The sequence below is a fragment of the Acanthochromis polyacanthus genome, chromosome 6 (assembly GCF_021347895.1).
Source record: "Acanthochromis polyacanthus isolate Apoly-LR-REF ecotype Palm Island chromosome 6, KAUST_Apoly_ChrSc, whole genome shotgun sequence".
In the NCBI taxonomy this organism is placed as follows: Eukaryota; Metazoa; Chordata; class Actinopteri; family Pomacentridae; genus Acanthochromis; species Acanthochromis polyacanthus.
Window position 1 is genome coordinate 21,221,947 of NC_067118.1, and position 142,245 is coordinate 21,364,191.

Genomic DNA, 142,245 nt, shown 5'->3' on the forward strand with positions numbered 1-142,245 from the left:
ATAGCCTGCTGCAACTGTCTTTTTACAACTGTTTGGCGACATGTAGTGCAAAACACGCCTTCAGTACAACAGATGACCTCAGCAAAAACAAGGTGTCACAGTCCTTTAACAGGTCAACATGGGCCTACCTTATCTGAAAAGAAGCTCACATCGATGGCCGATGTGATCCCAGTCTCTTAACTTCCAGCTTTTCCTCCAAAGACATTGAGGAAAATCGACATGAAAGCAAATAATCCACCTCGTTCATGCTAACGCCCGCCATACCTTAACCTTTTCTCGCTGCGTCAAAGGCCTGTGGGCTGACCGAAGTTAGCCCAAATGATCAGTAAATCACGGGGGCGGGACATGACACCTGTCAATCACTTACAAGAACGAAATGAGTGAAAGCGGACTGTATCTGCTGGGGCTGTAAAAAAAAAAAAAGCCCATTTAGAGATATTCTGTTTTTCTTTTGACTGATTGGTGCTGTTGCTACCTTTGTTTTCACCTAAACTTAAAACAATCTGTTGTAAGTTATTTGAAAAATAAATTTCTCATCTTTTTTGTGTTGGCCTGGGAGGGCTTAGCCCTCTTAGCCCATTTATACCAGCCGTCCCTGACTATACCTGTAATTTGGGATGCACTGAGCCAAAGCTCTGGATCAGAGCAAATCGAGGTTATTTTTAAGCGCTCAGTATCGGTGCGAATGTGAGCTTGACCACTTGTTTACATCTGCCGTCTTGTCAACATGTGGCATGATGCTAGGGATGCAAATTTTTTTAAAATTTTCATAATAATCTGCAGCATTACAGATTAATAACTGGTTAGGTGATGACATAAATTGTGTGCAGTGGACATGTTTGCTGTGCTGGTGTTGTTTTAGTCAGCATATGTATTATAGGAGCTGCTAAGGCACAATCAGCATGTAAGTACACAGCCTCGATTGTTCCTGACTTGTTTCAATTAAGGATCTCTGGATGATGATCTTTATCGCAGAAGTCTTTGTCATGGTAAGCAGTTGTAAGTAGCTGTACTCCATTCTCTGCTTGCCAACACGGAACTACACCCAACTCAGAGTGACTGGCCCCTCTGGTCGCTCAATATTAAACAGTAAGAAGCTACAGTATGTATTATTTAGGAAAATGATATGGGTGGATCAGTTTAAGTTGGTACTAAAAATTGAAAGAAAACATTTTGCTTTTGTTGATGGACAATGTTTTGTTTGTTTCTTCAAGGTTTCTTAATAGCTGCACACAACTACTTTGGCTTCTGGCTTCTTCCTCTCTGTTTATTACAGCCATGTATAATGTCACCTGTGATGCCACTTCTGATTGTGCGATAGGCAACACTGTCATGTTTATTCGCTCCAAAGCATTTTGTTTGTTTGTTTAATTGCCACATTTCTAAAGTTTGCGTTATATTCGATCTACGATTACATGGAAATGCAGCTAGTGTGAGGGTCGGGAATTTATTATAATGTTTGACAATCCAATTGGCAATTTTTCTTTTTTTTTTCCCTGCAGATGCCTGTAGAATACCACCCTCAGACTTTAAAAAGATCCAGCACTACACATGTACAGGCATCCTTTCACACTAATCTCTGTCAGACTAAACCTAAATGTTTAAACGTACAAATCACACGTTCTCTATCTTCTGCTATTCCATCTCATCCTCAGAGATTCCATCTCAGGATTGTGTGACAATGAGTTTCTGAGTTCAAAACATTTTCACACAGGGCATGCAAAAAGTGTAAGAATAATAGCAATAGAAATAAATAAAAAGGGCAAGTTAAAGTTTCAGCGCATGACCTTGTAATGCTCAAGTAATATCCCTTCTCTGTATCTATATGAGATCACCTATTCATATGTGTTACAAAGACTGATTTTAAATAGCTGGACATGACGACAACTGATTCACATAAGTCCCCTATTCAGAATTTTGAGAAAAACTGACTTACTGAAGGCTGCAAAGTCTAGCATTTGTGTGTAGGAATTACAAAAGTGTTAAAAAAAATATTGAAAATTGTAGGTACAATTAAATAAAATCCACAAACTGCTACAGATTATTTTGTTATTTAAAACAGAGTTCAAATAGTTTCTTGGTCTGATTTCACTTGATGGATACTCCTTACAAATATCTAACAGAGTTGTTTTAAAAATTACACACACAAGTTACTTCTGGAGTTCACTGACTCCAGGACAACCAAATACCTACGTGCCATCAGTGTAAATTACGGGCTGCATTTGCTTTACAGAGTTCTCTTTCATTATGCATTATTAAAGATGGATTATCTTCAAGATCGTAAAATATGACCACTGTCAATGCTGCATTGAAATAAAGTAGACCGGCTGGAAGTCTGACTGTAACATTTCAGAGCCTGCTCAGACTGCACATCTAACAAGTCTGAACTATTTTCACACAGAACCTTTAAAATTACGATTCAGAGATGTTTGCAGTGGAATTTTTTTAAACCCCACTCTGCATTGTTGTGAACCGCATGTTTCTGGCTTCCCTCGCATGCATTCCTTCAGACTGGTTATGTGCCACTGACCTGTCAGCAGAGCCCCTTTTTAATTTCATACGCTCCCATGGTACTGCTTTACAATTTCAAGATACACATTCCCCATCCATCTGAAGTAACTTACAATCAATGCGGTCGTGGTGTAAATTTGATTTCCTAAATCAACAACTGTATTGTATCGTGTATAAAGCATCAAAATGTGTATACTCAAACAACAAAAGTCCAAGTTAAAAGGTGTGTTCTCACTGACGGTGAAGCTCATTTTAAATGTGACACAACTGCCTATAAAAATAGACTGCATAAAGATAGATGGAGCAACCCACTGGTTTGCATTGGAGCCAAAGCGAAGCTAAGACAACTTTATAGTCTTTTCTGATTAGAGTCAGGACCTTATGAATATTGCAGGCAGGGTGGACCAGGGGAAATGACACTTGACCCTTTTGTATTAAATTTTAGGGTATTTCCTCATGGGCTTCGCATATAATCAGTGGTTGCTGCCGTTTGGCATAAACTCAACAAAAAGATTCAAGTTGATGTGAACAGACTCACTCACTGAGGTGACAATACATCTGTGTGATTTGAGAACTGTTGAATTTCAGCTACACCCATCCTGTCTCTTTAAACACAAGAAGAAATGGCAGAGAAGTTGGAGTTGATGCATCAGTTGCTAGCTAGCTCCAGTTGGTGATGGGCAAATGGTAATAAATTACCCATTACTTACTATAAAAGTGGTAATTGCTCAGCAACAAAACTAATGGGGTATATCATTTTCTAACCCCATGGGTACAATGAGCGCTACATTATCATACGATTGCTCATGGAGCTGGCACTGCATCACAATGCTCCAATTCTAATCAATGACACAGGCTATACTAGATGTGAAAGCAAGGAATAAATGAAGTGTAGTCTTACTCCTGTTGTTGATTAAATCCCTCAAAACCATTTCTGTCATTTATCAAAATGACATATTCAGATGATTTTTTTTTCTTGAAAATAATCCATTCTGGTCTTTAAATGGCTTAAATGTAACTCTACATTATGCTTATGAAGTCCCTGCCTTTCTCTCTATCTACTCTTACTCACTCTAAACGCTAGAAAATTATTAATTGTAATGCATGTAATACAGTCATGCATAACCTGGAAACTGGTTCTAAAGAAGAGCAATGATACAGAAAGCTCCAACCTAAAATTTTTGTTGTTTTACTACATGCTAGTTAATAGTTATAAAACTCTGGAAATCTGAATCTGTGTTTTTGAGTTTTTGTCATCAGTATACTCCAGTTTCAACGTGAAAATCATCTGCCATGGCATTGACTGCGTATTTAGCTACTGATGTGTCTTTGAGCAGATTAAAAAAAAACACCATATGGACATATTAATCATGTGAAATACTTGGTTTACTTGTTTTCTCCTTTTTTGGTCTGTTCATGTTGCCGCCAAATGCAACAAGGGAAAGCTGTTTCTCTTTCTGACAGTAGGTCATCCTCATGTTTTCCAAAGTCGATGTGTAGAACTTGTTTACATGCACTTACCCCAACTGTAGTATGTATGGAGAAGCCTGCAAATCTGCTATTTTAAATTTGGGATGCAGAAACCAAGAATTGGACTTTAGTTTTTTTGATCATTCTAACTTCATCAGGCACTTTAAAACAAGCCCAAAGCCTCCACACCTTCTCTATTTGACAGATGTAGGAACAGGTTGCGGTTAAAGAAGCATGCAGCGCACTACAATTTGAAGGGATTTACCGACTATCCAGCTGCAGCTAGCTTAGCCGTGGCACCAGCTCTCCGGAAGTGCCGACCTCAGCTGCGTGGTTCACACAACCTTCACATCTAAATAGAACTAGCTGACTCCTGAATCTACGCATACCCGTGGCCAACGTTCGTTTGCCAGCTAAGAGCAAATGTCATTTAAATGAGTCAACTTCTGCGTTTCTCCTCCTCTGGTAGAAGCCACGCAAAAATACCGTTAAGCTGACCAGCCCTCCATGTGGCTCGCAGGGGCCTCTGTACAGCAGAAACATACTTTGGTTTACTGTTGGCTTGAGAATTCTAAATTAATGAGCGTTGTTAGAAGCTCCACATGAAGTCAACATTGAGACTTGGAACCTTATGACCAAGAATAACCCCTGTCATCAACGCTGCAACGCCATTCATCATCAGGAGTTTGGTTTATAGTTTTCCTTGAACCCTTCATTGTGTTTTAGCAATCCATGCCCGTATAGTGCTGCACAATCACACTGTGAGCTGACCAGTAACCATTAACACATCAACCTACGTTCATGTTTTACTCATAAGCACCTCTGCTCAGAAGGACAAAAACACATTCTTTTATGTTGCTGTGCTGTCTTTTTATTCTTTTATTCATAAATGCTATTATGCTCCCAAGTTTTATTTACTTCTTTGTGTTTACCAGTTTAATTCCAAGTGGCAACCCCTATATCATAAAACGGAGTGCTCTGATCAATACATGTGGTTGCTAACAAAATGATCATAACAGCAACAAACATCAGTTCTGTTTTGCATTGTGCAGCTCTCTGATTTGTATTCCCATTTGTTGGACTTGGAGCAGTTTCAGCCTTAAAGCATATGGAGAAAAGTGAAAGGCTGCCAGTTTGACTCTCAGTCAATTCTTAGAGGGTGGGGGTTGTCACTTCATTAGCTGTTGGTTTATGTTTGAGCTAAGCAGTTCAGCGCTTTGTAAACTCTGAGATCGATACATACCATGTTAAATAAAAACTGTGATTGTGAATAAAAACTGTAGAAAATAACTTACAAAGTTAGGCCCTGAGGACTGAAAGAAATAGAGAAAATAACCAGCTGCAAAAGTGGGATAAACAAAGACCCCAGACAAATTATTAACCCTCTACACAAAATGGTGACTATGTTCTATAGATATTTTACTCTTTACACTTCCCTATCTGCTCTGTGTAAACACATCCTGCAGTTCAGCCCAGTTCAGTCAAAAAGTCCCAGAATTTTTGTCATGTTGTGTGTGACTGACTTAGAGCTACATTATTGAGTGCTGGATTTTTACCTCCGCCAGGAGGTTATGTAATCATCAGAGTTTGTTTGTCTGTTTGTCTGTTAACAGCATAACTCAAAAAGTCATGGACGGATTTTCACCAAAATTTTACAGAATGTCCGGAAGAGCAAAAGTAACAATCGATTAGATTTTGGAGGTGATCCAGATCACCGTCTGGATCCAGGATTTTTTTGAAGGACTCTGTACAATTGAGAGATGGCCACCATAAACAATATGATATAAACAACATGGCCGCCAGGCCATCTCTCAATTGTACAGAGTCCTTCAAAAAAATCCTGGATCCAGACGGTTAGTGGGGTCTATGGAGCAAAAGCTTTTTGGAGCCAACCCTAGTGGATAGCGTGATATTACAAGATTTTGACACTTCCGGGTGGGCTTCAATTCTGGAGCCAGATGCTACGTCCATCTTTATATACAGTCTATGGTTGTAAGCTAGCTAGCATGTTAGCTCACCAGCAACACTAATTTGCCATTTAGCCCTACACACTGCAACTATGTCAGAATTTTTTTTTGCATGAATATATAATTTGTGTCATGCTGCTATTCTAATAGAGCTTTGATGCTTGCATGTATGTATTTAAACATCGTTATTTGCCTTGCAGTTGCAGATCGGAGCCAGCAGACCAAACAAAGATAAGTATAGTTCCACATCCAAATCCATGTCCTTTGTCATCATTCAATGTCCACCTGTCTGTCTCTCTTTGGACCAGAGTGAGCTATCGTAATCCCCACCGGATGGATTGCTTTTCAACATTTTCAACAGGCATCACTAGCTGTCAGATGATGACTCTTATTGACCCTGTGATCATCTGATTTTTCCTCTGGTATGAGCGGCAGATGACAATATTTGACTTTCAGTGGAACATCTCTGGTTGAGAGTTACAGGGTGGGTAGTGTAGATGTCCACAGTCCCCATAAGATTGATCCCAATGACTGTATTAATCCCTGGACTTTAATGCCAGCATGAGTTTGACACTTTTGGGTTTGAGTAAAATATCCAAACAACTATGAGATGAATTGTCTTGAAATTTTGTAGAGATGTTCATGTCCACTTCAGGATGTTCATTTTTGCTGATTTTTCTTCTTTTGATTCAGCAATCAAAGAACACAAAAGAAGAAAGATTCAAGCTGGCTGCTCCAGGACAATGTGTCTGTCCACACAGCATCAGGTGGTAGAAGCAGCCAAATTTGGCTTTGAATTGTTGCCAAATAAACCTTATTCACCCAACCTTGCACCGACTGAGTTATCCATGCTGTTGGGAAGTATCTGGAGGCTCAGGATTGACCTTCATCTGTAAAGTTTGAACATCTGTGGGCCAAGTGCATTGAAGTTAAAGGAGACTATGTTAAAAACCAGTGTAAGAACAATCTTTCTCCTGTGACGCTTTCTGGTGAGGCCAATAACTTTTTGAAGTGCCCTCATAAGTAGCAAATGTTAGCATGCAAACATACTCAACTAAGTCTGGCGACCATGGTCAATATTATAGTGTCTCACAGCACACTTTTAGCATGTAGCTCAACAATAGAGTCTCAGAGACCTGCTAGCACGGCTTCTGAGTCTTTCTTAATTCTACATTTTCCAAATAAGATTTGATTGTATTGTATTTAGAATCTGGTAACATTTCTTCTTCAGTTTTGATTTTGGAAACTAAAAATAATTGGATCCACATTAGTGCACACACTAACCCACATGCAAACTAATGTTTTACATATACTACATGCCCTTCAGCCTCACTCACTGATTTTCAACTGTAATGACAACATCATGTAGTGCACTGACTTTTGCCAACAGAGATCTTTGATATAAACAACACAATTTGAAATCAATCAAACATCTTCTGAAATAAGCATTGAACTTGTATCACATAGGTTTCAGTTGTATGTAAAAATGCCCTGGTAACCAGTGCTGGGTTAGCAGGTCAATTACTCTCACCATTGCTTTCACACGTACACATGCAAACAGAAACAGTGAGTCTGTGCAATTTTTCACGTATTCATTCTTTGTTTCCCAAGCAGCTTCAGGCCTGTTTAGTCTGTACATTTCCACTTATCGTATTTTTCCCATTTTCTCCTTTTCCCCTTTCTAACAACAACTCTCTGTAAACTCCCCACATTTTTCTGACTTGTGTTCATTTCCGGCAGCAATCGATTATCTCCTGCCCATCAAAGATGTGTTTGTGAACAAAAGAAAGTGGAAGAGCGAGACTGCAATGTACACGGGACAGAAACCAGCGTAGGGAGGGTGTGAAACAAGTGGGACTTGGGATTGTTTGGCACCATGAGAGGAGTTGGGTGGGAGATAAAGTGTTTTTCTCTTTTTGTGGTGTGCGAGTGAAGTCTATTTTTTTTCTTTTGTGGTCTGTGTAAAGTGTGGGGTTTTTTTTTCTTCTTTTGTGGTGAGCCTGTGGGAACTGCTGAATGAGATGGAGTGATTCCTGAAGTCAATGCTATCAGCCTCCGACACACTCAAACACTGGCCGGGGTTCAGTAAGGAGGAGGGGGAACGATAAGGACTGGGATGGGGTCCGTGGTGCCCCCAGGATGATAAGGAACGGGATGGTGAGCTCTATGGAATTTGATCTTGATGCCAGACTGAGGAAATACAAAAGAATCGAAAAGATAACTGTCTCATTTCCTGAATTTCTAAAATAATTTCTCACTTTGCAACTTGATGCCTGATCTGTAAGTTTTCCGCTTGCAACACAGAAGACATGTCTTTAATTAATTTCGAGGTTCTGTTTCTTGTCATCTCGAAATTAAATTTACGAAAGAACACTATGACGTCATGCTGAATTAACAAGACTACGAGGAGAGCATTTTATCGTTCTTTTAGTGTTTGGCAGCATGCTACATTAATAGAATTTAATTATCAGTCATTATTTTTTCAAAAGAAATGTTTCTAGCAATTTTAAGGCAGCAAGCTAGTTATGTAAAGATCACAAAATACATTTTTTTGTCATCATGAGAAAAAACTTTCCACTCACAATCTCCATATTGAAGACATCTGCATGTGGTTGTCACTAAATCTTTTAGTAGTTTACTCTTCTAGGCCTTGAGGCTTTTCAGACATACAGTTTTTGATTATGACAGCATGGTGGAGCATCATTCGGTCAGTCTGTTCATCATTTTGTCCAGAACACAAACAAATCCAGGCTGTAATCACAATTACTGCTTGCATTCAAAGCCCCACAAAAGATGATTCTTAATATTTTTGTGACCTCCTCACCTTTTGTTTCATTTTTTTTGTTATTCTGCCATTGAGCTAAAATTCCACATGCAGACCACAACTGTCAAAATCTAATTTTTAATTTAATACTTATGGCCTAAAATTTACTGAGATCATTCATGCTTCCTAGATGACGAACCAGTTTGATTTTGGGCACCAAAGAGAACAAAAATTATCTGTAATTTCAACACAAGATATCTTATGTTCGAGACTGCAATCAAATGTTCTGACCGCTTACTCCCGAAGGATGAAACCATTCGATTTTAATCGTCACTGTTTATGGCTCACCAACTAGTGTACACAACACAAACTCAGCCATGCAGTTCATTTCTACACCAGTGTCATCACCTTTTGATATACCTGCTGTACAGAACCCTCTGAAACCCAAAAAGTGCCGGTCGGTTTGGAAATCATGCTACCTTTTTTTTAAAAAAAAAAACATCACCAGAATGACACAATTTATTAGAGCCAGAAACTTCAAAGATAGAAAGAATCATTGAATTATCTCCAACAGTCTTTGAAGTACTCATCTGTGACATGTGGTTCTATTTAAAAACCAAATCTATATTTAACCATATTTAAGCCTAAAATCATGAGTTTTCATCTAAACATCTTTATTTCACGTTTTAATCACCAAAACCAAAGGATTGCTTTAACCAGATTCTGAAAAAAATGCTAAATATTCTGCACTCCTCGATTCAATGCTAGTGTCATTAATGATTCTGCTTTGACTGTTGGTAGACGCTGGAGGTACGGACCCGTAGCATCGGTACTACAGATACAGACCCTAAACCTGACCCTAACCTTAACCTTTGCTTACCTTTCAACAGTTTGCAGTGGTTAGCAGCTTCTTGACTCGTGAGACTCGCGTACGGGTCCGTATCTGTCTGGCAAATGGAAAGTGCCGTATCCGTAGCCCACAGGCTACGGGTACGGGTCCGTATCTGTAGACACTACCTTGACTGTTTACATGGAGCTAGTAGGAGACAAGAATGAAAGCAAATTAAAATTAGTAAAATATGTTTAGTATGTTGAGCCACATCTTTTACAGTATTGAAAGTAAAATATTATACATATTAATTACATGTTTTCCAATTTTTGTCAATTAAAAAAAATCAACTAATATTTATTTATATTTTTTAAAACTTTTTTAATGACATTGTAGTTGTGTTTCTATAGAGGTTGAGGATTTTATATTGCAGAGAAAAATCTGATCCAACTTGAGTAGAAATGTGACAGAAGCCACAAATGCCCAGAAACTGTTTGAAGTTTAGAGAATTAATTTCAACTCCTGCCTGTTGAGCTAAACTTTTGTTCATCTTTGACATCTGTACTTTGTTGGAATGAAAACTTCTTTCCCTGACTGTGTCCTCAGAGGAAAGGTTGGCAGGCTCTTTGCAAAGTCAGCCTCCAGTTAACCACAATGAGAAGAACACAGCCAAACGAGTGGAGGGCAACACAGTGTTTAGATTTAGATTAGTGGGTATAGCATTCAAGGCTGAGTTATTATTGGAGTCTGTGACTGAGCGTGTCACAGGAGGTGAAAAAAGAGACACTGAGCAGCCGTTCTCTTCCTTTAAAATGTCAATCTATAGATTGTTACCATAGAGAACTTGCTAAAGTGAAGTGGCTTTAATGCAGTCTCTGGCAATTTTCCCCAACACAGTGGATTAATGCTAAAACAGATTTTCAGCTGAGTATATGTTATATCTGCAAACCTGTTGAATGGAATGTAAGAAATCCTCAGAATGGAACCATGTAGTTACAATAAGAGAAACTTTGTGCCACGCAAACCTAAATATATTCAGTTGGTGGAGCAGAAAATGCACAAATATGTTTTTATATTCGGTTCTGATTTGCTGTCACGTCCATATTACATTGCTGGTGCTGCAGGTGGTAGAAGGCAGATTAGAAAATTAATGTTTTGGTATTTATTATAGAGCACATTTAATCAGTAACATTAATTTTATTTTATTTTGGCCAAATTAATTTTGATGTGCCTTCATTATTGGGCAATGTCAGACCTAAATGCACTTGCTGTGTATCATGTTTGATTGGATAAAGTTTAAGAGCTTTAATGTGCAACTGTTATGTTAGAAACAAACAACCCAGTCTCCACAAAAATTATGTTCCTGTACAACTAAACTGCATTCTCATTTAGGAACTAAAGAAGCTTCATTTGGTTTGAAACAAACATAATTTCTCATCTATGACGTAGGAATGGCTTGCAGTTTGAAATAACCAGTCAGCACAGGATTTTCACTCAGGTTCCCCTGGGGTGAAGTGTGGGACAATTTAAGTTTAAGTTAGATTTAAGTTTTGTTTTCATTGGTTGTTTACTTTTGAATGTTCACTCACTCTTTGGTTGGGTTTAGGCACCAAAACTACAGAGTGAGGTTTAGGAAAATATCATGGTGTAGGTTGAATCTTCTGCTTTGTTTACTTGGTTACCTGGGTGACAAATCTTGGTCTACAATTCTACAATTCCACAGTTTCGTTCAGCAGACGCTTTTATCTAAAGTGATGTACATCTGAGAGTAAATACAACACAAGCAAGGATCTAATCAGGAGAAAACAAACCTGGATGAGGGCCATAAAACAAGTTGAAGTGTAATAATAGGACCTTACCTAAACATACAAGGATTTTTGATTTAGTTTATTTTTTATTTTTTGGCTTTTTTTGTCAAGTGCAAAGGTGTTCAGTGAAGAGCAAAGGCTTTTAGTCTTTTCTTAAAGACTGAGAGGACTCTCCAGATCAAACCTAGTTTGGTAGCCACAGAGGAGAAGAGTAGCTATCAATCAGCCCTGTTGTGGTGGTTGTATCAGGCGCCTTTTGTGAGCCGAGTGTAGTGAGCGGGAGGAAGAGTAGACCTGAATGAGAGAGTTCAGGTAACAGGGAGCTGTTTTCATTCTAGTTTTGAATACAAGTGTCAGAGTTTTGGATTTTATGCGGGGAGCAACTGGAAGCAAGTGAAGCAATCTGAACAGCGGGGTGACGTGCTGTTTTTGGCTGGTTGAAAACCAGACGTGCTGCTGCATTCTGGATCATCTGCAGAGGTTTGACCATGCATGTGGAGAGGCCTGTTAGTAAGAAGTTGCAGTAGTCAATGCGTGTATAATGAAAGCCTGGACCAGGAGTTTTGCTGCATGTTCAGACAGGAAAGGTCTGATCTTCCACATGTTGTACAGGGAGAATCGACACGACCAAGCAACAGAGGCCACATGAGCCTTGAAGGTTGGTTGGTTATAGAGCTAGATCCTGACACCCAAGTTTCTGTCAGACTTTGTGGGTTTGAGTTTGGTTGAGTCAAGCTGGATGTTGACTTCTTTTTGTATAGAGGGAATGGCTGGGATGACAAGGAGCTCAGCCTTGCTCCACCTCATATACGATCTTTTGGCTGGAAAAGACCAACACTAAAGTGGTTAGGGTTAGAATGAATGACAAAGACATGTTAATTTGAGACAAATTTGTAATGCATCACCAGCAGAACATGTATTTACCACTAAACATAATTGGAAATGCACTTTGGTTATATAGGAATGTAATGTTGTGGAGACTGGGGTTAAAGTAAGCAGCTGTATGATGGAGCCTGATGAAGAAAAGCTTGTTAACGAAGAACATGCTTCATGTTTTACTTTCTCTTGACCACAAAAGGGGAGTATTCTGCCTACATTGCACCAGCTCTTCAGTTAATCTCATCTGGACTTTGACATACTTGAACTCATTTATCAATTCATACCAGTTTATCCCAACAATTGTGGAGCAGCAGCAGGTTTACAGAATCTGGATCTGCAGTCCAGCAAAGCGCTCAAACACAAACACAACCCCAGTCCTACAGCAAAGCCACTAATTTGAAACTTAAGTACTATCCACTGTCCCACTATCCACTTAGTAAGCCAGTGCTCTGGGCTGCAGTTGTTTTGAGTGTAGCAGAGAGAACCGAAAATGATTTAGTTGTGAAGTGACAATTATAATGTTTGTTCTAGTCATTTGTGGTTCACCATCATCATTAATTAAAGCTCAGCTGAGCATCTATGATGATAAAATAAACAGCAGCCTGCTCCATGGGACGCCTTTTGTCTGCTAAGGAGTGAAACAACATCATCTCCATTACATACAGTTGCTATTTTAAAATGCATCTAAACACCATATGCTCAGTCACTGTGTGTTTTGTTAAGTGGAGCTCAGGGCAACAGCTGTTTTGAAAGAACAGAAAAAGTGTTTTCAGCAGTGATCTCACCTACAGTTTACGTTCTTAGTCTGAATCAGCGGCAAAGGGGATATTTTCATCTTCTTTGATTTGGTTCATTTACACACGTGGACAAAATTGTTGGTACCCCTCAGCTAAAGAAGGAAAAACCCACAATTCTCACTGAAATCACTTGAAACTCACAAAAGTAACAATAAATAAAAATTTATTGAAAATTAAATAATCAAAATCAGCCATCACTTTTGAATTGTTGATTAACATAATTATTTTTAAAAAAAAAAACTAATGAAATAGGGCTGGACAAAAATGATGGTACCCATAACTTAATATTTTGTTGCACAACCTTTTGAGGCAATCACTGCAATTAAACGATTTCTGTATTTGTCAATGAGCGTTCTGCAGCTGTCAACAGGTATTTTGGCCCACTCCTCATGAGCAAACAGCTCCAGTTGTCTCAGGTTTGATGGGTGTCTTCTCCAAATGGCATGTTTCAGCTCCTTCCACATATGTTCAATGGGATTCAGATCTGGGCTCATAGAAGGCCACTTTAGAATAGTCCAACGCTTTTCTCTCAGCCATTCTTGGGTGTTTTTGGCTGTGTGTTTTGGATCGTTGTCCTGTTGGAAGACCCATGACCTGCGACTGAGACCAAGCTTTCTGACACTAGGCAGCACATTTCTCTCCAGAATGCCTTGATAGTCTTCAGATTTCATCGTACCTTGCACACTTTCAAGACACCCTGTGCCAGATGCAGCAAAGCAGCCCCAAAACATTACTGAGCCTCCTCCATGTTTCACCGTAGGGACAGTGTTCTTTTCTTCGTATGCTTGGTTTTTGAGTCTATGAACATAGAGTTGATGTGCCTTACCAAAAAGCTCCAGTTTGGTCTCATCTGTCCAAAGGACATTCTCCCAGAAGCTTTGTGGCTTGTCAACATGCATTTTTGCAAATTCCAGTCTCGCTTTTTTATGAGTTTTTTTCAGCAGTGGTGTCCTCCTTGGTCGTGTCCCATGAAGTCCACTTTGGCTCAAACAACGACGAATGGTGCGATCTGACACTGATGTACCTTGGCCTTGGAGTTCACCTTTAATTTCTTTGGACGTTGCTCTGGGCTCTTTGGATACAATTCGAACGACCCGTCTCTTCAACTTGTCATCAATTTTCCTCTTGCGGCCACGTCCAGGGAGGTTGGCTACTGTCCCGTGGGTCTTGAACTTCTGAATAATATGAGCCACTGTTGTCACAGGAACTTCAAGCTGTTTAGAGATGGTCTTATAGCCTTTACCTTTAAGATGTTTGTCTATAATTTTTTTTTCGGATGTCCTGGGACAATTCTCTCCTTCGCTTTCTGTTGTCCATGTTCAGTGTGGTACACACCTTTTCACCAAACAGCAGGGTGACTACTTGTCTCCCTTTAAATAGGCAGACTGACTGATTATGAGTTTGGAAACACCTGTGATGTCAATTAAATGACACACCTGAGTTAATCATGTCACTCTGGTCAAATAGTTTTCAATCTTTTATAGAGGTACCATCATTTTTGTCCAGGCCTGTTTCAATAGTTTGTTTTTTTAAATAATTATGTTAATCAACAATTCAAAAGTAATGGCTGTTTTTGATTATTTAATTTTCAATAAATTTTTATTTATTGTTACTTTTGTGAGTTTCAAGTGATTTCAGTGAGAATTGTGGGTTCTTCCTTCTTTAACTGAGGGGTACCAACAATTTTGTCCACGTGTGTATATCAGCCACACCAATTACATGCAGGACGAGAAGCTGACATGATGTCAAATACTTGAAATGAATGTTATTTGCGTAAACCAAACAGTACCCTCAGTTTACATAGTTCTCCACAATGATGGTCTTTCCCTGACCTTAACTGTGCCATGTGCAGCAACATTGTGCCAACTCAACAGGGAAAAAGGAGCATTTTACAGAGTAGTCCATTACTTATGTCCTTCTACAACTTTTATAAATGTTCTTTAATCCACTATTGTTTGGAGTTACACTGTTGATGTGGATGAGTTAATGTAACATTTTATGACATTTTTAGTGTGGAGAGATAAGCTGTGCAGATCAGCTGCAGTACCTGGTTGTACTGTTTAACACTGTAATGACCAGAGGGGGTGGACTATGTGCAGCTCATGTTGGCCAGCAAAGAGAACTGAGGGGGTTCTGTTAACAACGGCCACCATGACAAACACTTCTGTAATGCTAAATGTCCTCTGGCCAACATTCCTGTATTTAAGAATAGCTGGGGTTGACTAGGACAGCATAGGTATGCACCACTAAAGTGGTACATGTAACAAAGGTCACCAAATCATGTGTGCAGTGACTACTGTAGTGTTATAAATGAACTGATTATTTCATGATAGTGTTGCTGATTATTAAGAAAACTATTCAAATTTTGCCTCCCGAATGTCCCTTCATGACACCTGCGTAACGTAATGTCCGGGTTCCGGAATGTTGGTGGATTCTGGAATTTCGGGGTTCCGAAATGTCCGTTTTCCAGAATGTCTGGTGTTCTGGAATGTTGGTGGATTCTGGAATGTCCGGGTTCCGGAACGTCCGGGTTCCAGAATGTCCAGGGTTCCAGAATGTTGGTGGATTCCGGAATGTCCGGGGTTCTGGAATGTTGGTGGATTCCGGAATGTCCGGGTTCTGGAATGTCCGGGTTCCGGAATGTCCAGGGTTCCGGAATGTTGGTGGATTCCAGAATGTCTGGTGTTCTGGAATGTTGGTGGATTCCGGAATGTCCGGGTTCCGGAATGTCTGGGTTCCGGAATGTCCAGGGTTCCGGAATGTTGGTGGATTCCGGAATTTTGGTGGATTCCGGAATGTCTGGTGTTCTGGAATGTTGCTGGATTCCGGAATGTCCGGGTTCCGGAATGTTGCTGGATTCCGGAATGTCCGGGTTCCGGAATGTTGGTGGATTCCGGAATGTCCGAGTTCCGGAATTTCCAGGGTTCTGGAATGTTGGTGGATTCCAGAATCGGGCTGTTTTTCAGCATCAGAAGTACTTCTGATTTTGAAACTTTGCTCTTTATTCACTCAACAAAAATATAAAAACTTTTGTTTTTGCTCTCTTTTTTTATGAGATGAACTCAAAGATCTAATACTTTTTCCACATACACAATATCACCATTTCTCTCAAATATTGTTGACAAATCTGTCTAAATCTGTGATAGTGAGCACTTCTCATTTGCTGCGATAATCCATCCCACCTCACAGGTGTGCCATATCAAGATGCTGATTCGTGCACAGGTGTGCCTTAGACTGCCCACAATAAAAGGCCACTCTGAAATGTGCAGTTTTGTTTTATTGGGGGGTTGGGGGGGTGGGGGGGTCTGGAGACCCAGAAAACCAGTCAGTGTCTGGTGTGACCACCATTTGCCTCATGCAGTGCAACACATCTCCTTCGCATAGAGTTGATCGGGTTGCCGATTGTGGCCTGTGCAATGTTGGCTGTGCAAATTTGCTGGATATTGGCGGGAACTGGTACACGCTGTCGTATACACGAGCCATCTGATACCAGCCACTCGGACAGCTGCTGAAACAATCGGTTTGCATAACCAAAGAATTTCTGCACAAACTGTCAGAAACCGTCTCAGAGAAGCTCATCTGCATACTTGTCATCGGGGTCTCAACCTGACTCCAGTTCGTCGTCGTAACCGACTTAAGTGGCCAAATGCTCACATTCGATGGCGTCTGGCACGTTGGAGAGGTGTTCTCTTCATGGATGAATCCCAGTTTACACTGTTCAGGGCAGATGGCAGACAGCGTGTGTGGCGTCGTGTGGGTGAGCGGTTTTTTGATATCAATGTTGTGGATGAAGTGGCCCATGGTTGCGGTGGGGTTATGGTATGGGCAGGCATCTGTTATGGGCGAAGAACACAGGTGCATTTTATTGATGGCATTTTGAATGCACTGAGATACCGTGATGAGATCCTGAGGCCCATTGTTGTGCCATACATCCAAGAACATCACCTCATGTTGCAGCAGGATAATGCACGGCCCCATTTTGCACGGATCTGTACACAATTCTTGGAAGCTGAAAACGTCCCAGTTCTTGCATGGCCAGCTTACTCACCGGACATGTCACCCATTGAGCATGTTTCGCATGCTCTGGATCGGTGTATACGACAGCATGTACCAGTTCCCGCCAATATCCAGCAACTCGCACAGCCATTGAAGAGGAGTGGACCAACATTCCACTGGCCACAATCGACAACCTGATCAACTCTATGCAAAGGAGATGTGTTGCACTGCATGAGGCAAATGGTGGTCACACCAGATACTGACTGGTTTTCTGGGTCTCCAGACCCCCCACCCCACGAACAATAAACGAAAACTGCACATTTCAGAGTGTCCTTTTATTGTGGGCAGTCTAAGGCACACCTGTGCACTAATCATGGGCTGTGTCCGAAATTGCATACTAACGTACTACTCATACTAAATGTGACGTCAAAATAAGTACGTAGTGCGTTCACATTGGATAGTATGAAAAGATTGAGTACGCAAGAAATACCTGGATGTATACTATAGCCGGAAAAATTTTAAATATGCGCGGTGACCACACTAGTCATACTCAACCGCCCCATAATGCTTTGCGAGCTATCCACCGAAATGCAAGCCTCCGCGGGATATGTGGCCGGACCCCGGCAATTTTTATTTTATTTTATGTGGTTAAGTAGTCATCCTAATCACCCCACAGATTTGAGAAATAGGTGTTTTCTGACCAACGTTTTAAATTTTTCAGACGCCTCACAACATGCTACTGAATGCTAGCAGTGAGTTGCAGCAGCTCGCTTTGCATACAGAACAAGTAGCAGCTACCTCCAGTAGCCTGCAGCTACAACTGAAACGATTCACATAATCTGGCTAACAACTGCATGAGGAGTGCCGGCTTGAAATTGCCACATTATTTATGGAATTGTTTGTTAGCGTAAAATCGACCTGAAGCCGGCATTCAGTCGAGATATTTGATAGCCGTACTTCCGTTTTTTGTCGTCGGAGGTTTGAAATGCATTATGGGAAATGGAGTAGTATACTCCAGTGTGAACGGTCGGCATTCTAATCATACTTATAGTACGTAGTATACAGTATATACTCATTGAGAATGTAGTATGTAGTACGTTAGTATGCGATTTCGGACACAGCCAGTGTGTCTAATCAGCATCTTGATATGGCACACCTGTGAGGTGGGATGGATTATCTCAGCAAAGGAGAAGCGCTCATTATCACAGATTTAGACAGATTTGTCAACAATATTTGAGAGAAATGGTGATATTGTGTATGTGGAAAAAGTATTAGATCTTTGAGTTCATCTCATAAAAAATGGGAGCAAAAACAAAAGTGTTGTGTTTATATTTTTGTTGAGTGTAGGAAGAGGTCATCAGCAAAGAGTTTTATTAGAGACTTGTGGTACTAATATGCTCACACTTTGGCATCAGGCTGCTCTGATATAGTAGTTAAGTGGCTTTTAAATTTGCTGTTGCAGTACTGTAATATGTCTGTAAAGCAAGCCGTCTCCACCGTCGACTTGACATAGCCTTTTACATAAGAACAGATATCTACAGCTACATTTCTCCTGGTCAAAACTCTAATTTTGGAGCAGCAACAATGTATACTCTGAGAAAAGTAATGTGTTTGTTGCACAGTAAAGCATGTAAACATATTCTCGTCGACTCTATAAAGACAATTGTGAACCTGTAAATGTACATCACATGGACTGAAGGGTCTATGGCAAACAACGTAGTGCCAGATACCACTGAACATCTTTACAAGTTTGTTTTTGCTCATTAGTGTATCATAGCCTTTTTATCTTGATATGGAAACCATCTTGCAAAACTGATAAATAACCACCTTTCTCAGGCAGCAGTGACTGAGATTAGAAACTAAAAACTCATGCCCTGTCATCTGCAATTTCCACCAATAAAATTCAATTAAATAGATGGAGCTCTGCTGATTTGTGGTTAGAATAAAAATGTTAAAACCTCCCATCTTTCTGTAAGACGTCTCATCCATGTTGATGAAAAAGTCGAAATAAACAACAGTTGGCAAAATAATCTCCCTCCAAGTAGTCGTAAAGTAAGTGGATCTGTGATTGTCTCTGGCCTTACTTACTCTTGGTTCTACTAAAACAAACAACACAATCCTCAGACAAAGCTCTGAAGACAGATTGAGCTGTAAAAGGGAATAATGAGAATGGTAATTTTAGTGTTTTAGTGTGTTTAATATTTTGCTTTTCCACCGTCATTATTCAGCAAAGACAGCGGCGCCCTGTCTTCCCCCAAATACAAGTCTGCAAGTTTATAGAAGCATCTGCACGGCGCTGTGCTGTGTGTGAAAACATCACATACCACTAATTTAAATCCTAAATACTACCCATTTTGTAGGCCGGTGTTCTCTGCTGCAGTTGTTTTGAAAGAGAAAGTGATTTAGATGTGATGCGGAATTATGATGATGCTCATTCTAGTCATTCATTTTCTACAGAACTGGAGCTGCTCCACAGTCTTCTTCTGTATTTTAATTCTTCCCAAGTTTTCAGAATTAACAACACCCAGAGATTAATATGCATACTAATTTTGTTTGATTTCTGCGTTGTTGTTTGATGCGATGCAAAGCAGAACTCCATGAGATGCTCACAGCTGGAAAACGTTTCACCTAATTGTGAACAGTGACAAAACAGCTCCTCAAAGTCCTCAAAACAGACAAAGTAATGTATTAAATGTTTGCAGAGACATTTTTCTCTGTCTTTGTTGAGAAGGAAAAACAGTGAACTGCATTTGTTTGTTATATTCTCGCTGCAGAAGCTGATCTGTATGCCCTCGACCATCCGCCCCACCCAAAACTCTGAGCCTGGCCATTTGTTAAAACAACACAAACTCAGTCCTCCAGTAAAGCCACTAATTTAAAACCTAAGTACTGTTTTACCACTTTCCAGAGGCTGCAGCTGTTTTGAGTGTGGTTGAGGGGAGAGAAAGTGATTTAGAGGTGAAATGGGATAATGATGATGTTCATTCTAGTAATTTCTGAGGCAAAAAAACATCCTAATTTAAATCAGGACAGACGATCTGTGATTAAAGCGTGGCAAAGGAGGCCAACGGGCTAAGGGCATATATAATTATAGGTGCTATTGCTGGCATGATTTTGACACTGTTGTCTGATTTTCAAGCGTTCACTGAGAACATCTAGCTGAAAACATTTTACTTTAATTTCCAATTTCATTTATTTATTTTTTTTTTTTGCTTGTTTGTTTTGCGGAGACTCTGTGGAGTCTGACTGTAAAAAAATGCTTCAAAGTAACATCATATCAGCTTTTGAAGACAGAGATCTGATCTCCTACATCCAAAATCTCTATTGCTGAACAGAAGTGGTGGAGAGAAAGAGCACAGACTTTAGGGACACCAAAACCTGCTAGTAACACACACAATCACGGGATAACAGTGAATATTTTCAGATTGTCTGTCCATGAAGCCATTGATTGTCTTGCATTTTGTTGTACACATAAAAGGACAGATAGTTGTGTGACAAAATGAAAGTACCATGTCCAGTCTTTCTCTCTTTTGCAAAATAGGTACAGAAATTGCAGAAATCTACAGATATTAGAGGACACAGAAACTCCTGATCATGAAGGTACCGAAGAGAACTGAAAACTGGACTTAAATGTGGCGTCTGCTCACTTGAATGAAAATTACTCAATTGTCAAAGAGTTCTAGCTTTGGGTTTGCTTCATCATGGCGCTCCTCACTGCACATGCTGTTTTTCTACCTGGTCCCATCAGTGGGTTCCCACTTACGGGTCTCACCAATATAAAGATATTTTTCAAGCCGCTGGGAAGGAGTTTCAGCTAGATGTGTCCTGATGACAGTTTTACAGATATAAAATTGACAGCAGGGCTGAGTGTTGACACCGTATCCAGTTCTAAAATCGTGCCCCTGGTCCAATATCTGAAAGGTGTCAGCAAAGTAGATTTAACTGTAAACTGTAAATAAAAGATGGATGTAGCCACGGTCACTTTGAGACCATAAATTCTTTAGGAAAATGTTTTCTGAGGTAACAAATCAAATGATAAGTTGGGTCATTTTCTCAAAGATTTCAAGCTGCTTTTAGCAAGCAGAGGATTCACCCTCTGTTGGCCAGTTCCACATCTGCTGCTTTCTTTTCAAACTTAGAGTTCAGGTCAATCCTTTAAATACAGCCATTGTGCTCTACATGCTATTCTACATGCACTTTGTACATAAATCCAGCTTAAATGGTAATCCGATCTATACACAAATATTTCACTAAATAAACTGATAAAGGTGTAATCATAGAGGAAAAAGTGACCAAACAAATGTTATTACCGTACACTTATACGACATTAGCTTGCATTAGGCTAGTTTCCATGATGGATGGGAAAGTTTTCTGCTTACATAGAATTGTAGTTTGCTTGTTAACACAACGGCAACATGATTAGCAAATTCGGCTCATGTACAGTTTGTGTTTGGGTCAAATAAGACACAGTTCAGAAGTAAGATTTGCTCCATCTGAATGCACTTTTACGATACCTGACTGCATGTGGAGCCTGTCTACTAGTTCGTGTTGCATTCAGGACAAATTTACATTTGTCTTTTGTCGTACAACTGGTAAAAATCTATCAACAGCAGTCCATCAGTTTTATTTTAGATGTGTAGTTATTATTACAGCCTCACTGGGCACTAGTGAGTCTTTCATTTTTGTCCTTTGTGTCCTGAATGCCGGTCTGTCCAGGCCTCTGGCTTGCAGAGTGTTTTGAGTGTGGCTGAGGGTTTGATATGATTTAGATTTGAAGTGGGATGGTGTGATCGTATTTTGGAGGCAAAGAAGTGAGAGGCAGAGCTGCTGCTGCATTAGTGTGGTTTTAAAACACTGTGATTCAGGAGAGCCTCCCATCGCTGCTGGAACTCAGCAGAGAGACACGAGGAATGCAGCGAATCTGATGATTTTTCTTGGCAGATACTTTTAGTGTTCTTTTTAATTGCTCAGTTATGTTTGGTGGATTAAGTCAGTCAGTGCGGTGTATCCCAGTGTGTGGTGGGTCACCTTAAACGACCTCAAAGGATCGTAGCGGTATCTTTGCATGTTTTACCTAATTTAATACAAATTATGTGTACTTAGATTTACTGCCGGACATTTTCCAGAGCATACAATAACTTTTTATTTTGATTTCCGCCCTTGCAGGCAGCCTGTGGTTTCAGTTCATTTCTATAAAAATCAATTTGCAGAGACTGCAGAAAAGTTTCTGCAGACAGCTAATCCATCACAGCCAGCATGGCATGTTTTATTTGCCTGTCAGATTTACAGTCTTTTCTGATGGAGTCTTTAAAAGCTCTGTCATGTGAGACACGTTCATGATTTCTATGGTTCCTTTTTGTTTGTCCAAATCAGTTTTTATTCTCCAACAGTTTCCTTTAAATTTGAAGTTTTTTGACCGCTGACTTTTAGACTTCAGATGTCAGTGTTCCCCACCAACAACAAATGCACCACCTGAATGACTTCAGAGAACAGAGGCTCTTTCTCATTGTACTTTTAATCTCTGGCAGCAGTGACACTGAAGATCTGAAGCCAGTGACTGCTGTGAAAATGTTCTCTAAAACTGAATGAACACAGTGTACTGTAAAATGACTAAATCATAGAAACTGACCACTAAACCCACTAATAGTTTCAGTTTCAGGAACACAGACCTGGAAAGTGGTGAAAAAATGTGAGATGGATTTGCTGAAATGTTCGCCCAAGCATATAGTTTCTGTTTTAGCTGCGCATCATGCTGGTCCAGCATCCTGACACCTTTAGTTTTTGCTTCACTACTCCCTGCTTTCTCACTGAATGTTGGCTTTGGATGTAAATTGTAAGGTCAGAATTATCCTGTACTGGACAAAAAAAGAAGAAGAAAAAACATTGTTGAAGCATTAAACTTATGGCATGACAATGTCTGTACAAAATTGGAATGTACAATGCGGTATACGTCCATAGCTTTTTAAAAGGAATTATACGTTCAAACATTGGTGAAAGCTTGCATGGTTTAACGTTTTAAATCACACAAAATGCTGAAAATAATAAGTGTACACATTCCTGAAAGTCAAGAGGATGAGAAAAAAATCTAAAGAAATTAAAAGAATCAACAAAGGACAAACAAGGAAAGCAGCAAAGACATGTCATCTGGGGACAGATGGAAAGAAGGATATATACAGATATATATACACATACAGTAGTATACATGAAGGCATATATATATATATATATCATTGGAGTGGAAGTGACACGGACAGATAGAAGAACAGATGAGGGGGGAAAAAGACGAGGAATGATGGTGAACAAACTCAGCGACTCTAGTTTAGTCAGCCACAGAAGTTGGGAAAGTATTCTGTGGTTACTGCAACTATTCAGAAAATGTTAAAGATGGAGGGAGGGGATCACTGACGAGTCTGTGTGTGTGTGTGAGTGTGTGTGCGTGTGCGTGTGTGTGTGTGCGCATAGCCATTTACTTACTGACATATAGCCATAAATGATGTGTGTCAAGTTATTATACAAAATGTATGTTCATTTTTTTATTATTATGTGAAATTCTGTATGTTTGTTAAATGTGTGTGTCCAAACATTGCTGTGTGATCCACTGCTGTCAGAATCTAAATTCCTTATACTCTCTTTGAAGCTCTTTGTGGCGTCGTCCATTTCACAGAACATTGCTTCAGTTTCTTTTCAAATGCAACCAAATCCACATCAGTGCTGAGAGATGTATGTGGACAAAGCAACCCCTGGAGGTTTTAAACATATTTTCATAGCTTAAACTTTTCTGGCACTGCACTGGAATTCCAGCATACTACATCTTTTTATTCAAAAATATTTAAATATACATTACGGTTCAAAAGTTGGGAGTCACAAGAGAATGAGTTATTTTTTTCCAATTAAGATGACATTAAATTAATCAGAAATATAGCTTTCACATTGTTAACATGGGAAATGACTATTGTAGCTGGAAACAGTTAGCCTAGCCGCGCTAGACAACCCACGGCAACAAATTTAATTCTCTGCCAGGGTGGGTCTAGTTACCCTCCATAAGGCTCGAGGTTGGATGCTCCTAAAACTGGCCGGACGAATCACCATGAAGTGTAGAGTCAGAAGGCGGGCGTAACTAAGTGATGACAGAGGCGCGACGATTCTGACAGAAACAACCGGAAACAACTAGCCGAGCCGGGCTAGACAACAATTCTCTGCCAGGGTCGACAACAAAAACGACAACAGTCGTTGAGCTCCATTAGCACCGACTCTGAATAATCTTTCTGTTAACATGTCTGTAATATACTTGAGCTTCACCCATTGACTGTATAAATAAGGCTTCACCAAACTACTGCATCCTCTGATTTCCGGCACTCTAGGAGCCTATTCATTGCGCTGATTGGTTGTATACCTACCCAATTGCTGCAGAGGGATTTGATAGACAACCTTTTAGCCCGCCTCCCTCCCTGTCCAGCGTCCCTAGACCCTTGTGCCTTCAGAACATGGGTCTAGCAGGGCTAGGCTAGGAAACAGTGGATTTTTAGTGGAATATCTCCAGCAACCGTCACTCCTGTGTTCTAATGCTACATTGCGTTAGCTAATGGTGTTGAAAGACTAATTGGTGATTACAAAACTCTTGTGCAATTATTTTAGCACATGATTTAAAGTGTCCCTTGGATTATGTTCATTTTGTCGTTTCTTATAATAGAACAGCGTTACTTTTAAACAGAACCCATAAAACACATCGTCAAAAAACACAACAAAACTCTGGCAGCTATTAGTCCATCCAAAAGACAAAATAGAACCAGACAAAAAGTGCAATATCATATATGAAATTCTGTGCAAATCATGCGAAAAAAAACCTACATTGGCAAAACAGGTAGATCACGCAACACAAGAGGAAAGGAGGACTCACAAGAACACAAAAAGAAACAGCTAGTCAAGAAAACAAAAAATCAGCCATCACGGACCACTGCAAAAGAAAAAAATCTTATTGAGTTGGGTGACCCCAAACTTTTGAATGGTAGCATTTGTTTGTGGAAAATATTCTTGGCGATGTTTTCTTAACTGTTGCTTTAAAGGAATATGGCTGTATGTGTAGGCTATATATACAGCCATAAGGAAGACTATACTGATAAAACATTGATGAAGTAGACTGAAGTGATGCTGTTGTTCAGGGAGGTGTCACCTCAATAATGTACCTGATTCAGGTGGTTCATTTTGTTTTCATATCATTGTCACGATCTTTTGGATTAATTTAACACTTTTACAAACCATCGATCGAAGCTCTCGGTTTCATTGTGAGCTTCATGGAAAATAAATGAATCTGGTAGGTATATTTCCTCCTTGTTTAATATTCATTTTGACAGTAATACAGAAAGGTTACTAGGTCAAACCCAGTAAGACTTCCATCACAACATTTGCAGAAGAGTTAGTGTTGTTTCATGGAAAGCAGTGAGTAAATGAAAAGTTCTGTAACATAACTTTCCCTATGCAAAACTCAGGAAAGGAATCAGACATTATCCAGCAGTTTGATGGGTTTTTTTTCAAATGCATTCATGTGACCACAGTTTAAATCCAACATTTCTGTGTTGAGCCTCTCTTTTTGAACTTTTAGTTACACTAGCTGCCAGTCTGTAGAAACATTTCATCTAACTGTTGCCTTCATGCCTTTAATAAATCCAGGCAGACACCCCGACATCTGTGGGATCATGAAAATACATTTCATATTTCAACCCACTGCTTTTTCACTGAACTAAATAATAAAATGACTCAAAAGGTCAGATCTGTTGCTCATTCTATTCAAGAAATGTCTATAAGTATGTAATATATTTGTTCACATGCTCATCAACAGGCACAGACCAACAATGAGAAAACAGCTGATGGTGCGTTCTGTCTGCAGAGGGGAACCAACAAAAGACACACAGGTTTACAAAAAAACAAACATACATCCTGTGTGTGTGTGTTTGTGTGTGTGCCGGTCTGTGTGCGGTCATCAACAATGCCCACACACACACACACACCGAGCCGTGCCACATTCACTGCATCCCACCATTGTCCTCCTGCACTTAGTTCATACAAAATGTAAACACAAGTCGACACACGTGTAAAACGTGCCACGCTCACTTATACACACAGCTGATAGGAATCTATAGTGTGTGTGTGTGTGTGTGTGTGTGTGTGTGTGTGTGTGTGTGTGTGTGTGTGTGTGTGTGTTCTGGATGGAGGGCAGTTTCTGGGAATTGTGCTCCTGCCACAGTGGGGAGATGCTGAGAGCAGCAGGAGGGTGGAGTGTGTGTGTGCTCATTGTTTTCACTTGTTACATGGATAAAGATTAGAGCGCCTTTTCAGCACTCAAAAGCACCACACACACACACACACACACACACACACACACACACACAGAGACACACAAAGCCACGCATACACCCCAGACTGACCTATATCCAACTTTGCATGCAAACACACACTCAAAATAATGAGGGCAGGCATGCTGAAAGAAGGACAAAGCCTGCTACTTCGTGGCCATATTGATGGAAAGTGACAGATACTCCATTTACTTTATTAAACCTCTTTTGACCTGCTGGATGTCAATCTGTTGTATTGCATGTTTAATTTTGCCACAGAAGTAATGTATGCAGCCACAGTAAGGGTAACAAGCAATTTATTACAACTTGGAAACATCACTTGACACAAGATGAGGAAACCAAAATAGTTTTGTTTTGTTGCTCGTCATCAGTTTTACCGGTAAGGATAACACTATAACCGCATGGGTCATGGTTGGGATCCGTGCCAACGAGTTAGACAAGCTGGCAGGATTATTAGGATTACAGCATATCACATGTGATCACTTTTAATTTCACCAATAAATGAAGGCAGCAGATGACCTGTTGGCTTGTCAACAATTTGTTGGATCACCAGATTGTCCTGTATTTATTGCTCTTTCAGAGTTGTTATAAAAATCTGTGCTCTCAGCTACATATTACTTTGGTCAGTATGATGTTACAATAAAAAACGTCTCCAAACGAAATTTGTTGGCTGCAGTGATTCGTTGCAAAAAGAAAGTAAAACACTGAATTTCACCAAGTTACAGATGCAACACAGAACCGGTTCCATTCTGTTCTGTGAGCCTAATTTTGTGAATATAAAATAACACTGTTGTACAATGAAACTACATTTAATTTTGAAAGAAATGTACTTTATCTCCTGTGATGCAATAGAAAAGGCTTTCAGGGTTTGTGTACACAAGTAGAAGGGAGAGAGGAGCCAGAATTAACCCATCAGATGTCCACTCAGGACACTAGGGTTTGTGTTCCTATGTGGGAAGATTATTCTTAGACTTGAGTTTTATTTTCACTCATTGCCTACTTTTGCTTTCTGCTCACTGCTTGATAGCATTTAGAAAAATGTCATTGTTTTGGGTTAAAATTAGGGCTGACCTCAATGTAAAGCATGTTGCTGTTAGCACCAGAGCTAACGTTAGCTACGACAGTCCTGGTACCAGCAAACTGTGTAGCCATCCCATAATAGACCATTTTTTAAGACACTGACAGTGCTTTAGTTTACAAAAAAATTTAAAACTTTTAATATAATCGCTGTAATTTCCCTTTGAGTTTTTATTTGAACTCAAAAACTACTGCTGTTAAAAACAATTTGCTTCTTTAAAGTGTTTGAACATTTTAATTGCATCCCACCTCTAGTTAAAATACAACCCTTTCCAAACACATTTGGACCTTCTCTGTTTTTTGTGTTGATAAGTCCCACCACATCTACGGTTTGTGAAAATGCTTTGCTTTTCCTTTATGATGCTTTCCTGATGTTCAACAACACAATTTTAAATCAGACTTCACCAAAGTTACCTTGAAGCTCGGATTCACTGCGATGGAATTAATGCTGTCTCCTCAGACTGAACTCCAGGCGCACATCTTGATTGAATGTAACTAAAAACAAAACAAAACTGAGAGAGACGGGCTTACCGAGTGATGGACGGATGGACAGATGCTTTTAACTCCCAGGAGTCCCATTGTGAGGAAATGGGGATGGATGTGGGGGGACACAGGGACAGGAAGAAGAAGCAGGGAGCGAACACTTTCTCAGTTTCACACCGCTACAGAGCTGCTGCTATTCTTCCCTCTTTGATCCCCAAGGAGCAACAACACACACAGACACACACACACATCATTGTACAACAATGCTTCAGACATGAAGGGACATGCACAACAAAAGTGACAACTAAGCACAATAGGTCAATAAACAGAATGCACCAGAAGTATAATGTAGTCTGATACCATTTTCTTCAATAATACACGGATTAGTGCATGTCCTTGACAACTGAATAACTCTGCCACGCATTAACAAACAAAAGAAGCATTCCTGCCTCCAAACCATTACGTAATGTTCACAAAGGAAGAGAAAATCTGTATTTCCTATGTGTGGTAGAAAATATATTTTGCGAATACATATGCCTTAAACATGCCGGAATTCACATTGTAAAACAACATCTTTACATTTCAGTGGCGCATGTATCAAAGCTGTCTTTGCAGCCCACAGCGTGTCTGCTGACAGAAATGGCAATATCAGCAAAGGACAAATGTTCTGGGATCAATTTGTGCTCTCCGTTTACCTGTGTGACAGAAACAAAGATTCACATCTGAATCTTTGTTTATAGGCGGTAATTTCAATTAATCACAGAAAAAATAACGTGTTTAAAAAAAGTAACACATTTATTCACATCTTTCGCAGTTTCCTAATTTCTGGCACACTGGTAATGCTGATACACACTCCAGCCCAGTAGGTGGCGGTAATGAACCTAAAGCCTGTTTGCCAGCTGTGAAGCTACACAGGATGCACTGAGTGATGTCAGCACACAAGAAAGTTTGGTGAACAGTGAAGGAAGACGAGACCGCATTGAGCTTGTTGGACGGCAGCTTGGATGAAAGTGTAGTTGTGTGCAAATTGTGCAACAAAGTTTTCTTATCACTGCAGCATTTCAATCCGACGGTATCACACCAATTCAAAACATGTTGCTGTTAGCACCAGAGCTATCATTCGCTACCACAGTCCTGGTACAGGCAAATGGTTTAGCCATCCCACAATAGACCACTTTTCAAGACATTGAAAGTGCTTGAGTTCATAGAAAGTCTTAAAATGATGAATATAATCGCTAAATTTCCCTTTGAGTTGGCAGTTTAAGTGAAACAGAAACATTTCTATGTCTATTCCAGGGTTTCTGCAGGGCATTAAAAACCATCAATAGTCATTAAGCTGATTTTGTGAAAATTAAGGCCTTAAATGGCATTAAAAATCATTCAATTTGATCATCAGTGGTATTAATAATTCTTTCTGCAGTTTTCAAGAAAAATATTTTACAGTAATAATATAATAATATATAATTATAGACTGCGATATATGCATCTGCGTAAACATGCCAAAGCATTGCCATAATTGTTCCGGCCAGTCGGTACAATTGCCAAAAACTGCATGTTTTTAAAGTGGCCGGCAGAGAGCTGGGAATTGGGGAAACGCAAATTCCTGCAAAAATGGCTAAAAAACATGAATTTCAGAGAATGACCACAACCTGTGGGTGGTCAGGAGTGGTTTCTGGATTCAGAAATAGTCAAATGTAGGGACTGTTTTCATATAAAAATCATCTTTTTCAAAAAGAAAACAAACCTGTGTAATTTGTTTAGTTCATGGTCGTAACATTACATTTTTTTTTTTACAGTACAGCATTAAAATGGCATTAAAAAGCATTAAATTTGACTGGCTGATTTCTGCAGAAATTCTGTATTCACTGGTCCAGTCGTCAACCAAAATTCATCTGAAATGAAAAATTTTTGCTTATTGTGTCATATTGCTATTTCACAAAAATGTGATTAATTTTGATTAATTAATTACAAAGTTATTAGATACATTATATATGTATGTGTGTGTGTGTGTGTGTGTGTGTGTGTAAGCGTACACCAATATCCATTTCCTGTTTTGAAGATCACATCACATTCAACTCAATTGCCCTCTAACTTAGAACATTTTGCGGAACTGGATGTACATCTGACATTGATTTTCAGTGCCAAAGCAGGAAGCAGTGTGACGTTCATATATTCTAGTGAAGGATGTGAGTCCCAAGACCTCAGTCACTAACGGTAAGTATCAGTTTTTGTAGGCATAGTGGCCCAAAATACAGCCTAGATGTCGTAAAAATAGCTTGTTTATATCAAGTGTACCTTAATTCAAGAGATGCTGATTACTGACAGAAAATATGAATGAGTGTCTTTATGAAAATGATGTGTGTGAGAGAGAGAGAGTGGACGTATATGAGAGGCAGTGGGGGTGAAAGGGAAGTGTGTGGGAGTGGGGCTGCCAATGTCTTCCCACACACACACACACACACATTATGAAACACTCACAAAACACAGTACCACACACACATAGGGCAGCAGCAGACTGACAGACTTCAGTCCTGCTGTGACCTGGCTAGGAGGAAATCTCACACACACACTGTACACAGTGCTGTCTTCATTCATACTGACAAATTGTTCCATGTAAAAAGGGGAAAAAATGGAAGTAGAAAGAGATTGAAGAGAAGATATAGTTTAATCTTCGAATTTCACACAGTGAGAAGCGGCATGTTGACCTGAGCAAGACAAACACATGCTTTCCAGCCTCATAACAAACGTTCAGATGACAAAACCTCCTAAGCCCATTTTTAACTAAAGTCAGATATGGATTCTGATTTTATGACTGCAGTTCTGTTGCAGGACAACATGATGCCCTTGCATAAATGGTCCCATATGGTAAAAATCCATTTTTATTGTGTTTTATATTTTATAAACTTGGGGTTGTAAAATAAAAGCTGTGAGAACATGAAGACATTTATTACTGCCATTCCTGGAGTCCTTATCCTCAGCACAACCCAGATACGTTTGACGGCAGTGTCCCCACAACCTTAATGGAAACCTTTAGTATTAGCATGTTGTGCAGCTAATGTAGCAGCTGTTACCATGAAAACAGTTTGGCTAGCTGAGAATTCTTAAAACTCCTCTTTTTTCATTATCTTTAATATCAAACTCTTATAGGACACTGACTGCTGGCATGTTTTAAATATTAGGTATGCAAGGTTCTTTTTCATAATGTGTGTAGTGAGAGAGTTGTTGAATGGCTACTTCCAGTGTCTCCTTTATGACTCACAGTTGGAGCTCTTCTGTGGCTTAAATGAGCATAAGCTCCCTCAGCTAAATTGTAAGAAAAAGAGATCAAATTATCTCTCTTATAAAATTAAAAATAAAAAAGATAGACAGAGTCTATGGTGTCTAAACCCTTCAATTAAAGTTAATCAAGACTGACAAAGTGCATTTTTGACAAAAGGCATCTAGTTATTGAGCTCTGTGTCCTGTTCCATGTGCTACTGCTAACTGTGGGGTAAAGCTAATACACAATCTGCAGATTAATCAATTCACTTTTGATTTCTGGATCATCTTTGGATAGATCGAGCAAGCACAGCAGCGTGTTTTGTGCACAAATTCCCATGGCAACAACAAAAAAAAGGAAAATAGTTGCAACACGGATGGAAAAATGCAATTACTCCGAAATTAAGCTGCTCACAACACAAATATTCAGAATATAGTTGTTATATTATACCCAAGAGTTCCGGGTTTCCGTGGTATATTGAGGATATTGTTTTTAGAAATAAAAAATAATGAAAGCGAGAATACAGAATGGGGAGAACACTTCCAGGACCATCAGTCCTTCTTTCTCATCATGAGTTTTCCCTTACTTTATTTACTTTTTTTTGATGATGCTGTCAGCAGTTGATTCTCTTTTAAAGGACTGGGCTGAAATTCACATCAAAGTCCTTACAGTCGTCTCTGGTCTCTGGCTGATTCTCCCCACATGTTGGTGCCCCTGCAGGGTGGAGGACGATTGGACGTGTGCCGAACCTGTGCCACGCAGGACCGACCGCCGCATTCTCAGTCCCAGGATAATGACATCATCCTTACCTTGTCCTGACTTCCCGTCTCCCGCCGTAGCCGCCTGTCTGGAATGTTGGCACCCGGCCGGGAAACAAACAAGTACACACACATTCATTTGTACAAACACATCCTCACACACTCACAGGGAAGGTAAAGAAAATGTTGACACCATCTTTTATATTAATACAGTTGTGAGCACAAGTTTACATACACTTGTGAAGACCTTGTATATCATGTCTTGAGTTTCCAGTGAACTTAATTTTCTCTGATGGAATGATTAAACCACATGCATCCAGAAGCTTGCCAGATGCTTGTGGATGGCAAGCAAAAGTGGCTCACTCAGGTAAAAATGACCAAAGGATATGAATCTTGTTTTAAGGCATATGCACCAAACCTTAGCTGCGCTGTGTTTGGATGCCTTTAATGATTACTGATGCATTTTCATTTTCTGGCAGTAAAAAAAGACAACACAGCAAAATCAATAAATACATAAATTTTAAAAAAAAGTCAAACTTATGGAATAATCTAAGCACAGTCACACTGTAAAAAAAAAAAAAAAAAAAAAAAGTCTTTTTTGTTGTTCTATTCCAGTGACTACTGGGAGATTTTGCATTGATTCCAAACTTTATCCCAGCAGATAAGTTTATTGATTGTTGGGATATGGGTTGAAAGGAATCATGTTATTACCATACAAACAGGGCCCACCTCTAGCAGTTAAACCTTAAGACATTCTATGATGTGTCATTGGACTCATGGCTCAGTTATTACAGATTTGAGCTCACACATTTCAGTCAGGTGTCAGACTGGCTGTCATGCTGCAGATTAGAGTTTCCTCGTATTGTTTCTGCTTCTTTGATGTTTAAAAAATACAAGCCTATTACAGCTGAACTTCCCTAACACAATGGCACCATTGTCCTTGACCAATAATTTCAGTGCCAGAGCTGTGCGAACTGAGCAACTCTGAATACAATAATTTTTCAAAAGTATAAAGGCAGGAATAGAAATGGTTTAATTATTGGTGGGTGATGTGACATTGCATGCAAGTAATTCCTGATGTGATGTTACAGCAATCAAAAACAAGGATTAACAGTGAAGTCAGTCAGTTGCAGCAGCTGAGTTCCATTTTGATTTCTGTGCATCAACCCCCGCAGAGATTCTAACTCTCTCAGTATGCACTTGTCAATCAAACCCATTTCACCTGTTCCCAATTCCCCATTTTCCTAAGCTGTGTTTTCCTGACCATAAATTTGGTTGTCTGCTGACCTGTCATCCTCCATTTAAGCTTTGATTGTTGGCATTCATTCATAAACCACCTAAAAACTGTTCATGCTGACCCAACTTGTTTGCATTTGAGGTTCCCAACCAACTTTCCCAACACAAACCTGACACTATCAGTTTCTAATCAATGTATTATTGCCATTATTTTACTACTTTACTACTTTGCTGTTGCTTCTTTTTTGCTGATGAAGCTTTAACCATATTGTGAAAAGTACATATTTCATTCCAAACTGTGATATTTTCCTAAACCCAACTTATCATTTTGGTAACTAAACTTGAGAAAACGTCTAACTAGGGATCAACTGATGTGTTTGTTTTTCCAGGATCAATACTGATACCAATCATTACTATAAAATCAGTATACATTTGGAGTAAAAACTGACAATCTTGGAATTAAAATTCATTCAAAGTCTAACACAAAACATTTTTTTTTTCATATTTTCAGAAGATTTTTCTACAACTCCACAAATCTACAATTTCATTTAGCAGACGCCTTTATTCAAAGTGACGTATATCTGAGAGTAGATAGAACACAAGCAAAGATCTGGTCAAGAGAAAACATCCTGGATAAGTGCCATGAAACAAAAAACATTTTTTACATTTATTTGTGAGTGTTTGGCAGTTACCGGGCTTTGCAAAAAGTTCTGTTATACTCGGTTTCATGATCTTTAGAGACGTTTACATGTTGGAGTGAAAAATTCCATTAAACAAACTGAAAGTTCTACCTTATAGGCAGGTGTCATTAATACAAATTTGTTCTCCGGTGAAGTTGTAGCAAGATGGAAGTCAAAAGAGTTGAGATATCTGCTCTCCTTTGTGCTGGCCACAACAAGTCTGACAGAGCCAAACAGCTGAACATCAGCCGGATGACTGTCCACAGAGTCGCAGACAGGCTCAAGAATGGTGAAGACCTGAAAGATCTTCACCATTCTTGAGAGAGACAAGTTTGGAGAGATGCTTTGCTCATGTGTCCTGTGGACTTTGGCACACTGTCTGTAAAAACAGCACATTTTCTCTGATACTCCAAAAGCAATAGGTGGTAATGGTAGACTTTTAACTCTTACACCTTTTTTTTTTTTAAATAGATGAGGTAAGTGCCCCCTGTTCTTGTTCTGCGCAGTATTTCACTTTAACTGCCATTAGCAGGAAGTGTTTGTTCTACCTGGCACAGATCTATGCATCCAGGAAGTGTTTGTTCTGTGTGTATTAGATCAATGAAACTCTGATTTCAGGAAGCGTCCTCTCCTCTTGATCTATGGACTCATTCGAAGTCACCTCTGACGCCAGGAAGTGCTTCTCTGCCTTTACTGGACCTATAGAGACTCATCTGAAGCGGGAAGTGCCCACTTTCCTTGATCTGCGGCTGTTCATTTTGACCCTCGGCACCAGGAAGTGTCCTTTCTACTCATACTAGATCCGTGGAGTGGCTGCGAGTAATGACCTCAGGCAGGAACTGTCCTTTCTGTTGGATGGATGAAGCCATTCTTATTTCCTTCAGAAAGCAGGCCAAGTATTGTGTGGAGCTGGCTCATTCTTCCCCATTGTTGGTAAATGAGTCTGCAGCAGCTTCGTCAGAACAGAGGTCTAAGATGTGAGTAACACATCGAAGTGTGTTCAGCACTTAGGAATTGACCAATGATCAGTGCCTGTAGTCTGCATTTCTTCTATAAAGGATATCATTACTTAATGAATATAAATTGAATGTGCTCTGTGGCACTCCGTGGTCTTAAGCAAAGCAATGCTACTGTGTAAAGACTGAGAACAGGGCAGGTCCGTTAGCAGAGCTATGCTTCAAAGATGAAGTAGCAGATGTTGCTCAAGTTGTAATAAACACTGCTGTCTTCCACAAACACAATCAAAAGGCCCAAATAACCCACTTACTGGTGTCAGTGTGTAAATGGAGCTTACTTTACTGAGGATGCTAGACTAAGGCTTTCACTCAGAGACTCGATCCCAAGCTTGCAGCTATTTTTATTATCCCCCACCTCCACGAAGTGGAAAAGGGGGATATAGGTTTGACCTCCGTCCGTCCGTCCGTCCGTCCATCCATGCTTCCGTGCGTCCGTCCGTCCGTCCGACATGAAGGGGACAGCTTTTCTCTGAAACTGTTACAGCTAGGATTACGAAATTTAGTGTGTAGCTTCACACCATGGACACCTTGATCAAGTTTGAAAATGAGACCTGTGCGATAATATTTAACAGAGTTATGGCCCTTGATCACTATTTTGGATATAGACTCATAGACATCACATGTGGCGGGGGATATTGATGACCATGTCGTCTTGTTATTTGGAGTTTTTATATTATCCTTTAAAATCAAGAGTAACTTTAGCAAACTGTTCAAACACAGCAAAGTCTTTGGAGCAGAAACACAACCTGCATAAACAGAAAGAGAAGCACGGTCATCCCAAATTAATAAATTTCACAGTGGCTAAAGCTATGCTCATGACTGTTGGCTAAGTTAAAGCAACCACAACCAGTGTCTGAAAAACAATAGCAAATAAGGCTTTAAGATATGGGAATTAGAGGACAATAAAAGTAAAAGAATAGTGGAATATTATCAAAATGGAGAAGAACAGACAAAACTACAGAAGAAGTGGCAACTAAGTGTTCAATCTCATTGTAGTAAACGGAGGAGCATCATAGCGCCTCGTGCTGTGTATTCACTTCTGTTGCTACTGGACAAATTGAGTTATAGTAGGGCAAATCAAGTAAATATGAGGTCAATGTCTATTTTATTTTGAAATAAAATTTGTCAAAATTCAATATAATATGTGCACATGGAGTATGCTTGTAAGTAAATCACCATATACTACAACTTTATTATTGTAAATCTTAAGGGGCATCTCCACCGTTACCAGTCAACTTTTTCTATACTGACTGTGAAATTATTGCTAATAAAGTTGCATTTGAAGGACCTAGGACAACAGTTATTACTTCACTTTCTTAACATTTATGTTTAGATTCATGGCCTAAAAAAAATATCAGATCTGCAGCGATGTTTACAGTAGCAAACAATTCAAGCTAATTCTACAGCAAGCTGATATAACATAACTTCTTTTTTTTTACTGATGGTTAGATATGTTAATGTATGAGATGATAGCATGCATAATTGATCAAAAATCAAATATTAAAGAGACTAAAGTTATGAAAACCATTTATGTCCATTGGGGACATCTTCCCTCAAGTTGAACTCTTACATTATCATGTATTACAGGCTTTTCTTTGGATTGTTAAATTTGCTCAAACTAATGGAGAATGTTACCCATAACTCTCATCTTAACAGAAATGAAAAGCTTACGCATGTGTAGTTTGAAAAACGTTTTCTATGAAGAAACGAAAACAGAGGCTTATTTTGTTCTGTCAGAACAGAACATGATTTTACCTCTGAACCATTTCCTTTGACTTCCTCCCAGTGAAATGATTTCAATACTATTTAAAGATTAATAAGGTCACTATCATCCACTTTTCCCAATTTACCTTAACCCTTATTAATAAAGAAGACCATTTATAAATGAAATGACCTCAGCTATCACATGCTGTTAATATATAACATTTAAAGTATATTGGTTTTAAATATCGATCAGCTGTCTTTCCTGATAACCAGTAACCAGCTCTGGTATTGGCATTAGCGAATGGAAAAAACTGGGAAATATCCCAGATAGATTGAACTCCTTTCAGTTTAATTTATTATACATCTTTGTCAGGGACCAAGCAGCTAGGCAGGGACACAAGAGGAGTCTTTAAATTCTTTAAGGCTTTATTATGCCAAAATGACGGTCCATAGAATACTCAAAATTACAAAAGGGATTAAAATGCATCAAGAAAAAGTATCAACAGAAATTCTAATTCTGGGCCCTTTAAATAAACTGAGGTCAACCAAACAAAAAGCTCAACATAAGTGTTAACTAAACAAACCTGACCTAATGAATGACACAAAAGGAGGGGTATATATACACATAGGCTAGCCTACCAACACACAACAGGGGGAAAAAAAAACTAATCTTCACACCATAAAACTCCCAAAATAAACCCACCTATTACTTAAAGACATAATACAAATACCTATACATATGAAACAACAATACCACCCCAAAACTAAAACAAATGCATAAATGCTGCTTTTCTTGAGGCCTCTGCACTTCCGCTCTCCCCTTCGCAGCACCGGGAGTTGGCGCCTTCCAATTCCCATCTTCCAGCATAAAAGAGTGCCTCAAACATCACTTCCTCTTTTGCCAGGACCTCAGCAGCGTGTGGAGCAGCAGAAGCAGAAACAAAGGTACAATGACTTAATTGTTTAAACTAATTTGATAAACTCATGACTGTATGTAACCAAAATGCGTGCACTCAAATTGGCAACACCAGCACTTTGTAACTCAAAGAAGCTAAATAAACATTTTTTTTAACCAAACTGTGTGAATAATTATTTGTTTGAAATGACAAAAAAAACAATACTAACACTGCATGGTCCCAGTTGTTGACGGGTCCATGACACACTCCCCCTCCTCTGGTGGCTCGCTGGGACAGCGGGACAGGTAGTCAGCAGTGGCATTCTGTTTCCCAGGGATGTGATGCACCTCAAACCTGTATGGTTGCATAGCTAGGTACCAACGGGTTATTCTGCTGTTAGTGTCTTTCATTCTCCCAAGCCACTTCAGTGCCTTGTGGTCCACTTCTAGGGTAAATTCCCTCCCCAAGAGGTAATATTTAAGAGAATCCAAAGCCCACTTGATTGCTAGGCACTCTTTCTCCACTGTTGAATAACGCACCTCCCTTGGGTACAGCTTTCTACTCACAAAAGCCACAGGATGACGATCACCCTCCTGACCTTGGAGGAGAACAGCCCCCAGCCCACGGTCTGAGGCATCTGTTTGAAGGATGAATGGTTGTTGAAAGTTAGGACAGTACAACACAGGATCCCTGCTCAGTGCCTGTTGGATGTCCTTGAAGGCGCTTTCTGACTCTGTAGCCCAACACAACTGACTGGGTCCTTTGGGACTGGTCATGTCAGTGAGAGCAGCAGCTCTGGCAGAGTAGTTGGGTATAAATTTGTGGTACCAACCTGCCATACCTAGGAAGGACTTAAGCTGCGTCCTCGTTCTTGGGAGCGGGCAGGACTGGATAGCCTGTACCTTTTGAATCTGTGGCCTGATAACCCCTCTTCCAATGACATAGCCAAGATATTCCGTCTCAGCTTTGGCAAAGGTGCACTTGGCAGCATTGACAGTAAGCCCTGCAGAATGGAGACACTCAAAGACCACTTTAAGGTGTTTCAGATGTTCATCCCAAGTGTTGCTGTAAACCACAATGTCATCCAAATAGGCTATGGCAAACTCAGACAAACCACCCAAGACTTTGTCCACCAGTCTCTGGAAAGTAGCAGGGGCCCCATGTAACCCAAACGGCATAACTGTGAACTGATAAAGTCCCCAAGGGGTTCTGAAAGCTGTCAGCTCACGGCATGACTGCACCAAAGGTACCTGCCAATATCCTTTACACAGATCAATAGTAGTGAGGTACTTTGCCTTGCCCAGATGGTCAATTAGGTCATCAATGCGTGGTGTAGGATAAGAGTCAAACTTAGAAACTGCATTTAGATATCTGAAATCAATACAAAATCTGATTGTGCCATCCTTTTTAGGAACCAACACCACAGGGTTGCACCACTCACTTTTAGATGATTCGATGATTCCAAGGGACAACATCAGATCAATCTCCTTCTTCAGTGGGCCGAGGAGGCGCTCAGGAATCCGATAGCTCATACGTCTAACAGCAGCATCCTTCTTCAAAACAATGTCATGCTGTACCAGTGATGTCCGGCCAGGATTTTTCTGAAAGACAGCTGGCATACAAAGAGACCTCACTTGTGACTGCTGAGCCTCTGAGAGATGGTCCATGTTGGGAACCGCAGGGGCAGGGACTGGCAAATATTGCTCTTCCACTTCTTCATCACCTACGCTCCGAATAAGCAGCACACTAGGTTTCTCCACCTCTCTTGGAATCCACTCTTTCAGCAGGTTGACATGTAAGATGCGCATAGGACGACTCTGTCCTGGTGTGGAGATCTCATATGTAGTTGAACTGATTTTTCGCTTTACCTCAAAAGGTCCTTGCCACTTAGCCAGCAGCTTGCTCTCCTCTGTAGGGAGCATCACTAACACTTTCTGGCCAGGCTCAAAGCTCCTCTCTCTCGCCGACTGGTCATACCACGTCTTTTGCTTATGCTGGGCAGCTGCCATATGTTCCCGTGCCAGTTCAGTCATTTTCTCCAGTTTTTCTCGCATCTGAAGAACATAAGAAACAACATTACTGGGTTCTTCACTTCCCTGCTTTCCCTCCCACATCTCTTTAAGGAGGGTTAAAGGCCCCCTTACCTCATGACCAAAGAGCAACTCAAAAGGTGAAAATCCAGTAGAAGCTTGTGGCACTTCTCTGTAAGCAAACAATAAATAAGGAATCCACTGGTCCCAATCTGAACCCGTGTCATCAACAAATTTGCGCAACATCTGCTTGAGTGTCTGATTAAACCGCTCAGTCAACCCGTCCGTTTGTGGATGATATGGAGTAGTTCTCAAACCTCTGATTCCCAGCAGTTGGTACACATCCTTAAGCAGTTTTGACATAAAATTGGTACCCTGGTCGGTGAGAATCTCTAGGGGAAACCCAACCCTTGAAAACAACTGAACAAGACAGAATGCTACCGGCTTTGCTTTGACTGATTTCAGGGGAAACACTTCTGGGTACTTTGTAGCATAATCAGTAATTACAAGCATAAATCTGTTTCCTGACTTGCTCCTTTCTACAGGGCCGACAATATCCATTCCAAGACGTTCAAATGGTGTACTGACCACTGGAAGAGGTTGGAGAGGTGCTCTGGTTGGCCGTTTTACTGATGTTTGTTGGCACTGAGGGCAACTCCGACAGAACTGGGCTACGTCTTTGCGTAATCCAGGCCAGTAAAAATGACGTTTTATACGAGCTGTTGTCTTATGTTTCCCCAGGTGGCCAGCCCAGGGAATAGCATGGCCTAAAGAAAGCACTGCCTCTCGGGCTACTTTAGGAACCATCAGCTGTCTGCCTGACCCATGTTGACGGTAAACTATACCATTCTGGAGCACATAACTGTCCTCAAAGCCTTCATTCATATCAGCTTCACACTCTTTTGCTCTCTCAAAGCAATCTGCTAAGCTTGCATCTTCCTGCTGTAGCTGGGTCAGGTTTAGAGGCAACTGAAAACCTAATGGGAACTCCGGGGTTGTTATAGTGGGAGACATCACTGTATGCTGGAATTTCTCCTGCCGTCGCTGCCTACGGGATTTGCGAGGTTTTCCTGGCTCTGCCTCAACTTCAGCATCATAGAAAGGCAGAGAAGACAAAGTACAATCTGTCTCACCTGAATGTGCTCTTGCAGTCTTTGCCTGGGCCCGGGTTAGAGCAACATTACACATCTGGCTCGGATGGATCAGGTCCAAGAGAACTGGCAGGTCATGGCCTAATACCACTGGAAATGGCAGATTATTGGTAACACCAACATTCAAAAGATACGTTTGTCCTTGCACTTTGACATACACATCCGCTGTTGGATAGGGCTTTTCATCCCCATGAACACAGCGAATAGGGACAGTTTCGGTGGAGCAAATAGCCTGGGGAGAAACATACTGTCTGTGCACTAGAGTTTGGTTGCTTCCAGTGTCAATAAGTGCTCTAAGGTCCTGACCATTAATTTCAACTAAGGTCTCTTTAAGTGGCTGTCTCCATTTCAGCTCAGTCTCACAGTTTTCCCCGGGAACATAGCACATCTGTGTAAGTCTAACCGGGTTTTGAGGACACATTGGCTTTGTGTGTCCTTCCTGTCCACACAAATAACATATCACAACTTTATTAGGGATTTTACTGGGACCACTGGCCAGTGGCCTCTTCTCCTTCACAGGTTGCTTACTCACATTCATAGAAGATCTGGAACCATGCTGAGTAGAGGCAGGTTTCTGACCAACATTTACTGTCCCGCAGGGCTTGTAGAACCAGGAGGCATTTTTCCGGCGAGCAGCTACAAACACATCAGCCAACACAGCAGCGTCTGCTGCAGATTGTGGGTCATGCTCTTTGATCCAAATCTGGAGCTCAGGAGAAAGCATTCGTAAATATTGCTCAAGGATAATAATTTCACCAACTTCATCAACAGTTTTGTCTTTTGGTTGCACCCATTTCCCATAAAGCTCTTTAAGTCTCACATACAGCTCTTTGGGGGTTTCCTCGGGCTCCACATTAAGAGACCTGAATGCTTGGCGATACGTTTCAGGATTGATGTCATATTTCTTAAGAATGGCACATTTAACTTTGTCATAGTTGAGAGAATCATCCACATCCATGCGTACATAGGCACTTCTAGCTTTACCAGTCAATAATGGGATAAGATGAAAACCCCAGTCTGTTTTAGGCCAGCGACAAGCCACCGCTATTCTTTCAAAGGTTATAAGGAAGTGCTCAATATCATCTGATTCAGTTAATTTTTGTAGTTTAGGCTCTTTAGAAAAGTGAGACTGACCATACTGAGCATTGCTCTGGTGGTGAGGCACCGATGAGGAAGCTGTCTGCGCTGGAGGGGTGACCACTTCTACATCACCATGAGGACTCTGGTCTGGGAGAGATGGCTCTGGCGTTGTTCGTACTTGCACCTCCATTTGTAGAAGGCTAAATTGGTGTTGAAGTGTCTTGAACCTCTTCTCTTGGCGTATCATTTCCTGTTCCCACCTAGCGTCACGTGCTTGCTGCTGCCCCATGTGGGAACGAAGAATGCTGGTAAGGTCTGCAATGGTAGGTTCTCCTTTATCTTTACCCCCCATGGCAATGACTCCATCTGTAACCTCACCTTCCTCTACCTCACCATCTGCATGGGTCTCCATTTCAGGTCTACTTCCTCCTCCTTTTCCTCCTCGCGGCATTTTCTGTCCTTCCTGTGTCCTATACTGAATGATCCCACCACTGCCACCAATTGTCAGGGACCAAGCAGCTAGGCAGGGACACAAGAGGAGTCTTTAAATTCTTTAAGGCTTTATTATGCCAAAATGACGGTCCATAGAATACTCAAAATTACAAAAGGGATTAAAATGCATCAAGAAAAAGTATCAACAGAAATTCTAATTCTGGGCCCTTTAAATAAACTGAGGTCAACCAAACAAAAAGCTCAACATAAGTGTTAACTAAACAAACCTGACCTAATGAATGACACAAAAGGAGGGGTATATATACACATAGGCTAGCCTACCAACACACAACAGGGGGAAAAAAAAAACTAATCTTCACACCATAAAACTCCCAAAATAAACCCACCTATTACTTAAAGACATAATACAAATACCTATACATATGAAACAACAATACCACCCCAAAACTAAAACAAATGCATAAATGCTGCTTTTCTTGAGGCCTCTGCACTTCCGCTCTCCCCTTCGCAGCACCGGGAGTTGGCGCCTTCCAATTCCCATCTTCCAGCATAAAAGAGTGCCTCAAACATCACTTCCTCTTTTGCCAGGACCTCAGCAGCGTGTGGAGCAGCAGAAGCAGAAACAAAGGTACAATGACTTAATTGTTTAAACTAATTTGATAAACTCATGACTGTATGTAACCAAAATGCGTGCACTCAAATTGGCAACACCAGCACTTTGTAACTCAAAGAAGCTAAATAAACATTTTTTTTAACCAAACTGTGTGAATAATTATTTGTTTGAAATGACAAAAAAAAACAATACTAACACTGCATGGTCCCAGTTGTTGACGGGTCCATGACAATCTTGAAATGTTGATGCTATGGCAAAATGGCAATTAAAAACGGAGTTATCACTGATTTTAAATTGAGTTCTTTAACATTATGAGATGTTACTCATTTCTTGATCCATGTTTTTCTCATTCTGTTATGATCAAGTATTTCCTCACTGACTGCCTTCCTGTTGCTCAGAACTAAATTATCAGTTCACTTGGGTTTTTTTTGAAAAATTTAAACTCAAGTGAATAAACTTCAGTGGAAGTTGAGTCAGTCTACACAAACAGCACTGCCGGAAAAGATAGGAAGACAAGAAAAGAAAGCAAATGATAGGGAGAAGATGAGAGATAAGTGGAGAAAAGAGAAGGGATTAAAAAAATCTGACAAAAGACAAGGAGGGAGGAGAAGTGTGGTAGAAAAGAGAAGGGAAATATCATTCCCTCATGGGAAAGAAGAGACGAAACAGAAGGAGAAAAAGAGGAGTGGGAAGAGAAGACACAGAGTAGATGGAATGAAAACCAAATGCCACCGGAAAAGAGGAAAAATGGAAAGAAACAAAAAATAACAACAAAAAGAAATGAACAAGGAGGAGAGAAAGAGAAAATATGACAAAGAAGAAGAGTGAGAAAGTGGAAGGAAATAATTAAGAAAAAATGATATTTGTTAAGAGAATGAAATTAGGTAATGTGAAATAAAGCAAAAAAAAAGCGGAAAGGAGAAGATATAAAGAAGGAGAAAGATTGTAATAATGAACTGGAAAGCAGAGTGAAAGAAAGAAGGGACAGATTAAAGAAGGGAAAAGAACAGGGAAACATTAGGAAAGGATAGCGATGAAAAAAGAGTAGAGGAGAAAGAAAATGTAAATAAAAGGAGAGAAAAATGAAAGCAAATGAAAGAGCAGATGACTGAATAAAGAAGCATCAAAGAGGAAGAAGAAGAAGAAGAAGGGGGAGGAGAAAGCAAAGAGGAAAAAATAAAGCAGAAGGGATGATGAGAGGAGAAAGTGGAAAAGAGGAGGAGGAGGAAGAAGCTGCTTTTGCTTCCTTTCAATCAGCTCTTGGATGAGTTTCTCTCCTCTGCATCTCATCGGCTGCATACCTCCGAGCTGCCCAGGTCCTCTGTAGTAAACACACACTGGCAGCTATCGCATTCAGCAGCTGTTGATGTCGCTGCCAGCTCTGCTCTGCAGATCCTCAGCTGGATGAGGTTTCTGGCTGCAGACATCAAGCAGCAAGAATTCATGAAACCAAAACGAAAAGAAAAAAAAATGAAGAGTTTCTCCAAGAACAATTTACTCATCTCATATTCAGAGAGAAAAGAATCTGATTTAAATTTAGAGAGAGACAGCAAGAGGACCAGAGGAGCTGTCGCTGGCAGGCAGCGCTGGGGAAGTTTGTTTAAAAATGTAAATCTGCTCTAGATTACATGAAAAATACGGGACATGTCCATTTATTTTTGCTCTTGGTTGACGAAAATTAATACCCTCTGTTTGGTCTTTATTCAAATTTGGTTGTGACCTCGTAAAATCAAGCGAGGTTCTACTTGCAAAATGGTCATAAATTCTCAGCTCTTGAACCAAAGACAAAAAAAAAGAAGCACAAAATAGATTAAAATCAGACGGGTTAGAAATATAACTTGTGCTGTGACAATATCTTTCTCCTACACTAAGTTAATCAAACTCTTTCTGCCCCTGAGAAAACTAGGATCTATATTCACCTGATGCTGCCAGAATATGAGATATTTATATCAATTGTGAAATTTTACAAGTTTCTTACTGTTTTTAATAACTCAAATAGTTCTTTAGTGCTCCCTTTAGATGTTTGCTGTACCTAATGAGTTTGCCCTCTAGGTGTGAATAACGTCTTGTTTATGTGCACAACTTGGTCACATATGAGATACTTTCCGAACACTGTGAATAATCGGTTATAAAGTAATTGTAAAGTGGTTTAACTATATCGATGAAAAAATGAAAAAGTAAAACCCAGAAATTGTATCTAAATTTGTGTATATTGAATTTTGATTCCTATCCCATCAGTGATGTTCCGCTTCCTGAGATTTATCTTGTAACCTTTTAGAAGGGCCTGACCCCGAGACCTGGAACCACTGGAATAAAGTAACCTGTTGTATTTCTAGCAATTATATGTACAGTGGCTCCACCTTAACCACAGAGCGAGAATACATTGTACCAAATACATATTTTTAGGCTTATATTTAATTACAATAGGAGATTGGATGTAGTACTTCTACTAGTAATGGAGTATTTAGTAATTTGACCTAATTTATTTCACTGGTCTTGGGACAGACAGGTGAGCTTGTACGTAAGTTTGACTCTTTACACACATAACAAAAACTCAGAAACAAACACAAAGAGGTCACTAAATCAACTCTCTTTCTTTTTCTGGAGACTTACCCTGAACCTAAAATACTCTCTTCGCTCCAAACAGAGAAAGATGCAGTAATCAAACTGAAAACCCGCAACTGTTTCCAGCGCTTACTAACTTCACAACACTGACATCTAGAGGAAGGTCGGAGTAAATACAAGCAGCTGATGGAGAAGGTCTTTCTGGGTGATAATGACAGCAAGGGAAATCAGTTTAAATTTTTGTTTATATCTCTATGAAACTGCACTGCTGTAGCTCTTTGCTCTGAGTCCTTTAATACTGCTAATGCTGCCCCAGTAATATAAACCGTACTAATGGTGCATGAAGATAAAAGAAAATAGTTTGTTCAAGATAAGATTGATGTGGATAAACCAGCCATCCATCCATCCATTATCTAATACACCTCTTAATCTTCATTAGGGTTGCAGGGGGGCGAGAGCCAATCCCTGCTGACTTTGGGTGAAGGCAAGGGACACCCTGGACAGACCACCATGTTTTGGGACTGTGGGAGGAAGCTGGAGAAAAACCACACATGTACAGGGAGAACATGCGAACTCCATGCAGAAAGCTTCCAGGCCCTGGTTGAGACACCAACCGGGAATCTTCTAGCTGCAAAGCGACAGTGCTAACCACCACCCCACTGTGCAGCCCCTTTGATGAATCAGTTTAAATCAAATCCAATTTATTTGCATTACATGTTTAAAGCTATCGCATTAACCAAAAATGCTGTTAATGTTATCAGTCAGGCAGCAACAAAGAACACGTGCATGATTTAAAAATATATAGAATGCATCTTTAAGACAACATTAATAGCACCAAAAAGAGTATAATCTGTAATTAGAGACACTCTCAGAGATTTGTGTTTGCTTCATTGTTTTTTTTTTTTTTTATTGAGGCCTTATGAATGGTATTATATTGAAACATGTTTTTAATAGTTTGTTTTCCTCATGCATGTTAATACGGTGGACAAAATATTAAGAATACTGTCAATATAACCCTGTCACCACCTACTGGAAGATCAGAAATAAATACAAAATAGGATTCTGACAATGTTTACAAAAAATAGAACTGTTAAACATAGAGTTTAAGGCACTGCTGACTCCCAATAAAATGCTTAACGAGAGTATAAATTGAATACATTAAAATGGAGGGGGGATATCTGGAGAATTTAGTCTCTAAAATGGAAGTGAACATTACATTTTTGTCAAGAGGGAGCTCTGATTCATCTACTTGTGTGTGTGTGTGTGTGTGTTTTTAATCCTGATGAACAGAAATATTTTCAGACGCTTTTTTCAGTCAGAGAGCAGATTTTTACACGCTGTCCTCAAATCATCAACTTTAAACACAACCGAGCTGAAACATTTCAGTGTCCTTTCAAAGTTGCGGACCACAAGAGACTCCATCTCCCATCATCCCACAGTGTCACACAACAACAAACGAGAGGGAGGCAGCAGCTGGGGGAGAAGGAGACAGACTGCGTAAAGAGAAGCGAAGGGACAGAGGCTGGGAGAGTTTTCCTTCCACATCAATGGAGCTTTTCGCCGAAGCAGAGGAGCATAAGTGACGCACAGAAATCCGCTCGACATGGCCAAAAATCAGGAAGTGGAGCGCATCGCCAAAAAGCTGGATAAAATGGTGCACAAGAAGAACACGGTGAGTTGCTGCATCCGCACAAAAACACGCCATCAGGTGATGAGCTCTACCTTTAACTGCTGAGAGGGAAAATTCTGGAAACACGGAGGGAGTTTTGCTGTGCTGACCGCAGTGTGCAGGAATATTTGCTCCCATGTTGTCCAACAACACGATGCTGCTTTCTGGAAATAGTTTGGTTGGAAATCACAGCAGCAGAAAAGCTGCCAATTAAACCAAACGCACCTGGAAGCCGTTAAACTGTCAGCTCACTGTGGACCTTATCAGCTGGAGGTCCGAGGTTGATTAATTAATGTGCTGTTAATTTGGACATGTTTTTATACTTGTGTATGTGGAGTTTTCACTTTGTGAGCCTGATCTGCTGAGATATTTAAACTATAATTTATGATAATGTGTTGGAAATCAGACACCAATCAATAACATGCAATAGTAATTTTCAAAACCCATGATAACCTCATAGGACAGTTATAGATGCCAACATAAGTTTGTTAGCCATGCAAGTCCCGTTGAATATATTATCTATCATTACACCTAAAAAGAAGAGAGGATTTGAACACTTTCAGATTCCATCCATCCATCTATTGTCTATACACAGCCTAAACCTCATTAGGGTCGCTGGAGTCTATCCCTGCTGACTTAGGACGAAGGCAGCAGACACCCTGGACAGGTCACCAATCTATCAAAGGGCTACATATACAGACAAACATTCACACTCGCATTCATACTTACAGACAATTTAGAATCGCCAATTAACCTCAGCCTGTTTTTGGACAGTGGCAGGAAGCCCACACATGCTCAGGGAGAAGATGGGAACTCCTTGCAGAAAGATCTCAGACCTGGGACATGAACTGGGGAACTTCTAGCTGCAAGGCAACAGTGCTAAACAAAGATCCCACTCTGCAGCCCCGCTTTCAGATTCATAATTCCAAAATAAACTTGCAGAAATAAAACTAAATAAAACCTTTTCTACCCCCAAACCTAGAGTTAAAACATATAATGATAAAAGGTGCAATTTCACTCTATATTGATGATTTTTGATGTTTTGTACTAACCCCAACCCTAACCCATTTACTCTGAATTTAACCACTTTGGCCTGTTTATCAAGGCACTCAAGTAATACTTTAAATGTTAACACAATGATTAAAAACTCAAAAATAATGACTCTTCCACACATATAAAAAAAAGAAATATGGATTAAAGATTGATTTTATCTTGATACACTATGCAAAGGCAAATAAAACCCAGAGGAAGGGCGACCAGGGCAATGCAGCCACGTCATTCTGAGTTTCAGGCTTGGAATGGCTGACTTGGACCAGATATCTGCGGTCAAGGCCACACAAGGTGAGATACCCAGTGGGCTAGGGCTGGGAAAAAAATCGGTTTTGTTTTAAAATCGAGTTTGGAGGCCGAATCGATTCATATTTTCACAAAATCGAGTTTTTCAAGTTTTTTCCCCCCACCCCACACATTTTGCAATCGCCAACTGGCTTTCCGTAGTTTTGCGGAGCGGGAATCTTGAGCGGCCCCCTCCCCCTGCGCGCGCAGCACTTGTAATGACAACAAACAAAATGGCAGAACAACCCGGTGCAAAAGAGCAGCTTCTCCCCAAAAAGGGTACAACGACGTCGATAATCTGGAATTGGTTTGGATTTACGGCTTCAGATGAGGGCCAAACAACGCCTCGCTGTAAAATATGCCAGAAAGCTGTTGTTGTGGCCTGCAGCAGCACCACGAATTTATTTCAGCATCTGAAGAGAAAACATGCTCCGGAGTGGGAGAAGTGTCGTCTTCTTCGACGTGAGAATCAGTCAAGCACGAGCAGCACAGACAGCACCCAGGCTGTAAAGCAAAGGACTCTTGAGCAAAGTTTTTCACGCGGTGTCCCATACGAGAAGAGCGGAGCCAGGTGGAAAGCAATTACGGAGGCAATAACTTTTTATATAGCCACGGACATGCTCCCAGTGTACAGTGTGGAGAAGAGAGGGTTTAACCACATGCTTAGTGTTTTGGACGCTCGATATACTGTACCCAGTCGCAAGTACTTTTCTGATGTTGCACTTCCACAACTCTACAATACGACTCGGCAGAAGATAAACCGTGAGTTGAAGGACATTGACTTTTATGCAGCAACCACTGATCTTTGGTCAAGTCGAACCATGCAACCGTACATGTGCCTTACTGTTCATTATATCAATGAAAGTTGGAATCTACGAAGCGTGTGTCTCCAAACGTCATATTTCCCCGAGGACCACACTGGCGATACGATTGGTCAAGAGCTAAAGGATGCTCTCAACTCGTGGGGCCTTTCAGAAGAGCGTCTAACATGTATGACAACTGACAGTGGCACCAATGTAATCAAGGCTATGAAGGACAATAACTGGCCAAACCTCAAGTGCTTTGGGCATCGACTACACAATGCCATAGGTACGTTTTTGAGAAGATAAACAAACATGTATGTACTGTAGTATGATCATTATGAGGTGTTGCAAGTATTAAATTTATAGTAGACTTCACTTTTATTAATAATATGATTCTGGTAAAACAGGGTTTTATGAGTTATTGTGTTGTAGTGTTTGTTTTGTAACACAATTAGATTTAAAACTAGATGTATTTGTTAAAAAATGGGGGTTTAGTTGTCACCATCTAAATTTAGAGAGCATATTTATGGATATATGTAGTTGTAAATTTAAGGGGTAACTTTTTTTCAGTTCAGTTAACCTAAGCTGTAAAATGCAAATACAATTATGTTTTTTTGTTTTGTTTCATCTTTTACAGTTAATGGTGTGAAAGATGAACGCATAGACCGGGCGATAGGAGTGTGCAAAAAGGCAGTTTCAGCCTTTTCCTACAGCTGGAAGAAAAGAAGGGACATGGCTGAAGTTCAGGCAGAGCTCGGTCTTCCTCCTCATCAGCTGGTTACAGAATCCTTAACAAGATGGGGATCACGCCAAAAAATGATTGACCGTTTCCTGGAACAAGAAAAGGCGATCGTCCGGGTTCTTGGTGCAGATAAGAAAAGCAGGCATCTTGTACCAACGTGGCAAGATCTTGAAGTGCTGGAAGCAACAAATAAGGCGGTCAAGCCCCTTCAAGACTTCACAGATGCACTGAGTGGGGAGGCTTACGTTAGTGTTAGCTATATTAAACCTGTCCTCCATTTATTTAGAACTAGCCTCCTGCAGCCACAAGAAGAAGATGTAGCTCTTACTGCTACAATAAAAAGAAACATCATGAGCTATCTTGACAAAAAATACAGTGACCCTGAAAATGATGAGTTATTAGACATGGCGTCGCTTATGGATCCACGTTTTCGCAGCACCTACATTGACCCTAGCAAACTAGACCTCATTAAAAAAAGAGCTGTGACTGAACTCTCTGCTCTCTACTCACAGAATAGTTCTGAAACATCAGTGTGTGAAAATCAACGCTCAGACTCTCCACCAAAGAAGAAAACTTTAGCTGCCTTCTTCAAAAAAGCAGTACCAACCTCACTACCCCACCAGACAGAAAGTGACAAAATTGAAGCAGAGCTCAACTCCTATCTTTTGAGTCCTGTGGTGGATCCAGACACTGACCCACTAGAGTGGTGGAGGCAGCACCAACCCAACTTCACAAGACTCAGTCGTCTTGCAAGAAAGTACTTGGCCATTCCTGCAACCAGTGCCCCGTCGGAGAGAGTCTTTAGTGTAGGTGGGGGTATTGTCACCTGTCACCGAGCTTGCCTTAAGCCTGCTGTTGTTGATCGGCTAATTTTTTTAGCAAAGAATGTTTAATGGAACTTTTCATGTTTAATGATGTTGTTCACATTTTGAACAGTGGTATCTCAGGAAATGATTTTGCTTTATTTGCTGATAATCAGTCCAGATCATTTTTAGTTACTTACTAAAATGTTTCACTTATTTTCCCTCAGTTGCGAGGATGCACAAACAAGATACTATTCAGTGTCACTTTGTTTAGCTGCTGTTTTCAAATGATGACCTTTCCTTGGTCTTGTTCAAGGTTTGTTGTTGCACTTTAACAAAAACAATAAATTTATGTATTTTTCATATTTTTGCTGTCAGCACTTGTTTTTCTGTGATCGAAAAAAAAAATCGAATCGTGAATCGTGAATCGAGTTTTTTTGTAAAAAATCGAAGATTTTTTTTTAGGCAAAATCGCCCAGCTCTACAGTGGGCATACAAATGGGCAATGTGATGATAGAAACTAAGATTGGTGTTCTTCCATAGGGTGGCTTTGAGACAGGCTGAGGAGCTTGGGCATGCAGAAAGAGCTTGGAGTAGAGTTACTGGTCCTCTGCCAGCTCAAGTGATTCAACATCTGATTAACATGCCTCCTGGGCAGCATCCATCCATCCATCATCTATACACCACTTAGTCCTCATTAGGATTGCTGAGGTGCTGGAGTCTATCCTAGCTGATCTGGGGCGAAGGTAGGGGACACCTTGGACAGATCGCCTATGTATTGCCGGGCGACAAATACAGACAAACAATCACATTCACACCATGGACAATTCAGAGTTACCAATGTTTTTGGATGCTGGGAGGAAGCCAGAGTACCTAGAGAAAATTCACGGATGCACAGGGAGAACATGCAAACTCCATGCAGAAAGATCCCTGGAAGGTTGAGATGCGAACCAGGGATCTTTTAGCTGCAAAGTGAAAGTGCTAACTACTGAGCCATCGTGCAGCTGGGCAGCTTTCTTTGTAGCATTTTGGGCAACTGGGATGAGACCTCTATGACGACCCAAAACTTTCTGAAGGGATTACATATCTCATCTGGCCTAGGAACACCCTGGAATCCCACAGGAAGAGCTGAAAAATGTTGCTTTGGGGAGGGAAGTCTGAATTGACCTACTTGACCCTGCTGTAACCACAACCTGACCTTGAATAAGCAGAAGAAAATGGGTGAATCTGAGTTAGCATAGCCTTTCTGTCAGGTCCTCCCTGTGAGCTCTCAAATCAACAAGGTGTTCATGTCCACAACCTGCTGCTCACTGGAGGACTTTAGTTTTTTGTACCCCTCAGAGCAAACTCCAGGAACTGTTGTGAAAACCCAGGAAACTTTCATGATGAGTCAAACCAGCTCTTCTCCTTGCCAACTTTAGTTGATGATGTCTGATGTAAAGCTTCTGATCTCTGTCTGGAGGATTTTATGCAGATTGCACCGTTGCATGGACACTATGGAAGAAATATTTTTTGTGCCGCTTTTACATCAGTTTGGTTGATTTGATCCTTTATTGTGAAACCAAGTGAATCTGACCTCAATAAGCTAAATCACTATTTACTGTAGGGCTGCAGCTAACGAAACCTCGAGTAATCGTCTCAGCACGATACATCATCAAAAGAGGAAGTGAGCGCGCAATGCAACAGAAATCACCGTCCGACTGGAGCGCGGAACACGGACGGACATCGGCGCTGCATCGTGCATATATTATGTATGCACGACGCAGCGCGGATGTCAGCGTTTACTATACAGCTATATCTAAACGCGGACGTCCGCACTGCATCGTACATACATAATATATGCACGATGCAGCTCCGATGTCCGTCCGTGTTCCGCGCTCCGGTCGGACGGTGATTTCTGTTGCATTGCGCGCTCACTTCCACTTTTGATGACGTATCGTGCTGAGACGATTACTCGAGGCTTCGTTAGCTGCAGCCCTAATTTATTGCATGCTAGTTAAGAAATCAAACAAAAAATATCTGAAATGACATCAATTTCAGAGCTATAAACTGTTTAAACAAGAGAAATGATCACATTCTTAACTTTCTAACAGCCATGTTTGTTTTCTCTTACTTTGGAGGAGTGGGATTTTGGCCTCACAGCAAGAATCTGGATAGACATTGAGATTTATGAATTGCTCCATTAATAGTGCAAGAATACAGGCACATTAATAATACAATTCAGTCTGTCATACTCTCTTTAACAACCTCTGTTACTCTGCTGCTTTTACTTACATCTCTTTTCCATCTCACCACATCTTTGCAGCCAAATCTGCTTCCTGCTCTGCTCTCTTTGCCTCCATTCTCCTTTTTACTCTCTTTAGCGTTGCATGCTCTCTTGCTTGAGTTGCTCATGTGGCAGTGTGGGAACCTTTCCAGCTTTTTTCCCCCCTTTGGACCATCTCACTCACCACAGAAAACTTTACTTTCTCTACGTTGTCCCCAGTCGTCACCAGGCTGTCCTGCCTGAACTGCTGTGCTGCAGAAAGAACCACATCCTCTTTGCTGTTGGATTAGTTTAACTGCTCGAAGTAAAGTTGTTGGTGTCACAGATGGAAAATTCTTTGTCTTTGTGTCCAATTAAAAGCTGAGCTTGAGCAGAAAGTGAGAAGCTTTTGTTAACAGTGTGCAGGAGCTCCATCTTGTGGCTATATTGAGATAAATAGTTTGAGGTCGTCTGGGTGACAGCTGTGCTGCTGTGGGAGGGACTCTGGAGAAATAAAACTTGAATCTTAACATGCAGATGGCATACACAGAAGATGGCAGCCTTTTTTCACTTGCATTTGGTTGAACATTTATTTAGTAGAAATAACAAGTGGTAGTAGAGAGAAATAAATAAAACATAGATAAGCAAAACAGAGGAAGGTTCTGCAGTTCTAGACTTTGTTCTCATGTCTTTCTTAGATGATGCTTATAGTCTGCATCTTAGACTTAACAGGGTCATACATTAAGAGGCCTTTAGATTCAGCATCAGTGCTTGGACTCTGCTCAATCTGAGTCTCAGAGAAATTCTTCATTTAGAACAACAAGAAAACACAGAAAAATTATGGCACAGTTATCACCCACTGTGTATTCTCCTATTAAATTGTGCTATTTTTTTATTATTTAATTTTAGAAACATTTGAATATGTGAATAAAGCATTTCTTAATTTTTTCCCCTCAAATACAGCACTGTTTAACATTAGGTCAAAAGTGAGTTTTTCCGTTTTTCAATTTCAAATTAATTTTGTACAGCTGGGCAATCCCCCTGCAGCTATGAAGTGTGGGGGAAATATTTTCAACAGGTATCAGTGACTCTTTTTGCTTTATTTGGAAAATCCTATAGGAAACACAACAGGTATTTGTTGGCTGAGAATGTGCTGTGTCCTATTCCCAACGTCATTCCAAAATACACCGATCAGACATAACATTATGGCCACCTGCCTTATATTGTTGGCAAAATAGCCCTGACCCATTGAGGCATGGATTTCACTATACCCCTGAAGGTGTCCTGTAGTATCTGACACCAAGATGTTAGAAGAAGATCCTTTAGGTCCTTGAAGCTGCGAGGTGCGGCCTCCATTTATGGGACTTGTTTGTCCAGCACATCCCACAGATGCTAGATTGGATTGAGATCTGGAGAATTTGGAGGCCAGGTCGACACCTCAAACTGGTTGTTGTGCTCTTCAAGCCATTCCTGAACCCTTGTTGCTTTGTGGCACGGCACATTATCCTGCTGAAAGAGGCCACAGTCAAAGGAAATATTGTTTCCATGAAAGGTTGTCCATGGTCTGCAGCAATGCTTAGGTAGGTGGTTTGTGTCTAGGTAACATCCACATGGCAGGACCCAAGGTTTCCCAGCAGAACATTGCCCAAAGGCACCACACTACCTCTGCCGGCTTGCCTTCTTCCCATAGTGCATCCTGGTGACATGTGTTCCCCAGGTAAACGATGCACTAGGCCATCCACATGATATAAACGAAAACAGGTTTCATCTGGTGATTCATTCAGACCACCTTCTTTCATTGCTCTGTGGTCCAGTTCTGATGTTTGTTGTCACTTCCAACGGTGCACAGGGGTCAGTTTGGACATCCTGACTGGTCTGCAGCTATACAGCCCCATTTGCAACAAACTGCGATGCACTGTGTATTCTGACACCTTTCGATTAGAACCAGAATTAACTTCTTCAGCAATCTGAGTAAGAGCAGCTTGTCTGTTGGATCAGACCACATGGGCCAGCCTTTGATCCCCTCGTACATCAATGAGCCTTGGCTGCCCATGACCCTGTCACTGGTTCACCACTCTTCCTTCCTTGGACCACTTTTGATAGATACTGACCACTGCAGACCAGGAACACCCCACAAGAGCTGCAGTTTTGGAGATGCTTTGACCCAGTCATGTAGTGATCACAATTTGGGCCTTGTCACACTCACTCAAATCCTTATGCTTGCCAATTTTTGCTGCTTCTGACACATCAACTTTGAGGACACAATGTTCACTTGTTGCCTAATATATCCAGCCCACTAACAGGCGCCATGATGAAGAGATAATCGGTGTTATTCACGTCACCTGTCAGTCGTCACAATGTTATGCCTGATCGATTTGGCTAGATTCTTGAGATTTTCCTAGTTGCAGTAGTACATGCCTGCTGAAACATGTACAAGATGACTTTTGTCAACTTTTTGACGTATGTTTGGGGCGTGATTTTGAATCTACTTTTTTTTAATTGTTTTTTTTGTGTGTTTAACTGCTTAACAGTAGTGAGCCAATGGTGAACAGTAAATGTTATTTAGTCCAATTTGTCCTTCAGTGGATTGCCCTATGCTTTATCCCTTAATAAGACTCGTATAGGAATATCCTGATTGTTAGTTTCTGTGTCTCTATACTTGGGTGTTACTCCATTGTCTCACCAGAAGACCCTTGACTGAAGCTGTGAAGCACAGTAACAATGTCTAAGATTTGGTCAGGACATACTGCCTTTATCAGAGTGTTGCATGTTTAATTCTTGCAGACAAAGGCAGAAATACATAGTAGCCTTGGCAATATATTCATCTTAATAGTTTTATTCCGTTATTAATATATAATTTAAGTTTCAACCATTGTCCTGAATCTTTAATTTAGGTGTTGATAGGATTATATTTTTTTGTTTGTTTTTACATACACATTATTATTGTTTTGACCTCCAAGTACCCTTTTAGTCTTGGATTTTTTATTTTTTTTGGAAAACTCTATCTGATGTTTATACTTTGCCATTCCTCGGACTTCCAAGAATTAGTTCCATCTTTCTGTGGCTGGCTGAGTTTGTAGATTTTGTAATGACCAAGAATTGTACACTCCTTAGTGCAACACAGCAACCTGAATAGTCATGCAACAAAACATTTCTGGACTTTTTGTCTGAACCGGGCTGAACTGCAATCTGTGCTTACACAGAACAGATGTGGGGGAAAAAAGTCTTCTTTTTATGGTTTGCAGTATTAATACTGTGTCACAGTACACATAACACACTACTTATTTATCTCTACTTCTAGCCATATTTGTGCTTTTTCCATGGAGATCCAGGACTTTATTTCAGTGAAAAATGACCCTACAGTGAGGACAAAATTTGTCAGAAGCAGATAACTGCTTGGTTAGACGGTGATCTCATCTCCTAACATTTGCATAACAGTAGTGGGAAGAACCCTACAATATTTGAATTTTCTTCTGCTCATTCCTTGGAAATGTGGTTAAATTTTGCGACAGAATTGGAGAGAAGCCTATGAATTGAGACGAAAACTGTTCTGTTTACAGGATGGCGCTATTGACTTGCTGAGGGAACTAAAAGACATCAAGATGTCTCTGGAGACCCTGCAGGTAATTGAATTCACCGTTTGACATACTGCTGCTAAAATATTTAAGGCTAAATGCGAATTTAACATTTTTGTCTGAGGAACACAATCATCTTTTTTATTTTGTCTCAATGAGTATAGCTCATATGTGTTCACATCCAGCTATCCAGAGTAAAAGTGCACACATCCTAAGGCATAGGGGACCAGCAATCCTTCTAGAAACTTCTACAACATCCCTAAATCTGTAATTTAAAGTGGAAGGTGCACAATAATTTAATGCAGTTTAGAAACTTCTGCACTTGTTGGGTTGTAGCCACACAAACATCCCAACAACAACCTGAATCTAGCATTCAGAGGCTAAATTCTAAGTGTTTCTATGCTGGCTATGTTCCAAATACTGCCTTGTATCAAGATTAACATTCATTTACATGACTGGAGTTCCTGCTTCTTCTTTGTGTCCACAGTGTCACAGTGTGAATTTGTCTGCTCAGAACCTGAATCTACTCGCATTTCTCGTTGCCACAGCTCTGTCTCATAGTTTTTTGTTAAAGCTAAAGACAAATAGTACAATATGTCAGTTCACAGTTGGTAAAGGAACAGCATATTTTGCCTACCTGTGCTTGTTCAGTATGGAGAGAAATACGAATCCCCCCAACCTGCATGCATATATGTATTATTTTGAGGCTTGAGTGGGATATATTCATGCTTGTTGTTTTCTGTATGTAGTTGAAAATTGCCATTGTCCAGACGATAGATACAACTGTATTGATTTTATTCACATCTTTTACTGCCGGTCTACACATCAATTACGTATATGAAGGATTCATTCCTACTGACAAGCAGTAGTATAGAGGGCCGTGTTATGACAAACACTAAGTGTCATAGCTAATGGGAGAAGACTCGGGTACCTTTACATTAATTTGATAACAGAATTACCTCGTTTGCCTGTTTTCTTCTCTGTTCATCTGTATTTTCTTTCTCCTGCTCTGTAGTCGACTAGAGTTGGAATGTCGGTCAACGCAGTGAGGAAACAGAGTTCCGATGAGGAAGTTCAGACTTTGGCCAAAGTTCTCATCAAATCCTGGAAGAAACTGCTGGGTAGGTGTAAATGTGTGGACGGAGAGATTTTAGACCTACAAAAGCCATGAACATTGACTTTTGTGAAGTGATCTAAAAACACATTTCAGCTCCAATGTTTTTTTTTCCCCCAAAACGTCATAAAAAGCACAAATAATGAATGCAATGCAGGTTTTGGATCACATGTTAAAAGAAGCTGAAGTTAGTTTCTTGCTTCCAACTGTTTGCATTATTTTTTTCCTTTAAGGAATAGACAGGATCTAGATGAGCATCTGAGAGAGAAAGCCGCACACATTTATACTTCACAGCAATATCTTCATTACTTAGATTGATACATTATCCCTCGTCATGGAGACAGGATTGACTATGTACTTTTCTTCACATCAGAAAGGGCATCTGTAACACTGAGTCACATAGACTGCAGTTAAATATTTTGTCACAAGGTCAATTCAGATTATGTTCATTGGTGTGTTTTTGTGCCTTATACAACTTTTTACGTACTGCCCAAGTTTGCATATATGACAAATATTGCTCATCCTGTCTCCATCACCTTGGTGGCTCTGTTTGAATGGAATGTTGAGGACCACTACAATGGCTAAAACAATGTTATAATCACATGTCTAAAAATGGCTTTATAAACTTAAACAAATCAAATTTAGGAGCTGGAAATCCTTGGGTTGGCATGAAGAATTCAAAAATAGCATTGTGTGTTGTGTTTTACTAAAGGTACATGTCCACTAGATGTCTTTTTCCCGCATGACACGTGACAGCGCTTGACCTTCAGCGGGCCACTACACAAATGTTTTCTTTAATTTCGAAAGCATCTCTGTGAAAAGTATTTCTGAAAGCATTTAAGGCGAGAAATAAGCTGTGCAGTAGCTGAATCTGTCTCCGTTTTAGTTAATTGATGGAAAGTTTCGACATTTGATGAAAGTTTCGCGATGCTTCGGATCTCTGCACGCCTCATCAAATTTGCATAAAGTAGAAGTCTAGTCTACTTTATGCAAATGAGCTGCGACCAGCTCCGGGGAAACACACCGGATCGCAGCTCAAAACGCATCACATGTTGCATGCTGGTCCTGTTGCCGTGCATTTTGAGCAAATTTGATGCGGCGTGCGGGGAGCCAACGCATCGTAAAACTTTTGTCAAACACCTAAACTAGCCATTGTTGTTTGGTGTGTAATCTGACAGACGGTTCGGAGGGAAAGTCTGAAGACAAGGAGAAGAAGAAGGATGGCTCTCCAGTGAGATCATCATCCACCTCCAGTGATTCTGGCAGCAGTGAGAAAAGGTCTGTCTCAGGATGAGGTGACTGAGAACTTCACATGAGAATTTGTCTTCAGTTGTTCACTTCATGTTGTCTTTAGTAACAGGAAAGGAGATGAAGTTGGTCTCATTCCAAACTTTACTATGCTTTACTTTTCCTTCTGCGTTGCTTTTCATTAGTAAGAAGTCTGGGGAGATGCCCACCACCCCAACATCCCCAACAACCCCAACCACTCCCACCTTCACCCCTCAGTTCACCTCCTTCCCTCCAGCCCCCGTCACGACTGACAACGTGCGGAACAAGTGCCGAGAGCTGCTGGTGGCTGCCCTGCAGACTGACAGTGAGGAGATCCGTTTTCTGTTTACATAATCCAAAAAATCTTGATAAGACCAGGATGTCCTTAGAATTCCTCTAGTGAACAAATGACAATAAGTAGTATGTTTAGCAGATCTACTTAAAAAATCACCACAGGCAGTGGAGCTGCTTAACTTTCTAAACCTTGAGCAGTTTCTGGGTGTTTTGTGCTCCTCTCTCGTTTTTACTCACTGTGGGCTGATTGTCCTTACAATGTAAAGTACTTTACCAGTATGGAAACAGCAAGACCATAGCTAGAATTGGGCAGAACTCAGAAATGTATGTTTTCATGTCATAAATCCTATTTAAAAAAGGGGGAAGGGAGAGAGCTGAATGTATTTTATTTTACAAAAATAATTAAAAAAACCCCAATGAAATCAGCATGTAAAAATTTTTTTTCAAGGGGCCCAATTGGTAACGTTACATGTTATAGATATTTGAATTTGTCTCCATACTTATCTCCTATCTGCTCTAAACACCACCTGCACTTTAGTCAAATTTGGATCAAGTGACTGTTGGTTGCAACTGAGTTCCAAATGGCTTGATGGTTGCACTGAGGAGCATGAAAATGTTTCAATTTATTTATTTTTTTTTTTCAAAGGTAGTCTCTACAGATACGGACCCGTACCCGTAGCCTGTGGCCTACGGATACGGCACTTTCCCTTATCATAAATATTAATGAGACGTACATGAATATTAATGAGCAGGCTGATGAACGCGCTTTGTGATTGGCTGGTAATCCAACGTACATAAATATTAATGAGCCGGTTTGGTAATCCGAGTGATGAAGGCGCTTCCGTGATTCGAGGTGAATCTGCGTGCCGAGCCTGTCATGTCAGTCATCTGCTGTTCTCTTTTCTATCATGCATACTGTCTTATAAATATCATTATCTGACTTTTTCACGGACAGCGATTTGGGGGTTGAAATCGGCACTACTATTAAAAATAGCAAAACTTTTTATTCACGTGACCCTGTTCTAATAAAGCACAAACAGCAAACAAAACAAATGGCGGAACTAACAGCCAGCAAACTACAAGTATTTTTTTACCTTCAAAAGTAGCGACAGACTATTACATATTAACAACCTAAACAAAACCCTGACGTATTTTCTACGTCTGTCAACACAGACACTGTCACAGTCACTTTAATGTTAGCGGACTATGTTGAATGGCTAAGTTACATCACAACAAACAAATCTCACAATATCACAGTAAATCGAGTTTGTGGTTTTTTTTAATTCATGTCGAATTAAAGAGCTGCTCCTCACCATTCACGAGTGTTTGTTTCATATTCGACATCCTTAACTTTATCTTGTAAATTAGCGTCCGAAATTAAATGGGAACATTTGCAATGGAGTTCGTCAGCCGCTTCCACCACTGAACGCGGTAAACTAATTAATAGGAACTGGACTTCAAACAATTTAGACACGGCGTCTAAAAGCATAAAAACTACATTGTCTACATTGTCTAAAGTGTGAGAGGAGACGGTGTATTTTTGGTTAAATTATACAATGTTCGCCGTCAAAGTCATTCATATAAACTGCCTGTAATGTGCAGCAATAACCGGTGCCAGCTCTTCAGTGACCTTAACGGGTCCGTACCTCTAGTACAGATGCTACGGGTACGGGTCCGTACCTGTAGCATCAACCTTTTTCAAAATCTTGTGCAGGGCAAAGTGAACAATTTTAGACTTTTTTTGATGAAAATTTTCTATGGAAAAGTGTGTAACTGGTTTAGGGACCAACGGAAAGGTAAAAATCTCACAAGTCTGCTTGTACTGACTGATAAATGGTGTAGTTTTGTTAATTTTTGGATTCTTGACAAAGATAACATGACTTTAGAGTTCAGACAGTTAATACTAAGTTATTCCTTATGTATGTTTCTTTACTTTTAAACAGTGTCAAATCTGACTGTGCCTAGAGCTTAATGCGACTGTCTTTGTGTTTCAGACGACCACAAGACCATTGGAGTCGACTGTGAGCACCTCGCCGCACAAATTGAGGAGCATATCCTTTTGTGTAATCAGCACTTCATGCTGAAACTTTACCTGCATGAGATGGATGTGAACAAACAAAGCATAATTTCACAACTGAGTGAAAGATCTTAATCAAAGTGTGCTCATATGGTGTCTTTCAGTTTGTAAGATAAACACATGCTCATTCAGTGGCTCTATGAGGGCAGTGGTGCTTTCTCCTGAGGGTATATTTCAACATTTACTGGAATTATTGCCGTTTAATTTGACAATCCTTAACATCAGAGGATGAATCTGGATCTGGTGACCCCAGACTTTCTCATCCTGTACCGACCAAAAGTTGGAACTTGTGCTTGTGTGACAGGTTGCTTTTGTAACAAAATGTCAGCATCTAACAGCTGTCTAAACGCATCATACAATAGTAATGCAAGACACAGTCCAAGTCCGAGTCCAAGTACACTGGAGAGTTACACTTTAACAACCAAAGCCTGAGATGTCCTTTAATGCTCAATATACAGAGGTTAAAACTTGTGTGATTCAGAGAAGAAAATGATCATTTCTTTGGTGCCACCATGAGGACTCTGAGAACATCCCCAACATGCTTCAAGCTGAGAATTCCACAGGATTGTCTGTTTGTTGCACTGATGCAAACTCTGCACATTTCTTACAGAGATTTTTTAAAAAGTTTTCATAGAGATACAGCAAGAAAAACGCCATGAGAATGACCTGGAATGTGGCATTTTCACCAATACAATACTATATCTCATTATACTAATCTAAGAAATGTGAAAATACTCAAAACGAAATACACTAAAGTTTATCTTTATTTTTTTATTTAAACCAAAAAAAAACCCCAAATGATCTCTTTATTGTTGAGCATGTATAAGCTACAGTAACCATTAGAAAAACTTTACACACTTATAAACTGTCATTACAGGGCTGGGTTCATGTGTCTAGTTCCTAACCTAGATTTCATGTTATTGGATGTTATTATCAGTTGATAATTCAAACAACAACAGTAATTAAATTTTTCTGCCTTCAGCATATTTACATTTCTAATTTGGATATAATCAGGATGCAACACATTTGATTCATAAAGGCTGTGTGTGTGTCCTCCTCAGTTTTGAGTGTTTTGGCCAGGCGTAAACTAACCGTGATGTCACCCGTTGGTTTCAACGCCGAGAAAATGAAGCCCGGATTTTGCTACTTCCTGGTCGCCGTTTTGGATTTTTTGGAGCCAGTGACGTTAAAAAGCGTCATCAAACAGGCTGGACCGGAGAGCAACTCGGGGCAGGACCAGACTATGGGACTGTCAATCAAGTATAGCCACGCCCCCTGGCTCCGCCAACTTTAACGATTTATTTAAAATTCAGTATTGATTTATTTTAAGATCGACCACCTGATCTCTCATTTTGACCATGAAAACTAACGGGGAAAAAATCCTGAGCTGTAGAAAATCAGTCTATCAAATTTTATTTTTTTCCAAAAATGAATTGGGGTCTATGGAGCAAAAGCTTTTTGGAGCCAACCCTAGCGGACGGCGTGATATTGCAAGTTTTTGACACTTCCGGGTTGGCTTCAATTCTGGAGCCAGATGCTACGTCCACTATATATACAGTCTATGGGTTTGGCCCTTGACTGCTTGTTGTGCTCACAGATCTTCCAGGAGTTCAACTCCACGGATATGAAATACAAAAGCCGTCTACGAAGTCGCATCTCCAACCTGAAGGACCAGAAGAATCCAGACCTGCGTCGTAATGTCCTGTGTGGAAACATCTCACCTCAGCGCATCGCCTGCATGACTGCTGAGGTCAGTCAAACAGCCATTTTCTGTCATTCTTGGGGCTTGCGTCGGGGCTGTGAGGTTTCAGAGATTAAGACGAATGAAGAGGTTTAATCCTAGAGAGGTGCTTTTGTTCCCTGTATTTTCAGGTTTAGGTTTTGTTGGGGAAAAACAACCAAATCTCGTCCTAAAATTGTGACATTCCATCAAAATCACTTTATCTTATATGTCGTTAAAAACACTTGCATAAATTTTCTGAGGTTCTAATGAACTTCTGTCCAGCAGAGGGAGTTTAGGTTCATCAGAGTCACTTTGATCTTTTGTGCAGAAGTTTCACAACACTTTATGCACTTAAAGAAACTTTCCTGAATTTTTCTGGACTCACGTTGTTTCTCTTTACTTGAGAGGCTCTCTCCATTATGTGGGTTACTAGAATAGCTGAAAAGCTCAGTGCAGTACAACTGATGGGTCAAATACAATAGTAAGGTAAGAAATTGTCCCAATTATCTTTTGACACTCACTTTTGTGGGTGAAACTGACGCTGGCTACCGTGAGGAATCTGAAATGTGAGACGTGTTTTGCTGTGAATGAGTGGGTGAGATTAAACTTTTGACTGATATCATGTTGTAACAGGTACCCTCTGCATGCTCCTCTCCATCAGAGACACACCTTGATTTTGATCTCATTTTCTGCTTCAGTTAATCAAAGCCATCAAAGTGAATCATAAAAGCAAGGACTCTGCTTCTTCAACTGCCTGAGCCCTAAGCGGTTTTTAGTTGCTTTCTGATCCTGCTCCATTTTTCCTTTCTGTGGGCTTGTTTTTCACTACAATGTAAAGTCCCACACCTCTATGGAAACAACACAATAATAGTTAGAAAAAGAGACAAATACATAATGCCTTATGTGCAGCATAAAAGTTATATTGCAATAAAATAGTAAAATCAACTTTAAACAGTCAAATTCCCTTATTTATTTAACAAACTAAACAGACTAAAGCCACAGCCGAACTAAAGAAAAAAGTTAGTGTCAGTTCACGTATATTTATTGTAACTGCTGAGGAATTTACCTTCAAGCATCTCCTCCAGAAAGTAGTATGACTACTGTTTTATGGCTGCATTTTTTCCAGTTTTATTGTTGTTTTCTTTTTTTTTTTTTGTGCAAAATAAAATGTGCTGATGGTGCGTCGGTACTATATTTAAAAAAGTAAAATCTTTGACAGTATTTGACACATCAATTTAAAATTTACAGACACCATTTTAAATACCTATAGTTTTGCTTCGAAACAATTTCAACCAAATGAGCAGAAGACCTGCGGATAGCCTCACAGTCTGGCACAGACAGATGTGAGCAAATTCAGACAGAATTACACAAGTATGCTGCCACGCTGTTTCAGATTCTGTTGGTTGCTTGGTTTGGATTGGTTTGGAAGATGTTTTTTGATGGTGAAAAGACAAAGATTTCCAGGTTTTGAAGGATACAAAATTCTGAATATTTAACTAAAATATTTCACAGAATTCAGTTTTGCGTCCCAACAAACAAACTCTGAACAAAATGTGAGATGAAAACACAGCTACCCATACGTTGACCCTCATGTCGTCCTGCGGGTCAAAATTGACCCGTTTTAAAGTTTGAAAATGTGGGCAAAAAATATATTTTCGCAGTGCAACTTTTGATGTCCACATTTTCAACATTTTTGGGACATCTCATTTTTTGGTGGGGAAAAAAAAGAAATGTTAAAAATGTTTCTTAAGAACATTCACACAAAAAAATCAACCAAAATCCAGCGAATTTCGCTGGATTTTGGTTGATGATTTTTTTTGTGAATGTTCTTAAAGAATATATTAGAAGTTTTTCTGATGTATATGTAATCACTTCCGATATTTTTAGGATTTTTTTGTAGGTTTTTACTCATTTTTTGAAAATATTCACAAGAATTTTCTTGCCAAATTTGTTTTAATTTTTGAAATAAAGCTTTCAGGGGAAACTTTTAAGGAATTATTGGAATTTTCTTCCTGAAGGTTTTGCAGATTTTCAGAAATTTGGGGGAATTTTTTTGCTGAATTTTTTTCTTTTTTTTTCCGAACAAGGAAACCATGTTTTTGGTGGCCATAAATGAGGACAACAGGAGGGTTAAAGACTGTATCCATCTTCTGTAAACACTGGAATCTCATCTCTGTGAATTAAATTATATTCAAATCAAGCATTTGAAGTGTGTGTCTGTGCAGGAGATGGCGAGCGCAGAGCTGAAGCAGATCAGAGAGGCTCTGACCAAAGAGTCCATCAGGGAGCATCAGCTGTCGAAGGTCGGAGGAACTGAGACCGACATGTTCATCTGCAGCAAGTGTCACGGAAAAAGCTGCACGTACACCCAGGTATGGACGAACAAAAAACAGACTCAAGGAAATGCTTTTCTGGATTAAGCCAATGGTTTGTATGTGTGGGTTATATTTCAGGTGCAGACCCGCAGCGCTGATGAGCCCATGACCACTTTTGTTGCGTGTAACAGCTGCGGCAACAGATGGAAGGTGAGGAAATCCGATCAGTCCCAAACGACTACGTGTCTGACGAATGTCTAAGGCTCAACACAGGAAACAATTTAATGGCAAAAACACGGCCTGGATGATAAAATGACAACAAAGTGCACCGGCAGTCGAAGCTTAATCAGCAGCCGTTCTTCAGTAATTTCACGTAATCGCTTTGAAAGCACAAAAGTTCCGTTTTGTCTCGAATCATCGCATTTTTAGAACAATTTCAGCTTGATAATCTCAGATTTGCTTGAAATGTTTTTTGCATGGAATGAGTTTTTATTGCTAAATTTATATGCTAAATGCATATTTATAAGAATATTTGTGAAGTATTAGCTTAATAAATTGAATCATTTTAGAGAGACATTTTTTTGATGGTTTTTAAAGTTGCCTGTCGACGCACTTTCAACTTTGTCACGCATTGAAATTTCAGGATATGTTTGACAATATCTCAGGAGCTATTCGAAATAAAAATAAGGTTTAGTTTATTGTTTTTGTACTTTAATTTATCATGCCATTGATTGACAATCTCCAATATTGGCCATCTATATTAAGTAATCTCTGATTGTGGGGGAGTTGAAATCTGAAGGGGAAAAAAAGGTAGAGAAATTGAAGCTCTTATCACAAGTCCTATGTCTGAGCACACGTTACCAAAAGAATTAACACATATTGCATATTAAGAAGCATACATTATGTTTAGTATTATTGTGAAATGCAGGAGCATATGGTTGAGAAGACTTCAGTAACTGACTTCTGTGTTTTGATTGTTTTCACGACTGCTTTAGTTGGTTTTCGCTTGGATTTTCCCCCATAATCAGACACTAGTTTATTGACTTGTTATACTGCAGATTGTGAATTAAAGTCATTATAAGGAAACTATCGTTAATAGTTCCTGAGATATTGTCATTCAAACATGGCACTGAATTTCAGTTCAACAAAAGCATGTTGGATTGATGGTAAGAATTTCAAAGAGACCATCTTAAATATCAGCAGTTTATGATAAACACATTTCAAGGAAATCCGAGACAGTCGAGCTGAAGGCCCCCTGATGATTTGGGTTGGAAAGACCCAAAGTATCAAGGTCATATCAGTCCTTTATCCAAATTTATATTTATTTATATGTTAATGAACTGTACTGCATTGTTGTCAACACAGAAATGATTACTCGAATGCCTTGATACATAGGCTAAAGTCGTTAAGTTTAAAAAAATAGTGTATTTTTTTTAGTTTTAAAAATAATAAATTATATATATATATATATATATATATATATATTGTTTCTTTCTCTCATATTTCTAAGTTTATAGTTATATCTCTATGTATACAATTATTATTGTTTTTTTTGGTTTGTTTTTTGCTTATTTTTTATATATATATTTGGTTCTTACAGGGTTAAGGTTGTGGAACTTTTACAAACCAAACTATTTGCTTTATGGAAGATGTGACAACTTTGCAAAATAGTTTAAGGGGAAATGTTTCAGCCTAAGTTGCAGTAACAAACTCCCACCACAAGATGGGAGCAGAGACTAAACCCCAGCAGCTCCTACTTTCTACTCACCTTCATGAACAATTCCAGCTTCTGGTTACCTGTTAATGTTTTCTCGTGTTTCTCACTCCTCCCACGTTTCCTGCTTTTTCTCAATGTTTCCTTCCTTTCTGCCCTCCCTTCTCCTTTTAAAACCTGTTCCCAGTTTTTCTCTCTCCCCTCCCTCCCGTCTTGTTGACATCGAATACCTGCTCCGTTGTCCTTTTCACCCTCCCTCCCTCCGTCTCATCTCTCACCTTTCCTCTCCATATTTGCTCTTTCCTCCCTTTTCCCCGTAGGCTTTGCCAGTCCTTCCCTCGCTCCCTTATTTAGCTTTTGGCTCTGGGTCAAGGTGGAGCAACTAATTTGAGAAGCTGGGAAGTCTGTTTTGTTGTTTCAGCACTGTGAGACACCGCAGACGCTGTGAAACGTGTACACAGAAATAAATCAGACCAACACAGCAACATTAAGCTGTGTGACCTCTTCACCCTCATTTTGAAAAGTTGTTTTAATCATTTAAGGAGGAATTTTGAGGATCACACAGAACATGATGTCTAGAAATCGGCGTAATTTGGTGCAGGAATAAAAAGTGGGATTTTGTGTTTACGTTCATAAAGACCAAGGGAATATATTATAGCTGTTATTTATCTTCATGTTAGTAGTTAACAAGTAAATTCTAGGATAACTTGGTCCTCTGAGAAATTAAAACACGCAAACTCACAAAAAATAGCTTCAACTCAATATTTAAAAAATGTTCTGCAGCTACAAATTGAGCTTTAATTCATTTAAACCTTGAAAGTAAAAAGACTTTAATCAATCTTTTTGTCTTTCTTTCTTTCAGTTCTGTTGAAGAAACCACATGTATATAATTCCATGAGGAAAAAAGTGACTAAAATTAATTACATTTGAATTAAATATTATTTTCTTTTTTGTAATATTTCATATATAAATATATATATATATTTATATATATATATATATATACATAACTAAAAGCTGTAATATATTTGGAGAGGAATATGCCACCGTTCATGTTGTCTGAGTTTAATTTGTTTTGTATGAAGCACTTGGTTTATTTCTTACGGTAGATGAAGCTTGAAGTCAGATTAACTCACAGTTAGGCCTTGTGGAACCAGTGGATGTGCCTTTCTTTGCCACGTTGTGCTGCCACATATTTTGCCCTTAACATTTATAATAAAGTTGCTATTGGATTAAGATCAAATTACTGTATTTTCTTTTTTTTATTTTTGGCTTGTTTAGTTTGAATGTTTAGCAGGATGTTGTACCTCTAATAACAATTTATATAAAGCATGCCAAGCCGGTCTGCCACTGATAATACACAGTTGTCTTTTGCAGTCGTTTAAAGTGACCACAATCATTTGGCATAATTGTTAGAATCACTTTCATTTAGCTGTGCCATCTTTCAGTGACAGTCACCTTGCCATTTTGTATCATGTGCGCCTTTTCTTCTGCAGCAGCTGTTTATCTTGAGGAGCTTAACATTGAACCGACTGTATGTCGATGTGCACTGATCGATTAACACTGTGGATCGAGTTGGTGTAGGCACATTTCACATTTAACCAAAAGAAAAGAGCACAGTAACTTTGAGTAGTTACTGTGTCAACTTTGCAGCAGAAAGGTGGCCTTTAAAGGTGCCAAAACTGCTAATCAAAAGTAACATGGCCATAAAATGGACGGAAATAACACCATTAATTGGTATTATTTGTATAGCAACTAATCATCATGATCATAACAGCTCTAATGATTGGCAAATGATCTATTATAGATATGAGGGATTAATTAGAAATGATGACATATATGCTACATTTTCAGGCACATAAAGGGCCAAGTTTGATATATTTGCAAGTTCGAGCTTTTGAGCCATAATTGCGACTTGGAAAATCATGTAAATATCATTTACAAGTTGAATGGATTGTCCACAAGTTTACAAATATCTTTGTATATTTTAGACATATTTCTTTAGTAACTGAAGAAGTTTCAAGTTTATTTTTACACTGCCAAGGAATATGGCGGAGTAATGTGATGATTGGCGTATGTCTGTCTGTTTCCAGCATTACTCAAAAACAGACCAGCGGATTTGGATGACATTATCCGGGAATGTCAGAAATGACACAAAGACCAAGTGATTAGATGTCTGTGTAGGTTCTCATTCATCCAGGTCATGGTTATTCAAAGTTGTTTAAATCAATCCACTGGACTTTAAGAAAGTTCCTTGAAGAGGAAAATTGAAAACCTGTGGATACCCTGACTGGACCTTTGTGAAGGCTCACACAAGATCCAGAAAGGAGAACAACCCAGTGAAGACGGAAGAGAAGGAGAGCAGGCGCAACAATATAGTGATCCCATATGTGTCCAGTGTGTCTGGAAAAGCTGAGGAGGATTTTCAACAAACACCAGATCCCTGTCTTTTTTAAGCCAAATAACACCCTCAGGCAAAGACTGGTCTACCCAAAAGACCCCACACCACACAGCCAGAAGATCAACCTGGTGTATGCAGTTAAATGCAGCGAGGAATGCTCAGATCTCTACATAGGGGAAACTAAACAGCCACTTAAGCGCATGGCTCAACACAGGAGCGGCAGTTCCTCAGGACAGGATTCGGCAGTCTTCCTTCACCTTCACTCGTTTCAGGACACCAATGTTCAGATTTTGGACAGGAAGGACAGATGGTTTGAGAGAGGAGTGAAAGAAGCCATCCATGTCAAAGTAGAGAAGCCATCTCTGAACGGGGGGGTGATCTGCGACATCATCTTTCACCAATTTACAATCAGGTCCTTTCAAAACTCCCCAAAAGAACTACTCAGCAGACTCATGCTGATGACCACCATTAGCACACGAGGGCTCAGTGACATCTGTGCATTTCAACAACCCCCACCGATAAGACCATCGTTGAGTAGTCAGACGAGTCTTGGTATTGGTCGTTGGATTAATAGCCCTGGACACACCTCACAGAGGTTTCAAAGCTGAGGCAACACCAACCACCACCAGAACTGAAGAAGCCTCTTGGATGAGAGGTGAAATGTCTTCAAGGAACTTTCTTAAAGTCCAGTGGATTGATTTAAACAACTTTGGATAACCAAGTGATTAGATTTTGGCAGTGATGCGGCTTATAGACTGGATCCACGGATTTGTTCAAGATTTCTGTATCACTGCAAGATAGCGGCATCACTGTAATGATGACAAGGGAACACTACGTCAGCTGCCTGCTGACAATCACATGATTGCTATCCTACTACAAATCCACCATTGCGGACTTATCGGGACTCTTCCGTGGGAAATCTCGAAAGGTACAATTGATTAAATTGTGAGGGTGTTTCCAAGTCTCATCAATTCTGCTACACAATTATTTAGTTCATCCATATCCATACGTAACGTACACATGCATGATACACACCTGTGCTCAACCCAACAACATTTTTTTATTAAAAATGTCATCCATGGGAAATGATACAATGACAGAGCAGCCTTGGTGGAGTACTACGCTCTGAGTGCTTTTCTTGTTTTCATTTTTCCGTCACTGTGGGATCATTTTTCACTGAAACATCAAGTCCTGCATCTCTACAGACAACGAACAATGTGTTCTTGGTGCTGTATGACAACGTTAGGATCAAAGTTGATTCTTTGATGATTTATCTTATAAAAATTTAAGAACTTGAAATCAACATGTACAACACATTTCCACTATTGCTTTTGATACTGGGGAAAAGGCGACCCTACATACTAGAGATATTTTACTTTTTATGTGGATTTTGTGTTCATACTTGTCTCCTGTCTGCTCAGTGTAAACACAGCCTGCAAGGTTGACCCTGTTTAGCCAAATACTTCCTGAATTTTTGTCACATGACTGTTGGTCACAGCTGAGTCAGTAATGGTCTTTTCCAGAAACTTTTGGTAATTTTTCAAATTAGACCCACAATAATTTTGATTTGGATAATGAATCCAGTGACACTGCATGTCACACATGATTAGTTCTGTTGGAAAGTTATAAAACAACATAGGTTTTAGAGAATTAACCAGCTGTAGATCAGGAAAACGAGTATTTTCAGGTGATTTCTATATTTCTATTCAGTTTTTCACCCACACCAAAGAACTAGAAAATAATAGTCATTTCTGCCCACCTTTAATTAAATACTGTCACAGCAAATAAACAAATGAAGTTTCAGCTCAAACAGCGTCTTATTTATAGAAGTTGCCAAATGCTTACAGTCACCTGTATTCAGTTCACTGAACCACATTTGCAAGCAAAAAAAAACAAAACAATGAAATGAAATCACATTTCACTTCAGTAAAAAGCGGAGTCATCATCGGTGTCTTCTAAATAGCGCTGGTGGTTGCCTAACATGTTGACAGAGGTGATGAAAAGTGGTGAGAAAGCAGAGCAGAGAAAGCTCCTGCAGTGTTTGTTGTGGAAACACTGCTGAGCTCTTGCCATACATGAGCATGGGAGAGAGAGAGAGAGGAGGTGAAGGGACACTTGGAAGGCTGTTAGATACCACGTTCTGTTAGGTGTCTTCTCCTTGGATGAAAAACAGACTGAAGTCATGCGGTGCAGACAGAATGCAGAGTGGCTGCATGTGAAAAACGTAGAGACAAGCCAGTAACGGGAACTTCAGCAAGCAGATTACAGACTGACTGTTGTTCTATACACTACCAGTCAAAAGTTTGGACACACCTTCTCATTCAAAACTTTTTATTGAATTATTTTATACACTGTGGATCAATATTGAAGACGTCAAAACTATAGAGGAATACATATGAAATTATGTTGTAAGCTAAAGAAGTGTTAATATTCAATGGTAATCTACAATGTAGAAAATAATCCAAATAAATAAACAGCTCTGAATGAGAAGGTGTGTCCAAGGTTTTGACTCATGGGGTATATTGGGTTAAACTCTGAAGGACAGCTCAGCTGATTATGCAGGAAACTTAGTGGTCATTGTGACAATGAGTCGAAGAAAAAATGTAGTTAAACACAATTTGGGTCTTATTTCTGTTGGGCTATCCATCATTCCTTTCAGTAATTATAACATCATACTCGCCAAGGTACTGTAGCGCAGTCAGACCTCATTTAGCACAGAGCCAGCAAATTGTTGTTTATAATAATTTTAAATAATGCCAACCATTTTGGTCTGCTTTTTAGGGGTCCATTATTTCAAATTATGGCAATTCCATCTTTTCCATGAAAACTCACACTTTTATTCATGTGCTAACATAATTGCACAAGAGCTTTGTAATCATCAATTAGCCTTTCAGCACCATTAGATAACACAATGTAGCATTAGAACACAGGAGTGATGGTTGCTGGAAATGTTCCTCTGTGCTCCATGTAGATAATCCATTAAACATGAGCAGATTCCAGCTAGAATAGGCATGTATCACATTAACAATGTCTAAACTGTATTTCTGATTAATATTATCTTCATCGAGAAACTGCTTCTTTTTTTTTTTAAATAAGGATAATTCTAAGTGACTCCAAACTTTTGAATGAAAGTGTATATGTCTTGTTTTTACTCAGCTATTTCCAGCTAAAAAATAAAAATAATAAAGCACACTAAAACAACACACAAACCCCCCTAAAATATGTCATTTTCCGCACTTTCTTCATCAGCACCAAACCCCAGTCTTCATTGAATTGTCTTCATTGGAAAAAACAAAACAAAAACTGCCCTTCTTTCAAAAATAGGCTAAGGACATTTCTAAGTGACCCCAAACTTTTGAAAGAGAGTGTGTGTATATGTGTGTGTGTGTGTATATATATATATATATATATATATATATATACATACACACACACACACACACACACACACCCTGTCAAAAGTTTTAGGACACTTTCTCATTCAAATAAAGTAGAACCTGTCCAACTTTTGACAGGGGGTGTATTTCATCATATGGATGTGATCAGGGCAACTGTGATCATACATGTAAAGTTTCAGGCAGATTGGAGCATGTTCAGGGCATTTACACAGCATTTGAATTTCATGGCGAAGGATCAAAATTCCAGAGGCCACCACGGACACGGCCTTTGACTTTGGAAAAAGATTTTAATAACTTTGGATCATTAAGGCCTCCTGTATGTACTGGCCGAATTTGAGGTGATTTAGAGTTTCCCCTTAGGAGGAGTTCGCTCTAGAAAAAAATGAAAAATGGGCAAAATCTGACATTCAACACAAAATACAGTGCCTTGTGAAAGTATTCGGCCACCTTGAACTTTTCAACCTTTCGCCACATTTCAGGCCTCAAACATAAAGATAGAAAATTTTAATTTTTTGTCAAGAATCAACAACAATTGGGACACAATCGTGAAGTGGAACGAAATTTATTGGATATTTTATACTTTTTTAACAAATAAAAACCTGAAAAGTGGGGCGTGCAATATCATTCGGCCCCCTTGCATTAATACTTTGTAGCGCCACCTTTTGCTGCAATTACAGCTGTAAGTCGCTTGGGGTATGTCTCTATCAGTTTTGCACATCGAGAGACTGAAATTCTTGCCCATTCTTCCTTGCAAAACAGCTCGAGCTCAGTGAGGTTGGATGGAGAGCGTTTGTGAACAGCAGTCTTCAGCTCTACCCACAGATTCTCGATTGGATTCAGGTCTGGACTTTGACTTGGCCATTCTAACACCTGGATACGTTTATTTGTGAACCATTCCATTGTAGATCTGGCTTTATGTTTTGGATCATTGTCCTGTTGGAAGATAAATCTCCGTCCCAGTCTCAGGTCTTTTGCAGACTCCAGCAGGTTTTCTTCCAGAATGCTCCTGTATTTGGCTCCATTCATCTTCCCATCAATTTTAACCATCTTCCCTGTCCCTGCTGAAGAAAAGCAGGCCCAAACCATGAGGCTGCCACCACCATGTTTGACAGTGGGGATGGTGTGTTCAGGGTGATGAGCTGTGTTGCTTTTACGCCAAACGTATGGTTTTGCATTGTGGCCAAAAAGTTGGATTTTGGTTTCATCTGACCAGAGCACCTTCTTCCGCATGTTTGGTGTGTCTCCCAGGTGGCTTGTGGCAAACTTTAAACGAGACTTTTTATGGATATCTTTGAGAAAGGTTGTTGCTAGAGGTACGGACCCGTAGCCTGTGGATTACGGATACGGCACTTGCCATTTGCCAATCAGATACGCGAGATCTGGTCACGTGACTCCCGGTAGACACTAGCGGTACGGACCCGTAGCATCGGTACTACAGGTACGGACCCTAAACCTGACCCTAACACTAACCCTAACCTTAACCTTTGCTTACCTTTCAACAGTTTGGAGTGGTTAGCAGCTCCTTGACTCGCGTACGGGTCCGTATCTGTCTGGCAAATGGAAAGTGCCGTACCGTAGCCTGTGGGCTACGGATACGGGTCCGTATCTGTAGACACTACCTTTGAGAAATGGCTTTCTTCTTGCCACTCTTCCATAAAGGCCAGATTTGTGCAGTGTACGACTGATTGTTGTCCTATGGACAGACTCTCCCACCTCAGCTGTAGATCTCTGCAGTTCATCCAGAGTGATCATGGGCCTCTTGGCTGCATCTCTGATCAGTCTTCTCCTTGTTCCAGGTGAAAGTTTAGAGGGACGGCCGGGTCTTGGTAGATTTGCAGTGGTCTGATACTCCTTCCATTTCAATATGATTGCTTGCACAGTGCTCCTTGAGATGTTTAAAGCTTGGGAAATCTTTTTGTATCCAAATCCGGCTTTAAACTTCTCCACAACAGTATCTCAGACCTGCCTGGTGTGTTCCTTGGTCTTCATGATGCTCTCTGCACTTTAAACAGAACCCTGAGACTATCACAGAGCAGGTGCATTTATACGGAGACTTGATTACACACAGGTGGATTCTATTTATCATCATCAGTCATTTAGGACAACATTGGATCATTCCGAGATCCTCACTGAACTTCTGGAGTGAGTTTGCTGCACTGAAAGTAAAGGGGGCCGAATAATATTGCACGCCCCACTTTTCAGTTTTTTGTTAAAAAAGTATAAAATATCCAATAAATTTCGTTCCACTTCACGATTGTGTCCCAATTGTTGTTGATTCTTGACAAAAAATTAAAATTTTATATCTTTATGTTTGAAGCCTGAAATGTGGCGAAAGGTTGAAAAGTTCAAGGGGGCCGAATACTTTCACAAGGCACTGTGTGTATATATATATATATATATATATATATATATATATGTATATATGTGTGTGTGTGTGTGAAAAAGACCTCTGAGCTTGCATTGTGATAAAGTGGATCTTTTTAAACTTGAGAAAATGTAGGGAAAAAGAAAACATACACTATCACCAGTTAAACTGGAAAACAGGTGTTGTGCGAACGGATTATTTTACTACCTCCATTTTTAATTTGTTTCCATACTTGTCGAATATCTGCTCTGAATAACACTGCCTGCAGTTCACTTGAAAAGTCATTGATTTTTTTTTTTTTGTACATTTTTTGGTCAAGTTAATGTTGGTTGCAGCTGAATCACGAATCACTTTTCATTTTTGCCGGGGAATGCATATTTTTTTTCTGTTTTTCTTTACAGAATTTGGTGAAAGGGAATGGTTTATTTAGTTGAATTTTAAAATGAGACATGCAGAATAAAAATATTTTGATAACTTATCACAATTTTAAGCTTAGATTTGATGAAGTTTCCCAAACCCATGCCCATACCACATGAGTAGTTCAAGGGCCATCAGAAAATTTAAAATATGATAAATGACGACATTTAAATGCCGTTCATACCCGCTGGTGGGTTCCTGGGATCAGAGGGTTAACACAAATCAACTGACCCTGTGCAATTGTTAAAGCAGAAAGGAGGAAAAATAAACAAGCTACCTGTGTTCTGAAAGACACAACTGGGTGAAAATGATAAACAGAAAACTACAGGATGCAGGCGGTTTAAAAACAGATGAGAAGATAAAGAACTATGAGTGAAGTGTGTGTTTGTGTGAGAGTATAGAGTGATGAGAAGAATGTGTGTGTGCATATAATACACTGTAATAATACTAAACACAAGCAGTTCAAGTTACAGTGAAATGTGGAAAAAGACCAGACCAAGCGCACAAGCTACAAATAAACATAGTGTGTGTGTGTGTGTGTGTGTGTGTGTGTGTGTGTGTGTGTGTGTGTGTGTGTGTGTGTGTGTGTGTGTGTGTGTGTGTGTGTGTGTGTGTGTGTGTGTGTGTGTGTGTGTGTGTGTGTGTGTGTGTGTTGGTTTCCTTGAGGAACAGACTGTTGGGAGTATCAACACAGAGTCACCTGCAACAGCTCTGCTCAGTTCATGATCACTTTCAGTTCCAACCTTGTATATTCAAACTAGTTTCACCTGTAAGAAGAGAATATTATTTTGATTTTAAGGATTGGACCCTAATCCTGCTTTACACACCGTCTATGAATCCAACATAGACTAGGTTTAGGCTCAGCACCAGTCCTCGCCTTTTCCTGGGAAAACTAACCAAATGTAAACTTTAAATTGTGACATTGTGCCAAAAATGCTGTTAATGTACATGTAATGTGTTTGCTCTAAACAGATTCTGTCAAAACAAAAACAAATTCTGCAGTCTTCAGCACAACTGTGAAGCCAGAGGCCATTAAACTTCAGGGCTGTTTACAGAGAGCATAAGGAAGACAAAGTATGAAAACAAGTTACAAATTCTATTTAGCTATCTATCTCTCTATATATAATGGTCATTATTCTAAGAAATATAACTTTTGTTTTCTTGATAATGATTCTGTCATACTGCACAGAAAGTATTAGTAAAGTAGTAAAGTAACATTTGCTTCCTTGCTTGTTGTCACTGTGTTTTTCTTACATCACGATAGCAGTTAGTTTCATTTGTTACTGATTATTGCTGGTTTGTCGGCCAGAATGTTTCTGTTTGGGATATTCCTGTGGGATTCATGTGCAGATTCTACTGGTGTGTGTGAGATGGTTGGCTAACTCATGTTTGTTGAGCCCTACACCGCCGCTGTTTATGTCCTAATATTTACATAGTGGTTACAGTATGTGTAGAGCAGCAGGAGTCGGTTGCAGTCTGGTTGAACCTCAAACCTTTCAGCACATAAAAGTATGCAGAACATTTCTCTGCTCCATCCCTGCCTGCTACCTGCTCCTTTGAATGAGAATTGAGAAGTATTTCCGATTGGGTCTTTGCCAGTGATTGTTATCTATCATGGAAGTGTGCCACTATTAGAAAACAATTATCCAAATGTAAGCTTAAAATCTAAATATTTCATCCAAATCACATTATTTGATATGTCTTATTGAAACAAGTGTAAAATAAACAGTTTTCTCTACTCAGATTATGTAAAAAGCTAAATATTCTTTGCTCCTCAGCACATCTGTGAAGCTACTACTGACTCAGCCACATTTGATCCGTTGGCATAGAACTGCAGGACTTTATATTGCAGTGATGGTGAGTGAAAATGCGACAGGAGCTCTGTCAAAGAAGAAAAAAGAGAAACGAAAGGAAAAATAAAATCACTTTCACACGACACCGTACAAACGAAGCTGCTTCTCATTGGATGTTCAAGGGTTTCTGTTTATATATGTACAATTAAAATCACAGTTTTAACAAAATATAAAATAAATAACATTAACAATACTAAGATAAATGCATTCTGAGTCACCAGTCTGGTAAAGACATAGGCATCTTTTTTTTTTCTTTCAAAATCTGTTGTCGCTGCCTTTGCTGGCAACTACAAACATTTGTTTTCCTCAAACTACATTTCCCATGAACCACTGGGTGTAAGCATCCCATCTCACATAGTAGGTGTCTTCTTTTTCTCTCTCTTTATATATATATATATATATATATATATATATATAGTTGTTTTTCAATAATATATCTATTTATATATCTATTTATTTTTAATTTTTTTTTTTTTTGCACCTGGGATTCCCTCCCACCCCCCTTCCTGAACTGACCAACCACAGATCAGCCCTGCAGCCTCCTGCAGCCAAATCAGGAGCAGGAGTCCATGTGGGCGACAGACAGTGGTAAGGTCAATGGTGAGAGGTCACAGAGGCAGAGGTCAGCAGCAGCAGTGCCCAGGTAGGCCACCCTGGTGTGTGTGTGTGTGTATGTAAATATTTGTGTTACTATACGTAATGGGGCAATTTTGTCTTTTAAGTTTCAATCTTTGGTGAATTTTTAGAGAAGATGGAGCACATTTTATCCTCTTTGGTCATTACTGACTGTAAAAATTGCCGTTCCCATTTTTGCAAACTGACAACCCCAGAAATCATGTAATAGAATGAGTAAATTGTAATGCTGTATTCATTTGGTCTGGTATTGTTAACCCTCACGGGGATTGATGCCCTGGAAAAGTAGTTGCTAAAACTTCAGCAATAATTGTGTAACAGGCAACGGTGGTGCTATGTAGGCAAGAAATGTGTCAGAGTAGCATGAAATTAGAGACTTAGAGGTCTTGAATACTACATCGTGGTTGCTTTTTTTTTTCTTTTACACTTCTACGTCATTTAGTGCTTGGTCAGATATTCCAGGAAAAAAGTTTCCCTGGTATTTTTCCACCCCTTTCTAAAATGTATTGCATTAACTCGATGATGGTATAGACAGTGTCTTCAAGCTGGAAATGACATTTACAGAGCGGAGTTTAAAGGTCAATTTTGGATTTGTTTCTTCTTCCACAAATAGCATGACAAAGACATTTATGACGCTTCATGTCCTCTGACTAAAACTGAAGCATTTAAAACAAGCTAGGGTAGACTAGCACAACGCTCCTGTATCTCTGTGGCTAATGTATCACAGCTGCCTTTGTGGCCCAAATCAGGTGTGCGTTGACTAAAACTAAAACGGGAGCGGAACAAATTTCCACTGTGCTCAGTCTGTGTTACCAATTAACAGATTGTTGATTAGGAAAATTATTCAAAATATTCATGACGGTACTGATTATTTTTTTAAAAATGCCTCCATCAGCCCTGAGCCCCATCTTTGAGATCAGATCGGGCCATCCCTACATTTGTTTACCCTCAAATGTAGGTTGTAATTTGATTAAAATGCGAGTTAGAACATTTATAAGTCCAGAGTGACTTCCTCAGATTTTGTCTGAACATCAATTTAAATCCCAAAGACAATTAAAATGAAAATAAAACGCATCGATTTTCCAATATTGATTGAAATTTCAGCTCTGAAACGCTTCTGACACTCCACCAAAAAAAACAACAGATCCTAAATTTAACAATTTAAATTAGCATTTAAAAGGATAGAAAGGTAACTAACACTGTTTCTTTATGTAATGCTAGATAACATGACATTTCAGTCTGAAGAGTGTGTTTCCTTAAGTTTTAAATATGCAACTGCTTGATTTTAAATTAAACCAAATGTTCTTTCTGGTTATAAAATAGGAACATATTCTATTACAGTAAATATCCTTACTTTTGTTCAACTTTAGAGGTCTGAAACTGAATTACTACCTCACTAAAGAATCGAAACATTTTATAGCGCAGATCCACTAAAACTCCAAACTATTTGTCTATGAACCTGAGTGAATGTCTTTCCTGTACTTCTAAACAGTTTTGTGTTATTTTGATTGATGACTAATGGTTGGACAGGCAGGAAATTTAGCGACACACATTCTAAGTCCCCTTAGATACAGTAACACAAATGTTGTAAGTGTATGAGTGTGTGTGGGTATGTGATGTTTTTCTAAACTCCAGTGTTTTATTGCAGTGTCTGTGGTGTCGGGTGGGGATCAGTACAGTCTCAGAGGAATCCTCCTCTTCTGGCAAAAAAAAAAAATCCAGGATGGGGGAGAGTGGGATAAACAATAAAACAAAACCAAAGAAAAAAATGAGCATAATTAAAATGTTCCATATAGAGTTTTCTGTTAAAAAATAGACGTCTTGTCTGTTTGTAAATCAGTAGTCGGAAGGAAGCGACAACCTTCCTTTTGTCCGTTTGTTTAAAACAGGAGTGAAATGATTGATCCAGCAAACGAGAGGGGACAAAAACAACAAAGGAAACAAAGTTTCTGTAGCGGGAGATGGAGGGAGCACCCTGTGTTTCCAGTTGAAAAAGAAAGAAAAAAGAGAAAGAAAAGCAACAAGACATCATCCATCTTTTACCTTTCCATCATTCCTGAAGTAGAGGCAACCGTAGGATGAATACGAAGGCGATGAGGTGAAGTTTGAGAAGTCCACCTTCAACTGGCTCTTAGAGGTGACTGGACGGTCATGTGGGGAGGGGCAACATTGGTAAGTAACTGCTAAGAATTCATGGCACAGACGAATATTTCTCCCCCTGAAATGCATTAAAGTCTCCCAAAGCAGTCATGTACATCTCCATGTAACTGTAGAGGATTTCTCAGAAATACTTCAGAATCCCAGATCGCTTCTTTCTCCGTTTAGGTGTGGTTACAGATGTGAAAATTGGGGAAAGGCGGAAAACACGAGAGAGTTGAGGGAGGAAAAAAAATACAAAAAACTGTTGGATAAAAAGAAGAAAACACAGGGATGGACGTGGATGGACAGAGGTTAAGGAGAGAGAAAAAAAATGGGTTCAGCACAACTGTATGGCACAATTTATTCAGAGCCAAAATTTAAAGGACCCTGATCAAAAATGTTCATTCTTGAACTTGGAACCAGCAGGTTTAAAGTCAGTTTGTCCATCGGTGAGGCCTGAATTAATAAATAAACTAATGTAAAAGAGCTTTTGATGTTAAGTACTATTGGCAGACACTGTATAATTGTATTTTCTTAACAGTTATATATTAAAACTGCATTCTTATTCAGCCTCAAACTTCACACCAGGGTTTCTTGTTAGCTTTAGCTGAACCTTTGAAGCATCTCTTTCTCAGATGGAGTTTGGTGCCAACATTCAGGCTAAGCAAACTCAATCAGCTAACCAAAACTGCAAGATGCAAGTGAAGGCCCTGGAAAATAAGCATTCATTTAATTTATTTGTTTTTATTTCAGTTAGGTGTCTATGATAATGATCCATATTTGCCCAGGTAATAATATCACTTTTTTGATTGAAATATTTGTACTGTCTTACACAGTCTGTATTAAAAATGAACTATTGGCCCGTGGATGTTTTTCACTTTCAAATTTTCAGAGCTCTTAAATAATATTTTATAAATATAAAATGTATTTCCTATGATCGTGCGTCCACCATCTTCCTGTCAAACTAAAATTGTGCTGTCTTTTTAAATATTTAATGGCACACAAAGGTCAAAGTTACCTTTTAAGATGCTGTTGTACAGAACGATTCAAGAACAAATAATGGATCAGAAGAGGCTAAAAACAGAAATGAGTAAAGACAAGGAATGCAGGTGAAGGAACTCAACTGGAGAAAGTCTTGGCAGTAATCAGAGATTTGGGATTCAAGGAAAAGTAGGAGTGAACAGAGGAGGCAAAAAAGAAGTGATAATGTCTGGAAACTTTTGGACCAGGAGGAGTGTGCGAGAGAAGAGATGAAATGCTCTGGCATCAGTCCTGTAAGTGCAGGATCGCACAAGGAGGGAGTGGAGGTGGTGTGAGACTAGGATTCTGAGGAGGTACGAGAGCCGCCGTGAACGAGCGACTTGTAGATGTTGGAGGAGAGGAATCGAGGGTAGGAGTCCCTGTGCATCAGCGTGTAGATCTGCAGCTGGGCGTCTTCAAACGTGTGAGGCGTCGGGTCCTGCATCTTCCTGTTGATCACCTCTCGGACCCGTGCGTCCAGACTCACCTGGAGGGAAAGAAGACGACACATTGCGGGACTGAATGCGGCGTTTTCAATTTGTCAAGCTCAATGAATACAAGATGGGATCTAAATGTTCAGAGACTGGTCCTGTTCAGCGTGTATGAAGAACTTCACTGTTATGTGCATTCAACAGGTGAGAGCTGTACCTGTTCTGGAAGACACTGACTGATCAACATCAGGTTACATGTGTGTAAAAGTGGTTTTTTAATTTTTATATTGACTGCAAACTGCAGTAGAGAGCAAACATCCCATTTGGTGTCCATCAGCAGTCCGAGAGGATCCAACCTTCATGGCTCATCACTGGTAAGTAGAGGTAGGTCTGCAGCTGAACAGCAGCATTTAGCTCCACATTTAGCTTGTTAACATCAAATGTTCTCCCTCTGTATCATCAGGTCACAGTCTGATGCTGGGGGACGAATTCACCTGATGCCCCTTCATTGCTCTTTGAGACTGAGATCTGTCCACTCTGACCCAGGCCTGGCTACCAATGATTCATGAAGGTTGAATCAATCTGGCTACTGACTGACACAGAATGTGATGTTTGCTCTCTGTTCTAGTTTGACTTTCCCTTTACCACCTGCATTTGGTCAAAAAAGCATGTCAAATTTCACCACAATTGCACTTAACGTGTAATAGATACTATTCCTAATGTTGCCCCAACCCAAGTAAATTCTCTAACCGCGCTGGCTCAAGTGGATAGAACTGACGTAGCTGCAAACATTTGCTTGTTTAAACCTGAGCTTTTCCACAATATACAGTTCTATTCACTGTACAGCAGCAGTACATCCTCACAATGTAGTCACCACTTGATTGACATTCAAATCTAATGAGGGACAAGTGTTTACAGCAACCCCAGAAAGCACCAACATAGATGTGTAACGTTCATGACAGATTATCTAGAAATCTGTAGTGTTGTACCCACAGGCTGATTAAAGTCTGAAGTTGTTTAGTACTCCTCTGGTATTGTCATTAATCAACTTGTATTGAATGATCAATCAGGCCTGAGTGGTAAAACACTAGCAGCAGGTACCATCGAAAGACACTTCACCAATTAGAAATTGTGAAATAAAATGTTTGATGGGTGCATTTAAATACAATTAAAGCTCAGTTGCATGACGAAACCTCAAGAGTGCCACCTCCCTTGCTCATAAACAGCCGACCATATCCCTTGGTAATGAAACATGCCACTCTTGGTCACTTTCCCACTGCTGTTCATGCAGCTATCCCGAGATGAGCTAGTCCAAGGCTGCCTATTTGCTGCCTGGTTTCCACCAACCCTGTTTCTCCCAGCACCTCCACTTAAGAGAAGCACTCCCAGGAGCATCCCCAAAGTCTGTCAGACAACATCAGGGTGTGTGTGCAGACTGGTGTGTTGTCCACATGCGCTGACAGCCAGTCCTGGTCAGCCAACTTTGATCTTGGTGTGGTTGTCCTGGTCACCCTCTATCCAGCTCCTGGCTTCACTTACTTCCATTATTTATGAAGCTGTATTGTTATTGATTTAATTTACGTGTGTAAATGTATTTATTCATGCATGATAAGGAGATCACATTTACAGTTTAGCAGGGTAAGAAACTATACACTACCGTCTAAAAGTTTGGGGTCACCAGGGCAATTTCATGTTTTCCCTGACAACTCATACTTCTATTCATGAGCTAACAGAACTGCACAAGGGTTTTCTGATCATCAATTAGCCTTTCCACACCATTAGCTAACACAATGTAGCATTAGAGCACAGGAGTGATGGTTGCTGGAAATGTTCCTCTGTACCCCTATGGAGACACAGCGGGGTTTTACATTCCAGACCCCCATGTGATAGGTGAAAATCCGTGAAGTAGCGACCATATTTATTCTATTATTTATATATATTTTCATGCTTTACAAACCCTCCCCACACTCTTATAAACCTTTCCCACACTCTTACAAACACTTCCTATGCTCTTAAACACTTTCTATACTCTTACACCAACGTAAACTTAAATGATGAAGATGATGATGAATTAGCTGTGCAGTACTGATGAAAAGATGAATGTGTTGCACAGTGAGAATGGACAAGGCAAGATGCTGAACGCATCCTATCCACAGGAGACGGAGGAAACTGATGCTACGGTCGCTGAGACAATCAGCTCCCATCGCTATACGCATTTTATTTCGGTTTAATATGCTTTTAATATGTTTGAATTACTATTTTTTTATATTGTTTTAAACAATTTTAATCTAGAAAATGCTTATTTTACCACAAAAACAATTAAAATAGTAAATATATAAAAAAATACCGATACCAAATACAACTTCCTTTTCTTTTCAAAATAAGGACACTTATAAGTCACCCCAAACTTTTGAATAGCAGTGTGTATTTTTTTACATACAAAAAAGAATCTTGAATGACTATAAAATATAACTGACTCTTATGTTTCCCTTTAGTTTTTATTACAAATTAAAAATTGATATAAACTGAATGGAGAAAAGTTACTGTGACAAGTTTATCAGCCCCAGTGTGAATGCATAAGTTGACCAACGCTGGAACACTAGAACAGACACACTCAGAGTGGCCCCGCAGCCTCGGCACCAGCGGATATTTATAGAACGACGAGCTTTCTCTTGTGTTTTCCCTCTGTTCTTATTTAGCAAAGACACACACACACACACACAAGAAGAGAGAGATAGGCATCGTACCAAGGTCAGACATGCAGACAGACAGCCAGGCATGCCTCTTCTCTGCCAAACTTACACGTCTGGATATCCCTGTATTTTAGTGCATGTGGGTGTATGTGTGTGTGTGTGTGTGTGTCTATAAAAAGCCTCTATTGCCAGAAGGTGATGAGAGCAGCAATTTATAGCTTCCTGTAAAAACACACTACACACACATGCACGCAGACAACTGTACGTATAAACACACTGGTGTCCAAACATGTCAGCACACACATGTACACACCAGTGATGGAGCCTGACAAGCCAAGCCCTCAGCGCTCACGCCAAATAAAGCAACCACTGTTACACACACACACACACACACACACACACATATTATGTTTTTCTATCATTGTGGGGACTTACCATTGACTCCCATTCATATCTAACCCCTAACCCTAACCCTAACCAAACCAATGCCTAACCCTAAAGAAACGTTTTTGCATTTTTGCTTTTTTCAGTAACAACAACATGGCCAAGAAAACACTGTTTAACCCCTTATTCCCTACAGCCCCCGCCGGCAGGGGCTGTAGGGAATAAGAGTAGGTGCCTCACAAACAGGGCTCAGGGACTAAGGGGTTAAACTTGTGGGGCCCGAAATGAGGTCCCACAAGTGACATAGTTTTCGGTTTTCCTACCGTTGTGGGGACATTTGGTCCCCACAATGTAGCAAAAGCTAGAACACACACACACACACACACACACACACACACACACACACACACACACACACACACACACACACACACACACACACACACACACACACACACACAGTCATTCAGCTAAAAATAGTAGCAGCCAAGTAGACAATGCTTCCTCCACTCCTCACCAGAAAAAACAAACTTTAACCTATTCACTCTGCGCGTACCACACTATGTCTATAACTTTACAACCACCAATAAAAACCGACTCAACCAGTGGGACCCTTAATGTGGTTGTCCGTGTGAACACTGAGCACGTGCAATAAAGCTGACAAATCAAGTGCAACAAAGGTGAGCTTTAGAGGCAGCAGATAAACTTGACAGAAGAGGTGCTTAGAGCTGGAGTTGGATGTCTCATTTTAGTTGATATTGATAAAGGTCAAGAGTTTGTAAATGGGCTGTTTTTCATACATTCTAACACTTTATCCTATTTACATGGTGCTCAGGGATTCATTTTAAACTGGACACAGCAATGAAAAATACAACAAAAAATTCCACACGTAAGTAATGACAAAGGAATCATCTCACTATGATATGTGTTAAACAAAGTAAACCAGTGGAAACCAGAGGTTCAAGAACAGCGACAAGGGCAAAGCCACTCGACCACGCTGAGGTTAAGTTTAGAGCGGCTGATCTGGACTGGATGTCACTGGATAGAGACCCCAAGCCGGCCTCCCAAGTCTGTCAGGCCTCAGAGCAGGCCAATGGGAGCGTTTTATGTAAGTAAAGGTGGAGGTTTTTAGACTGCAAAGCTTGTGCAATCCGTCAGGGGAGGTCGGCAAACAGAGATCAGGTGTCCACAGACTAGCATGCCTCGGTAAACCTGCATGGAATCCACACATAGTGCAGCGAAGGGCAAAGGGGCTTCATTTTAATCTGATAAATTGATTGTTTATGAGTCAAGGAGGGAGCACGCTTTGGTTTCCTCGATGCAAGCAAACTTTGCATTTTTGTGCGCTTAAATGACGGTTTGCGTTTGATGCATTTTGGTGAAACTCATACATTTTAGTGAACAATATTGCTGATGATGCGTCTACTGTCGGTAGATATCAAAGCAACTCCTACCTCTTTTGGCGACAGTATCGAGATATAGTCCTCATAAATGGTACGTGCTTTTTCCTCAATGGCGCCCTTGTTGATTTCCTGTTTGAGGTCTTCGCAGGCAAGCCAGAACAACATGTTCTCCTCACTGTACTCCGTCCGCAGGAACTCCCGGAAAACATTTCGACCCGCTGGGTTCCTCATCAGCTTGTCAAAAGACTGGGACCACAGCCGGATTTCGTCCACTGAGGGTTTGGTGCTGATGAAGAAAGAGTGGGAAATCATACAGATTTTATTTCTATTTTTATTTTTTAAACTATTGTAGTATGCTTTTTTTCTTTTTCCTTTTTTTTTTAAACTGGAAATCGTTGATTGAAAATAGACATGTACACTACTCTTTAAAAGTTTGGGCTCAGTTAAAATATCCTTGCTTTTGAAAAATAAGCAGCACTTTTTCAATGAAGAAAACAGTAAATTAATCAGAAATACAGTCTAGACATTGTTCATGTGGTAAACAGCTATTCTAGTGGTAAACTGCTGATTTTTAATGGAATATCTACATAGGGGTACAGAGGAGCATTTCCAGCAACCATCACTCCTGTGTTCTAATGCTACATTGTGTTAGCTAATGGTGTGGAAAGGCTAATTGATGATTAGAAAACCCTTGTGCAGTTATGTTAGCACATGAATAAAAGTGAGAGTTGTCAGGGAAAACATGAAATTGCCTGGATGACCCCAAACCTTTGAACAGTAAAGGGGCATAGTAAAGGCAGATGAAACAATAAACTGATTGAGAGTACTTTGGGCAACACTTTCTACTGTATATAAACGTTGGAACATACATCTGTTTATCTGTACATTAATAACCTTGGATTTGTGAACACTGAAACACATAGCAATACTACTCAAGAAGGCACAGGCCACCACTGACAGTGTATAAGTTAAATATGTGATCAATGTTTTCATTCAACTCCAGATCTTGTTTTCCATCAAAATACATGCAAGCGACAGAAGACCATAGTTGAGTTTTAGTCATGCTAATGGTGCAACTGGTGGTCTTTGCTTTGTCAGGCTGCAAACAAGACATTAAGTATGTATCTCTTTTTCTAACTATTGTTGTGTTGCTTCCATAGAGGTGTGGGGCTTCTTTGGCAATGAATATGAGCCCACAGTGAGGAAAAATGTGACAGGAGCAAATAAAACACACAGAGACTGCTTGGAGTTCAGAGTGTTAAACACAAAACCTCAGCAGATATAACAAGTTCTGGAATTACCCGACTGCTACACAGACAAATATGTCTGGAAACACAACCCGCTTGGCTGAGGGACGAAAGCAAACCAAATTAGCGTGTGTTAGTGCTGCAGACTCACCAAGCTTCACAGTTTGGTATGGTTTCCATCTTGGTGTCCTGTGATATTCTCTTTCTCCGCCTCCGCTTCCGTTTCTCCTCTTCATTCCTGACGGTGAGACTGACATGATAAAACGGCTTTCAGACAGCAAGCACACACTCACTCACTCATACACTCACACACACACACACACACACACACACACTTGCACAACACACACAACCACAGCTCTGACAGAGAGTCATTACACTCACAGCTATAAACATATCATCCATAATGATGTCAACGACCACATTTAATGACTGAATTAACCACAGTTATGTTAACATCAAGGTAAAGCAACAGCTACAGGTGTGTGCACCTTCAGTGTGTGAGAGCACCGTGTGCGTGTTTCTGCTATCTCGGTGTGGACTTTGACCTGACTCGGTGGGGACTCGTGACACGGTGGGAACCAAAAATGAGGTCCCCATGGGGGGAAACAGTGTTTTCTTGGCCATGTTGTTGTTACTGAAAAAAGTGCAAAAACGTTTCTTTAGGGTTAGGCATTGTTTTGGTCTGGTTTAAGGTTAGGGTTAGGGTAAGGGTTAGGGGTTAGGTATGAATGGGAGTCAATGGTAAGTCCCCACGGGAATAGCAGAACCAGACGTGTGTGTGTGTGTGTGTGTGTGTGTGTGTGTGTGTGTGTGTGTGTGTGTGTGTGTGTGTGTGTGTGTGTGTGTGTGTGTGTGTGTGTGTGTGTGTACACAGGCAGACTTGGATAAAAAAACAAATGATGTACATACACATGAGAGCCTCTCACTAAATGTTAACCCCACTCAACCGCAAAACCCACAACAGGTGAAAGGCATGGTATCTTTTAAAACATTGATGTGTCACAAAAATCACTTATTTTTACATGTCACTTTTTAAAAAAAAATGCCATAAATAAACAGTTTTCTCTAAGTCGATTCTGTCAAAAACTAAATATTCCGCATACCTAGGTGCAACAGGGAAACGTCATGATAAAACTTTAGGTGCTGTTTGGCTGAACAAGTTCATACTTGTCTCTCATGAGAGACAAGTATGGAAACCAGTGGTGGGACGTGATTCCAAAAAATGTATCTTATTAATTGTAGGCTTTTTAGTTAATCACAATTAATCATGTTTTTGTCAAACAGCAATATTTGACACAATAAGCAAAGTTTTTCCAGTCAAATAAATTTTTTGCTGACGACTGAATCAATGAACAGACACACGACCAGTCAACAGTTTGGACATATCTTCTTATTCAATGGTTTTTATGTGATTATTTTATACATTGTAGATTAATACTGAAGACATAAAAACTATGAAAGAATACATACGGAATTATGTTGTAAACAAAAAAGTGTTAATCTTCCGTATTAATCTACGATGTAGAAAAGAATACAAATAAACAAAAAGCATTGAATGTGTCCAAATTTTTGTATGGTAGTGTATACGCGAACTTGAACAACAAAAATGTTTAGATTTCATTTACATTTATCTGTGCATTTTTCATCTGTCTACTACATTCACAGATCACTGCAAACTCAAAGGGCAATTGAGTGGTCTACTATGGGCTGGCTACACCGTTTGCCTGTACCAGGTCTGTCATAGATAATGATAGCTTGGGTGCTAACAGCAACATGTTTTACATTGAGGTGATACCGTCGGCTTGTAGTGCTGTGCTGATAAGAAAACTCTTTGTTGCACAATTTGCACACAACCACACTTTTATTCAAGCCGCCATCAGGAAGATTTTTAAAAGAAAACTTTCCACCCAACAAGCTCAGTGCGGTCTCATCTTCAATCACTGTTAACCAAACTTTCCGGTGTGCTGACATCACTCAGTGAGTCCTGTGTATCTTCTTCACGGCTGCAAAACAGATTGTAGGTTCATTATCGCCACCTACTGGGCTGGAGTGTGCATCAGTGTTACCGTTGTGCCAGAAATGAGAGAACTGAGAAAGGTGCGATTAAATGGGTTATTTGTTTTAATGTGTTTTCTTTTTAATGCTTGTTTTTTTCTGTAATTAATTTATCAAAATTAACGCGTCCAAATCCCAGTCCTAATGGAAACACATTTAAAACCATAATGCACATTTGTTAAGTTCCTGTCACATTGTGGCCGCAACCAAGTATATTTGAACAAGGATGAGGCAGCTTTGTTTTATGTCCTTAACAGCTGTGTTCACAGGACCACAGTACTTCAGCACTCTCCCAGTGCTTACAATAAGAAAGCTCATGTGTTTGTCGGTGTGTGTTTGTGTGCATGAATGTCGCGCTGTGCCTCTTTTTGTCTCTTACCATGAGCAGCTGCAACAGCAGCACCAGCAGAAGCAGCAGGCGTTGGGCCGTTGGGAATTCTGGGTAGTGGTCATACCCCGTCCCCCTCTCGTCCCACTCAGTGCCGAGGTCTCGCTGCGACCTCCCCCCATGGCCAGCTCGCCCCCTCGCTCGGCCGGGATCGGACCTGTGTACTGTACACAGAGAGAGAGGTAGTGAGAACGCCACTGTTGCTTACAATGTGGAAGACGAGCTTCACTTACACAAAAGTATCACAGTGCAACCAATTATACAACAAATTCAAGTCCTGCATTCAAAATCCTACACTGAAGATAGACTGTGAGACTTTTACGTGTAGATGTACATCTGTTACATTCAAATGAGTTCACACAGTCCTATGTTAACTCTATCAGCTCCAGATGAATTTGGCTTCATTTTGCAATATATAGGAGTTGATTAATCTGCCAGAGCTGAACATGGATACAGCTCCAATGGAACTACAGCACTTAGGGGGACAGTAGAGCCTGTGGTGGAAAACCTACAAGGTGTCCAAGAAAAGTTAGTGATGCTCCAGATAAAAAAACAAAGAAGAAACTTCAGAGGAACAATAACCATCCAAAAACGGACAATGTCTGAGCAATTACTTTCACTTACAGTAGGGGGAGACAAAAGTTCTACACTCCAAGCTTAAATAAAGTACCATCCTGGCAAAATAAAGTCCTGCAACTCTATGGAAACATCACAACTATGGCAAGAGGAAAGAACTAATTCATGTCTTTTGTGCTGTATAGAAAAGTAATAATGCTATAAATCACAATAAAAAAATGGGTTCTATATTTACTTAAAAAAAACAAATAAACAAAACTTGGAATTGACACACAACGTTCTTCAAGTGTTCACAGATGAAATGGTGGTTCTACATATCATAGATAATTAACTACTTTTTCTTGTTTGTTTGTTTGTTTTCATACTTACACTAATAGTAATACTAGTATACCATACTACCTATCTGCTCTGTGTAAACACTGCCTGTAGTTCAGCTGAGGAGTTCCTGAATTTTTGTCACATGACTGTTAATCACAACTGAATCACTTACGGCTTCAAGAATGTGTCGAGGAGCACAGAATTTATTTTTTGCTTGTTTTTTTTTTCACAAAATCTTGCAAATAATTCATTTGTTTGTACAGTTTCTGGTACTAATAAACATTGGCGATATTTTTAAAGATAACATCTCTTTAAAAAATCATCTCTTTCCACAGAAAATCAAATCCTGTAAGAGGCTGATTGGCACAGTGTTACATAATGCAGAATAATATACTACTGCTTACTAAAGGAATAGAGCACAAATAGCATGCTACTGTTATCTCTTTGGCAAAACAGCTAACTACTACACATATTTGAAAGTTGACTGTGGGCTGAAACCTCCTGGGTGAGAGGCTCCAAACCAAACGTTGCATGACTCAATCAGTCCTCAAATTATTTTGAGATAGTTCACTTTTGTGAACCACACATGACAATCCCAGATGTCAGCAAATATGGACTCTTCCCGATAGATTTGCAGGTTTCCAGGAGCTCATGTAGCTAACACCATATTCATTTCTCTTTACATTTTGCTGGTACTTGAGTAGTGTTAAGACGTGACAGCTGCATCCAGGCGATGTGAGGGGTTCCATGTTTTTCTAAGGAGCTGAACAGCATAGTGAAAGTGAAAATGTACAGGAAAGAAAATGTTCCAACAAACAGTAGAGAAATGTGTATAAATACGGAGAAGCTCGAGCTCTTACCACACCACTGGCGTGTGACGGAGGCTAAAAATTGTCATCACGTGATCGCCTTTGTTTACAGTGATCACACAGAGGTAACACAGTTAATATGGCAATCATGTGTGTCAGTGTTTGAAAATGCTACAAGCAGTTTTTCTTAATAGACGGTAGAGTTCACAGTAAATATATATATAGTAAGTATATATATATATATATATATATATATATATATATACACACACATATATACTAGACTGGTTAGTGTTTTTAATTCAACTCCAACAATGTACAAGATGGAATGTGGAGATGGAAAAAAAAAAGAAACTGAGGGGCAGCTTTAATAGCTGTGACATGACACGAGGAATATAAGGGTTAAGAGAGCCTGACAGAGAGTAAAAAACATGGAAGGTACAGAGAAAATGACTGAGCGATGATAACAGATGACAAGAAACCAAGAAACAGATTACAGCATAAAAGAGGAACAGCAGATTTATAAAGTGAGCGAGGGATTCGAAGAAGACAGACACAGAAAAAGAGAGAGCCAACATGTAGAATAGGGGAAGTGAAAGAGAGCGGGTATGGAGACAGACCAGGCAACGTGATGCATCATGTGATTGAGCTGTGATCACACACACAAACACACACAAAGATAATAGCACACACACATACACACATAGGCTAAGAACCTCTGGATCACTACGGCTGATTCAACAACATTTGCTTCTATCTAAAGACACAACGCTTTATGTATACGTTCAATTTAACCCTCTGAATTGTTCCTTAGCTCATGTCAAATTTTTACTCGACACTATAAAATCCTGCACCCTCATTGAAACAGAACAACAGGAAATAGTGTTCTCTAGAAGTAGAGAGGTGTCAAAAATGTTGTCTGTGTGGCATGGCACAGTTGTAGTGCCATAAATTATAAAAAAAAAAAAATAATTTCTAGGATTATTCATTTTACAAAAATTGAAGCAACATGGAATCAGCATTTTTAGTTTGCCTCAACATTTAGATCATCTTTACTCTCTGTGTCTACATAGCCTGTAGTTCATCTAAAAAAGCTTTTCAATTTTGGTCACATGGCTGCACACATGGCTGAAGCAGCTGAGTCACGGATATGATGAGGAGTGTGGAATGTTCCGTTGTTTTTACTGCAAATGCTTCATTGTTGGCAAATTATGTAGAACAAGAAAAGCACTCAAAAAGCGCAGTACTCCACCAAGGCTGCTCAGTCGTATCATTTCCGACAGTTGAAAACTTAAAAAAAAAAAAGGCCTTGCACTGAGCACAGGCGTGTTATCCATGTGTACGCCATGTACGGATACCGAATCACGTGACCTAAACATTTAACTGGTGGCGGGAATTGATGAGACTCAGTAACACCCCCACAATTTAATTAACTGTTCCTTGTATCATTTCTGATACAATCACAGCGGTTGATTTGTAGTAATATCACAATCATATGATTGTCAGCAGGCAGCTGATGTACTGTTCACATGTAGTCATAGTTACAGAGACGTCATGCTGCTATCTCGCAATGACACTAAAACCTTTAACTATTGCATGGATCCAGATTATAAGCTGCATCACTGCTAAAATTTGTCTTTGTCCAGTTGGTCCTTGAGTCATTTCTGACGGTACCTGAAAATTTCATCCAAATCCGTCAGTCTGTTTTTGTGTCATGTTGCTAACAGACAGACAGACAGACAGACGGACGGACAAACACAAGCCCATCGTCACCTAACTCCGCCATGTTCCTCGGTGGAGTAATAAAATGATTTTGATGAAATATGACGGCTTTGAGCTTAGATCTCCAATCATATGCCACATCACACATGATTAGTTCAAGGAATGTCTTCAAGTTAAAAATGTGACAAATGCCTCTGTTTTTAAAGTTTCTGGCTCTGATAAATGGAATTATTTGGGTAATTCTATGAAAGAAAATAAGCCTTTCAAACCCACCAATGAATTTTGGGGTTACGAGATTTAAGGCTTAAAAATAGAACATAAAACATATAAATGTCACAGCGCTTAAGATTGAATAATAATTTTGGAACACATGGGCCTGAAGGAGCAAGAAACACACCTACGGAGAATGGTGCGAATATATATGTATACTGTCACACACAGGAACACACGTATGAGCACACAGTGTACTCACACATATGCACCAAGGGACAACAAATACACACACATAACATAATGAAAAAGCACACAAAAAGACATGCATACATATAAATAAAGGTGCATACAGATGTACACAGAAAAGTAAGTCGGTGCACACAAACACACCCACGCACATTTGCTGCAGATAATTCCATGTCGATACTATCATTATTAGATTGGATGCACTGGTTAAATTCAACTTTCTGTATTAGAAAAAAAAAAAAAAGGTGAACCTCCAGCTCAGCTAACATGAACCTCCAGCTGTTGATGCTGCCTGAATATCTGATGGCAGACAGACAGACGACGGATGCTGACCCCTGCGAGTTTGATGCCAACATTTCACAGAGCGGGTGAAGGTGGTAGAATGATTAATGAAGACTCTGGTTTGTGGGTAACTCGTGGGTAAAGACTTTCACCAGCTGATAAAACGCTGCATAAAGGAAAGAAAAGCAGCTTTAATTTGAAGTGAAGTGATATTTTTTGTGTTAATGAGTGTTTGAACAAGACTGTGAGCTGCTGACAGTCGTACAGTGAAAACACTGATGAAATGCACACACAATGCAAAGATGGCCACTCTGCTTCAGAAACACACTCACACACACACACACACACACACACGTCACAGTTTACCTGAACTATCAGAGCAAAGACTGAAGAACACTCCCTTCCTCTCTTTAATCACCTGCCCCATCTTTTACAACACAGAGCTATCACATTTCTGCCTTTGCGTGTGTGTGTGAGTGTGTGCATGTGTGTGAAAAGCCAAGTCCGTACGAAAACTATCAACATGAATTTATGTCTTCTAGAAATGTGGGAGGGTCATTATCAGTTTTGTTCAAAAAGAAAAACAATGGTCACCAAGAAAAAAAGATAAAGGAGCAAACAACTGAATGAGTGACAGAAAGACATAGAAAAAGTTGAAAAATAAAAGAAAGCAACGAAGAACGAAAAAAAGAGGCTAATGTGAGGTGATGTCTTAGTTCCTCTTTTTTTCTGTGGGATTTTCAGCAGGTGTGTGTGTCTGTGTTTAATGGGATTTGGGTCGGAGTGTTAATCTGATGAAGCTAGATGACATTAGAAAGACTTAGAAATGACACAGACACACATATAAGGCAGCTCACTTCCTTGTCATTTCGACCTAATCTCCCCTGTAAATATTATTTATTTATTTATTACACACTGTGTTCTCACTACGCCCCACCGCGCACACACACACACACACACACACACACACACACACACACACACACACACACACACACACACACACACACACACACACACACACACACGCTTCAATAAGAAAGTCAGTTAGTCAAATTAATGTCTTGAATAAAAGGAGGATTTGCCCATTATTAAAGACAATCAGTCTTTCATGTAGCTACTGCCTCCTTTGGGGCAAGCACTAGAAACTCCACAGACTTTCAGTTTCCATACATTGAGGCATATTTAACATAATGGCTAAAATGAGAGTGATATTTTCTGTAAAGTGTCTGCCAACATCTTTACAGCTAAAATAATTCTAAAGGAAAATCTGTCAGACAGACATGAGAGATGAGTCCAATACAACAGTTTTCATGCTTCTGCGGAGAAGAAGTCTCAACTCTTAACAAGTGATACATGAATCCCTCTGATCCCCAAAATGTTTTTTGGTATTTCTTTTTCTAAAAATCACTATAATGTAGTTATCAGAGCCATAAACAAAACAAGAAAAACAAAAGGAACTGTTGGATATTCAGCTTTGCAATGGTTCTTGACCTAACTCTGTGAACTCACAAGGTTCAGCAAACCAAAATGTGAACAATGTAGATTTTGCTAGATTAAGACTCCATTTTCCCAGAATAAAAACTTCAGCTAACCTAAACTTGAAAAGTACTATGAGAGCAGTACTCCACCAAGAGGATTCATTCCCTCATATGGCATTTTCAGAAATGCAGTGTTTAAAAAAAAAAAAAAAAAAAGAAAATCTTTAACAAATCCACAGACCCAGACCATAAGCCGCACCACTGCCAGGGTTCTCACCAGGATTTTTTTACAGCGTAACAGCACGTCAGGACGGCCTGACACTATGCGCACGCGCAATAGCCTTCATTAAATCTTGCGAGCGGCCGGCCCAGATGTCAGCCAATGAGCGTCACGCAGATGTTTCAAATGCTCGTGATTTAGGTCACTATTCACCATACATGGCATCACGGAAACAACCGAGACATGCTAATTGTAACCCCGAGATTGGAAGCGACTCTTAATTTTAGACGGGAACGGGTCAATCGACAGGAAAGTACGGCTGAGGTGGGGAGACATAAATTAACCTAGATAGGCACCCAGTCGATAAAAACAAACGCACATGGCGTTATCTGTCAAAATAACTCTCTTTCACAGCGCCAACTGCCCCAATAAAGAAGTTTTCTCACATAAATATGGAAATATTACGCAAGCAAATGTGCTCAAATCACAATACCACAACTTGAAAGGCAGCATAGCGGCCCTAATCACAGCGTAATCTTTTAAACTGACAGTGTAACACCCCGTTACGCTGAAATGCGCTGGCGAAAACCCTGACTGCCATAATCTAATCACTTAGTCCTTGTGTCATTTCTGACCTTCCCTGAAAACTTCATCCAAATCTATTGGTCCCTTTTTGAGTAATGTTGCTAACAGACAAACAGACAGACAAACCAGCGCAGTTCCTTGGCGGAGTGAAAATGTGGCTGACTGAACAACTCCATCAACGAAGTAAACATGTATGTCCTTTAAGAACTTAATAGTAACAAGGAAACTTTAACAACAACGGGGACAAAAAAGTAAATATCATTCAATTTCCAACACGTTTCTGCAGTCTTGAAAACAGCTTTCACGCCGCATTACTTTGTCAACCATACAATCAGCAAACCCCATATTATGAGCCACGTTTTACACCTTTCAGTCAGCCAACACAGGTGTTAGCTCAGGAATCAGGTGGTTAACATTTCAGACTTAAATAAGTCAGTCTTTTTTCTTTGTGGCGCTAAGCTGACTTAGACTAATCTCTGAATGGTCTTCAAAGTCTTTGTGAAACCAGCCGCAGATGACGCAGTGTAGCCACATAAATATCTCTTTCTGCTTACGGGGCTGCAGTCATTCTGAATGTGGCCTTGGGCTGTTCCACAAGCCACTAAGAAGAAATACAGTTTTTTGCTTTAGTCAGTCTTTTCTGGAAAACACATTCTTGTGGAATCCGTCAGAATTCAACAAAAAATACATATTTATAGTCTACAGTAATTGAAATATGAAACAAATTATTTTGTTAGCCACCTGTACGATAGATGGGAACAATTTCAAATGCAAAACTAGCAGTAAGTTAACTGCAGATAGACCTTAGTCCTATTATAGGAGTGGAGTTGATCCTATTCGTGTGAACAGAAACAATATTTGCTTGTCTTGTGAGTCCATATGTTTTCTAATTGTAGTTACATGTAAGCAGTTTGATGTGATTTGAAAACGTCCTGGTCATTATTTCATAGCCCTACTGAGATCACCTTCTATCTGCTGTACTGGTTTGTTTGCTCTCTCTTGGCGCTTTGGCAGCACAGATGGACCTGAGTACCATGCCAACAAAGCAAGATGAAATTTGAATTCAGAGAGACGCACTGCCAGGGCTTTTGTGTACCGCACGTACATCTCCCACCACACACACACAGACACACGCAGCTGTGGCTGCCAGAAGGGTTTAAGTAATTAAGCGTTCATTTTAAGTATTAATCTGAGAGATTACTGCTCCATAATCTCACCACCTGATCGCCCTGTGTGTGTGTCTGTGTGTATGTGAGACTGAGAGGTCACAATGATAGATCAAAAGACAGAATTGAAATGAAAGAGAAAGGGAAACCGAGAAAGAGGGCGAGACTACAAAAAATAAAATTTTGTTTTTAGTTGGATTGTTTTAAACCTATTTTTAAAACAGGTACGCAAATGGTTTATACTGCTGCTTTACAGCAAAAAGTTCTGAATTGTCAGCTGGAGAATTTCTATGGAGTTTGCATACACATCCTGTGGGTTATCCTCTCACAGTCCAAAGACAGGCATGGCAGGTCAATTTGTGGTTCTAACTTGGCTGTAGGTATGAGTGTGAGCATGTCTGTATGTCTCTTTGTGTTAGCCCAGTCATGGACGGGTGATCTGTCTACATTGTACTCTGTACCCCGACTGAAGTTAGCTTGTTTTAAAACTCTACAGGCTAATAAAGCACATGTGGTTCTATTCATAACACCAATAGTATATACACTGGATATTCACATTGCACCTCATATCAAACCCAGAAGATCCCATGGATGTTTCTGAAAAGCTGTGAATTTGCACTTTTTACAGGATATATCAATAGTAGCAGAAATGGACTGTAGCACTGTGTCCATGAGATTAGTCCTGAGGTGTGTCAAGCACATTGGCAGATGGACACAAGATCTCTGGAGAATTTAGAACTTCACGTTGTTTTTGAGGGCTGCACAGCAGCTTGGTGGTTAGCACTTTCACCTTGCAGCTCGAAGATCACCAGTTCACATCTTGGCCGGCCTGGGATCTTTCTGCATGGAGTTTGCATGTTTTCCCTGTGCATGTGTGGGTTTTCTCTGGGTACTCCAGCTTCCTCCCACAGTTCAAAAATATGCTGAGGTTAATTGGTAACTTTACAACATCCATAGATGTAAATGTATGTGATTGTTTGTCTGTGCAAGTAGCCCTGTGATGGACTGGTGACCTGTCCAGGGTGTCCCCTGCCTTCAACATAAGTCAGCTGGAATAGACTCCAGCCCCACCGCAACCCCAATGAGGATTAATTGGTGTATAGATAATGGAAGGATATTGTGTTTGGGCTCCACTGATGGAAATCATACAAAACAAAACATCTCCAAAGTCCTGCAGCAACTATTTTAGTTATTACCGATAAGGTTGATTAAGGCCTTGCTTAACTGATCGATTGGTAGTCCTTAATTAAGGACAGAGCTGAGCCCGATCCTTTGTTTATGTTCGCTGTTACATAGGTGTGGGGCAAATGAAGTGCACAGTTACACTTGTTGTTCTCCTTCTGGCTGGCAAACCATCTTAAAAGTGGATTACTGCCACCTACCGCACTGGAGTGTTGAAGGAGAGCAGAATTTGTGACAAGATGTGACTATAATGTCTGCAGTGTGGAAACATTTTAAATCTGAAAACAAAAGCAATCCAACTGCCTCTTCTAATGTCTTCAATGAGAGTGTTTTCATGAGGTGGTTGTAACACAGCTACATTCCATACTAACAGTTTGATACAGCAGCTACAAAGCAAACACTCAGCAGAACATAGTGAGGTCACTAGGTAGGGCAAAGGCTGTACTGGTGAATAATTTTTTAAGGCAAATTTCTTCGAGACAGCAACAACGTCAAAAATGTTACAAAGAGGGAAACTGAATTCATTTTGCTAGATGAGCAGCACATTACTGCTAAACAGGACATCACCGTTTTAATGAGGATTCCCTAAAACTACCAGGCTCTCAATTCCTTAACTGCCATCCCAGCTTTGAAGAACAGATCCGGACATCCCCTCTTCACACACAGTCATAGCTATAGATCTTTTCTTCAGCCTGCACTTGTTAATCATTTTTCTGCAGGGGCCCATTTCCAGCATGCCTGAGTCATGCAAGAATGTTTTTGTGGAACTAAGAAATTTCATAGTACTTTTCACACTACCTTACACCTCCCGGCATTATAAGTGAGTAGTCTCATCCCACTACCTCTCATGTTCTGTCATGTTTTGTCAGTGGTTTTATATAAAGAGAGAGCTGAAAGTGAGCTCACAAAACAAAAAGGAAAGCCTGGAGGCGAGGCTGCACCTGTGTATTATCATTATGCAAGACTTCAAGTATAGCTGGAACTTCGGAAAAGCCAACAGCGTAACTCTTCAAACAAACACATCTGTAGTAGCTCTGACTAATCAACCGCTTGGTAAGTAAAAAAAATATGACAAAATTTGACAACCTGAGGCAGCAGCTTCTACAATCAACTGTTGCCACTACAATGTTTTTGCTCGGTTAGAAGCAGACCTGTGTTCTACTGTGTTTTTATTTAACTGATATTAAATCTTGCCATTAATGGCAGTGTAAAGTTATTGTAGCAACAAGCGATAGTTGATTACTTCTGGGGTATTTATGGCTATTTACCATGTTTGTTCCTCCCGATTCTTTTTGTTTTGCTGGTTCTTGTAACACAGTAAAATGTTATCAATTTGAACATTCCAATGACCTATTTTTATTAAAGACCAAAAGAAAAAAAAATATTTTGACCACCTTACTTTGAATTTAGACACATTAGCCACAGGTAATAAATTTAACATTAAAACAAAAATTAAAAAAAAAAATACTAGGGCTGGGCATGTTAATGTTAACTATTGGATAGATTGACATAAAATGTAATTTATAATCGCCTGAGGATCAATCAATTGTATACAGAAAGATGAATACAGAAAAATTAGGGCTTATGCATTAACGTGCCCAGCCCTACCAGCAGGTTGATAATGAAGTACAGACAGACCATAATGTACCACAGAATGGGCTGGTTAAGTGACATCAGATTCCTAATGGCTGGCCTGGACTGGTATCACTGGACACCAGATGGTGACCCCACACAGTTCTCTGTGGGAACCCCGATGTCAACTCGTAGGAGGCCGCTGGGAATGCGTCGCCTAGGAGGAGTCCTTTAAAAAGCGAAGTCCGTCTCATGAAGGCATTTACTTAATGCTATTGATGCGTTGATCACTAGTACATATCACTATGGTTTTATCTCCAAGGTTCTTCCTAAGATACAGGACAGGTGACTTCCAGTGAGTCAGATTCAGGAACCAGTGTGTGAAAAAGATGAAATATTTTATGGAAGAAAGGAGCTCTTCCAATCTCCTGCCATGACATGTTGAACACTGCTAAACCTTTGCTAATGCACTGTTTGACAAACACACACACACACACACACACACACACACACACACACACACACACACACACACACACACACACACACACACACACACACACACACACACACACACACTGTATCCACTATGCTGCTCTCCTTCTCTTGGGATCTCTCCCTCTTCATTACTTTTTCTTTGAAAATGTCACACACACTCTGTTGCTTTCACACTTAAAAGTCCCTCTTACTTCACAACAGTCACACACAAACACAGACACACATTAAGTGGGTCTATAAATCCAGCCTAACAACTCTCTGAGGTGACAGATTCAAGGTTTTTCACCAGAGGGCTGCGCCGACAAACCATATCAGCCTCCAAATTCATCTTCTCTCCTTTTAAGGAAAAGCCTGTCTGAACATGCACACGCACACACACACACACACACACACACACACACACACACACACACACACACACACACTGATGAGATACACACAATTAAGCTACAACTACTCACATGTGCATTCAAATTAACAGTACAGTGTAATGCAAACACATCTGCAATGTCACATGTGTCTACTTATATTTGACCCACAACCACACACCACTACAACCGCACAAGCCGCCACATGCCCCTTTAAAGAGGATCTCTTTAAGTCGACAAAAACATGCTGGCATCCCACTAAAATCCTCTGAACACAAGTAACTATTCACAAAAATGCATTTTTGTTGTCAATTTAAAGCTCACAGGTTTGAATCCAGTGGCAGACAACAAAAGTCCCACTGTCAATGGCTCTAAAAGACGGCGAAACCCTGTATTCTACATGCATGCTAGAAAATGCACTGAAGCTTAGCTGTAGTACCTGGTGGTTCCACCAGTTGAAGCCTTTTATCGTTTAACCCTTTGACTGCATCAGGAGATACCCATTTTCTATTGGTTTTGGGTTACTTTTGATCCATGTTACGCATCAAAGGGTTAATACAGTGGCAAGCAGGGAAGCATTTACTCTGACTGGGAACATTTCAGTGATGGGGAGCAGAAAGCAGTTTCACCAGCAACAGGTATCATGACAAAGACTTCTGTGGAACTTAACAGACTCCAGCCACAAGTCATGCATTTAAGGCAAGCCAGGATCAACCAGGATAGTGTTCCTACAGCCGAGTGGCACAGCTAACAGAACCGCCTCTCTGATCCATATCATTTATCTAATGACTAAGACAGCAAGATCAGCACAGAAAAGATGTCCACCTTGTTCTATTTGTGTTACTAACTTATTTATTATTGATTATTAACACTGCCAATTATTGCTTTAAGGTTTAGGCCAATACTGATCTGTTTGAAAAAAATTCTTGTCCAGCCCCAATCCTGTTCTTTGACACCAGATTATCATACCAAGTCTCAAATGCTGGAGCATCCCTGAATATACCAAACTTCCCTCCTGGCATCAGCATTACACACATGCATACACAGCATACTAAAGAGCCTGATTTCAGAAGTGTACTGTATGTTTTATTGAAAATCAACCAATCAACCAAGCTGTTGCTGAGGACATTCATAGAAATTTAAATAAACATTTAACAATAAACAGAAACTAATGCTCATTTCAAAAGCGGACAATTAATCTGAAAATTGATGTAGAAAATGTCAGTGACATATGTAGATAATTTATCAGCCAAAACATGCTAAACTACACATCCCCTCAAGACCCCAGATCCACTTTTCAGGAACTGAGAACAACAGTCCTTTTTGACGCTTGATGACAACGCATTTTCAAGTATATCTGACAGGGTGTTGAAAGTTTTTCATCAGCAAAACGACTGAGAATGTCCTCAATAAACCACAGAGGGGTTATAAAGTCATTTACATCGAAGTTATTAAGCAACACTGTTTGCTAGACTCTCTTATCAACATGTTGACAGCATGGGCAGCCAGAGGGTTAATCTAAGAACTAACAGTTGTCTGTTGAGCTATTAAGTCCAAACTTTAAAGAGCGCACAAAATAAGCAAAGCCTGTTCAGTAACTGGCACATTAAACTTTGAGTACAGAGAAAGCATTCAGCAGCAAAGCTCACCAGAGACGAGACGATTCAACTGTGGATCAGCGATGGACGAGTGAATGAAAGAACAAACAGAGCCTTCTTTTTTGTTTCGCTCACTCTTTTGCTAACGCTACAATGATTCCATCAATCAACATGCCTTCACTCCAGCGAAGGAGGAAGAGAGACGAAAGGCAGTCCAAGGCAACAGGAAAAGATGGAGAGAGACAGAGAGAGAGGCAGGAAACAGAGTCAGTGGTATTGTGACACACGGAGCTTCTTGGTTTCTTTCTGAAACATGATGAATCAGACCTGCTGTCTACACACACCCACACGCACACACACACACCAACCCAACCCTACCAGTTATGAGTGCATGGCCCTATTCATGCCACCATGGCATGAATAGAAGGGGAAAGCTGCTAAAAAACAGCATTTACATTCCTTCTTGCTCTGAACTTGGCCATCTCTGGAGTCCAGTTGAGACTTGTCAATGTCTCTCTGTCTTTCACGAGAACACCAGTCTTCACAAATCAGACTATGCAACCCAGTCTCCACAAAATATTTTAATATGTAACTTAAGTGCATTCCTAATTACATTCTGAGGAAACATGTTCTGACGGATTATGTTTGTTTGTAATGTATCACATACACCAATTTTGGTACTTAAACTTCACCAAGCTTCCAACATGTTAAAAAGTCTACCAAAGTGTGATATTTTCGTCAAACTAATCAAAGAGTTTTCCTGCTTAAAACTAATCAGATAGCAAATGAAAATTGAAAACGAACAACATCAACAGATTAATCAGTAGCCCTAAACATTATTAAGATTAAGACAATTTCCTGCATAGTTTTTTTCTTCTGCAAATGCTGCGCTGTGTTTGGTTTACGTCATTTAAAAGCCTATTTAGACTTATAGTTTATCTCTAAACTTTGAACATTGTAACAACAGCAACAGCTACAACTACTGAATGGTGCCTTTATGAGGTTTGGAGGAAGCATCCTCATATCAACATGTACACTCACACTTCCCCACCCTGGAATAAGGACAGTATTTCCATCAAAATTCCCTGTAAATGCCAGGATCTTGATCAGCAACGACAAAAAAAGAAACTTAAAGGGGAACTTCGTTTTTTTTCAACCTGGGGTCTGTTTCCATATGTAATTTCATACATGTGAGTGATGGAGAAATGAATTTTCGACATAGTTCCAGTATTTAGCCAGGCAGGCAGCTTAGCAGCTCAGCTAGCAGCTCAGCTAGCAGCTCAGCTAGCAGCTCAGCTAGCGAAAGTATGGGGCAGTTGGCCCCCCCGTGTCAAAGTCCGCCCTAACGTGCTTTTTGCCCCAGCAAATCTCGTTCCGATTTCGGAACGAGATTTGCTTTCTAGCGTCCTGAGATTTGGATACAGACCACAACGAAGAGCGATCGCCAGGTAATGTGGAGGTTTTCGTTCACTTCTCATTTTTAGTATGTTGTGGGACACTCATTGAGACTATCTGAGCCGGTCAGTGTGGGGAAAAAAGCATGTTAGGGCGGACTTTGACGCGGGGGGGCCAGCTGCCCCATACTTTTCGCTAGCCAAGCTGCTAGCTGAGCTGCTAAGCTGCCTGCCTGGCTAAATACTGGAGCTATGTCGAAAATTAATTTCTCCATCACTCACATGTATGAAATTACATATGGAAACAGACCCCAGGTTGAAAAAAAAACAAAGTTCCCCTTTAAGTTGAAGACTAATGGTCACTCAAGGTCACAACTGAGAGAATTCTAATTTCAAAACGAAAATTAAATCAGAGAATTGAGAATGGAGCCTAATTGTAGGCTAACATAGACCTAGACACAAGGTTGGACTATGTATCTTTCAAGATACAGAAATGCCTCAGGCATTAATGCATTAAATAGGTATGCCTCTATACAAATCGTCTGTATCTTTGCATGTGTTCTTTGATGGAGAAATTCTGTAAGAAAACAAAGGAAAAAAGTAGAAGTCAACTGTTTGCTAAGCTAATGTCTGATACCTCTGCCTGCATACTTTAATGTACTTTTATCTGGCTCAGGTTTTTAGTTTCGGCCCCTTAAATCTAAACAAGGGAATTCTCATTGCATACAATAACACTGCTGACAGTGACATGCTTCAAACAGTTTGGGGAAATCCCATTCTCCTTTCAACATGACAATACCCTTTAAACAAATGTTTATTCCAATTTAGTGTGAAAGAATTGACCCAACTCTGCAATACCTCAAGGATGATCTGAAATGCTTACAGTTCAATGCCCAACATCTACAACCGACCTCGTGCATGCTCTTGTGCTTGAATGGAAGAACATGCTCTAGAGTCTTGTGGAGAGCTCTCTCCAAAGAACGGAGGTTGCTAAAGCAGCACATTAAAAGCACACTGCTTTGAAATAAGATACTCAACAATCAGATATATGGTGAGGGTTTACTGCAGAATATAAAAAGTGAGGTGTGATGCCTTGCCTGAAATAAATGGAGCCTCCAGTAATGACAGATGAAATTTCATTTTGATGAAAAGAAGATCAGCCCCATTGAATATCTTCAGAAAACAGGCAGTGGTCTTATATCGCAAAGGAAAGGCGACAAATTTAACCCCCGAGCCTTCTGGGCATTTTACTCACTATGGGGTCATTTTTCACGGCAATATAAAGTCCTGCACTTCAGTAGGAGCACTATCATTGATAGAAGTGGAGAGAACTCAAGAATGTCTTGGTTGTGGCATGAGTCGATTTCTTTATTCTTTTTCTTTTTTAAAGATGACATGCCTTGTTATTTGGTAACTTTAGTAACAAACTGAGATTCATCGTAGTCAGCAGCAGATCCCTCTGACTATAACAATCCAAGAAAAGTCAAGACAACCAGCACAATTAGAGACAATTAGGTGCTGATGGGTGAAAAAAACCTCACCGCCTACTACTCAGACACAAGAGGAACGTTACCTTGACAATCCCAACTGGTCACAGGTTTTTCCCCAGTCGAGTCTACACCCATCAGCCACAACAATATGACCACTGACAGGTGAAGTGAATAACACCGATCATCTTGTTGTAATGCAACATTCTGCTGGGAAACTTTGAGTCCTGACATTCATGTGGATGTTTGACATGTAACACCCACCTAAACATTGCAGGTCAAGAAACTCCCTAACCCCCTAAACCCCCACAGCATCAGCAGTCCCCGATGCCTGTTGTCACCCTCAGCAGGGCAATACTGTACATCCAAACACACCACAAAAACTGCTCAGGAGTGCCATACTCCCCAGGTCCAAATCTTATTGAGCATCTGTGGGATGTGCCAGGATAAGCCTGATCTAGGTAGTCTACAACCCACAGGATCCACTGCCACCATCCCAGTGCCACAGGACATCCCCAGTGGTCCTGTGTCCATGACCCACTGGGTTAGAGGAGTTTTAACAGCAATAAGAGGAGCAACACAATATTAGGCAAGTAATCAGAATGTTATATCAGACTGGTGTTCATTGTTGTCAAGTTTAATTTTGTAATCTCCGAGTCCTAGCCACATAGCACACATGTGAAAGTCTGTGGCTACTTTTACTTCTTACTTAAAAGGTTGACTCAACAAAACTGACACAGTAAATTTTTTTTTTTTTTGCAAACTCTGTATACATATATGTCCTCCTGGCATGCTAGCTGTTTGCTTTGTGTATGCACTGAAAAAAGGTTCTGTCTGTGCACAGTCCTCACTCTGTACATGGGAAACAAGCAAAGTGGCAAATCCACACAACTCTATTTCACAACACGTTAACTGCAATGCGGGGAAGTGAAATGGTAAATCAGGGACTATCTGGATATGCAAATGCTAACTAGCTAAATATCAACAACCCTTTTCCAGAATCACAAACTCCACCTTTAAGTCGCTGTCAAGAAAATGCCACATGGCCAAAGTGGAAACAGATGCAGCTCCACTGCACCTCCTAACATCCATGTAGTTACCTTAACTTAACAATGGCCTTGCATCAGGAAACAAAGGAGAGAAAGAGAGAGTTGAGGGAGTGAAGGAATCTGGGAGAGTGGAAGTAAGGCCTAAAGAAAGAGATAGGGGAGAAAAATGGGTGAGAGAGAGATGTAATGATAAAAAAAAAGTGGACTCAAGGGGGGACAGTGAGATAAGAAACCAACTAAAGGACAGAGTGAGACATCAAGAGTTGAAGAATTAAATATAAGGGACAAGTGTCACAAAGTACAAGCGGATACGAGCGCAACAAGCTGTCAGCAGTTCTGTTTGGTCAACAGCAGCAGTGATGTGGAAAATAAAAGACAATTTCATTCAAGAGAATCAAGAGGAGAAGATACATCAAAATAGTCAAGTTCAAGTAAAGTACAGCTGGAATGATACTAGATTTTAGTGGTCAACGCTAATATCAATAACTGAAAGTTTAAAAATGACTTGCCGATACCGACCAGTTTGATATGGGCACTAACAGAGTCAAACTATCACATGGAACTTAAAGAAGAAAGTACCTTTATCACTGAGGGTGCAGGTACAATACTGAAACTGTAATTGTGTTCTCATTCATTTACAGCCCAAATACTGTTCCAATTCAGGATCCACATATAGTCAAATACGCTCCAAATGACCATTTTATACAGCATCTTTTTGGAAGGAGCTTGTGAGTGTGCTAAGGATTTACTCTAAAAGTATTGCAGCACACACTTCACATCAATCAATGGTAAAGGCAGAGGAGAGCAATCCCACAGCTGCCATACAACCCTCTAAACCTCAAAACCTGTTGGCCTGCTGTAAGGCATGTTGTCTTTAAAAAAAAAAAACACCAAATTTGCCAGACAGAAACTGTAAAAGCAGAAATACTACTTGATTTTTTTTAATTTTTCAATAGTCTGTCTGGAAATTTAACCAAAACTAAGCTTAATAATTGTCATATTTCACTGTAGAGTGCATGTCTTATTTAAAAATGTGCCGAACATAAACAGTTAATTTGACCAGATTCTGTAAAAAAAACAACAAAAAAAAAACAAATAAACAAACAAAAAAAAGGTCTGCACTCCAAAGAGTCTAGGATGTTTTGACTGAACTAGCATGAACTACAGGCTGTGCTTAAACAGAACAAATTAAAGTAAATATGACATGAAAAGCCACCATTTGTTTGTAAAGTATTGATAACCATTGTGAGCACTTGAAAAAGCATTAAACCTGTTTTGTTTTTTTTTACAATTTCGTATGATATGTCATCAAAGAAATTATATTTTCTTCTTTTTTCAATTTTTTTGTGACTCATGACAACTGTTATGCTGCACAGAGTAAAAATGTGACATGAGTAGATGCTTGGGGTTTAGAGGGTTAAATCAGTCTATTTCTTATCGTTTATTTTCTGTCAAATTGGACAATTTAGATTTCTGCCCAGTTTAGCAGAAAAATGCCTCTTGGGATGACACTGTGAAAACAGTGTTATTACAGCAAGCTGTTAACACTACTGTCTCTGTAGCAGGATATCACTGCTTTTGGAAGTATAACAAGGGCCTCACAACAGAAATACAAAAGTCTGAGGCAAATTTGAAATGAACTGAGAAGTTTTCTTGAAAACAAATTTACATTTAGTATATTCGGCCTCTTATTCACGCATTCCTGTGACAAACCAGAGCTTAAAAATTCTGCATGAAGCCATTACTAGTGGTGTAACAACTCCACACACTGTCTATATGTGTAAGCCTGTTATTTGGCACTTTTCATACAGCGAAACTCAAAAACAGAGAAGAAAGGCAAGAAAAGGAGGATGAGAGACAGAGAGAGGACAGAGGAAGAGGTGCAGTTGGTTTACCAGTACATCCGCCATGTCGTGAGGGTGGGCAGTCGGTTAGTGGGCGAGTCGTCAGCGATGTTAGCAGGCCGGACACATGCATGTCATCCCCCCTTCTGCCTCGGACCTCTCCTTTATAAATACACACATCCATACAAACATTCACACACAGGGGAATGCACAAATGCACATGCAAACATGCATTCACACAAATATGCCACACAGAAGCGTGTACAATGCAAATCCATCACAGCGACGTACACAGTGATACGTGGATATGTGTGGAATCCCACAAGAACACACAGCAATGGACCAAAAACACCATTTACACACACAGAGAATGTACACATGGCAGGATGTAGCACCCACAAAACGCACCAAAATCCCAAAGGAATGTACATGTATCCACGACGACATGGGTGTACGCAGGCCCACACACACACCAACACACACATACACAAGGAGAGAAAAAAAGGCCATAGTGAGTGTGTGTGGACCAGTCATGTGCCTGTCAGCCTAACAATCCTACATCAATAACAGAGCTTTGATTTGTTTCACAATGTTCCAAGAATGGTAGAAATAGTCACATGGGTCATTTCAGAATTGGAAAACATTCTACATGAAATTTCAAATAGTCCATGTACAAAATACTAAAACATGCAGTTGTTGTGTAAATGTACTTGTCCTGAGACCAAATCTAAGAAAAAAAAAAAAAACTAGAAGAAAGGATGTTTGAAAAATATCTTTTAAAATACCAAATAAGTCTGGAGTGTCCCCTAAAATGCAGTTTTTCCTTGTATCCCACTCCACTGATGACCAAAGTGAATCTCAAATAAAACAGTTAAAATGAAATTTAAATCTCCTTTTTTTTTTGGTGTTGTTGTTTTTTCATTGATGTCTCTTGTAATTTTGGGAGCATTTTTTTTATATCAACATAATATCTAAAATAATTATTATGCATGTAATGTGTGTCCCAGAACAACCCTGTTAGAAAAACCTGTTTAGCTGGTAGAAGAAGAAAACAGCGAATCACATGAAATGCCGGAATTAACATCATCAAACAGTTTTCCAAAAGAATGCTTAGAACAAAACTATTTCCTCTCTTCTATTTTTCATATTTTCATAAGATTGTCTGCCTTGTCAGGTCCTCCAGATAACCGTGTGTAACAGTGTAACGGGTGTATCTGTACAATTTTTTATATATACATAATGCTGAGCTTGCACACTGAACTTTTGTTTTTAACCAACATGGTCAAAGTATTGTGCTTTTATTTTATTTATTCATTTATTTATTTTTTATTCTGGATGTTTACTTTACCCAGATATTTCTTTTATCTGGCTGTTCATTTTATTGTATGAGTGGTATGTGTTGCCTGTGCAGCAGACTCCTCTGTCTAAGACAAATTTCTCCCAAGGAACACCAATAAAGACACCTTGACCTTGAGTGAATGCCTCATTCTACCTCATGCAACCCTGTGCATATTATCAGGATAAGACAAATTACTTGTACTTTTTTTTTTTTACATCAGTATGTTTGCCTTCTTGGTCTATAGTAACAGCCAGCTAAATATCGAACTCACATTAGCATGAATTTGCAGCCCTGTTACTGTGATTAGAGTAGGGTTAGCAAACAACAAATAAAACACAAACTTTTTGATTTACAATCTATTGCCTATATTTGATGAATATGGCATATTTTGCAAACATTTTGAAGCCCGAATGTCCTCCAATTCTGCAGTGACCCATATATTTTCAGCCTCAGAATCAGTTAACTAGTTTTTATTCAAATTATGCTCAAATTCTACCATTATTTTGACTACTGTATCAGTCAGTAAGTGATGTACATGTCTAAATCACTGGTGAATATTGGCCCATAAAGGGGTGAATATTTTAGAATATTGGACAAACTAAGGTACCGGTTCATACTGGACCAGAGGCTAAACAAAATCCTAAAGCATAAGTGAATACGACACCAAACCAAGTTGGACAAAAAGACAACTACTCAGCCAAACTAAGAGAAAAGCATCATTAGACCAACTGCATCAAAACATATTTAAAAGGCAGATGAAAAGGTGAACGGCAAACCAAACATATCGGCAACAAAAAAATAAAAATGAAGACAGATTTAAAAAAGGCAGCCAAAAAGCGTGTACTTTTTTCTATTCACCGTTTTTAGTAGGCAGTAGGAAAACTTGTAGTTGTGAAGTTTACAAAAGCAGCTGCCTTTCAAAAAATATTTCTGGGGTTCATGTTCCTTTGAAACTCACCACCCTCCTCCAAGTGAGTGACTTGAACACCACATTGAAACCATGAGACAGAGATTAGTGGCAAGGTTGTTGCTCATCTTGTCAATTAGTTTAAATAAGGAAAGCTAATGATGCTAAGAAGTCATTTTAGGAAATAGGACTGTCAATAAGATAGCAGACTCACATAAATTCACATTTTCTGATGAACATCTTTGTAAGCAATGGGTTCAGTTCAAGCACATCCCAACTTCTGTATGAAAATTTTACCATTATTCATTCGCTTCACTAAGTTTAATGGATTGTAGTTCTGATTCCTGGCAAGTGCTTCAGGAGGGTTGTAACATCTTTGACGTTATTGAAAGTCAACAGAAAGAAGACAGCAGTTCCCATCTTGGGTATAACCAGGAATCTTGTGATTATCTGGCTACGGGGCGCCGTGACAGGACCCATGTTGGATATTTTTTGTTGACGCCGTACAAATCAGGTGCCATGTGTTGTGAACATTACACGCTATCAATTCTCGGCATGCACTGTGCCTTGAAATTTTCTTAGAAATCAATTAAAGTGATATCTGACAGTGCGACTGTCATCCAAAGGCACTGACTGTTTAATCATGTCAAGAGGAATCTTAAGATTTTCATTTAGTAAACAAAGAATAATTCTCTCTTTTGCTGACTCACACAGCTTGAAATGTTAGCTGATTTCTGCACCTAATTGGAGTAGGAAAAAGTCTGGACAAAATTGCCATATGGTAAAGTGGAATATCCAAATCGCAGCAGCTGCAATTTTTTGCATAAAGTCAAAAATGTGGCTCAAAATACCATTATAGATGTGGTGCTAAAGAGATGTGCTCTTGATGGGATGCTTTCAAAACTCCACCGGATAGCCTCAAAACTCATCAAATTACAAATAAAGCAGCTTTTGTAGGTTCTAGAAAAAAACATTTGATATTGAGATCTAAGGTTTCCATCTAACGTCAATGGTGACACGAGAACGTTGATTTCATGTGGATTATTATGGACAAACCAGCAACACAGAGGGATCCCACCAGCAACAAAAGAGGATAATTAAGACACACGCAAAAGAGAACGGCTACCACGCATACACACAACAGCACACTAAAATAAAGATCGACTGGCAGGCTGAAACAACAGAATAGAGACAAAAAGAGAAACAAAGGAGAAGCCAGAAATAGTGAGACAGCGATGTAGGAAGGGAAGGAGATGACCAACTTCAAAAAAAAGGGGAAGCAAGCAACAGACACAATGAAGAAAGACACAGAGAGAGGAAGTATGTACCAACTGGCAACAAGAAGAAGGGGAAAAAAACTACTTCTAGAACCCTGATCATCCTGAAGTCAGTATCTGAGAGCTTCTGTAGGTTTAAACCCTCTGAACTCCAAGCAGTTTGTGAGCATTTCTTTTTTTTTTTTTATTTGCTAGTGTCACAATATTACTCACGATGGGCTCATTTTACATTGCAGTATATTCCTCTGCGGAAACAGCACAACTATCAAGTAGAAATTCAAGTCAAGAAATGTCATCTGTTGCAGTGGAACAACATTACAAACCGCAGAAATCATGAAAAAACAAAAAATAAAATGAACATTGAATTGTTCTGATTACTAATGTACAAAAATTGAAAGAACCTTGATTCAACATTATTGTTAGTGTCAACAGGTGTTACCAATACTGGAAATAAGGGGGAAAAAAGATCTCCATACTTTCACATTTGCCCCCTTTCTGCCTAGTGTAAACAGCACAGCACTTCAGCTGATAAGCTCCCGAATTTTTGTCACTTGACTGTTTGTCACAGCTGAGTCACCAGTGGCTTCAAGGTGGTGATTAGAAGTGTAGAATTTTTTTTTTTGCTTTTAACAGAATCTGTTTGGTGCATTGAGAAATTTCTTAGATGAAATATTAATGTAGATAAAATAACACCTTTAACCTCGGGCTGGGTGATAAATCGAATTAATTCGATTAATTCGCTTTTTTAAAACCTGACGATTTGAAAATTTGCCACATCGTAAAATCGAGGCGAGCTTAAATTATATAACAATACAGATTCTTCTTCTGTCTTTCACGATTTGTGCACTGGCGTTTGCTTCCACCTCTCATCTCCTTCCGCCAAAACACACACCGCCGTCATGGAGGACACAACAGCAGACAAAGAGTTGGTCGCGAGAAAAGGGCCTCATGTTACATCGATTATATGGAAGTGGTTCGGCTTTGACAAGACTGACACAGAGCAAACTACAGTCATGTGAAAGGCTTGCAAAAGTACTGTGAAAACAAAGAGTAGCAGCACAACTAACCTCTTGCAGCACCTCCAGCAGAGGCATCCTAAAGAATGGCAAAAGTGCTCGCAGCTACTGTTTGCTATGGCTAGCACTAGCCATAGCAAACAGACCGCAAAGAGACAACAAAAATCGATTAAAATCGTAATCATCCAAGATGGCTAAAAAAAACTGAGATTTTATTTTTTGGCCATATCGCCCAGCCCTACTTTAACCCTTAGGTGCATGAGTGGGTCAAGAAGGACTCGATGAGGTCATTTTCTTGCAATATCTTTGTAATGAAAAGTTGCTATCATTTAATGTTCCAGCTATTCCTCAAAAACATGTTTTGATATCATTACATTTAATTATTTTGAGTTACCCTCTATACCTTTATAGAAGTTTTAATATTTGTATAACTACTCAAAGCTCTTTGTCACTGATAATATCATACAAGAGGTGATGAAGTGCACAAACTTGGAGGGATGAAGAGCAGCAACAGCTGGAGGAAAAAAGTAGAAAAATGCCTAAAATGAATGTTGGCATTCTTCTATTGCTGTTCTGTGTAATAACAATCTTCTTTTTTCAATGATCAAAGTGTTTAAAATTTGCTATGAAATGAAAAACAAACATATTTCAAACATGAAATCATTCTTGTGTGGACAAAAATATAGTACAAACAATAACACAAACTATTATTTTTTAACCAAAATGGCATTAAAAACACATTGATTCGTATACGAGTTATTTCTGACCCACTTATGGACCACTTATTACTTGTTTACCTAAGGGTTAAATGAAACAAAATGACACATTATATAAGTCGTTTAAGTAGTATCAGACAGTTCAAAATGCAACAATTCTTCCTTTGGTCGTTTTTGAAAGGTAATATGCTATTCAAAGCAGCCGGTGGGATTTGGAGTTCAGAGGGTTAATCTCAGGGCTGAGACCCCATGATTAGCCACAGACATCTTTTAGTGGGAGCTGATATTGTTTGGTTTCCATGGTGACACAGTATACAAGCACTGTGTGCAAACCCCCACATGAATGACAGATCATATAAAGCAGGAATGTAAATGCTTGCGATTTCTGAGGGCACTTTCACTGTGAATGTGTTTGAAGCTGCCCAATCAAAGTGTTCTTCCCTGAGCCGGGTTAATTCAGTCACATGAGAGAAAGGTTTTTACCTCAACAAACCTCCCTGTGACACCTAAAAACAAATCTCACTTCTCTTTCAAGAGGATTCTTGTTGTTTCCCCCCCCCCCCCCCCCCGAGTATGTAATTCAAAACGGCTGCAGTAAAGGACCCCAAAAGACAGGGATTTATGAGGATAAAAGGAGATGGATGTTGAAATTCGATAGCCAACAGCTCCACGGAAACACTACACCCAAAACAGAGGAAATGCAAAGAGCCGGACGTCTAAAGTCTGACACTTCTTACCAAGTCAACTTCTTTATTTAAAAAGCATCTCCTCGTGCAATGCCTTCACCAAAAGCTGCACTGTGTGATTAATGAAAAGGAATTCATTAGACGAGGAGTTGTAAAATCCCATTTCTATTCAAATTAAGTTCAACACAACAACACATTCATTTCTGCTTTTCTGTGTCTCTTCCTCTTCAAAATGCCTAAACAAGGGTGACACCTTATATGGTTAGAAACAGGAGAAAGTACATATCAGAATCCTATAAATCCCCAGGAAAACACTACAGTTTGTACTATGGTTCTGCTATACTGCTGTAGGAGCATCAGTTTATACATAAACAGGCCGTCAAGTACATCAAGGTCACTGTAAACTCAACATACCACAAAAGCAGAGTAAGAAAAGACAAATATGTACTTTATGCTTTGTTGTACCTCTCCTAAATATACCCGGCTGACTTTTTGAATGTGTTACTGAATTTCTGTGGTTTCTGGGATCAGATCTCAATGGACAGATCAAAGTACTAAACCTGCCAAAGAGTGGGGTTTGTTAAAAATGTACACTCTTGCAGCAGGACGCTAACAACAGTGCATTTTGACTTCACTGTTCAAGAAACTAGTGACATCAAGATGAGAGTTAGTGGAGTAAGTAGTATTCCTGGAGGGACTTTGGGTTCCAAAATAACACAGAAACACTAAACCTCCTCACACAGGCAAAGTCAAGTCAATCTAAACAAGTAAAAATCCTAGGGGAAACAACACTCCACACATTCCTCTTTCTTGTCAAACCCTGGCACCCAAAATGTCTCAACTTGATCACTGACAATTTGATCAACGCCTATCGGCTCAAACTGAGTCTGGAATAGAAGTCTGCTAAACCTTTCTACTCCACACCCACCATTTTCAGACTTGTATTCTTTAGGCTCAACCAACGTGACTCTGACTTCACACAGCTCCCTCTGGAGCCACAAAGGGCTCCATACAACTAAATTCTATTTCCCATGAAAGAACTAATACTCCACCAACACCTTCATCTTGGAGCTAGTTTCAAGATTTATCCATGATCCACTGGGAGCATGTCACTGTCAGACAAGTAACAGCTAGAATCACAGGCTATCATGAGTTCTTCAGTCTATTTAATGTAGTACATAGGACAAGGATGCAACAATTAAATGCACTTGATCACACTGTGCTACAAAACCAACCTCACACTGATAATCCACATCTCTCATATCTCTGCTCATCAGGGGAAGAACAGGGTTTAGATGGACTCTAAAGACTCGTACCATCCTCCCTCACTGTCTGGATACTGAACTCTATGGGATCTTCCAGGAATGGTGATGACTTTTCCAAGACAATTGATTGGGCAGCAGTTGGTGTGTCAGTAGCTAAGAATGAAACACCTACTGTCACCCTGAAAACCTCAAGTTACTTGGGTATCCCCAAATCCTGCTTTGTGCTACAGATCTCTGTAATACAAAAATGGCATCACCATTCCTGGAAGAGTTCATGAAGTTTGATTTATGAATAGCGAGTGGTGTAGAAATTTCAAAATTTGGTTAAACCCCTTCTTTCCTTGATGAGTGTAGATCAAAGAGATGTAGATCCTCAGTAGAGGGAACTCCAGTCATTGCTTTTCATTTTTATACTGAGAAAGAAACTTCTAAGAAATGTCATTGCTCTATTTGCTTTAGGTGAGGAATGTAATGCTATAAAAATTAAAGAACTGAGGTCTTTGACTTATTGACTTAATTTCTAATAAGCTTCACTGCCAGTTTGAAGTCTATTTTTATGATACATTTGTTACTTGCTCCCAGGAGGGTTTAACATCGCTGGAGTTGTAGCAGTAACAATAAAGACAAAATGTCTTACGCACCACAAGAATACTGCTAAGTAACAAGAGCTGCACAATATTGAGAGAAAAAGTGGCCTTGCAATATTTCTGCGAAATACACCGATCAGGCATAACATTATGGAATTATGTTGGTCCTCCTTATGTGGTCAAAAGTCCTCTGAACCATTGGGCCGGGACCAGAAGACCTCTCAGGGTGTCCTATGGAATCTGGAACCAGGACAGTGGATCCTGTGGATACTCTAGGCTGTGCAGTGAGGCCTCTGGGAATCATACTTGTTCCACTGCATCCAGTTGTTTGATCAGAATGGGGTCTAGGAAGTTTGGAGGAAAAATCGACATCTTGGGTGACTGTCCTGTTCCCCAAGATATTCCTGACTGTTTGATGTGTTTGCGAAGTGGTGGTAGGCCAGTGACATTTAGGACTGTCATCTGCATGAAAGACTATGCTTGGTCTGTGACAATGTTTATCTGGGTGTCTAAGTCTCATCCACACTGATGCCAACATCAAAGGTTTTCCAGCAGCACATCACATAGTAAACATTTGATTAATGTTATTCACTTCACCTGTCAGTTGTCATAATGTTGTGGCTGATCGGTGTATGGTATTATATGACAAAAGACAAGAATATGCATCAGATGACTTGAATAACTATTTGGAAATAATGATACCATCTAAAATGATTGGGGTGACTTTGGCGGCGGGTGCCTCTGGCATAATGCATTTTGGAACCTTTCTCATATGGTGTAACACTCGCAAAGGCGTCCAAAATAGTTTCTTACTCTGGATGACATTCAGATCTGGCTTTGCACTCATCATACAGAGATTTGTGGAGCTGATTTAAACGGTCTAACACATTAGTGGTGTTTCCTCGTGTGGTGGCAACAATTACCAACAGAGTACCTGTGTTTGGTCAACATCATCCCCTCTTTGCCTGAAACATTTCCATGCAACTAATTTCTTTTTGCAGCCAAATCTTCCAAATCTTCCTTTTCACTGATTCAGTCATGTTACTTGCTTATTTTGCCATGAACACATTAAAAGAAAAAAACAAAGCACATTTTACAGAACAATACGGCGCAGCATTACAAGGAGAGGACATGTTAAAAGCCAATATTTACAAATAGTTCGGATGATCTTGGCAATGACAGGAGGGTGTCTTCCCTCCTCAATGCCGCTAATATTATGGGATGGTGTGTGTTGCCTCTTCGTACCTGCAGCAGTGTGCTGGTGGTGGGAAATGAAAGTGTATCTATGAAGACACTAGCTGGAAGATACTTTGCATGTCAGCAAACCCTGTGTGTTTTAAGTAGGGCTGGGCGATATGACGATAGATATCGTCTGGACGATAGAAAATGTCTATCATTTTATGTGAAGATCCTATAGTTTATATCGCAGTGTCGCAAAACACGCTTTACGGCAGTATTTTATGTCACCGACGTGCCCAGGCACGCGGCTAAAACATAAACAGCTATGGAGGAAGACGGTGGACTCGACTCAGAAGAACAATCTAAACAACAAGATGATGAACAACCAGTTTCATTGAATTTAACAAAGCAGCATTCATCGAATTTACCAAAAATATGCTATATCATGTGTATCGTATCGGGATATAAAATAAGCTATATCGGGATATAAAATTTTGGTCATATCGCCCAGCCCTAGTTTTAAGTATCATAATATTAAGAATATTGACGAGTAAATTCCATTCTATCATATGCATTTATCTTGTAGATGAATAATGGGAAATGTGAGTTGTCTTTTTTAAATCAAGCAACAAAAACAGTTGTAGCATTAGCTGTTAGAGTTAATTTGGCTTGTTTCACACTGCATTTCCTATAATGTGACTGTTGCACGTGTACACCGCAACAATACAAAATACTGTGGAGTCCTAAGAGCAAAGATGCACCCATGAGGCAGTGAAATTAATAAACTCTAAGTCTATTTACTTTGCACCTTCACACAATCTGCAGTGTTACACCTGCTTTCCTTCCTGACTTTGGCTGAAGCAGCTGTGCTACTTTTAGCCTGAATTATATTCTGAGACATTTCTCCTCGGTTTAGTTTTGTCGTATATTCTTGTGAGAAACACGCAGCTCCTGACTGGTCCATGTCTACTCATCTGTTGCCAATGACGCCCCTTTTATGTGAACAAGCTCATAGCTAGATTCAGAAACTCTGGATTGACTTAACAAGTCGATAACCAGCTTCATGTGATCGCTTCGCCTGACTGCGGTTGCTATGGCCCTTTCACACAGTGCACTAATGGCACTGCTGCACCCTGAAACACATTATTTCTAATAACTTGCGTTGTGCCACAGCAGTTTGGCGCTCAACATGTAAAACTAGTTCGCACACAAATTTTAACCAATAAGACCTTAGACCGCTGTGATGAATCCCAGAAGACAACACAGAGGAAAAGCTGATGTTGGGCTTTCTAATGACAGTTTGCTTTTGTAATCAGACCATGGGAGGGAACCCAGAACAAGTTTCTATGCAAGTAGTCAATGTCAGGTGTGTGTTAACTTTGGTATATACAGAAAATGGTTTTCACCTGAATAGCTCTACACATACCTACTTAAGTTTATTAATTGACTTAATGAGGTGAGTTTGTCACATTTGCATATTTTATCAACTGATAGGGCACGTCTTCACAACTATGAGGTGTCATGACAGATGACTGACAGCTGTTCCTGTAAAGGAATCTATACCCTGATTGGACAAATGTTTCACTCGCACGCTGTCTGCTCCTGGACCCTAAACCTTAGCAGCTCGTTTGAAAGCCTTCAAAACAGTTCACCAAAACGTGTTTCGGAAAACATGTGAGGCGATGAAATAAGGTGCTGAATCTCTGTTCAGTTTAGATCAGCAACAGTTAGTTGAAAATGTTCTCATGAGCTTTCAGAGGTGTTGATTGGCTGACTTGCAAAAAGTGGCCTAAACTTAAATTTTACGCAAATGAAGGGTGGAAAATTCACCACGACCTTCCCAGAATGGATTGCATAGCTGCTTACAACTTAACAACTTATAGTAAATGTCAGAAAAGTCCTGTGGATGCGTACCATGAGTGACCTGCTACAATTTTCGCAAAACTCCACCTGTTTCACTCTGCGCTCTGCATCGCCCCCCAGTGGCAAGCACAGCACAAACCACATTGCGTCTGCCTTAGAAAAGCCAGATAAAGGCATCTAGGCTACGTTAAACTTGTTTCATAATGCCCAAATACATCAACTGCACCACAGGTCCTTTATATTGCAATTTTCCTTTTGCTTGATTCAAACAGAAAGTTAAAAAAAAACACAAAAAAATATACAAAACACGAGACTATATCCATTTCTTAATGTCTGAAGCTGCATTGAAGCTGCACTGATGCATATAAAGAGTGCAGTCCTCCTGCAAGGCTGCACAGTCGTGGTATCATTTCCAACAGTTGATATCTTAGAAAAAATTGTGACAGAAATCATGGCACCATAGAATGTGGCTATGTAATATAGATGTACCAACAAACAAAACAACCTTGCACTAACAGTGTTGTGCATGTGTACATTATGTATGGATATCGTACCACGTGACCTAAATATGTAGCAGGTGGCGGGAATTGATGGGACTTGGAAACACCCCAACAATTTAATCAATTGTTCCTTGTATCATTTCCAATGGATAAGTCCCAATAAGTCCGCAGCGGTCAATTTGTGGTAGGATCGCAATCATGTGATCATCAGCAGGCAGCTGATGTAGTGTTCACTTGTTGTCATAGTTACAGTGCTGCCATGTCGCTATCTCGCAATGACACAGAAATCTTTCACACTTCCGTGTATCCAGACTATAAGCCGCATCACTGCCAAAATCTAATAAAGTGGTCCAAGTGTCCCTCAAAATTTCATCTAAATCTGTTCTAGCCTTTTTGAAAAATGTTGTCCACAAACGTATGCCGATTGTCACACAAACGTTCCGCCTTCCTTGGCAGAGTAAAAAGAAACACTTCTAGGATGCAGTTTAAATGAATGAAGTTCAGAATTGTTCAGATTTGGTGGTCACACATGTCGGTTTGACGTGGGCCTTCTCTGACCTGTGTAACGCATGTATACCAGGCTCAGTGGAAATCAACAGCTAAGTGATTACACATGACAGCTGAAACAAAGACAAACAGAAGGCAAGAAACCAAAACTAAAATACAAAGCCGATCTAAAAAGAAAGAGGACTTCTCCTCTTTGGTTCTTGGAGATGTTGCACGTCTACAAAACTGACTACACATAAGAGCTGAATGAATTAAATACAGAGGGCAAAAAAAAAAAAAAACAATAACAAAGCTCCAAGAACCAAACAGAGAAGTGTTCTTGCTTTTTTTATTTATTTATTTTACTGAAGCTCTTAGTTTTTGCCATGACCTGAATGACTGAGAATCTGCAGACATGAGAAACCTCTTCCCCTGTTCTCTCCCAGTGAGCTGCTTCATGTTGCAGAAAACACGAGCAGCTGAGTTGCTGTCAGTGTCATTAAGAAAAGCATTGAAAAGAAACAGAACAAGACAAACACTGGCTGCTTGTTCTTGAGGAGGAACCGAGGAGGTAAGGAAGGAGAGGAGGGAGGGAGGGGGTGAGGAAGGCAGGGACGGGAGAGAAGGGGGGGGGGGAATTACGGAGACCGACCTTTTCCTCAACACCGCGGAGCGAGGAAAAGCCCCGCCGCTGACTGGAGACCGGAGAAGGGGGGAATTAAAGTGAGAACCTCCCCTCCCACCCCCCTCCCTCCCCGCCGTCAGCCTGCTCTCTGCAGCCGATCACATACTCACAATCTTGGCATTAATAAGGTCCGGAGGGCGGTATCCGCTGCGCTTTCGGAGGCACATCCGTGTGCGTTTATTCCTCCCTGTGCCGCTGCGCACCGCGGGGCTCCGTGCGCCGCTTCTCCTTTTCTAATTAATTTTTCTAAATATCCTGCCGCCGCGGCTGTATCGGAGGAAGAAGAAGAAGAAGAAGAAGAAGAAGAAGGAGTCCTCCTCCTCCTCCCCCTTCTACTGCTCTCCTCCTGCTCGGGTTTTTCCCAGAGAGAGAGAGTGGTAGAGAGAGCCACGCCGACACTGCGAGAGAAAGAGAGAGCGAGAGAGATCACCGCCCTGGCGGACAGAGGCGGAACAGCGCATGCGCGGATCCACACGTCCATCCAGGCAGGAGACCCGAAGTTTGTCTAATCAAACTTTAGGCAGACTGCTCGATCAGTTTGATTTGTTGTATAGCAATGCACATAAGATAAAAATATATATATATTAAAATTATACTTAAAATAGCCATAAGTTTTATTGATAAATAGTTTTTTTTAACTAATACTTAGTCATACTTTTATAAATTATCTTTACTCATACTTATATAATACACACACACGTGTGTGTGTGTGTGTGTGTGTGTGTGTGTGTGTGTGTGTGTGTGTGTGTGTGTGTGTGTGTGTGTGTGTGTGTGTGTGTGCGTGCATATCGGCTTACTGTGCGTCTTGCATTTAAAATAGTTTAATATGGATAACAATATGCAGTATATATATTTATATGTCTTTCTAAGTATATGTGAGTGTATATAATTATTTCGATGTTACTCTACTACTGCAACTAGTGTGCATTTTGTGTATAAAAATAGCTTTACTGCTATTCAATACAATAGTACAAGAACATTTTTATAAATGGTTGTTACACTTACTCAACACCAGGTTGCTATCAAATGTGACTTACTCAAATTACTGATTTTTTTTCTAGAATATATTTGCATGTTTAATTTTGCATTAAGAGATATTGATAATGTGACACCTAGACAAGTCACACAATTACAAGTAAAGCGTTACAGCAACACACCACAGAGCAGCACTGGACATTTCAGACCCCAGATCCAAATGTCTTCTCTTCTCTTCTGCTTCTCTTCCTCTATTTAGAGATGTCAGTTGAGGCCATTTATAAAATTCTGATCCTCGCATTCACTGTTGGATTTACAGCATGCCATGGTTCTTTGCAGCACTCTTCACTTCAATCAACCCGCAACAAATCATCAAGTTAAACCAGGAACAAAAAATAACACAGATACCAAGAAAGGTTGACTGTTAGGGAAGGGAAAACAACACCAACCACCCTTAATGAATAATGGCTCCTTCTTTCCAGGAATCTCAAGGTTTGCATGTCCTCAAACACATGCTGACAATCAGTATGATTAACCACAGCAGCCACAACTGCTATTATTCTCTGTGAGTTTATTCTGGAGCTGTACGAGGAAGTGTGCAAGAAGATAACGTGGCACGTGACTGTGGAATTCTTGTATATGAAGAGTACAATATGACCATGAAATGTTGGTTTCACAGGACTTTGGGGTTTTATGGGCCTGTGCTGACATTTTAAGGAGTGTAACAGGACAGTTACATCATGCTTGGGGTTTCTTAAGAAGTTCATCAGTTAATTTTGTGTTTCATGCTGTAACTTTAGCACAGCACATAAAAAGGGTGAAATGTCTGGATTGTAAAAACTTACAATACTGACATTTTTGGAAATTAAAGAGGATAACATATTTATTATTATTATTATTATTATTGTTTTTAAATTCTGCTTCATATGATATGTATGAACTAACACAAACAGGAGGGGGCGCCATACACCAAGAAGAAGCAGAGAAAGGGGGGAGCGAGACCAGGAAGGTGAGGGGTATACAAACTAACAAGTAGCTAAAATAGATTTTTGAGTGTTCAAGAACGAAATACAGACAATTGCATTTCAATCTCTGAATTTGAATTGAACAGCAATGCCTAATATGTGTCTAGTTTTACAAAATGGCACTTTCCACATGGTAAGAAGTAGCTGATACTTAAACCACCACAGAAAAACCTGCCCTCAGTTGTACTATGTCTATATAAACTGCCAGTACTTTATTAAAGATGCATAGGTCTTTCAAAGTCAGTCATTTGTTTTCACATATCACTTGTCCTCATTTTTAGATGATTGTCTTCAGTCACATGTGAATCTTGAACAAAATATGGTCTTTCATGTGGCTTAATAGCACATTTCTGGCAGCTGCTCTTATTTTTATTCGTTTTCCAAGTGTCTTTATCAAATCATGCCCGATATGATTGTAACCACTGATCTTTTAGCTCTTTGTGGACAACTGCCTGTAACGCTGGTGGTTTTGATAGTTGGAATTTTGAGAACCACCAAGCCTTTGGCTTTAAATATTCGGGGTAATGGCTGTGTTTTGCAGTGGAGCGCCCCCTGTTGGAACACATCTGAGTGGTGCTGGCTTTAGTTTCCGCTGCTGAACGCTATCAGAGGTTAACCTTTGATCTCTGATTTGAGTCTGAATCATATCTGGTGGCACAGATCTCTTCTGACATGGGTGTGAAATCTTATCGTGTGCATTTCCACTGCTGAAAGCAAATCCGCTGCCTTGAGTGTTTGACAGAGGAAAACATTCACTAAGAACTTGATTTGAATCTCAAAAAATACAACAACATGGGACAAAAACGCAGAATATAGCAGCAGTTTTGACCAGACATGAACAATGTGTCATGAGCTGGTATCTGTAAAATACTATTACTTTGGATAAGGATTTTAAAAAGATGCAAACATGATTCTTTCTTTCCTGTAATGCATAAATACTGACTTACAGTAAACATGGCACTTGTAGAATGCCCTCTGTAGTACTCTCTCTTACCACCTGGGGGCATTGAAACTGCACATCAAGTCGTTAGGACACATTTGGAGGTTACGCAGATGGTCTGTTGTTTGCAGCAGATATTGATCAACAGCTGCAATCAGAATGCATTTGCTTCATCTGCTCCAAATGTTTGATTTGTCCTCAAAGCACCTAAGCAGAGGGCAGTTCGGATTGTTTTTATAACCTATTTCGTTTGTGTAAGTTCCAATGAGCCTGTGCTATTGTGTCTCAATGCCACTGTGATTCACTTTCACATTACTAGGAATTAATGCCCAAGTGCTGCCTATACGGCTACGATCTTACAGTGATTAGCTCCACTGGAGGAATCAGGGCTTAATTGCTTCGCCTCAGGATGGGGCCGTGCCATTTTTCAAGGGTCCTCTTAATTTCCCTCTTCATCACAAGTACATCTCAAAGGATGCCACAGAGAAAGGCACTTCATAGATCAGACTAATCAAAATAAGATTAAAAAAAGATACAAGAGAATCTTCGGACAAATAAAAACAACAATGCGCAGAAATCAATTAGCGAATTAATGTAAAATATAAAAAACTAAGAGAGAAATTGAAAGAAGGAGCATTAGAGAGTGTTCCCAGCTGAGAATATTTTTTGGATCAAACATGATAAGAAAGAAAGATGGAACTATATCATGTCATGATGCAATAGCCTGACTTCTCTCTAATCCCCTGCGAATGAAACAGTGTACCTGCTTGAAATCACTGGATCAAACTAACCAGGCATGCACCAGGTCAAGCTGCCCCATTACACAACTCAAAAAGGCAGCAAAGAATACAACTTTCTTTGCAGGGATTGATTATGGAAACAGGACATGACTCGGGCAGTGTGTCAGTTGTAACTTTGCACTGCATGTTTATATTTTACACATATTGTCCAGGTCAGGTTGACTTGACAGTGAAAGTCGAAGACAATCGTGCCAAAATCACAAAAAATCAGGTGCTTTTACATTTAAACTGGAGGCCAAATGTTCGCCTGAGTTTAGCACAATCAGCTCAAAGTAAACAGGATGGAGTGGATCGTCTCTTTTCTCATTTTCACCTGCAGAAATGCAGATTTTGTCCGGCTGCAGTTAGACTGACAAGAAGTGAAACCTCCACCCACATCTGCAAAACAGGAAACAAACTCACACATGCGCGCACACACACGCATGCACGCACGCACGCACACACACACGCACAAAATTTACAAGTGCATCTAGCCATGCCCTTATGCTTTTTGCACATTTGCTTTCTCCTCAGACTGTTTACATTAAAGACTGTGTGTTTCTGTTGCACGTGTTATGCCAGTTTTCTATGTCACATCCTGCTGAAGTCAACAGGTCCCCATCATCAAGTTTTGAATAAAGACTGGAGTAAAGTGAGCAGCAGATTACTGAGAGTTATTCACACTTGAAGCAGCAACGAGTACTGCAGACAGACAATATAACTCAGACAGACTAAGAGTTCCTAAAGCGAGAGGACTTAATTCTTGAACTCATAGTCTCTTGCAGGCATGTGCATCCAGTCAGAACCTGCTCATCAGACTCTGAAACATTCAAGAAAAGCTGAATAATCAATATCTTATATTGACGTTGAATCAAATGCCAGTGTAATGGGGTTGTTAGATTAAAATGTCAAGCCTGCGGGCAATTATTACTAATTCTGCAGTTCATGTGACTGTTTCAATCTTCTGTGGCACATACTTTGGTTTTATGGAACATTTACTGTATGTTTGAGTCTCAGCACTCTCATTAACCTTGTTTACAGCCACAACAGCAGGCAACTATTTTCAGCGTAGGTCGTGTACACACATCCCAACACACTGTCAGGTACGTAGGCTAAAAGGCACAAAGAATCTGAACAACAGAGTAAGATCAATATGGTGTAATTGCACTCAGTAAATTACCTTTTTGTGTAAGTATCTATTCAGTGTGAAGGCAATCTTTGTTCTTGAAACTATTACAGCTAAAAAGCCCTGCCTAACACCACAACAACAGAGAGACAAAGGTAGCAATTAGCTGCTGAGAAATAAAGAAGAAAAAACGGAAAAGTGTTAAAAATAGGATCAAAAGGAGGCAGAATGCTGTGCTTACATTTATTTGGGGTACATTAACATGACTCCAGGCAAATTTATTGTTTGTCAAATTGTTCCCTTTATAAATTTTAGACTATCTATAAAAGGTGGATGTGACTTTTAGGTCTGGACAGTGAAGCCATTACAGAAGTGTCTTAAACTTGCCAGTCCCTCCAGGAAATCGCAATGTTGCGATCGCGTGAATTCACGCGAAATCAACCAATCTCCGCGAATTTTGTGCGGCCTTGCAATTTTGTCCAATCACCGCAACTTTCCCGCTATTTTGGCCCGCCTCCTGTGAGTTCCACCAATCATAGCAGTCCCCAGCGCAAACCTAATGCACGTACGTCACCGAATTCACTTCCTTGTTTATGGTTTGAAGATGCAGACATGTGCGATACACTGCTGAAGACCGTGATAAACAATTAATTCATTGATGTTCTTCACCAAAGCGGAGCTAAACTGTTTTACACCCGTGCAATACTGTGGTGGAATACAAAAAAAGAAAAAAAAATCATCGATTGATACACTTTAAAAAAAAAAAAAACAGGAAACATTTTTAATAACTACAGACCTGTGTCCAACTTACCATTTTTAAGTAAAATTTTAGAAAAGCTGGTTTTTAATCAAGTAAATGATTTTTTAAATAGTATCAATATTTTAGAGAAATACCAATCTGGTTTTAGGATGAACCACAGTACAGAGACAGCCCTTTTAAAGATTTTAAATGACATTAGGTATAACACAGATTCACAAAAACTTACAGTCTTGGTACTACTGGATCTAAGTGCTGCCTTTGATACAGTAGATCACCACATTTTATTAAACAGACTGAGAAACCTTGTCGGCCTCTCTGGTACTGTTTTTAACTGGTTCAGCTCCTATCTCACAGATCGATATTTCCGTGTAAGTTTGGACACATGTTCCTCCAGAACTCATAAAATAAATTGTGGGGTGCCCCAAGGGTCAATTTTAGGTCCAATTCTTTTTAATCTATATATGCTTCCCCTTGGGGACGTCATCAGGAGGCACGGCATCAGCTTCCACAGTTATGCAGATGATACACAGCTGTACATCGCCGTGTCTCCTGAAGACACAGGGCCAATTGATGCTCTTTTTAGCTGTATTTTAGATATTAATTCATGGATGGCAGAGAATTTCCTACAGCTCAACCAGGACAAAACAGAGGTCTTAGTCATTGGTCCTGAAGGCAAGAGAGAGAAACTTTTACCAAAACTACAAGATTTTAAACCAACACAATGTGTAAAGAACCTGGGCGTCATTTTTGACTCTGAGCTGAATTTTATTCCACATATTAAAAATGTAACAAAAATAGGTTTTTATCATCTTAAGAATATAGCCAGAGTCCGCCCATTTCTCTCTCCAGCTAACACGGAGGTGCTGATGCATGCTTTTATCTCCTGTCGTTTAGACTACTGTAATGCCCTGCTCTCTGGTCTTCCCAAAAAGACCATCTCTAATCTGCAGTTACTACAGAACTCAGCCGCACGTGTGCTGACGAAGACCAGAGGGCGGGCTCACATTCCACCGATTTTAAAATCGCTGCATTGGCTCCCCATGTGCTTCAGGATCGATTTTAAGGTTCTTTTATTAGTTTTTAAATGTCTTAATGGTCTTGGGCCCTCTTATTTATCTGACCTGCTTTTATTATATCAACCCTCGCGGGTCCTGAGGTCCTCCGGCACTGGACTTTTAATTATTCCTAGAGTAAATACAAAAACCCACGGGGAGGCTGCTTTCAGCCATTATGGCCCTCGAATATGGAATAGCCTGCCGGAGAGCATCAGGACTGCAGAGACTGTTGATGTTTTTAAAAGGAGGCTCAAGACTCATCTTTTTGGTTTGGCTTTTAACTGATTTCTTTTAAACTTTTAATTCTTCTATTATGTTATTTTTAGTTCTCATATTCTTATAGCTCTTCTGCACTTCTGCATTTTATCAGTATTATATCTTAAAACCTTATTATTATTATTATTTATTTACTATTTATTTATTATTTACTATTTATTATTTATTTATTTGTCTATTTTATCTCTACATTTTTAACTTTCTTAAAGCTTTTAATTTTTATGCATTATACCTGTTTTTTTTTTCTTGTTAGTCTTTTAGTTCTTAGCTTCAGTGTTTCCTCATGGGAGGCCTCCACACTGGGATGTATGCCCGGTCTGCCCGCGGGGGGTGTTGCCCTGGAGGCCTCCTGGGCCCGAGGGGCTGGGGCGGCTCTGCATTTAGTGCGGGGTCTGCCCCTGCCCATCGGCGTCTGGGTGATCTCTGTGGCGGCGCTCTCTGTGGGCTGTGGCGCGTCTAGGTGTGGAGGGCTCCCATAGGTGTTTTCCCACATGGTTCCTTAGTGCCCTGCCGTGTCTCAGCACCGTGTTGTGTGTATGTGTGTGTGAGTGTGTGTGTGAGCGCATGTGTATATACATTGTATGTTGTGTATGTGTATATGTGTATATACATATATATATATATATATATATATATATATATATATATATGTATGTATGTATGTGTGTGTGTATATATATATGTATATATATTGTTGGTTACACTATGTTTTTTATTCTCTCTGTTGTTTTATTCTTTTATTTTGTGAAGCACTTTGTGTTGCATTTTAAATGGATGAAAGGTGCTATATAAATAAAGTTTGATTTGATGATTTGATTTGAAACATATTAGAACGGCTGAAATGATCAGACAACAGACCGCTTAAATCACCATAATGGAAACTGTTGCATCCAGATCCGTTAGAGCACTGAAAGAATGAGGTAAATTAGATTAATTATTCCACCAAAGAACACGGCGGAGTTATGTGACGATCACCGTGTGTGAATCCTTCCTCTGTTACCAACATTACTCAAAAACAGACTCAGGGATTTGAATGAAATTTTCAGGGTCGGTCAGAAATGACACAAGGACCAAATGATTAGACTTCGGCAGTGATGCGGCTTAAAGTTTGGATCCAGGGATTTGTTAAGGATTTCCCATTGAGGTAGCGGCACGGCGTCTGATAGCAGCACGGTAACCATGGCAACAGGTGAACGCTACCTCAGCGGCCTGCTGACGATGATTGTGATCCTACAACAAATCCACCACTATGGATGAAAGGGAAATGATACAAGGAACAACTGATTAAATTGTGGGGGTGTTTCTGAGTCCCATCAATTCCCTTCGCCCGCTACATATTTAGGCCCCGCGATTCGGTATGTAAACATGTAAAACACACGGCGGCCTTGGTGGAGGACTGCGCTCTCTCAGTGCTGTTCTTGTTAATTGACGTTACAAGCCGTGAGCATGTTTGTGTGAACACGGGTGTGCCAGGATGTGACCTTTTTCTGGCAGTGCATCAAAGTCTGGTGTCAATTTGGTTGTGGCAATTGGATGGATCTGAGGTGTTCATTGGTTAACTGGAATCTGTGGCATGCTTTGTTGATGTTCATCACCCTAAACGTCTGCTCACACACGTAGATAGATCTGAACAACACCAGCATCCTCTGTGCCATCTTCTGAATGTTTGGAAACTTGGCTTCACTTAGTGAAGCTAAAAGTCATTCAGTTTCAGGGAGCCGAACTTCTCCTTTAAGACCGAGTCACGTTGAAGATCGATCAGTTCCAACTGCAACTCCTGCGGTGCTGTTTCTGGGTCCAGCTGAAGTGTCTTGTCAATTTTTTCAAAATCAGGGAACCGACGGCAGAATTCTCTGTGTAGGTCGTCTAGTGATTCCTTATATTTCATCACATGTAGACTGACCTCTGTCAGCGTCGCCAGTGTAGGGAAATGAGCAAAGGCTTTTTTTGACATTTGTCTTGAGAATAAAAACAGTTTGGCTTTGAAGGCTATCACATTTGTGTACATTTCGTGCACAAATTGATCTTTCCCTTGCAGCTTCACGTTCAGCTCATTCATGTGTGTCAGTATATCCACGGCAAAAGCAAAATCACAGCCAATCTCTGTCACGCAGCTCAGGAAAATCATCGGTTTTCCCGATTAACTCCAAAAATGAGCTAATCTCGCCTTTGAGCTTAACTTAATTAACTGATGATGCTGAAGCCCTCTCGCTCGAATAAAGTTAACAAGTTTTACGACTGGCTTCACAACACAATCAAGATGCAAAACAGACTTACAGAGCGCTTCCTGGTGGATTAAGCAGTGTAGGAAAATTACATCCAGCTCAGGGTTTTCCTCCTTCACCTTATCCTGGATTCTTTCAAGCAGCCCGACGTTTTTTTCCTGTCGAGTTTGGTGATCCATCCGTGGTGACATTGGCGAGTTTACACCACGGCAGCTTCATCCTCTGGATGACCACAGACATCCTGTCCTACAGTCCTCTCCACGTGTTTTCCCCTTCATGGACTCCACCATGGTCAAAAATTCCTCTGTTGTCTCAAAATGTTCATTAATCCCTCTAATAAAAATTAAAAGCTTAGCAGTGTCTTTTATGTCATTATTTTCGTCAAGTGCTAATGAATATAGCTTGAAGGACTCTGCTTTTTCATTCAGTGAGCTGGTCAAGTCTTCGTCGATTAGTTCAACACGGCAAGTAACTGTCCTGCGTGATAAACTAATTTTTTCAAATTTGTTTTTGCTCTCTGGACACAGGAGACCTGCTGTCTCTACCATGCATTCTTTCAAAAACTCCCCTTCGGAGAAAGGCTTGCTCGCCTTTGCTATTTTGAATGCTAGCAAATAACTTGCCTTCGTGCTTGACTCTTGAATCGTAGTTTGCAGAAAAAAACGTATTTTCCAGAGTGTGTAAACTGGCTGCCAGCCTCTGAGCCTAGCTGTCTGTTCCTGCGCTGACTGGTTGCTAGCGTAGTTAGCATGCTTCGTGGAAAAGTGCCGGCTGATATTGTATTATTTAAAAACTGCAACGGTTTCACTGCAAATAAGACATACAGCCTTTGAACGGACTTCAGAGAAAAAATATTTTGTATTCCACTCCTTCTGAAACACTCGACACTCACTGTGGACTTTTCTTTTCTTTAATCCACTCATTGTTACAGCAGGGCTCAATGCAGTTGCAAAGTAGAAGAAGAGAAAACAAACCAACAAAGGTCACTTCTGTCTGGAGCGTGCCATCTAGTGGGGTCAACAGAAACGTCGGGTACTGCAGGGGAAGGCCAAATGAATGTGGTCTTCACTGTAATTTCGTCAATTCTAATATTGACAAAATTATTTTGCGGGCCGGACTGAAAAGCCCAACGGGCCATATGTGTAGTTTGCTCATGCCTGCTCTAGAGCAATATGCATGCAGCATCTGCAGTCATTTCATTCAATGGCTTCTACTCCCTGACCCAGGCTTGACAGATCTCCACAAGGTACTTTGTTTAGGGATGTTTGACTCTATAAAATGTTGCACTGAGGCTGGATTATATTTTTTTTCATAGCACTTGTCAGACAATTTCTGTCTTGTGCTTTCTGTTTGTGCCAAACGTCGACATCAAATTGTGTAATGTGCTGCAAGCAGAGACGAATTCCCTGTAGAAAGAGGAAAGACTGGAACGAATGTTTTGCAAAAAGCCTTCAAGCAAGGTGTCGGTGATGGATGAAATAGTGCAAAAATAAAACCTCAGGTCTCCCTCAGCTCTGATTCTGGGCTCAAATTTAAAAGATTTGGAATGTTCAGGTCTTACAAACCCAAACATGAGCTGTGTTAAAGAAAAGAAAAGAAAAGAAAAGAAAAAAACTACCACACTGAGAAGCAAGTAAAAATACCAATAAACTAAACTGCTACTGTCAAATAGTTACACAAAAATGCTGGTTGAAACAAACAAACAAACAAGGGCAATATCAATTATATTAATTTTAAAAACGGTATAGGTTACATAAGGTTACAAACATGCTGTTTTCCATGTAAAAAAAATACAGCACCTTCCATAATAATTCGCACCCCTGGTTAAGATGTGTTAAAAGCCTGAAAATAAATTCAATTTTTATTGCAGAAGCATACTGTCACACTGAAAATTGTAGAAAAATGTATTATAAGAGAGGTTTAGGTGCTGTTTTGTTGGCAAAAGGGGGTTGTAAAAAGTATTAACATCAGGGGTGCTAATAATTGTGGCACACTTGATGTAAAAGAATTATTTCTTAATGTTTAATTTTTTCCCCCATTGAATAAATTAACTTGAATTAAAGGTCGGATTTTCCTCTTTTTGCATTGTTTTCCTATATTATTTTGACAAAAAATTGAATTTATGAGAAGCTAAAGAACACATCTTAACCAGGGGTGCCAATAATTATGGAGGGTGCTGTAGATAGGTGGAAGGGATGGAGCACATGGCGCCATTTTGTCAAGTTTTCCATCAGGGGCGGAAGTGTTCGACCTTGTCTTTCATTTCTTCAATCACCTTCTTGAAGTGTAATTTGTCAGGGAGTTTTACTTAGCTGGTGTTGTGATATTTAAACCTCTTGACAACCAGGTCTTTATGTGTCAAAGTAGCAGTGTTTATCTTTTCAAACAAAAATCTGGGCTTTTGTTTCTGGGGTACAACTCTAGACCAGCCCTGCACACTGCTGGCTGGTTGATGTGCATAACGCAATCCATTAACAGGTGACTGTGTGTTGCAAACTGTGGCAATAACCACAGTTGTGAATTAAAATTGCAAACATGTTGTATACACGTCAAAGGAATGCTCCCCAAACCTGAATTAGAACGTCATTTGTTACAGGCTGAAAGATAATACTTGCAGTTTGTCAAAAGTGCTAAAATATGGTAAATACATGTAGTAAGCCTAAAAAGAAAGTGTTAAAACGCTTATACAGTTGGTCAAAACTGTAAATAGAATGTGTTTCAATGCTTAATGCAAATTATATCACCCTGGTTTTAACACCAGTCAAATGGTTGTATCAATTTAGTAACATGTGTTGAGTACTAGGAATGCGTCTTTGTTGTATTTTGAGTAAGTTAGAGGTCAGTTATCTTGACAAGAGTAGAGTGTGTGTACGAGCCAAGCTTCCACTCACTAACAGAATGATACAAATCCCACATGTCTTAATCAGAAAACGTTATGCTCCAAAGTCCTAACACAAAAATATCCAAACAAACTATGCTGTTTGCGTGACCTTTTTCAAATTTAGACTGCTGTCATATTCAGAATAAGAGTGGAGGACTGGTGCGTGTGTAAACATAATCACTGCAGTTGGAGTGTTTGTTCCACCATCATAGAAACATTGTAAGAATACTATAACCAGGAAGATCTTTAAGTTTGTCTGTTTGAGGCTGGGATGCACAGTGACTTGGCGGTTAGCACTGTCACCTTGCAGCTAGAAGATCCCCAGTTCGTGTCCCGGTCTGGGCCTGTGAACTTTTTGCCTAGAGTTTTCTTGTTCTCCCTGTGCATGAGTGGGTTTTCTCTGGGTTCTCTGGCTTAATCCCACTGTTAAAAAACATGCTGAGGTTAATTGGTAATTCTCAATTGTGTGAATGTGAGTGTGCTTGTTTGTTGACAGAACTAAAATCTCCAGTTTTGTGTCCTCACTGACACTCTTTGGTGAGCACTGAACACTCACCAGCTTGCAACAGAACTCTGATTTCTCAGCTATGAGAGTTGTAGGTGAAAAACGCAGACGGGGTGATTCGGCCAGGATTAACATCTCCGCTGCAGAAATGAAATTACCTGACCTCCCCTACAGGCACTAATCCTGTCTGAATGGAGCTTAAGATGTGGCACAAAATGACACATCAGATCACTGACGTCATTGCAGCTTCTTTGAGAGCATCGATAGATAGTTTATCAGTGTTTTGCAAGATATGAACCACTAATCCTTGGGATGAGCTGAGCAAACTGAAATGTCTGCACCACAGCTTCTCCCACTATGCCCCAAGAGGATCAACATTAAAATATCAGCAGATATCATCCATCCATCCATTCTCTATACACTTTATCATAGGGTCACGGGGGGTGCTGGAGCCTATCCCAGCTGACTCGGGTGAAGGCAGGGGACACCCTGGACAGGTCGCCAGTCTGTCACAGGGCTACATACACAGACAAACAATCACATTCACACCTACGGACAATTTAGAATAATCAATTAACCTCAGCATATTTTTGGACTGTGGGAGGAAGCCGGAGTGCCCGGAGAAAACCCACGCATGCACAGGGAGAACATGCAAACTCCATGCAGAAAGATCCCAGGGATCCCACCCAGGGATTTGAACTGGGATCTTCTTGCTGCAAGGCGAAAGTGCCAACCACTACTCCACTGTGCAGCCCTCAGTAGATACCAGACTAACATTATTTTTGAAAAAAAAAAAATCATAATAAAGGTATTGAGGTACAGACAATGCAAAGATTGACGAAATTACAATATAATGTAGGTGGAAAATGTATTTTCTTCGCAACCCATGCTAAAAGTTTTCACCTCATACCTATTGTAGGCTACAATATCTGACAGATATCATAATCCAGCCTATTGACATCTAATGAAACCACTGTTGACATTAACAAAAGCAGTCACAATATCTTGTTATTCACGTTACATGCAGTTTACTCTGAGTATCAGTTTTAAAGGAAAAGGGACAAGTGGTTTGTTAATCAAAGAAAGATATCGTTATGAAACAAATAGCATCTTTTCTGTTTTTTATGGTGCGAAAAAGAACAGTCTTGCTTTCATATTAATAACCATGAATATTTTTTTTTACTGTGTGTCAGGGCTCCCTCCTCACCTTCTCCCATCTGACATCCCAAAACCCTCTCCCTCCTTTTTCTCTCCCTTTTTCTCCCTCATTCTCCCTTTTCTTCTCTCCCTCTTCTCCCTCTCTTCAGTTGCAGAACACGAAGCGGAGCACAGCCAGCAGCTGTTTCCATTAGAGTAATCAGTGTCGCCCTGGAGTCCGGACAGCTGACAAGCATTCCACTAATCATCTCCCTGACAATAAAGGACCGGCTCACTCACCCATTCTCCGCCAGATTGTTGCGCTAGACTCACCAGTCAGTCGCCGTCTCGCCTTGCATAGTTCTGCTGTGTTTTTGTACCTATCTAACGTGGTTTTTGTCCTCTGCCTGTCCCAGATCTGCTGTCCGGACCCCTATACCTGCTCACTCCCAGTACCGTGTGGACTACGTCGCCCAAAGATTCCCCTCCTTGGTTTCCCCAACCCTCCTTGCCTCCTGGTGCCCCTCAGACCCGCCGAGCCTCCACGATTCCTGCCTGCCATGAGCCACCTGGAACCAACAGTCACCAGGGATCCGCCGAACACCTGCCGCCGCACTCTGCTCCCCTCTGGAGTTCCTCGCGGCCGCCGATTCCCCCGGCTCCCTTCCACCGCTGCAGCCGGAACCCTCCACCGTCGCCGCTGCGCCCCTGGATCCACCTCCTCATCCATATCCATCCCTCCCTCAATCAATAAAACCCGTTCCACCTTCATTCTGCCTCGGTAGCGTGGTTCCCTGCTCGAGTGCAGACCCGCTGTGTGTGACACTGTGTCAGGGTTATCAAGCAATGGGTTATACAATTTCTCTGAAACAAAACAGGAGCATACAGTAAGCCTTCACAAATTGGCTCTGAAGCTCCACAACCTGGGACTGTCCACACTGTTGTGCTCCTAGATTCTTTAACTTTGTAACCAACATGCCTCAGGTGGTCAGCAACCGCTCATTATCTACTCTGGTCCTGAACATGGGTGCACCACAGGGCTCTATGTTCAGTCCAGTCCTCTTTACTCTCTTAACACAGCTGCACTGCCATCCATGCTTCAAATACCATTGTGCATCATGAAGTTTGCAGATGACATGACAGTAGTGGGTCTTATACCAAACAATGATGAGACCCACTACGGGGAGGAGATAAGATACAGCACCTGACCGAGTGGCGTTCACACAACAACCTGACCCCGAACACCAGGAAAACCATAGAGGTCATTGTGGACTACAGGAGATCCAAGAAGACGGCCCATGCTCCTCTCCTCATACACAGGGAGGATGTAGAGCAAACTGATAACATCAAGTTCCTGGACTTCCATATCACTGCTGACCTCACATGGACCCTGAACACCTCTCACCTGGTAAAGGAAGGGAGATGGGCTGGACTCCATTCTCGACTGCTGACAAACTTCTATAGAATCACCACAGAGGGCATTTTCTCTCTTGGTATGGTGGTCTGGTGTAGCAGCTGCACGGTGCAGACCAGGAAGGACTTAGCCAGGGTAGTAAAGACAGCTCAGGGGATTGTGGGACGCCCTTTGCCAAACCTGGACTCTGTTACTGCTTGTCGCCACCAGAGCAAGGCTGGCACCATTGCTGTACTTTCAACCACCCCTGGTAACAAGCTGTTTGTGCCTCTGCCCTCTGGAAAGAGATACAGGTCTATAAGTACTCAAACCACCAGATTGAGGGACAGCTTCTTCCCCAGAGCTGTAAACTCTGTACAACCTCAAACACACTCACTTTAAAAGCTTGAGAGGAGGTGGAACTCAATCTACAACTTGCATTGCTGCATTTTAATCAGTCTGTTGCGTATATATTTTCTTATTTTTAATGTATTTTATTTTTTTATGCATTGTATGTTTTAGTGTCCACATTTTTCAGTGTTGACTTTAAAGCCAGGACGGCCATCAAAATTTCATTATGTGACTGGTGAAAACTAATTGCATAATGACAATACAGATTCTCCTGTATTTTAATCTAAGCATGACAAACAAACACTACACTCTCATGACCATAATGACCAGTGAGCAAGACACACTGTTAACTGTTTTCTATTTTTAGGCTTATTGTAGCAGACAGAAATGTTCCTGGCTCAGATCTAAATTGTCTGAATGCCTAAATATGATGTCCAGTGTTAACGCGAGAAGAATGAATGCATAATGAAAGACTTGTGTTCATCTGCCACACGCAAACATACTGTATGTTAGACAGAACAGCCTTAACTTGGAGGGCCATGCTAAGCTAAGTGCTAACAGCGTGACTCACTCAGACTGAATCGATGTGTGCCTGTGTGAGTATGTGTTCATCAGGTCTCAGCTTTAATTTATAATCCTCCATTATCTCCTCCAGTTTCAGCCTCGGGAGAGGGAGAGAAGTGTGTGTCTGTGTGTGAGAGTGAATGAGACAAAAAAAAGATAGAGACACAGAGAGAAAGTTAATTAACAAAGATAGACTGGACTCAGATTGGCAGACAGTGCAGTGGAAGCACCTAATGGACGTCTAGACAAAGTCTCAGTGCAACATGTTTCAGCCCAGACATCAAATCAGCTCCAACAGATCTGACTTGGGATAAGGAGCAGTTCACATAGTAATGTTGGATTGAACAGCCTAATCTGTACCACAAACAACACCATCAACCCTCAATGCTGTGTTGATATGCAGTGTACAGCAAAACTGAGCACACATCTGTACATTATCATGATCATTATAGTGCAAAGTGATTCAAGTTGGTTGAAGACAGGATGTAAAAAGCATTACTGGAGAGAGGAAAGTCTAGGAAAGTCTGCAACCCAAGTCTGGTTAAGCGGAAAAAAAATCACTGGATGGACAAAAACAAACATTTCACAGGCCATAAAGTACACTAAAGCAACCAAAGTGAATCCAACATTAATTATTAAGATTCTTTTATTTATTAATATGCCTGCCTTTATACTGAATGGTAGATTTGATTCTGAATGATACCAGCTTTGCAAAAATCTGGGGAGACATATTTTAGAATGGAGCTCTACCTTCCACTCTAAAATACGTTAAAAAATAATCTCCTTGATTGAGTTTAGGGGACATCCAAGGTCACACTTTTCACTCTTTTTTCTAAACTCTTGTGCGACAGTTGCACTGATCTGGGGACCATTGTTATGCTGGAATATTCCTCTGTTGCAACACGTCTTGAGACAAGGAGGCATCTTTTTATTCAGAAATTGGGTATGAAAATTTGATTCACAGCATCAACAATAAATATCATCACCCCGACACCTTTTGCACTCATACAGCCTCATATCTCCACACTCACTGTCAATGTGATGTGCTGTTCCTTCAGAAAACCTATATCCAAGCTTAAAATCCTGACATTTCATCAGAATCATTGTATTCATCATAATATACGAATGAACAAAAGATAAAGCATTTGTTCAAACTGGAATAACTGGCCAAAAACTCTGCAAACCTGAACACAACTGACTCAACTGTAACCAACAATTACATGACAACAATTCAATATTCACCAGTTCATTTTGTGGGAGCTGCTCGACACTGCAGGTTGTGATTACACGGAGCAGATAGGGGACACGTATGTGAACAATTTGAGTAAAGATTTGCAGCAATTATTTATCTATTTATTTATTTATTTATTTATTTATTTTGCAGTTTTTATAATACCTATGGGGACTTCCAAAAAAATGTCATACACACTGATTCGAGGTGAATCAGACTATGAATTATGCCAACTGTGTTACACTGCACAAATTCAGTTCTTTCTACTTCGAGCCATGGTTGTGATGTTTCCATAGAGAATCAGGACTTTATCTTGCAATTAAAAACAAGCCCAAAGTGCCTATGTCTGCAAGATATGAACTTGCCTAAATGATCAATTAAAGCTGTTAAGGACAGCCTTAATCGATTATTTAGGCCTGGCTTTGTCCATCATAAGGTGGTGCAATTTGTCCATTACATGCACTGTAAGAGTACAAACAATACAAACAAGCAAGCAAAAAAAAACAAAAAACAGCGTTTAAGAAAAAGGATGGCTATATTATAAAGAGCATGGATGTGTAATACATACGGTGCTGAATGATTTCTGACACCATCCCCATTCAGTTAAAATAGTGGCTATTCTACTGCAGAAGCCTGATCTGTGAAGAAGCTAAAACTGACTGTAAACTCAAAATCTACCTGCATGACTGGTGGTACAAAGGTTTTATGTGTTACTTAATCTGAGCCAAGGGCAGTTGTTGGAAAGAGGAATTCAACAACTGAGTGGCAAGACAGTGCTCAGGGTAAAACGCTCTGTCAGAACACGTTCATCACACCACCATCGTCTGTCTCCGTCCTGCACTCAGCAGGAGCCTCTCTCTTATTCACACTGTCTCGTGACAAGACAATGATATGGCTTTATAAATCCTGTGTGTTTTTGTGTGTGTGGTTCTGAGAGAGGAAGGCAAAACATTCAACTTTGATAAAAAGTCTGTGTTGCCGACAACACGCAGCTGAGGCCTGACTTAAACTGGTTGAGGAACCGATTGCTTCCTGCCCTCTTCGTCTCTTTCAGTTCATCGTGTTATTATCGATCAGTGGAAGAAGTACGGAGAAAAAGGTCGCTGCAAAGCTGCAAAGGTGATTTGCTCCCTCGTCTCCTTCTCCTCATTGTCTTCTCAATTGTCTGCTGCCGTCTTGCTCTTTTCTCCCATGAAATTTAAATTAGGGATGTCCGATCAAGTTTTTTCCCTTCAATCTGATCTAAGTAATTTAATATTTAGTATCTGACTTATCTAGCATATACCTAGTCCCAATCTAATACCATTTTCATAGATACCACATGCTCAGAATAAAGTTATTTAAAATCAATCCAATGCATATGTTTGACCAATAAAACAATAAAAAGCATTTCTGAATCCAAGCTGTTCCTGGTCGTCAGCATCTTTGTTCATAAACACACAATAAAAATCAGCTTCCAAGAGCAAAAGATGAATAAAAACTCTTAAAAGTATAAATAATGCAAACATATACCGATGAAGCTTCATGGTGGAAATATAGGCCTGTTAATAGGCACGAAGTTTACCTTTTGACTAATGCAAAATAGAAATGTCTGCCAGTAGTGTTAGATCAATAAGGTGAAACCAAAATGCAGAACATAAGCATCTAGTACACTTACTAAACAGATTTATTGAAAGTTCAGATTGGGGTGGAGGTAATGAAGGTAATGGTAAGTGAAGGCAGGGGCCTGAAAGATGCTAATGGCAGAGCAGATTACGGAGGGAGGAAAGCTGGAGAATGAGCAGTGGGTGAGCTGGTGGCTAAGTGGAATGAAAGGCAGGGGGTTCTGGTGGAGTGGCTGATAAACAGTTGGTTAGGGAGTCATGGACCTGAAGCAGAGGGATCAGGTTAATCCCAAGTCAAAAACATGCAGGAAAATAAAAAAATAAAAAAAGGCAAGTAGATTAGGAAGCAGTAGACACACACTGGCTGACTCAATAATCAGGCGAAGCGTGCACGACAGGCCAAGTTTGGAGGACTGCTGTGATGATGAGTAGATGGGAGACGGGTCTGTAGGATGATGATCAATCAGGAGGAGCTCCACTCCCACAGGTCAGACAAGAGCACACACAAACAGAAAGCCAGTTGAACAAGGGAGCATGTGAGGAAGGTTTATCTCATTTCACTTTTAAGGCTCCTTGTCTCCCACATTATCCTGCCTGTGACCTTGGTATGTTATTGTTAAGGGTCTTGAGGAGAGAGGAGGAATGATGGAGGAGCTGTGAGGGGGGAAACACAAGTGTGTCCTTTCATAAAAAAAGATCTGACACAGCTGTAATATACAAACGGTGTTAGAAGCAGGACTGACAAATGTGTGTATATAATCTAACTATTAAAGCATTATAACTAGGGATGTCCCAGTCCATTCTCAAAGGGTCAAAATATTTTTTCAACTGATCAGTATTGGCTCGAACTTAAGCCCAGACCTTTGTTCACTTCCACTATGACACAAGTGTTGGAAAGGGAGAGCACAGCTTGTAGCAGGACACTATTGAAGCAAATCTGGAATCAATTTTGTTCATCAATAGTCACCAGTCAATGGACACATGATTAGGATAGCAGATTGGTGTCCTAAGGTCATTAAGCATCGCAGACATCTTTGTCATGATACCTGTTACTTGCTAAATCCCACAAGGCTCTGTACCAGCTAGCCTGGAACTGCCTGTAGTACTCCTTAGTCACTACAGTAGTAAACAACTAGACAATTCCCGCTCGCGGAAATCGCGGGAGGGGCTCGGGATGGGTGCATGTCCGGATCGGGGCGGGAGAGGCGTATTTACTCTAAAGGCTGTGTGAAGCTGAGAGGTTTAACTGGTATTTTCCGGTCCGTCGCAGGCTTTTATTTTGAAATTGTGCTGTGTTTTTATTTTGAAAGGCAGAGACAGGAAGATCTCACCTGGTCAACATTTGGATTGGAGTTACTGTAAAGGCTGTGTGAAGCTGAGAAGTTTAACTGGCAAATTGTGCTGTGCTTTTATTTTGAAAGGCAGAGACAGGAAGATCTCACCTGGTCAAAATTTGGATTGGAGTTACTCAAAAGACTGTGTGAAGCTGAGAGGTTTAACTGGCGTTTTCCGGCCCGTTGTAGGCTTTTATTTTGAAACTGTCCTGTGCTTTTATTTGGAAAGGCAAAGACAGGAAAATCTCACCTGGTCAATATTTGGATTGGAGTTACTCTAAAGCAGGGGTGTCAAACTCAGTTCCTGGAGGTCCACTATCCTCTATGTTTTAGATGTTTCCCTCTTCCAACACACCTGATTCAAATAATCAGCTTATCATCAAGCTCAGCAGAAGCCTGATAACGAGCCTGATCATTTGAATCAGGTGTGTTGGAAGAGGGAAACATCTAAAACATGCAGGATAGTGGCCCTCTAGGAACTGAGTTTGACACCCCTGCTCTAAAGGCTGTGTGAAGCTGAGAGGTTTAACTGGCATTTTCCGGTCTGTCGCAGGCTTTTATTTTGAAATTGTGCTGTGCTTTTATTTTGAAAACCAGAGACAGGAAGATCTCACCTGGTCAAAATTTGGATTGGAGTTACTCTAAAGCAGTGGTTCTCAACCCTGTTCCTCAGGACCCCATGTCCTGCATGTTTTAGATGCTTCCCTGCTCCAACACACCTGACTCAAATGATCAGCTCGTTATCAGGCTTCTGCAGAGGCTTGATGACGAGCTGATCATTTGAATCAGGTGTGTTGGAGCAGGGAAGCATCTAAAACATGCAGGACATGGGGTCCTGAGGAACAGGGTTGAGAACCACTGCTCTAAAGCAGGGGTGTCAAACTCAGTTCCTGGAGGGCCAATATCCTGCATGTTTTAGATGTTTCCCTCTTCCAGCACACCTGATTCAAATGATCAGCTTATCATTAAGCTCAGCAGAAGCCTGATAACGAGCCTGATCATTTGAATCAGGTGTGTTGGAAGAAGGAAACATCTAAAACATGCAGGATATTGGCCTTCCAGGAACTGAGTTTGACACCCCTGCTCTA

The 142,245-nt window shown here is 40.1% G+C and overlaps 3 protein-coding genes across 9 annotated transcripts; 2 read left to right on the plus strand and 1 right to left on the minus strand.

Moving 5' to 3' along the window:
• Positions 1-46,800: 46,800 nt before the first annotated feature.
• Positions 46,801-82,730, plus strand: tcea2 (transcription elongation factor A (SII), 2). 3 transcript variants are annotated; one of them, XR_007942647.1, is made up of 12 exons: positions 46,801-47,044; positions 56,530-56,592; positions 57,560-57,665; positions 58,837-58,936; positions 59,092-59,252; positions 61,216-61,271; positions 62,893-63,048; positions 65,247-65,393; positions 65,475-65,546; positions 78,010-78,127; positions 80,007-82,081; positions 82,171-82,730. XR_007942647.1 is itself a non-coding variant. In XM_051949689.1 (11 exons), the coding sequence occupies exons 1-11, from the start codon at positions 46,976-46,978 to the stop codon at positions 80,015-80,017; spliced, it is 1,059 nt and encodes a 352-aa protein (XP_051805649.1). In that variant the 5' UTR covers positions 46,801-46,975; the 3' UTR covers positions 80,018-82,730. The 3 variants fall into 3 exon arrangements, 2 of the variants coding, with proteins under 2 accessions (XP_051805649.1, XP_051805650.1); XM_051949689.1 differs by having other exon boundaries at positions 80,007-82,730; XM_051949690.1 differs by lacking the exons at positions 78,010-78,127; positions 80,007-82,081; positions 82,171-82,730 and adding an exon at positions 67,913-68,293 and having other exon boundaries at positions 46,802-47,044.
• On the plus strand, positions 48,403-51,087 carry LOC110945590 (E3 SUMO-protein ligase ZBED1-like). Its single transcript, XM_022187175.2, has 2 exons — positions 48,403-49,465; positions 49,817-51,087. Exons 1-2 carry the CDS (start codon positions 48,595-48,597, stop codon positions 50,812-50,814), a joined length of 1,869 nt encoding a protein of 622 aa, XP_022042867.1. The 5' UTR covers positions 48,403-48,594; the 3' UTR covers positions 50,815-51,087.
• On the minus strand, positions 77,594-121,400 carry rgs19 (regulator of G protein signaling 19). 5 transcript variants are annotated; one of them, XM_051949694.1, is made up of 6 exons: positions 121,107-121,397; positions 108,542-108,649; positions 89,872-90,044; positions 87,586-87,684; positions 86,239-86,473; positions 77,594-81,763 (listed from the first exon to the last, which is right to left on the minus strand). In XM_051949694.1, the coding sequence occupies exons 2-6, from the start codon at positions 108,554-108,556 to the stop codon at positions 81,575-81,577; spliced, it is 711 nt and encodes a 236-aa protein (XP_051805654.1). In that variant the 5' UTR covers positions 108,557-108,649; positions 121,107-121,397; the 3' UTR covers positions 77,594-81,574. The 5 variants fall into 5 exon arrangements, with proteins under 5 accessions (XP_051805654.1, XP_051805653.1, XP_051805651.1 ...); XM_051949693.1 differs by having other exon boundaries at positions 108,542-108,652; XM_051949691.1 differs by lacking the exon at positions 108,542-108,649 and having other exon boundaries at positions 121,107-121,400.
• Between the last annotated feature and the right edge of the window lie 20,845 nt (positions 121,401-142,245).

Coding starts and splice junctions, on each gene's coding strand:
- rgs19 (XM_051949691.1), bottom strand. CDS start 121,163: ATGTGCCTCCGAAAGCGCAGCGGATACCGCCCTCCGGACCTTATTAAT. Junction 90,045..121,106: donor ACCTTATTAATGCCAAGATT/GTGAGTATGTGA, acceptor CTCTGTGTACAG/TACACAGGTCCGATCCCGGC. Junction 87,685..89,871: donor TGCTGTTGCAGCTGCTCATG/GTAAGAGACAAA, acceptor TTATCATGTCAG/TCTCACCGTCAGGAATGAAG.
- LOC110945590 (XM_022187175.2), top strand. CDS start 48,595: ATGACAACAAACAAAATGGCAGAACAACCCGGTGCAAAAGAGCAGCTT. Junction 49,466..49,816: donor TCGACTACACAATGCCATAG/GTACGTTTTTGA, acceptor CATCTTTTACAG/TTAATGGTGTGAAAGATGAA.
- tcea2 (XM_051949689.1), top strand. CDS start 46,976: ATGGCCAAAAATCAGGAAGTGGAGCGCATCGCCAAAAAGCTGGATAAA. Junction 61,272..62,892: donor TCGCCGCACAAATTGAGGAG/CATATCCTTTTG, acceptor TTGTTGTGCTCA/CAGATCTTCCAGGAGTTCAA. Junction 63,049..65,246: donor TCGCCTGCATGACTGCTGAG/GTCAGTCAAACA, acceptor GTGTCTGTGCAG/GAGATGGCGAGCGCAGAGCT.